This window comes from Didymella exigua, assembly GCF_010094145.1.
Source record: "Didymella exigua CBS 183.55 unplaced genomic scaffold M421scaffold_30, whole genome shotgun sequence".
Classification (NCBI taxonomy): Eukaryota; Fungi; Ascomycota; class Dothideomycetes; order Pleosporales; family Didymellaceae; genus Didymella; species Didymella exigua.
The window spans coordinates 64742-190828 of NW_022984804.1; the positions used below are offsets into that span (position 1 = coordinate 64742).

Genomic DNA, 126087 nt, shown 5'->3' on the forward strand with positions numbered 1-126087 from the left:
AATGCCTTCTTAAAAGCTACTTTAAAGGCTAGTAAGAAGGTCTATTTACTAATATAGTTAATATAATTACCTGCTAAGGCTAAGATCTAATCACTGTACGCGCGCTTAAATAGCAAGAAACAGGCAACGTTAAGCAGCTGCAGGAGGTGCAATAAGTGTAGAGGCATACAGAGGGCAATAATCTTCTTCTCCTTACAGCAATCCTAGAAATCTATTAAGCAATAGCCCTTATGGCCGTTAATAATTAGCAGCCTTTACGCTCCTACAGGCCTCACATACGTATTAAAGTAATTAAGCTAGGCAAGCGCTAGATTGTTGTTTATCTAGCCTGTTAGGCTTACTTAAATAACCTAATTGCGTAGGAGGTCCTTAGTAAACTAGTTAGAGATAAGAACCTTGCTAGCAAAGATAAGGAAGGGTAGGATAACATGCCCTATTGCGCTAACGCCCTTTATTAACATAGTCTACTTACAATTACTAGGCTAAAGCTTCTTTACTTTCCTAGGTTTCTCTATGCCTATTATAATAAGTTATAAAGATATCTTGCCTATTAGGAAGCTAGACTTGTTAAAGTTGTATAACGTACCTCACGGGCTCGTGGATCACCCGGGCTCGTGGATCACTTTTGCCAAGCCCCCACCAAAACCACCCCATTCTGGCGCAAAATAGCCTACTTTGGCCCTGTATAGTACAAAGCAAGATGCAATATTATTTAGAGTCTACTTCTACTACCTTCTAGCAGGTACGCGTATTATGCCTAGTCTCTTTGCACTATGTACACTGTTGTTAAGATAGTTCACCTACTTTAGCGCGCACCTGCCTCTTTAGCTTCTTCCTATTACTACGCACCCTAAAGTCCTTAAGAGCAGCTAAACAAGCCCTATCCTTAACTATTAAGGTCCCCTCTACTTAAACCTGCTTTCTTTTGTGCAATCTACGTCGCGTAGCAGCCTTATTTGCTGCTTGAAGCTCTGCAATCTCCTTTTGCGCTAACACTAGCTTGTGCGCGATAATTACTGCTCCCTTTAAGACCTTCTTAAAAGCCTCTACTATAGACGTTAGTAAGCTATCTACATGCCTCTAAATCCTTGCCTTCACAAGTGTTAATTGCAATCCTAATTTAAGGGTATTGCTTAGGGTTTGCAACTGCTAGGGCTTATTGCTAGGGAGTAGTAGTAATAGAGTACGTAGCCAGACATTAAGCGCTATTATAACCTATTCTAGGTTAAATAGGACTAATCTAGCGCCTTAAAACCCTCCTTAGATATTACTAGGAGTAATTGCTGCATTATAGGCGCGTATAAAGCATAATAAGAACTCAAGCTTTGTGATGTAGGTAATCCAGTTGCGCATGAGATTCTTAGCTTGGCGGCCATACGCTGTCTTTAAAGGCGAGAAACACCCCACATTAAGAGGCTGCAGGAGGTGTGATAAGTGTAGAGGCATGCAGATAGTAATAATCTTGTTCTCCTTGCAGTATTCCTAGAAAGCAAGCAAGTTATAGCTCTCATGGCCGTCAATTGCGAGCAGTTAGTGGCTGCTAACTACTCTCTTCTTTGTATGCTTATTAAAGTGCTTTAACTACTGCAGGCTAAGCTTATTTGTTGTCTAGCTGTTCTTAGATACTGCAATAACCTAATTGTGAGGTAGATCCCCCTTCTTATACTAGGCAGAGAGGTAATGGCGGCCCTTAAAGATAATAAAGGGTAGAATGGCCCACCCTGTTGCGTTGATGCCCTAGATGACTGTTGTCCACTCTCTATTGCCTTGCTGCACTACCTTTAGCTGTCCTCGTCTCTCTAAAGCTGTAACAACTAAACTAGTAGATATCTAGCCTATTATAAAGCTAGCCTTGTTAAAGTTAAATATATCTTTATCTAGGATACTATACTTAGCTTTAATGTTGGCTGCTAGGCCAAACTAGCCTTGTATAATCTTAGAATCCTTGCAGAGGGCTCTCTTGTAGTTGTATTTGCGATTAAACTTTGTTATAAGCTCAGGGCGGCCTTTGACAAACGTACTGGGCCAGTTTGAGCCAACTTGGCCCATATTGCGCTCTGCGCGCAAAGAATTGGCCATATCAGCCACAGCTGCAAGCCTAGGGGGAAATCCTCGGGTGACTAGCTCAAGTACATGCTCAACAACTACGTCCTCCTCAATCTTAGTCAGATTCTTTAATTTGGGCCAGTAATCTGCTTGTGGAGTCTGTCCTGCGCGTTGGCGGCTTAGTGTTGATTGAGCAACGTTGTAGATAGCTGCAGCGCGTCGCTGAGAGAGTGTCGCGTCTTGTTTAAGAGCCTAAAGGGCAGTCTGTATCTGACATTCATTAGAAGGTTCTATCTGGCGTTGTTGTTGAGGCATCACGTAGGAAGGTAGAGTTTGGTGGGGGCTTGGCAAAAGTGATCCACGAGCCCGGGTGATCCACGAGCCCGTGAGGTACGTTATATTATTATCTATAATACTATACTTCGCCTTTATATTCTAAACTAGCGTGAACTAGGGCTTAATAATCGCTAGGTCTTTGCAGAGAGCTCGCTAGTGATTGTATAGACAAGTCTAGCGCGTGCGCAGCTCAGGTGTACGCTTAATAAACCTGTCAACCCAGCATTTACTAACAGGCTCACTGCCTTAGTCGCGCAGTAGTCTATCAGCCATATCTTGTACGTGTAGCTTTAAGGGTGGTACTCTATGTAGGTTCTTGTTAAGTATACGCTGCAGAATTACCTCCTCTTCTAGCTTTGTTAGGCGCTTTAATCTAGGCTCGCAGTCGCGTCTAGAGGGCTTCCTGTCACGTTGTTGCTGTATTGTCCTACAAGAAACGCTGTAGACTGCCTCAGCACGTCGCAGGCTCGTAATCTAGTTGCATTTAATGCTAGAGAGGGCAAGCTGCATGTTAGCTTTAGTATAGGGCTTGTGAGGTTGTGGTTGTTGAGACATTACGCGTTGAGTGTCGCGCATGCGCTTTGCTGGTGTTCGTGGGGCGCTCACTGAGGTGGGGCGCTCACTGATAAAACAGGTTATAATATTATTATATAGCTACCCTTAGTTCTGCTAGCACTAGTATTAAATATTTAAAAATTGCAAACTTTTATGTACAGATAGAGCGAATTTATAGCTTTAAAATTGTAAAGAAAGTAGGGGAAGGACTAGACTACTTTCTTCCTAGTCTAGAAGGACCTAGACAAATCTAGACTAGGTTTGTCTTAATAGGAAGCGTATAGCCTAATAGAGGTAAGGTGGGGTTATGTAATATAATAGACAAGTTATTATATTAGATACTAGGAAGAGATTCCTAGGCTAGGTACAGAGCGAACAGAGGGGGGAGAGCTAGAGGTATTTATGCTTCCTCTCCTCTGTTTGTATTTCTAAGCAGAACGTTCTAGACTCCTCTAAGTGGGTCTACTTTATCTATGCTTAGTATTGCTGCATATGCAAGCAAGATTACGTAGGTGCATGCGTAATCGTATACGTCAGCATCTTACACAGTAGGCTACTCTATCTGTAAGCAGAGGGTCTAGAACATCTCTAGTTACTAAAAATAGAGAACAGCATATCTTAAGAACAAGAGGAGATACAGGCTTCGTAAGCACACCATTCTCATCCTCTCTTTAGGAGATTACAATAGCAATGATTAGGTAAGCATAGCGCTATACCCAAGAAGGAAATACGCTAGAGAAAGATTATAAGAACAAAGTCTTATAACTTTACAAAAATAAGCAAAAAATTATTATTGTAGGCCTACTATAATACAGGTTATAGAGTGTTAAAGGTTTGTTTGTTAAAGGTTTGTGTTTTGAAGTTGCGACAGCACACCATGGCAGCTGCAGCTGCGCCAGCACACAATGTATCAGCTGCAGCTGCAACAGCACACAACAAAGCACCTGCTAACAAGCACACACTGCGGAATAGGCAGGCCTAGGCGTAGAATTCTTAGTTTACCTACTATTCTTAAATAATATTCTTATTTTTTCTAATATTTAGGCTGCTAGAGCCCTAGCAAAGAATCTTAACTTAGTATCTTAGTAAGGAATATTAAGCTTAAAACCTTCTACACTTAATAACTATTCTATTAATAGGCCTATAATGTTATTTAATAGCTTATTTTAAAGAGGAGGTAACGTACCCCACGGGCGAGCTGATCAACGGGCGAGCTGATCACTTTTGCCAAGCCCCCACCAAACTCCCCCCTATTATGGCCCAAAACACCACAAATTGGCGCTGCATAAGGCAAAACAAGCTGTAATATTACTTAGATACCTCTTCTACCTTATTCTTGCACGTTCGCGCGTTATGTCCTGTCTGGTTGCACCGTCCACAGCGTCGTTGAGATGGTTCACCCCCTTCAGCGCGCACCCGCTTCTTTAGCTTTTTCCCATCACTACGCGCCCCAAACTCCTTTAGAGCTGCTAGTCGCTGCCCATCTCTAACTATTAGAGTCCCCTCCTTCTAAACCCGCTTTCTTTTGTGTGATTTTCGTCGCGTGGCGGCCTCATTTGCTGCCCGAAGCTCGCTAATTTCCTGTTAGGCTAAAACTAGCCTGTAGGATAAAATTGCTCCCCCCTTTGCATAGTGCTCAAGCGCGCTTAGAACAGAATTAGGTAAGCTACCCTGCTGCTTCTTATACTTCTCTTGAATTAGAGTTGATTGAGACCTAAATTCTAGGGTATTGCTAGGGGTTTGCGACTGCTAGGGCTCGCTGTTAGTGGGGAGTAGTAGTGATAGAGTCTGCAGCTTCATATCAAGGGTTGAAATAACCTATTCTACATCGGGAAAAGTTTTTCCGTTGTCGAAATCAGGAAATCGTGGCATTGTACTGTGGGCAACAGTAGGACTTATAGGCCTATAACAGTTATTCAATATGCATTCAATGTCTAGCTAATTTCAAGCTAACAGCTCTAACAGTCCTAACAGCTGCAATAGCTACAACAACTCCTAATCCTGCTACAATAGTAGCTCTGCTTAATAAACTATACTTTTATTATATTAATATACTACTAAGTCTCCTCTTTAAAATAAGCTACTAAACAATATTATAGGCCTATTAATAGAACAGTTATTAAGCGTAGAGGGTTTTAAGCTTAATATTCCTTACTAAGACACTAAGTTAAGATTCTTTGCTAGGGCTCTAGCAGCCTATATATTATAAAATACAAGAATATTATTCAAGAATAGTAGGTAAACTAAGAATTCTACGCCTACATCGGGAAAAGTTTTTCTGTTGTTGAAATTGGGAAATCGTGGCATTGTACTGTAGGCAACAGTAGGACTTGTAGGCCTACAACAGCTATTTAATGTGTATTCAATGTCTAGCTAATTTTGAGCCAACAGCTCTAACAGTCCTAACAGCTGCAATAGCCACAACAACTCCTAATCCTGCTACAATAGTAGCTCTGCTTAATAAACTATACTTTTACTATATTAATATACTACTAAGTCTCCTCTTTAAAATAAGCTATTAAATAACATTATAGGCCTAGTAATAGAATAGTTATTAAGTGTAGAAGGTTTTAAGCTTAATATTCCTTGCTAAGACACTAAATTAAGATTCTTTGCTAGGGCTCTAGCAGCCTGAATGTTAGAAAATATAAGAATATTATTCAAGAATAGTAGGTAAACCAAGAATTTTACGCCTGGGCCTGCCTGTTCTGCAAGCTCCTGTTGCGCTGCCGCTGTGTGTGTGTGTGTGTGTGTGTGTGTTGGTCAGCAGGTGCTGTGCTGTATGCTGTTGCAGCTGCTATGTTGTGTGCGGGCGCAGCTGCAGCTGCCATGATGTGCTGTCGCAACTTCAAAACACAAACCTTCAACAAACAAACCTTCAACGCTCTATAACTCGCGTTGTAGTAGGCCTACAACAATAATTTTTCGCTCATTTTAAAGCTACAATTTCGCTCTATCTGTATGTGAAATTTCGCAATTTTTGAATATTTAATGCTAGTGCTAGCACTAAGGGTAGCCATGCAACAACGTTGCAACGTCGTTTCAAGTTTGTTGAATATGGGCACTCAGCGTTTTGGCTGTTGGCAACGTTGGCGCGAAATTGGGGCCGTTGGGCGCAAATTGGGGCTGTTGGGGCTGTTGAACGGCCGTTGCACGACCATGCCACGACTGTCAGCAACGGCTGGTCTAGGCCGGATTTCGAAAAACTTTTCCCGATGTAGGCCTGCCTATTCTGCAGTGTGTGCTTGCTAGCAGGTGCTTTGTGGTGTGCTGTTGCAGCTGCTACGTCGTGTGCTGTTGCAGCTGCAGCTGATACATTGTGTGCTGGCGCAGCTGCAGCTGCTATGGTGTGCTGTCGCAACTTCAAAACACAAACCTTTAACAAACAAACCTTCAACACTCTATAACTTGCGTTGTAGTAGGCCTACAATAATAATGTTTTGCTTATTTTGAAGCTACAATTTCGCTCTATCTGTGCATAGAATTTCGCAATTTTTAAATATTTAATACTAACCTAAACTATCACCGAGTGTCCCACATCACCGAGTGTCCCAAAACTTGCCAAGCCCTCTACCTACTCTCTCTCTCTAACATGCCTTAACTACTAAACGCGTTATTACTTAAACATGAAGGGAGGCTTTAGCTTGCTATTAAAGCCTTGAAATCTAGACAATTTTGAAGCCACTAGGCTGCTGCAGAGGTATTTAACGTTGATCGCTGTACACTCTCTTATTACGTCTAAGGACTTACATTTTGCGCAGAAGCTGCCCCTAACTACTAGAAGCTCACTGCGACTGAATAGCAGACGATCATCCAATACATACTCAACCTTAACTTGCGAGGATTTGCGCCCTGGCTGTGCGAGGTGGCAGATATGGCTGATAAACTGCTGGCTGTACGCGGTGGCAAGCCTATTAGCAAGTGCTAGGCTGATTGCTTTGTAACGCGCTTGCCTGAGCTCAAAATGGCCTTTAATTAAGCAAAGGATAGGCAGAGAATACTCTAGGAGGATCTAGAGATAATTAGCACGTGGTTTAAGCTAGTAGAGGAGACTAAAGCTAAGTATAGCGTCTACAATAACAACATGCACAACTTTAATAAGACTAGCTTCTAGATAGGCGTGATTAGCTTAATAAAGGTTGTCACAGGTGCAGAGAGACGCGCCCAACCTGCGCTTGTTTAGCCAGGCAATTGAGAGTAGGTTACAGTTATCCAGAGCATCTGCGCTGCTGGGTACGCGACCCCGCCCTTTATTATCTACAAGGGACGCGTCCACATCTCTGCCTAGTACAAGGAGGCTTCAATACCGCGTAATTAGAAGCTCTTAGTCTCTAAGAACAGCTGGACAAACAACGTGCTTGGTCTAGAGTAGTTAAAGCACTTTAACGCGCATACAGAGACGCGCTAGGTGGGGGGGTACTAGCTGCTTATTTTAGACAGCTATAAGAGCTACCTTAACTAGCATTTTAAGGACTACTGCCTTAAACACAAGATCCTAACCCTCTGTATGCCCCCCCATTCATCGCACATCCTCCAGCCGCTTGATGTGGTCTGCTTCTTGCCGCTGAAGCGCAGGTACTCCCAGCGCGTTAGAGACTTGGCACGCTGACGCGTCTTCTATATTAACAAAGAAGGCTTCCTCCCTGCCTTTAAGGACGCGTTTTTTAACGTGTTTATAGAGCAGAACTATTAAAAGGCTTTTAAGGCAGTAGGGCTAGTCCTAATTAATGCGCAGGTTGTATTAGATTGCCTTAAAGTGTGGCTGCGTACCCTGCTAGAACCCCTCCTCCTAGAGACGCTATAGCAGTTAAAGACTCTAAGCAATACCTATAAGTTTAGATCTTAATTAAAGCTTGTACGCAATTCCTTTACTTGCTTGCCTGTTACAGCTTAGGCTGGTTTCTCCTAGCTTATAAAAGGTGGTGAGCTGATGCTGCATGAAAATGCGCTTCAACATGCTCAAATCTATGAGCTTGAAGAGCAATTAGCAGAGATGACTAAGCAAAAATCGCGTAAGCGCAAGCGGATTCAGCAGGGTGGTACTATGGAGTATGGGACTGCTGCAGCGCAGGTAGCTGCTAAGGCATCTATAGCGCCTCAGCGATCCAAGAAGGCTTGTGGTGGTAGTAGTTAAGAACTAGCCTAACTAGCTCTTCAGCGCTGTAGGAACTGCAGTAGGACTAGGCATAATGCGCAAACATGTAAAAAGGATATAGAGGTGTCCTTAGAATTAGATGCTAGTACAACATACGCAGGCTCCCTGTTTAATAGCAATAAAATTAAGGAGTTGTAGCATAGGTTGAGGCTGCCAAGAGATTTTGGGACACTTGGTGATGTGGGACAATCGGTGATAGTTTAGGTTAGTACTAGCAGAACTAAGGGTAGCTATATAATAACGTTGCAACATTGTTTTAAGTTTATTAAATATAGGCACTTAGCGTTTTAGCTGTTAGCAATGTTAGCGCGAAATTAGGGCTGTTAGGCGCAAATTGGGGCCGTTGGGGCCGTTAAACAGCTATTGCACGACCATGCTACGACTGTCAGCAACGGCCAGTCTAGGCCAGATTTCGAAAAACTTTTCCTGATGTAGGTTAAAGGGGACTAATCCAGCGCCTTAGAACCCTCCTTAGATGTTGCTAGAAGTAAAGACTATATTGTAGGCTGCTTTAAAGCATGGGAGGAACTTAGTCTTTATAAGGTAGGTAATCTAGTTGCGCATAAGCATTTCAGCTTAGCGCCTATACGCCTTCTTTAAAGGGGCAAAACAACACACATTAAGTGGCTGTAGGAGGTGTGATAAGTAGGGAGGCATGCATATAGTAACAATATTGTTATCCTTGCAGTGTTGCTAGAATTTAAGCAAGTTGTGGCTCTTATAGCTATCAATAACTAGCAGTTAGTGGGTACTAATAGTACGCTCCTTTGTATGCGCATTAAAGTGCTTCAACTACTTAAGACTAAGCTTATTAGTAGTCTAGCTATTACTAGAGACTCTAATAACCTAATCCTAGGGCAGGTCTTCCTCCTTGTACTAGCCAGAGAGGTAGTGGCGTGCCTTAAAGATAATAAAGGGCAGAATAGCCTAACCTTTTACATTAATGCCCTATATAAATGTTGTCCACTCCTGGTTGCCTTGCTAGACTATCTTTAGCCTTCCTCGTCTCTCTGAAGCTGTAACAACTGCTCCTAGGGAGATCTAGCCTATTATAAAGCTAGTCTTATTAAAGTTGTAGGTATTATTATCCTAGATGCTATACTTAGCTTTGATATTGGCTACTAGGCTAAACTAGCCCTGCACAACCCCTGAATCCTTGCAGAGGGCTTACTTGTAGTTGTACTTGCAATTAAACTTTACTTTAAGCTCTAGTTAACGCTTAACGAACGTACTAGGCTAATTTGCGCTAATAGGGCCCAGATTGCGCTCAGCGCGCAGAGAATTGGCCATAGCAGCCACATCTGCCAGCCGGGGGCCAAATCCTCGCGCGTCTAGCTCAAGGACATGTTCAATAATCCCCTGCTCCTTGTTGTTGTCCAGCTTTCGCGAGTTAGCTATAGAATCAGCGCGTGAAGGTTGTCCTGCGCGTCGTTTGCTTAGTGTACTCTGAGGCACCTTATAGATAGCTGCAGCGCGTTGCTGGGTGAGATTCGCGTCTTGTTTGAGAGCTTGAAGCGCAAGCTGTATTTAGGCTTCCCTTAACGCGTTAATATTGGGTTGTTGTTGAGGCATTGGTATGTAGAGGTTACTTTGGTGGGGGCTTGGCAAAAGTGATCAGCTCGCCCGTTGATCAGCTCGCCCGTGGGGTACGTTATATTAATATAATAAAAGTATAGTTTATTAAGCAGAGCTAGGCTGGCGGATGGGTAGGGTATGCTTTTTTACGTTTTGGCTTATAGCTTCTTAACTAGCAGAGATACGCTTACATAATCTATTATTCAATAGAAGCGCCTAGTATTGCGCCTTCTAATAAAAAAAGAATTAGCTGATTCTGCCTAGTATTAGCTAAGTTATTAACACTACCTAGCAAAGTATACCTATTTATGGGTATGCTCGCTAGGTACCCCCCCTTTTTTAACGTTTTCTAGCCTCTAGCTTGTGCAGTTTAATAGTTATAACAAAACCTTCTACTACAAAAATATAGAGGTGGTTTTTCTCTTTCTTTTCAGCCTTAGTTTGCTAGAATCCATGTATTATTGATAAGGTTTTGGGGGGTACCCACGAAGGACGTTGGAGTATACCCATTCCGCCAGCCTAGAGCTGGCTAGTGGTCTGTAGGCCGTGTTTGCTAGGCTGCAGATGTAATAGGCCACCTTAGCCGCCTTTGCGTTGTGTGTGGCTACATGCTACTTAAAGGTAAGTTTATAGTTAAACTAGATCCTAAGCTATTAGAGGGCTAGCTAGTTTCTTAACCTACTTAGCAAGATTAGGTTAAATATAAGCTGCTTGTCTAATACACAGGGTAGTGCATAGTTACTCTTTTATTAAGTAAGGTAGATTATTTCTTATTTTTCTAGGGCAAAGGTGACCTTATTTGCTATTCCCTATGCTCTAATCTGTTGTAGGTCTGCTGCTAGGAGCTCGACGTTCTTATCTAGAGAGTGCGAGGCCTAGTATAGGCATATGTTGTCTGCGTATCCAAACCTTTATTGCGTGTCTATAGATAGTAGCTTAGCTAGGTACAGTGTGTATAGGACAGGAGAGAGGGGTGATCCTTAGGGCGTGCCACAGGCGACTAGGTAGCTAGGGGTAGTGACCTAGCTAAGGCGCACCTAAACTCTTTAGTTAGTAAGGAAAGAGTTAACAAAGAGGATTGTCCTTTGCAGCTATCTGTAACGGGCTAGGCCCGATGGTAGCGCCTCGGCGCTCGCCGGCCTCGGCCAACCTCCGAGAGGAGGTGTCTGCCCAGCCGTACCCCAGTCAGGAGGTCCCAATCTTGACTAATTGTGTAACCTCCGCACGGAGGACATAAAAGTCTGCAGACCTCCGCCTGCAGCCACTCCTCAACAAATCCATTTGATTCATACTTGCAAATAGCCCGCAGAGGCCAGCTCCTTACACTATCCCTGTTAGGCTATCTAGTAAAGCAGGCAGTTCTTGAGGAGAGCGTCAAAGGCGCCTTGCACGTCTAAGGTGACCATAGTAACGTGCTAGCCTTTTGCCCAAGCAGCCTCTGTATTGTGAGTGAACGCTGCAGTAGGATCTACAGCAGAGCGCTTTAGGAGGGCGCCTCCATGTTAGGGGCTAAGGATCTTATAGGTTATAGCAGTCTACGTGATTCTTCTAGCTACTGTTTATTCAAGCCCCTTTCTAATGCAGGAGAGGAGTGCTATAGGCCTCTCTGACTAGGGTGACGTCTAGTCTTTCTTTCCTACCTTAGGTATTATAGCTACTTCTGCCAGCTTCTACTGTGTAGGGAAATAGTTTAGTTTAAGGCACTGCTAGAAGATCTGCCATATAAGTTCCCTAACCTAGGCCTAGCAGGCGCAGAGCAGTCGCACTGTAGAGCAGTCTGTGCCTAGGGAGGTGCTGGTGACCCCTATTGTGTTTCGCTTAGACTCCTCTAGTGAGATGTGTGTGCTCTATGGCAGAGGAGCCGCAGTCTCCTAATCTAGGTGGTAGCTAAGATCATCATCTGCTGTGTACTAATTAAGAACTTCCTGTCTAAGTGCCTTAGCCTTCTCTTAGGGGTTAGATATTGTCCTGTTGTCTATAATAAGCAGAGTGTCCTAGTTCTCTAGTATAAGCTTATGCTAGGCAATAACCTTAAATAGATCCTTATTGTCCTTAGCGTTATTAATAATATGCCTCTAGTATTGCCTTTTAGCCTGTCTAACTATAGTCTTACAGGCTTGTGTTTCTTCTAGCAGAGGTCTGCCTAAGCAGTGCTGTCAAGCGCGTTTGTGGGCTTAGTAGGCATTCTTGCATTCCTTGGTCTACCAAGGCGCAGCGCGTCCCTCCTTGCAGTCGAGCTTGCCTGCTGTTTGTACCGAGTGCTGCACAGTCTCTGTCAGCAGCGAAACACAGTTATCTAGTTATGCCGCATCCTGTGCCGCACGCGGATCTAGGATGCTCTAGACGCCTATTTCTACTAGCCTAGTAAACTTTAGTAGGCTTGCCTCTAGGACTCTATAGTAATACTAGTCTAGGTGCAGAGTACTAAGTGTAGAAGTAGAGACAGAGGTTACTATTGTCTTATAGTCTAACCTGCTGTGCATGTTAGCATCTACAGCAGACTGAGCAAACAGGACATTAGAGAAGGGGAGGTTAATGACATGTCTAGCACAGTGTGTTGGCTGTCCTAGCACGCCAATATAGTCCATGGAGGCGGCGGCGGCCCACCTGACAAGCTCTATGCCGCTGCTAGCTATAGAAACAGTGGGTTCAAAGGACTCATGTCTGACATTGAAGCCCCCTCCTATAACACAGTGTTAGGGGGGTGTAAGGTGCGTAACGTATTGGAGTACGTCTGGGGTAAGTGGCGGTCTATAGCAGTTTAGTATTTAGACTCTGTTTACAACAGCCTACAGCAGGTCTAGGTAATTAAGACTTTCTCTAGTCTAGAGTTTAAGGTGGTGCCCTTTGCAGATATAGGTTATCACCCTAGGGCAGGCTAAGCCTAGTGCGTTAGGAGCATCCTAGGTGCTAATAGGTGTGAGGTGTCTAAAGCTAGGGTAGGTAGAGGTCCTTAAGTTAGCATAAGTAAAGGGCTCTTAGACTTATACAACGTCTATGCCCTTCTAGAAGGATACTTCTAGTATTGTAATGTAGCAGGGTAAGCTTCTGCTAACATTAGCCGAGCATATGCAGAGTTAGTTTCTCTGCTAGCTAGGCTATCAATGCCTGTTGTAGGTAGAGGGTATATGTGGATGTCCTAACATGTAGATAGTAGCTTATTACTTATGCTAGTGTCCTCCCTCTCTAAGGTAGAAGGGTTAGTGTAGATAGTTAATTACAGGAGTAGACTGTTAGTAGACATGTCCCTTATATTTAGGTTTGCACAGCCTACAGCAGCCTGTCTTAGTCTCTTTTCTCTGCTAGTAGTAGGCAAGGATGCTTATAAGGCGCTGCTTATTCTAGTTATAGCTATCCTGCTGTCTTCCTCTAGTGCATTTCTCTAGGGAGGAGGGTAGGGAGCTAGTATCTCCTAGGTGGCCTCTAGGGGGGTATCCTTATGCTGCGGCGACGCCTAATTAAGGGTCTCTTCTACTATCCTGTTAAGGTGCCGGTATATTGCTCTGCCTGCGCGGCAGATAGCGTTTAGTTTAGTATTAGTAGGCTTAATAACGTGTCTATGCACCTGCTAGGGGGCAGCAATGCAGTTAGAGTGACTAGCGAGGTGTGGGCTATAGTGTAAAGTTATAAGACTTTGTTCTTATAATCTTTCTCTAGCGTATTTCCTTCTTGGGTATAGCGCTATGCTTACCTAAGCATTGTTATCCTAATCTCCTAAAAGAGAGGATTAGAATGGTGTGCTTACGAAGCCTGCATCTCCTCTCGTTCTTAAGATATGCCGTTCTCTATTTTTAGTAACTAGAAATGTTCTAGACCCTCTGCTTACAAATAGAGTAGCCTACTCTGTAAGATACTAACGTATATAATTACGCATACACCTACGTAATCTTGCTTGTATATACAGCAATACTAAGTATAGATTACTAAGTAGACCTACCTAGAGGAGTCTAGAACGTTCTGCTTAGAAATACAGACAGAGGAGAAGAAGCATAAATACCTCTAGCTCTCCCCCCTCTGTTCGCTCTGTACCTAGCCTAGGAACCTCTTCCTAGTAACGTACTTGACGGGTGAGTCGCCCATATGGGTGAGTCGCCCACTCTGCCAAGACCCCACCAAAACTCTACTCTATTTTGGCCCGCAACACCCTATTATAGGCCTGCAAATGGTAATTTAATGTGTTACAGTATAGAAGAGCTATCTATAATCTCTTTTAACATGTGCGCGAGTTGTGCCCTGTCTCCTAGCACTGTTTACAGCGTCTTACAGTCTGTTAACCTTTATTAGTGTGCACTATCTTCTTCGCATGTTTACTATTACCACACACTGCAAACTCCTCTAGAGTAGTTAACTATACCCCCTCTTTAACTGTTAGAGTCCCCTCCTGCTGTAAACGCTTTCTTTTATGTAATTTACGTTGTGTTGCAGCCTTGTTGGCATCTTGAAGCTCAGAAACCTGCTTGCGCACTAACACTAGCGAATGCGCCATCATCTCAGTGCCTTTTGAGAGCTTTTCTAGCGCATTTACAATATAGGAAGGCGAGCTATCCGTATGCTTTTAAATCTTCTCTTGAACTAGCTTCGATTAAGACCTAAATTCTAGCGTGTTCTGGGGTGTACAGGACTGCTAGGGCTCATTAGAGACAGGAAGTGGTGATAGGGTGCGCAGTTGAACGTCAAGGCCTATTATAACCTGTTCTAGGTTAAATAGAACTAATCCAGCGCCTCTAAACCCTACCTAGGTATTACTTAGGGTTATTGCTGCATTATACGCACGTTTAAAGCATGGCAGGAACTTAAGTTTTAAGATGTAGGTAATCTAGTTGCATATAAGATCTTTAGCTTAGCGCCTATACGCTTTCTTTAACAGCGCAAAACAACCCACATTAAGTGGCTGTAGGAGGTGTGATGAGTGTAGAGGCATACAGAGTGTAATAATCTTCCTCTCCTTGCAGTATTGTTGGAATTAGAGGGAGTTATAGCTCTCATGGCTATTAATAATTAGCAGTTAGTACCCTCCTACAGCACGCCTCCCTGTATAGGCTTTAAAGTGCTGTAGCTACTAGAATCTAGGCTTGTTTATGGTCTAGCTGTTCTTAGAGACTGCAATAACCTAGTTATAGGGTATTGTATCCTCTTTGTACTAGGCAGAGAGGTGGTTGCGGCCTTGAAAGATAATGAAGGGTGGAATGGCCTATCCTGTACTATTTACGCCCTAGATAGCTGTTGTCCACTCCTAATTGCCCTGCTGGACTGCCTTCGGCTGCCCTTGACACTCTAAGCCTGTAACAACTGCTCCTGTTAATATCTGGCCTATCATAAACCTAGTCTTATTAAAGTTGTACATGTCTTGGTCCTGGATGCCATACTTGGCTTTAGTATTCTCTACAAGGCGGAACTAGCCTTTTATAATCTCTAGATCCTCACAGAGGGCTCGCTTATAGTCCTACTTGCGATTAAACCTCACTTGAAGCTCAGGGCGGCGCTTAACAAACGTGTTAGGCTATTTTATGCTAACATAGCCTAGATTACGCTCTTTGCGCAAAGAATTGGCCATATCAGCCACTGCAGCTAGCCGCAGTGCAAACCCTCTCGCGTCTAGGTCAAGTATATGCTGAACAATCACCTCCTCCTTATTCTTGTCTAGGTTCCTTAATTTAGGCATCTAATCTGCTTGTGCAGGTTGTCCAGCGTGTTGATCGCGTAGTGTTCTGTATAGCGCGTTATAGAGGGCTGCAGCGCGTTGCAGGGAGAGTGTTGCGTCTTTTTTAATAGCCTAAAGTGCAAGCTGTATTCTAGCTTCCTTTAAAGGTCCTAATTCGCGTTGTTGTTGTGGCATTGTGTGAGAGGGTTGAGTTTTGGTGGGGTCTTGGCAGAGTGGGCGACTCACCCATATGGGCGACTCACCCGTCAGGTACGTTATCTAATATAATAACTTGTCTATTATATTACATAACCCTACCTTACCTCTATTACGCTATATACTTCCTATGTAGACAAAGCTAGTCTAGATTTGTCTAGGTCTTTCTAGACTAGGAAGAAAGTAGTCTAGTCCTTCCCCTACTTTCTTTACAGGTTATGAGTCCGGCTCTTTATAGCCTATAGAGAATTTTATATACTCTATAAGACTTAGTTCCAGCTATAATTATAGCTACTGCTTATATAAGCAGCTTACCTAAGCAAAAGGAAGAAGAGAAGCTAGAAGGAAAGAGGCATACCTCTACCTGCATCGGGAAAAGTTTTTCGAAATCTGGCCTAGACTGGCTGTTGCTGACAGTTGTGGCATAGTCGTGCAATAGCTATTTAATAGCCCTAACAGCCCTAATTTGCGCTAAACAGCCCTAATTTCGTGCTAATATTGCTAACAGCTAAAATACTAAGTGCCTTTATTTAATAACGTGTTTCACAAGCGAGCGCCGCACCCAACCGAGCGCCGCACTCTCGCTGCCAGAACGCCGGCGCAACAACAGCGCGTAATGTCTCAACCACAACAAGCTCCTACACTCTATACTAAAGCTGATGTACAGCTTGCTATATCTAATATCTTAAGAAACTAAATTTAAAGTATCTAACGCGCTAAGAAAGTCTACAAAGTGCCTAAACAAACAATCTAACGCCAACGCGACAGAACACGCTCTTGACATGACTGCGAGCTGAATGCAAAGCGCCTTATAAAGCTAGAAGAGGAGGCAGTTGTACTACGTATACTTGAGGAATCTGCGCGTGGCCTACCCTCCTCAAAGGCAGACGTACAAGATATGGCAGATAAACTGCTAAGAGAGCGCGGCGCAAAGCCTGTTAGCAAGAACTAGGTTGACAACTTAGTAAAGCGTACACCAGAGCTCTAGAAGCGGTGGACCCGCCCATACGATCACCAGCGGGCTGCCTGCGAGGACCTAGCAGTTATCCAGCCCTAGTTTACGCTTGTTTAGTCTATAAAGGCAAAGTATAGTATTATAGACAAGGATGTGTACAACTTTAATAAGTCTAGCTTCCTAATAGGCAAGATATTGTTGTAGCTAGTAGTAACAGGCTTAGAGAAGCCTAGGAAGTAGAAGAAGATCTAACCTAGCAATTATAAGTAGGTTACCCTAGTACAAGGTGTTAGGTTAATAGGGAAGGTTATCCTACTATTCCTTATCCTTACAGGCAAGGTTCTTATCTCTAACTAGTTTACTAAGGACCTCCTATAGGACTAGGTTATTAATGTTAGTCCTACTGGCTAGACTAATAATAATCTAGCGCTTGCCTGGCTCCACCACTTCAATACGCATGCGAAGCTAGTTAGGGTCTACCAGCTACTTATTATTAACGGCTATAAGAGCTACTGCTTAGTGGCTTTCCAAGATCTCTGCAGAGAGAAGAAGATAATCACTCTCTGTATGCCCCCGCACTTGTTGCACCTGTTGCAGCCACTTGACGTTGCCTGCTTCTCGCCACTAAAGCGCCTGTATAGCGACAAGGTTTTGGCCTTAGCACGCAGTTGCATCTACTATATTAACAAGGAAACCTTCCTGCCAGCCTTTAAATCAGCGTTTAGTAAGGCTTTCACTAGAGAGAACATTCGCGCAGGCTTTAGAGGTGCTAGGCTAGTCCCACACAACCTAGAGGTGGTGTTATCAAAGCTTAATGTGCGCCTGCGCACACCAACGCCACCAAAACCTAGCGACGTTGCCTAGGAGCTAAAGACACCACGCACTACTTACAAAGTAGAGGAGCAGTCAACTCTAATTTAAAAGCAGATTTAAATCTATTAAGGGTCTCTAGCAAGTTTGTTAGATAAGCAGGTTAAACAGTTAGTAAAGGGCGCTTAGCAGATAGCTTATAATATAGTATTAATGCAGGAGGAAATAGGCTGCCTTTAAGACGCTGTAGAAGCGTCTATAAAGCGCAAGACCTGTAAGCAACAATATATACACACAGAGGAGACCCTTACAGTTAGCAAAGTAGCTAACTTAATTACTAAAAAGGAGGGTAGGGGTTGTAGTAAGGGCAAGATGCCTGTAAAGAGGGTGTGCGTTAGATAACACTGTAGGTGTTGTGGTAAGATTAGACACAATTCCTACACTTGCAAGGTAGAAATAGAGGACGCAGATAATAGTAAAGCTTCTAAATAATACTATCTACATCGGGAAAAGTTTTTCGAAATCCGGCCCAGACTGGCTGTTGCTGACAGTCGTGGCATGGTCGTGCAACGGCCGTTCAACGGCCCTAACGGCCCCAATTTGCGCCCAACAGCCCTAATTTCGCGCCAACGTTGCTAACAGCCAAAACGCTAAGTGCCTATATTTAACAAACTTAAAACAACGTTGCAACGTCGTTGCATAGCTACCCTTAGTTCTGCTAGTACTAGTATTAAATATTCAAAAATTGCGAAATTTTATGCACAGATAGAGCGAAATTGTAGCTTCAAAATGAGCGAAACATTATTATTGTAGGCCTACTACAACGCGAGTTATAGAGCGTTGAAGGTTTGTTTGTTGAAGGTTTATGTTTTGAAGTTGCGACAGCACACCATGGCAGCTGCAGCTGCGCCAGCACACAACACATCAGCTGCAGCTGCAACAGCACACGACGTAGCAGCTGCAACAGCACACAACAAAGCACCTGCTAACAAGCACACACTGCAGAACAGGCAGGCCTAGGCGTAGAATTCTTGGTTTACCTACTATTCTTGAATAATATTCTTGTATTTTCTAACATTTAGGCTGCTAGAGCCCTAGCAAAGAATCTTAACTTAGTGTCTTGGCAAGGAACATTAAGCTTAAAACCTTCTACGCTTAATAACTATTCTATTAATAGGCCTATAATATTGTTTAATAGCTTATTTTAAAGAGGAGACTTAGTAGTATATTAATATAATAAAAGTATAGTTTATTAAGCAGAGCTACTATTGTAGCAGGATTAGGAGTTGTTGTGGCTATTGCAGCTGTTAGGACTGTTAGAGCTGTTGGCTTGAAATTGGCTAAACATTGAATGCACATTAAATAACTGTTGTAGGCCTATAAGTCCTACTGTTGCCCACAGTACAATGCCACAATTTCCTGATTTCGACAACGGAAAAACTTTTCCCGATGTAGGCCTGCAAACAATTATTTATTCGTGTTGTGTTGTGATATAGCGCTGCGCAGGCGTTCTGTTGTTGAAAGTGCGGCGCTCAGTTGGGTGCGGCGCTCGCTTGTGAAACACGTTAAACTTAAAATAATTTTGCAACGTTGTTGTATAGCTACCCTTAGTTCTGCTAGCACTAGTATTAAATATTTAAAATTTGCAAAATTTCATGCATAGATAAAGCGAAATTATAGCTTTAAAATAAGTAAAAAATTATTATTACAGGCCTACTACAATGCAGGTTATAGAGTGTTAAAGGTTTGTTTGTTAAAGGTTTGTGTTTTGAAGTTGCGACAGCACACCATGGCAGCTGCAGCTGCGCCAGCACACAACATGTCAGCTGCAGCTGCAACAGCACACGACGTAGCAGCTCCAACAGCACACAACAAAGCACCTGCTAACAAGCACACACTGCAGAATAGGCAGGCCTAAGCACAGAATTCTTAGTTTACCTACTATTCTTGAATAATATTCTTGTATTTTCTAATATTTAGGCTGCTAGAGCCCTAGCAAAGAATCTTAACTTAGTGTCTTAGTAAGGAATATTAAGCTTAAAACCTTCTATAATTAATAACTATTCTATTAATAGGCCTATAATATTATTTAATAGCTTATTTTAAAGAGGAGACTTAGTAGTATATTAATATAATAAAAGTAACGTAGATTATCACCGAGCCGGCCATATCACTGAACCAGCCACTTTCTCTTAGCACGACCACCTTTTACCCTAACATAACATGCCTTAACAACAACAACTTCAGAATACTACTAGAGAAGGCAGAGTTATCCTTGCTATCTAGGCCTTCTACGCTAGCTAATTTCGCAGTATCTGCAGCGCTGCTAGAGCATTAAACGTACCTTAGTAGCGGGTCTCTAATCACCTTTACAATATCACGTTTTAACTAGACGTACACGCTAATTACTAGAAACTTACTATACTAGAGGAGCAGACAATTGTCTAGTATAACGTGCTTCACAAGCGAGCGGCGCACCCAAGCGAGCGGCGCACTCTCCCCACCAAAACGCTTGCGCAGCGACAACACGTAATGCCTCAACAACACCAAACCCAGAGACTCTATACTGAAGCTGACGTACAGCTTGCTATCTTAGATCTTTAAAAAGAGCAGATTAAGAGTATACGGCTTGCTAAGAAAGTCTATAAGGTCCCTTAAACTACAATACAACAACAACACAACAGAACACACTCTTAACGCAATTGCGAGCTAAAATTAAAACGCCTTACAAAGCTAGAAGAGGAGGCAATTATACAGCGTATACTTAAAGAGAGTTTACGTAGAATACCACCCTTAAAGGTGCACGTACGAGATATGGCTAATAGACTGCTAAGAGAGCGTGGTGGGAAGCCTACAGGCAAGAACTAGGTTAATAACTTCATTAAGCGTACACCAGAGCTGCGAACGCGATGGAGCCGTCTGTATGATTGCTAGTAGGCTGGCGGAATAGGTATACTCCAACGTCCTTCGTGGGTACCCCCCAAAACCTTATCAATAATACATGGATTCTAGCGAACTAGGGCTGAAAAGAAAGAGAAAAACCACCTCTACATTTTTGTAGTAGAAGGTTTTGTTATAACTATTAAACTGCACAAGCTAGAGGCTAGAAAATGTTAAAAAAGGGGGGGTACCTAGCAAGCATACCTATTAATAGGCTGGCAGAATGGGTATACTCTAACGTCCTTTGTAGGTACCCCCCAAAACCTTATTAATAATACATAGATTCTAGCAAACTACGGCTGAAAAGAAAGAGAAAAACCACCTCTATATTTTTATAGTAGAAGGTTTTATTATAACTTTTAAACTGCACAAGCTAGAGGCTAGAAAATGTTAAAAAAGGGGGGGTACCTAGCGAGCATACCTATTAATAGGTATACTTTGCTAGGTAGTGTTAATAACTTAGCTAATACTAGGCAGAATCAGCTAATTCTTTTTTTATTAGAAGGCGCAATACTAGGCGCTTCTATTGAATAATAGATTATGTAAGCGTATCTCTGCTAGTTAAGAAGCTATAAGCCAAAACGTAAAAAAGCATACCCTACCCATCCGCCAGCCTACCCTACAGAACACCCTAGAATTTAGGTCGCAATTAAAGCTTATTAAAGAGAGGATTTAATAACATAGCAATAGCTCTCTAACTTTAATAGTTAATGCTCTTAATTAGCTTACTAAGGGCGCAGAGATAATAGCGCATTCACTAGTTTTAGTGCGCAACCAGGTCGCAGAGCTTCAAGCTGCTAATGAGGCCGCCACACGCTGTAAATTACACAAGAGGAAGCAGATCTAGAGGGAGGGGACTCTTACTGTTAGTAAAGGAGTGCGCTTAACTACCCTAAAGTACTTTAAAGCCTATAATAATAGGAAGAAGGCAAGCAAGAAGAGGCGCGTTAAACTAGGCACTTAGTCTTTACAATGCTGTAGTAGGTGTAGTAAGGCAGGGCATAACGCGCGAACGTGCATAAAAGATGCGCAAGATACTGTAGATTAGTGCTGTATACTGTAAGTTACAGTAACTTGCAGTAACTTGCTGTAATATGCAAGAGAAGTTGAAGTTTGGTGTGGTCTTGGCAAAATCCGGTCACTCGCCCGGGCCGGCCACTCGCCCGTGAGGTACGTTATAGTTTATTTGTAAAGAAAGTAGGGGAAGGACTAGACTACTTTCTTCCTAGTCTAGAAGGACCTAGACAAATCTAGACTAGCTTTGTCTAAATAGGAAGTGTATAGCCTAATAGAGATAAGGTAGGGTTATGTAATATAATAGACAAGTTATTATATTAGATACTAGGTAGAGATTCCTAGGCTAGGTACAGAGCAAACAGAGGGGGGAGAGCTAGAGGTATTTATACTTCCTCTCCTCTGTCTGTATTTCTAAGCAGAACGTTCTAGACTCCTCTAGGTAGGTCTACTTTATCTATGCTTAGTATTGCTGTATATGCAAGCAAGATTACGTAGGTGCATGCGTAATTGTATACGTCAGCATCTTACAGAGTAGGCTACTCTATTTGTAAGTAGAGGGTCTAGAACATCTCTAGTTACTAAAAATAGAGAATAGCATATCTTAAGAGCAAGAGGAGATACAGGCTTTGTAAGCACACTATTCTAATCCTCTCTTTTAGGAGATTAGGATAACAATGCTTAGGTAAGCATAGTGCTATACCTAAGAAGGACATATGCTAGAGAAAGATTATAAGAACAAAGTCTTATAACTTTACATTATTAAGCAGAGCTACTATTATAGCAGGATTAGGAGTTATTGTAGCTATCGCAGCTGTTAAGACTGTTAGAGCTGTTAGCTTAAAATTAGCTAGACATTGAATGCACATTAAATAACTACTATAGGCCTATAAGTCCTACTATTGCCCACAGTATAATGCCACGATTTGCTAATTTCGACTATGGAAAAACTTTTCCTGATATAGTTCCTTTAAGATACTTTAAGCCTTTTTGCGTTAAGACATTATGGGTTGTATGAAGTTTGGTGTGGTCTTGGCAAAATCCAGTCACTCGCCCGGGCCGGCCACTCGCCTGTGAGGTACGTTACAGAATATTTTCGCAAGGGCTTAATTAAGCTATCTCTGCAAGGGCTAGATTGAGCGACATAGTGGCGTTGAGCAAAATGGGTGTGAAGTTTGACTCGTTCTTGTTGATGCGCGCATTTGATGAATCCGCGCATTTGGTGCACGGACACAGTACCTAGCGCATGCAGAAGATCAGGTCCCTAAACTGCGCGCTTGTTAGAATCTTTAAGAAGGGAAAACACCTGCGACATGCTAAACAGTACCCTGTGCTACCTTAATTATGTTGCCGTTTCTCCTAATCTAGATCCGCATTGCTAGGTGCGCTAGACAGTGCATGTTAAACTATTCCTTGTTGTTATTTGTAACGGTTGAGAGGAGAAGCAGATCACGTGTTGTTGGCGGTGGTCTGGTGCTACTTCCTTATGTTGTTGAGCACCTCTTACCTCAGCTGCATCACAAACACGTCATCAAAACAGACCGCGCAGCGAGCCTTGGAGAGCAAAGATACAAGCAGAACAACAACAGAGAACAACACAATACACTCGTTATATACATTTGCCCTTGATACCGCAACATTATTAGTCACATCGTGCATAAGGTTGGGATGCTCCTTGTTGAGCACCTCCTGTATGGCCACCAGCTCAATAGGCAGTGCGCATACTCACCCCACCTTGTAGTCGTCACGGCGCAACAAGTACGCTATCTGCAGTCGTTATTGTCGTCACAAGAGGAAGGGGTGTGTAGAGATGCTAGATAAAGATTGTTGCTGCTGCGAGATAGGGCTGCGGTCTAGCAGCCATTTAGATTTCCTTCTAGCCCTTAGCCTTGCGACCTGCACAGCCTCTAGCTGCGTTACAGATATGGCGGTTGTGGCATCAAAAATTTCTGCTTCGCCCGCATCTGCTTGTAGTACTGCACTGCCACTAACTGGAGCATTGCTCTCCTGAGCACACTGATATCCTGCTAAATGCAACTGCACACCATCCTACACTTCTGTAAGCGGTTGCGAAGCCTACAGTGAGACGTGCACTAAAGCAAGGCAAACTTTAGCAGGCTGGCTGCTAGAGAACAAGAGTATTAAGCAATTCCTAGATGTAGAAGACATACCCCATGCCTCGTAATGCATTTCTAATATTTTATGTAGGGTGCTACTACCCCGCAGCTTCATTACATGTACACTTCACCATGTCACAGGGAAGAGCTGCGTAATAACCACCTTCTAGATTAGTAGGAGAAGATGTGTTCTCAGCAGACACCCAGCCAGCGCCAGAGCTGATGCAGTGTTTCCAGATACCAAGTTGTCTCCTTGCAGACGCGTACCGACGCTCAAACAGGTTTTCAGCTCTGTGGAAACTTTCAATCAGGATGGCTAGCTTTAATGTTGTTGTAAGGTCTAATGCTATGTGTTGCACGCAAGTGTCTGCTCACCACATACCACAGACACGTGGTTCTGCATCCTAGTGAAGATGGCTGCTTGAGATACCAGCTCAAGCTACACCTAGTATGAGACAACCTTCCGCTTGCAATGAACAGCTAGTTGCTGCGCAATCCTGTGTATTGGCGCGTTGTCCTTATTAAAGGGGCTGCTAAAAGACGCCCTTGTCCTACTAGAGGCGACATTGCCGCTCACAGACCCATGCTCACTGCACCTCCCACAGGTAGAGGCGATCATCGCTTTGCAAGACTTGTCTGTGTGGTATGTGCGCGACGTTTTGCACAGTGTTGAGAAGGCAAGTACGACCAAGCAACGATGAGGCAGTACTGTCAATAACAAGTGTTCAGGACCGCTCGCTGCCAGCTCGCGGGTCTCAAGACTTTATCATGATGCGTGAGGGAGCACTTCACGCCATCGATTTGTTTGAGACGCTCAGCGTGACAGTCGAGACGTTGGAAGCCATGCAGCAGCACATTGCGTTGCTTGCGGACAAAAACAGGCAGGCGAGTGGCTGTAAGCCAGAGACGTTGCTCCAAGCGCGTATGCACATGGCCTTCCAAGCTAGGATGCTGTGCAACTTGCTTCTGCGCTCGCAGTCGAATAAAGAGCGGCTGCAGAACGAGATTACTCTGGTAGGGTGAACGTAGCGAGTGTGAGAGCAGACTTGCTGACGCGAGGCCAGGCATACAACATGATCGCTCAGCGCGACAGTCAGGTTATGACAGGGCTAGGGGAAGTAGCGAGGCTTGACAGCAGTGCCATGAAGACGATTGTGGTAGTGACAATGGCGTTCCTCCCGCCGACCTTCTTGTCGGCATGCAATCTCCTACAGTGATACGACATATGGCTAATAGCAAGCAGGCGATCTTCAGCATGAGCTTTTCTGACTACAAACCTGACCAGGGCAGCACAGGATGGTCATTGTCAAGCGAGCTCTGGGTGTACTGGATCTGCGCCGTACCGCTGACGTGCCTGACTCTGGCTGTTTACCAATGGCGGAAGCGGAGAGTGGAACACAGAAGAAGTTACCACTGCCCAATCTGCAGAGATAGCAGCCAATGGCAAGCCCGAAGAGTTGCTTCGAAAGCAGCGCTCTACGTGCGCCTGTCACGTCAATATAGCTCTGTAGTGGTGAGGAACATAACAGTCATAGTCTCGTCTGCCCTGGTTTCCTGTCCAATTAGGTCTTGCGTTGGCATCAGTTGAGTTTATGCTGGAGCCAGTCCATGTTCAAAGTTCCTGCGAAGCTATATGATGAGCAAACATGATTAGGGGTCAATTAGACACCATTGTGCCAGATGCCTAGCTGGAGCAACCTCTTCGACAATCACACCAGCATGCCAGAAATGCCCTCTTATGCTTCAGGTTTAGGGGTTGGGTTATAATTCCGAATGATGACGGATCGCGTATTGTTGGTGGTGAAGTGGCGGCGTAAATTCACCGTTGACACTGCTGACGAACGCGCGGAGCTATCTGCTATGTTCTCGGACCTTGTCGTTTTCAAATCTGAAGGAACAGATCTTGATATGTGCATGCGGGAACCCTAGTAGCTTTTGAAAGCGACTGCGATTGCGAGCGGGAACGACGGGCATGAACGAGTGCGACGCATTTGCGAACAAAGGAGGGAGCCGGTTGAGCGGGTTCAAAGAATGCCTGGTAGTCTTGCTAAAGACGCAGTATCGATGTGATGTGCTCTTGGTACATAATTATTAAGCCATCGCTGCTTCCGATTTCTCCCTGGCTCGTGTGATTGGCGGTCGGTGAATAGCACCCGTGTAAGCGGTGCCCAGGTGATTCGAAGCACAATGCGGCGTTCCACCATAGATTTCACGTGCTGTTCTTTTCCTCTAAATGAACCTTGAGCTTCCTCAAATACATCTCCGTTTTGCAGATCTCGTCGCGGATCTCGCTCTCGGAAGCCAATTTCCCTTTCAGCTGATACACCAGCGCTGCGAACAGCACAACTGCAACTGACACCAGCGGTGACCATTGGCCAACTTGGCTGATCGATTCGTTCGTTGAGCCGTCGTTGCGGATGTACCACTCAATCCACCATATGAAGGCTATAACGAGCAGTGGCGAGATGATGATGCCTGCGAGCAGGGTGAGGATGGCGAGAACGTCGACAATGAGACGTAAAGTGGCAATGAAGTTATGACAATGCGGAGGTCCGCTGGAAGCATGCGCTGGGGGTTCGACTGCATGGCTGCAGGATTGCTGGTGCTTTCCCTTGCTTGGCCAAAGCAACACTGCTCGAATAGAAGTCCAGCTCCGCAACATGTCGCTTCGAAGCTGCTGCCCCACCGTCTTTCTGTTTCGCCATAGACTATGCGGCTCGTGGATCGGAACGCGCATGGCTTCGCTACCAAGTCTCATCACGGAGACAATGTAGAGAAAGAATTGCGCCGCGGAGAACACGACAATGAGGACATAGATCAGGGGTTTGAACTCGTCGTCGGTGCCGTGCTGAGCATTGTGCAGCATTGCGAATTTCGTAGTCGGCGTGGTGACGACGGCCTTTAGAGAAGTGCTTTGACGGATGACCTGGCTCGTGTTGAAGCAAGGGTAAAAGCAGCTGTTTGAGAGCTGCTGCCAGACAGTATCCGGGTTTCCAAAGATGTTCCATATCGTACTGTTCCAGTCGCGCTTCCAATACGTCGGGTCCCAGCCGTCGCTGCCCTGCGAATCTCCGTCAAGATTGCCGGCGAAGCAAAAGCGGAATTGTGGGGCAGTCAGGTTTGTGGATGGCCAGGCAAGCAGCGCTGATATAGTACCCGCCAACATGCAAAGATTCCAAAGCAGAATCATGTACCGGACGATGAGACTCGATCGCATTGTACGCGACCAGATCTGCAGGGGTAGACCAACGAGATACGCAGTCACCACAACCGCAGTGATGGGATCGATGTCCAGCTCCACGGCGTCCGGCTGTACAAGAAGCCCAGGCACTCCAGTGATCAGTGATACGACTGACTCTGTGAGACTCGATGTGTCGGGAACGAAAGGCAGGTTGACGTAGTTGGGTTGTTGCAATCGCGGCGGGCTCGAGACGATGATGAAGGCGTGTATAGCTGCACTGGCAGCGTAGGCCACAGCGCCGGTGAGAAAGATGTTGGAGAGCCATCTGAAGCGCAACGTTGCGAATGTAAGGAGCAGGAGAGCATAGTAGAGATACCTGGGCGTTGGTGCGTAGATATCGCTGATAGGATATGCACACATAATCTTCTCCGCTATCACTGTGAAGTCCACCTGGCTAGGATTGTACCCCAAATCTCTCTCCATTACGGCGGGAAAGGTATCATTGCTCGAATCCAGCTTGCCTTCAACGAACCGTAGTAAATTGGCATATTTGTGTTGCTGTGAGCACAGAGCGTGACTCGCGCCCGACAGAAAAGGTGCGCAATACGAGACGGAGTTGGCTCCGCTGCGGCAAATGCACCCACGCTAGAACACGACCCACAACGCGTTATGGCCTCATGGTGAAAAAGAGCGCGACATGGTTGCGCCCCGGGTCAATCAAACGGTTCGCGTGATCAGACTTTTCATTTTTTATTTTGTCTAGGTGGTATCATTGCACGACTCCCAAGCCATCTAAGCCTTGACAACGACCTTGTGGGGGGCCTCCTTCTCCTCAGGCTCGCCGAAGATGTTTACGGGCCACCTGGGCTTGTTGGCAATGTATGGGATGTTGAAGCGGCGGGGCTCATCCTTGCCGATCTGCTCAATCTTCTTGAAGTCGTCATCGGAGAGCTCAATCTCCTGGAAGTTGTCGCGGATGCGGCTTGCGGTGACCGACTTGGGGATGACAGAGTGGCCGCCAACCTGAGCCCAGGCGAGGATGACCTGGGCAGGGGCAGCACCGATGCGGTCGGCGATCTCCTTGATGGTCTTATGTGTGATGAGCAGGGGCTCGCCAAACATGTTGTTACCGAAGGCAGAGTACTCGGTGACGTGAATACCCTTCTCACCCATCCACTTTATGAATTCGGTCTGGAGGAGACGGGGGTGGCGCTCGATCTGGTTGGCGGCGGGTGTGACGCCAGTCTCATCGATCAGAGCCTGGAGGTGCTCCTGTGTGTGGTTGGAGACACCAACGGCGCGCGCCTTCTTCTTGTCGAGTTTGGTCATGGCCTTCCATGTGTCGACGATGGAGATGGAGTCGAGCATCTTGACGTCACCGTCAGACTGAAGGGGGAAGAGGTTCTGGTGAACATCGCCCTGCTCGTCGAAGGCAACGGGGAAGTGGACGAGGTAGAGATCGAGGTAGTCGAGGCCGAGCTCAGCAAGGCAGTCGTCGAGAGCAGGGGCGACATCGTCGGGCCTATGCTGCGAGTTCCAGAGCTTGGATGTGATGAATAGGTCCTCACGCTTGACGCCCTCGCTGAAAGCCCTCTTGAAGGCTTGTGCAATCTCCTTCTGGTTGCCGTAGACCTTGGCAAGATCAATGTGCTTGTAGCCAGCCTTGAGAGCCTCGTAAACAGCGGCCTCAACCTGACCGGGCTCAGCCTGCCATGTTCCAAAACCCAACTGGCTGTAGCTTGTCAGTGAACAATCTCCAATTGCTGGTTCCTTCAGTACTCACGGGATGGAGGCGCCGGTGTTGAGCTTTACTGTGCGACCGAGAGACATGATGTGTAATTGGGATACGAATTGGTGCGTAGAGAAGAGAGAGCAGCAAGCGGAATGTTTATGGTGATGGAAAATAAAGACGGAGGGGCGCGGGGAATGATGTCGGAGTGGGGTCGGGGACGTCACCGAGTCGACGAGCAGCCCCCCCGGCGCCATCTCCAGCTTCAGCACCCTTTCCGCCTGAACGCATCCCGAGTGGATTTCGCCTCCGAAGACTTGCGGCCTCCTTCAGCTTTCATTGGTTGGTCTCACGGGGCTCTGCGCTACCGTGGTCCCGATGGGAGAGCATGGTCGGCCTACACTGCGAGACATCTATATCTTGTTCCGACTCGTGCAGTCTTCTGACCAGACTATATGCTGCTGACAACATCCAAGCTATCAGCAATGAAAACTTGACCTCAAGTCGCAGTGAAGTGGTTTAGCATACGAAGAGTAGGGCCGCAGCTCGCTGCAAGCGGTTGCGCGCCGAGGATGCGGCTCAAATGACTAGGCCAGAGCGGCACCTAGCCCCGCCTACGTCATGCATCGCACATGGCACATTGCACATCGCACTTTCTCCGAGGCCTTCAGCAGCACGGCAGTGACATACTGCTCCCATGACGCCGCCTGAGATTTGAATTTTCGATTCCTTGCAATGTTGCTTCCGCAGGAGGCGACGTGTTCTTTCCGCAGGAATGCGCAATGACGCCCATACTGGCGGCCTGTCTGCTGGCGGCATATGTCTGCCAAAGCAAGCTCATTGACAGCTGGAGGCAAAGTCGCGAAATCACAAGCACCAACATCATTCTTCCCGCAGAAGCTGGTATAAAAGCTAAAGGGAACTCGAGACAGACAGCCCGAGATGTGAACGGAAGTAGAAGACCGATGTGCAACACAAAGAAATAGCACTTCATCGAACCCATTTGACGGCGGCTCTCGTAGAAGTTGGCGAAGCCTTGGTCAGCACTCAGACGACACCGAAATCTCGATCGCAAGTGTGGTCAGATATCGCCGGCGCGTGCCGAGTCAGCTTTCGATGATGTCGAGCTGCTGTGCTGGCAGGCTGGCACTGGGAAGTGAGAAGTGAGAACCAGGGCATCTTGACCAGTGACTACCCGTAAAAAGACCTCCGAAACACACTGGTCCATGACCCAAGGTTAGATCCCCTTTATGGATGTCAGGAAACATGGACTTGATGTCGTTGGCAGATGCTGCACGGTGCAGACTGTCACGCAGACGATCGTCAGCGAGCACAGCCAGCTAGTAACCATCAGACACGTGCCAAATGGCACAGGAAACGCCCCGGCACTCTCCCAAACTTCATCCATGGAAGACGCGGTGTCACTCGTGATGAACCAGCTTAGCTCGTCAACGATACCTTGACCTTTGGTCAAACGCACCGCAGAAACCCTCGACCCCGGCTACAACCACGCCAGAGCTCGCCGCGCACGGCCGTAAGCTGTTCCAGAGAAGCCTTCTAGCACAGCAGCCAGGCCATGTGCCCACGCAGAATCCGCACGAGGACTCGAGGTGAAGCGCTATACTCATTTCAGCCAGCGACTTGATGCCCCGCGCTCTTCCACGCGACCAGCGAAGTCCGAAGCAGACGTCAGCCTCTCGTACAGTCATGTCCATCGGCAGAGTGGCGCAACACTCTGTGAATAGGGGTGGTGTTCTCGCGGGGTGTCGACCAGCCGTGCGCGGGGCGAGTCGAAGCACGCGCGAGGGAGGTGTACGTGTCCACGCCCTTGACGGGGTCGAAGCCCGCCGGCTTGGCTGTCATGGCGGCGGCGCGAGGGTGCCGATGGTATTCACGACGGGGTGAGCTGGGAAGCGGATACGCGAAAGGGGGTGTTTCGGAGAGGGCATGCACAGGGGCAGAGACAGGCAAAGGTCGGTGTTGAGGCATTGGGGGGGTTCGACACGATCAGCGAGCCCGCGGCTGGCATGTCCAGGCGGCACGAGGCGATGCAACGCCGACGATACGATGCGAGACAAGACAGAGTCGGTGATGAGGTACTTCTCCATTCCACTTAAGAGCGTGCAGCTCGCCGCTCCAACCCCCACGGCTATCCGCCCACTACCGCGCAGTCCAAGCACCGCGCTGCGAAACGCCGTGTAGCGCTCTGCACCCACCATGCATCTACCACCCGTCTTCCCCGCGCAAAACATGTACCAAAAGCCAAGCCCAAAACGCCGTGAACAGCCGCGGCTGCTCGACATGCAAGCCGTCTCTGCGGCCGTGCCTTTTTGTAGTAGAACATGGACCGTCTGGATCCGGGGAATGTGACACGCGCCTCGCGCGAAGCTGCACCGCAGCACTCTTGCCATCAGAACAGAAGGAAACGCTAAACGCCAAGCACGCCAACGAAGCAGACGCACGGGAGACTCACCCGGCGCCCGTGGTGCTGATCTGCTGCTGTTTCTGGTACTGCGGCGAGCGGTAGCTGTGCCGGTGCGGGGACGCGGTGCGATGGCTTTCCGCCGAGGCCTGGGGGTTCTGGCCGTAGGGCGGGTTGGGCGCGCCCATGTCGGCGTGGCGCGAGGGCGAGAGGTTCATCCTGCCGCCGGCGACGGCGTGCTGGCGGACCGACGACTCGCCCGAGAGTGCCGAGGTGGGGTTGCTGTCTGCGTCTGTGATTTGGGGAGCGTTTCGCTCGTCCTTGCGCTTTGCGATGGCGCCCGGGTGCTTGGGCGATGTCGTGAGCGCGTCGCCGGGGTTGTTCCCGCGCTGCTCCCAGCGCCGCATAATCTCCTTGGCGCTCATGTCGGTGGCGTTTTCGTCGCTGAGGAGCTCCATGATCTCGGGAGGTACCTATTTGGTGAGTGCGCGTCACGTCAGCTGTCGGTGTGACGTACCTCGGAAAACTCGTCGTTGTTCTCAATGAGATCAAAGACAACCTTGACGGCGCCCTGGTCGACGCTGCGGACTTCCTTGTCGTTGCTCTCGCGCAGGATGTTGGGCGCCATGACGGTGGCAATGTTCCACGTGTCCATCTTGTTGCCAGACTCCTCGTCGACTGTGTGGAAGGAGGACACCCAGTTGAGGAAGCAGAACAGGACCTCCATCGTGTCGCGGTGGGCCTTGGGCAACAAGCACAGCACCAGGTGGAGCACCTTCTTCCGCTTGTCTTCGTCGTCAATGTCTGGCGTCGTTAGTCGCGGACGGCAGCTGTAGTGGCGCACGTACCATTTGCCGTCATGAACAGCCTGTAGAGCTTCAGCGTCAGCACGGGGTCCGGCATGACACGCAGGAAGCGCTTGAGCAGGTTGGCGAGGATGACGGGATTCTTTGAGCTCAGATCCACCTGCTCGACGCCCTTTTGATCGACTTCGACTTCCAGCTCTCGTAGTGCTTTGAGATTGCCGTTCTTCCGGAAGACGCCCTCAATCGACATGTCCATGTTTCTCATTGCGGTGATGGCGTCCTGGAGCAGCGCTGGGACCTTGAGCGCACCCGGGCCCACGCCCTCGGTGCACTCGCAGCCCTTCTTCTCCACCAGCCACTCCAGGGACTGCTTGAAGGTGGCATTGTCCGACGCCGGCTTCTCGACCGTCTGAGGCTTCTTCGGCTTGCCCTTTGCCTTTCCGAACCCAATCTTGCCCCAGAAGTTGTTCTTCTTGGACTCGATGAGGTCGAGCAGGTCTTCCTGGTTGTACTGGCTGTCATCTAGAAGCAGGCCGAGCTGCAGCACGGCAAGACCCTTCAGCTTGAAGTACTCGAGGGGCGACAGCTCCGAGAAGAAGGTGCGTGACCGGCCGTCGGCAATGTCGTTCAGCTCTTGCGCACCGGACAAGTCGCGACGGTGGCCGTGGCGCACCTTGGCATTCTCCTGGCCGAGAAGGGCTCCGCCACCGGCGCGGAAGGCGTTTGGCCGCTGCTCTCGCTGCTGCTCCATGGCGGCCATGCGGGCAATGTCGTCGAGGGCAAGCGAGTTGACGGCGAGCGTGGCGCTCTCCATGTCCACCTGGTCGCGCTCGTTGACGATTTGCATGCCCCCACGCATCTCCGTGTTGGCCCCGGCTTCGTAGCCTTCGGAGCCGTCGAGGATGCGGGACGCACGTGCTCTTTTCATCGTGTTGGAGAGGTGCTTGTCCAGTCGCGTGGACCGCAGGCGCTTGATGTCTGACATGGACTGCTCGTACGCCGCATTGGAGCTGCCGTGGCCGTTGGAGTGGGCGTCGGAGCCATTGTACGTCTTGGACCTCGCGTCGGCTCGCAGATGCGGGGGTGCGAGCGCAGCGCCGTTGTTGTCCATGCGGTGCCCGGCGGACGAGTCATAGCCTGTCAGGTTGGGGTCATCTACAGGTCATGATTAGTCGGACGAATGTATTCTTGGAAGCGACGCGTGAATTCTGGGGCAACGTGTCAAGATGAGGACGCTGATCGGTCGGGGGGGCGGCGGCGGTGCAGCTTACCGGATGTGTGTGGCAGCGCGCCACTGGTCCGCAGTGTGGCCATGAGGCGGGCGTGGGCGACCTTGAGGAGATGGACGTACTGCCGCAGCTTGGTGACGTGACGGAAGCCACTCTCGGCATCTGGCTGCGCGGCCGCACACGCAGGACAGAAGAGGCGCTTCGACGAGGCGCTCCAGTAGGCTTGCCGGAGATCGAGACGCAGGTCGGCATTGCAGCTGCAGCAGACCATGCAGGTGTAGTTGAACGACATGTTGTTGAGGTGCAGGCACTTGTCCTCGACCTGCAGGTCGCAGATGGGGCAGGCGTCTGCCCATCGTGGGATGAGGACTGCTGCTTCGGCGGCCCGGTCCTTGGACGCCTCTTCTTCGAGCTTTGCATCGAGCGAGTTGACCTGCGACAGAAAGTTTGCAATGCCGCTGGAGCTTCTGGTCTCGCGCTCCAGCTTGAGCGCGCCCTGCAGACAGATGCGGATCAGCAGCTTGAGGTAGTGTGCGAGCCCCGTGACCAGTGACAGCAGCTCCTGCGTCACGCCGAGACGGCGGACGCCCGTGCCCGACGACTGGGTGAGCAGCTGGAAAAAGGCAACGACCTTTTTGCACAGCAGCTTCGCCTCGCGCGAGTAGCTGAGCCCCTTGGGTGTGTTGGTCGCCAGCTGGGCGTCGAGGTCATCGGCGGCCACAAACAGCAGCTCGACGTGGATGATGAACTTGTTGGCGGCCATGACGCCGTCGACGTAGGCGCCGTTGCTCACGTGCAGCAGCATGTCGGAGATGCACGTGGCCGACTTCTCCTCAAACGCCGACAGCGTCTTCCAGATCCAGTTGACCTTTGCTTCAATCTCCTCTTCCTGCTGGCGCACCTTTTCGCGGATGGTGTCGGTGGCCTCGCCTTCTGCGGGCTGCAGGCTCTCGAGGATGGGCTGGCCAGTCGAGTGCAGGCGCACGTTCCAGTACTTGTGGATCATGTAGCATTCGGGGTGCCAGTGCTGGTTCTGCCCATTGCGGAATATCTCGACAAACTGCTTGAGGATCGACGTCTGGCAGCCGTTGCAGCGCTGCGCAAACTTGGTCGAGTAGTGGTAGTGGCAGTAGACGCTGCCCTCGTGCTCGTAGTAGCTGTCCGAGGCGCCAAACACGGTCGGGCACACGGAGCAGGTAAAGTGCTCAATGTGGTACTTGCGCTCGAGGGCCGTAATGTAGGACCCGCGGAGGGCCTGCCCGCAGTCGTGGCAGAGCAGGTCCAGCCGGCGAAAGTAGTCCGTCTCGCAGAGGGGGTACTGGCCCGGGGGCTTGTCGGGGACGGGGAAGAACTTGGAGGCGACAATCTTGCCGCAGTCCTGCGCATGTCAGCAGCGTGCTTGTGGAGAGGGGGGGGAGGGGAGGCGCGCACGTGACAGGTGAAGCACTCCAGGTGGTACGTGCCGCCCAAGGCCCTGACGAACTGGCCGGTCAGGGCCTCGCCGCACTTGCCGCAGATCTTGCCGGTGCGCTTGGGCTTGGGCGGCTGCATCTGCTGGTCGTGCTGGGCGGGGTCGGTCATGGAGCGCACGGGGCCATCGGCGCGGTCCTGGGGGTCGAGGCTATGCGAGCGCGGCGGGTTGTGCGCGGGAGCGTGGGCATAAGCAGAAGCGTGCTGCTGCTGCTGCTGCTGCTGCGGCGGCGGCGGCGGCGGCGGCGGCGGCGGGGCGGCGGCGTCCAGGGGCTCGGTGGGCTGTCGGGCCAGGCCATTGCTGCGCGGGTCGTAGGCGTCCATGCGGGGCGGCGCCGTCGAGTCCATGGGCGGCAGCGGCAGCGCCTGGCTGACGGCGATGGCAGCGAGGGCGTGGGCGCCGGGCCGTGGTGACGACGACGACGACGACTAGCGGTGAGGCGGGCGGCGGGCGCGAACGCGGACGCGGACGCGGACGCGGGGCGTGTGGACGGCGAGCCGTGGCGTGGCGCAGGTGGGTGCTATGTACAATGTCGGCTGGAGCGGGCTGCGAGGCTGTCACCATGCGTTCGCAGTCGGCAGGGCGCGCCGGGGGCGGCAGCCGGCGAAGCGGAGGGGGAGAGCGCGCGGTGCAATTGAAGACGGTTCGCGGCGAGCGGGCACCGCCAGGGCAGCCGGACGACAAGAGGACGGGCACGGCAGCGCGGTCGCGGCGGCGGAGGGACGGGTTGCGTGTGCGGCGCGGGAGGGCGGTGCGAGGGGGTGCAGTGAAGTTGGCCGGTCAGTGAGGTTGGCCGGCGAGGCTGGCGGCGGTCCACAACGTCGGACGTCCATGCACACTTGTCACACGCAATACGTCCACGGCAGCTAGCGATGGCTCCGCTCGCGACACGGGCTTAGTCAGGGCAGTGTTGGTGGGAGCAGTGAATCAGGGCAGTGAATCGGGGCAGTGTTGGTGGGAGCGGCGAATCGGGAGCAGCGAATCGGGGGCAGTGAATCGGGAGCAGTGAATCGGGGGCAGTGAGTCGGGGGCAGAGAATCGGGGGCAGTGAGTCGGGGGCAGAGAATCAGGAGCAGTGAATCAGGAGCAGTGCACGGGAATAGTAGATGCCATGTACCAAGTAGGGGGCGGATGGGCGGATGGGCGGATGAGCGGCCGAGCTGTTGACGGCGCTCGTGTAACAGTGCAGTCGCCTGTCCAAGCAACGCCGCCCCAGCAGCCCTACGTTGTCACTACGGGCGAGGCGGGCTTCGGCGAGCCACTCGGCTCTCCCCGCGTCTGCGCTTCTCTGCGTGTGGTGCCTGCAGCGACCGCGACGCGACAAAGCAGTCGTTGACCGCGCAGCCTCACCCGACGCTGCACACGCTGCACCCCGACGGCTTCTACGCACTGCACCCCGGCGGCTTCCACGCACTGCACCCCGACGGCTTCCACGCCCATCGGCCATCCACACCACCTCGACAAGCCGTCGTCCACCGCCAGTCGCCCACCGCCAGTCGTCCACAGGCAGTCATCCACCCACAAGCAGTCGTCCACCACCAGTCGTCCACCACCAGTCACCCACCACCAGTCACCCACCACCAGTCATCGCCATGGACTACGGCGAGAGCACCAACCCCAACGCCGCGCGGCCGCCGCCCGTCGACTACCCCAAGCCGCCGCGGCTCGTGTCGCGCCCCAAGCCGCCCGTCGCGCAGGACGAGGAAATGGGCAACGAGATCAAGCTGGGCGACTTTGACGACGTGCACGCGCTGTCCGTCTCCGAGGCCCGCGCCGTCGTCACCGCCGTGCACAAGGGCCGCAAGAACAAGGACCCCGAGAGCAACCCGCTGCGCGACCGCATCCACAACGACAACCCGACCATTACCCACTTCCTCGACTACTTTGACAACTTTGCCCGCTACAAGGAGGAGGAGAGCCTGCACGCCATCAACGCCATGTTCGACACCCACCCGGAGCTGACGACGGTCGAAAAGGCCTTGCTGGGTGCGTCGCCCTCTTGCCTTTTTTTCTTTTTTCTTTTTTCTTTTTTCTTTTTTCTTTCATCGTCCTTGTTCCATCTGCCCTCTCCCTTCTTCCCTCTCCCTTCCCCTTCCCTCTCCCTTCTTCCCTCTCCCTCTTCCCTCCCCTCGTCGTCTTGTTTGCTGACTGTGCAGGCACCCTCACCCCCGACTCGGCCGACGAGGCCACCACCCTCATCCCCTCGCTCGCCGAGAAAATGGACACGGACTCGCTGCAGGCCATCCTGGACGAGCTCACCAAGATGCGTGCGTTGCGTGCTCCTGCCGCTCACGTGCCCACACCGCTAACGCCCACCAGAGGACCGTCTGCGATGACCGCGACGAGGCAGCGCCTACCCCGCCACCGAGGACCGATTCCTCGTGCGCCCACTCGCCTGAGCCCTGCACGTCACTCGCTCGCGCCCCACCCCCGACCGCCCCGAGCCACAGCCGTCCAGGAACCCCCGCGCTCGGCCAGGAAGAGCCGCACGCACGCCACACCAGCCGTTGTGCAGAGAGCTATAATTGCATGGCGCCTTTCGACGGCACCCACTGTCAGATTACATTCAATCAAGACCAATACTCTCGCCTCCTTTTGTCTCCGTCTTTTTCGTCTTTTTTCGTCTTTTTCGTCTTTTCCGTCTTTTTCGTCTTTTCCGTCTTTTTCGTCTTTTTCGTCTTTTTCGTCTTTTCCGTCTTCTCCGTCTTTTTCATCTTCTCCTAGCGCTGCCTGTTCCGTCTGTCGTCCCCTAGCGCTGCCTGTTCTGTCTGTCGTCTCCTAGCGCTGCACATGCCGTCTGTCTTCTAGCGCTGCACATGCCGTCTCCGTCCTCTCGTACCGCCGCATATTCTCGTCTCCGTCTCCTCGTGCTGCTGCATCCTTCTGTCTGTCTCATCCTGCCCGGCCCTGCCCTCGCTGCCTCGATCCGTAACAGCTAATCTCGCCCTTTCCCACCCCGAGTGTAGGACCCGCTCGTGTCCGCGATCCTGCTCGGTCCTTCGCCGCGGGAGCCTACGGGAGCCCATTGATCGTCACTCCTCCGACGCGCTCAAGTCTGACCCTGCGGCCTAACCTCGACGCGGAAAATTGCACCCGTCGCATCACAAAAGAAGGGCCGATGTTGTTTCACGAGCGTACCGTGCCCTTGCAGAACAACGCCACCATGCAGTAAAGTCCATCCCCGTCAACCACAATTGGGCAAACAATGCCAGTGAGGAGCCTGTCAGTGGTGGTGAATACTGAGGCTCGCGCGGCTGTGCTAGCGCCTCTGACCGGGCCCCGAGCAACACTCGAAACCCACCACACGCATGACTCGTGCAGGGCCCAACTCCACGCTCAGGAAACTTGGCTTGACCCTCGCATCTATAAGCAATCTGACAGGCCGCTTGGCCGTTGGTGCCAGACTCCGGGGCCCCCGGTTCTGCTGTCATATCCGCTTCCCAACTCTACTCGGTTCCTGTCTCGACCCACTCGGTTCTTGTCTTGACCTCTTTCTTCGTCTTGACCTCTCCCTTTGTCTTGACCTCTCTCTTCCTCTTCACCCCTCCCTTCGTCTTCACCCCTCTCTTCCTCTTCACCACTCTCTTCGTTTTCATGACCTCCCCAATATGAGCCACGCTGTGCGTGATGCTGCGACAGCGATGGCGACCTCCTCGTCACAGGCGGTCCTTGCCTGGGATCCAGCAAGCTCCATACCTACGTTGACGGGTAGCTTACTTTCTCTCGTTGCGACAACCACCGTCATACTGCTCTGGATCTTCGCCCGCGGCAGAAAGAGGCGCGACTTCCGCTATGCATTGATCTTGAATCTCACGGTAGCTGGTAGGGCCGCCAGAATCGTTTGCACCCAACACAGCTGACCTCGGGAAGAGTTCCTTAACAGTCTGAACAACTCCATCTCTGGCAGTGCCGCAGTCGCAAGACGCAGACCGCTGCTGCCAGGCACCGCCTGCGAAGTGAACGGCTGGGCCGGTCAGTTCTCGGTGCAGGTCCGTTGACCACCTCCACAGTCGTCTGTCACGTTGGCGTCTAACCTCTCCAGGCCGTCGACTTCTCCATACTCGCCATCACGCTCATTACGCTGCTCACCATCCAGCTACGCTCCTTTGTCATCTATGCCTCCACCGCCACCAAGGCACTCATATGCCTTTGCATCTGGATCGTGCCGCTGTGCACCAGTACGTCGTCCCCGCCCTCGAGCTATCCCACTAACACGCGCAGGCCTCTTCGCATGGCGGAAGCACTACTACGGGCCCGTTTCCGGCAACTGGTGCTGGATCGAAAAGCAGTACCTGCGACAGCGCTACACCCTCAATCACGGCTGGCGCTTTGCCATTTTTTTCATCTCACTCTGCACATACATCTACGTCTTCGTCTACATGAGCCGCCGCCTGCGCCCCCAGAACCTCTCCAATATCAGCTGCAGCATCCCCAGCGACGTCCCGTACAGAACGCTCGACCACAGACCGCGCGACAGCGCCGTCCTCGCCGGCTGCGGCCTCACCCCCCGCATCAGCGTCGACTCGGCCGCCGACCGCCCCTGGCCAAGCCGACCCAAACACCACCGCCGCGCAAGAAGCAGCTTCAGCTTTGCGCGCGACACGCCCCTCGACACGGCCCACAACACGACCCCCCACACGGCCCCCCACACGGCCCCCGACCAGGATCCGTACAGCACCGTGCACCCCGACACCCCCACCTCCCCGACCTCGACCCACATCCTCGTGCACCTCGAAAAACGCCCCCCCTCCCTCACTGCGATACCCGCGCGCCCGCGCCACGACCACGAGATCAAAGTCGACCGCGAGATCTGGCGCATGCTCCTGCTCAACATGTACCCGGTGACGTACCTGGTGCTGTGGATCCCGGGCATTGCGAACCGCATCGCTGAGGGCATGGGGCATAATGTGCGCGCGCTTACTGTTTTGCAGAGCTCGACGCAGTTTATTGGGCTGGCGAATGCGGGCGTCTATGTGTACAAGGAGCATGCGAGGGATGTGAGGGAGTGGTGGGCCGGGGTGAGGGGGAGGAGCGGAAGGAGGGGAGAGGGAGAAGCGGAAGGAGGGGAGGGGTCGCAGGCGTGAGTGTGTAGTGTAGTCGTTCGTGGGTGGAGGGTGTGCGTTACTGTTGAATTTGCTCTGGCTTGTAAGCGTTGTGAGACGCGGACGGTGAGTCGACGTGATACGATTGATACGATGTGATACGATGTAACTCCCTAATTGGCTCGCTCTTCTCCTGGTCGCAATCGCTGGGCTGCTGTTCATACCACCTCGGCCTGCCTCGCCTGTCTGCCTTGCCTTGTGTCGTTTTAAGCGCAGCCGTGGGGTTTCGTCCCGGCACTACCGGTCACGGACATTTCATACTCTTGGTCACGGACATTTCATACTCTCGGTCACAGACATTTCATACTCTCAGTCACAGACATTTCATACTCTCAGTCACAGACATCTTATACTCTTAGTTACAGACATCTTATACTCTTAGTCACAGATATCTCATACTCTCAGTTACAGACATCTCATACTCTTAGTCACAGACATCTTATACTCTTGGTCACAGACATCTTATACTCTTAGTCACGGACATCTCATACTCTCAGTTACAGACATCTTATACTCTCGGTCACGGACATCTCATACTCTCGGTCACGGCGTGTGGAGATTGGTCTGCCGGGAAACGATCATAGATTCTCCTCCTCCCGCCGTCTCCACAGCGATCCTCCACCCGCCTCAACCCCAGCCCCATGCACCGGTCCAAAGCAAAGGCCATCCCGCATCGCAGGATGCACCGCCCGCCCCTCCCTCTCCTCCCTGTCCCAGTGCGCCCGCACCACCGCGCGGCAGTGCCGCTGGAAGAACACCGGCGCCTTCTCGAACACGGGATGCAGCAGTCCCGCGCCGAACACCCCGCGCGCCAGATTGCGCTGCGCGGCGTCGCACAGCACCTTGTCCTCTTGCATCACGCGCGCGTACATATCCGCAATGCGGTGGAAATCCTCGTCGCTGCTGTGCCGACCGCGGAAGATCTCGTAGTGCGCAATGCACGAGCCTGCTGACGTCGGCAGGAACTTCTGCACCATGAGGAAGTGCGCGCCGACCGTCAGCGAGGCCGCGGGGAACAAGTACGTGCTGTGCACGTTCACGCCGAGGGCGATTTGGTCCGGCGTCGGCGCGCAAAAGTGCTGTATGTGGCTGTCGCGCAGCGCCGAGTCAAAGGTGGCTAGGTCCAGGAAGGCGGGTATGTCGGCGTGCGTTGTCGGGCAGTGGTAGCACTCGTTGAAGTTGTCGGCGGCGACCTTCCAGTTGTACGTCGCGCGCAGCGTGGAGATGTGGTGGAGATTGTAGGCGCTGAAGTCGAGCGAAGCGTAGCGCGCTTGCACGTCCACGTCGTTGAAGCACTCGTCAAACGGGATCGACGGCGGGGACGAGGCGTCCAGGTTGATCCAGATGAAGCCGTTGCGGTCCATGTGGACGTGGATGGGGAACACAGCATCAGGGCTGGTTGGGAAGCTGGCGAGATCGATGTTCCCGCAGGCCTCTGTTGTGTCGTTTTCAATCAGTGTTTTGTGGGATTGCTTCGATGTGTTGTGGAAAGCCGTAATCTCATTGTCCTGGTCGCGGATGATAATCACATCGTATCCTGCAAACTGGTAGCGGACGTAGTCACCGGCATTCGGGAGGCGCAATTCGGTCGTCATGAAGAGCCAGCGGTTGGCGAAGACAGCGCGGCGCTCGAATTCGTACATGTCAGGGGACGTGTACCATGATGCAGGCAGCGCGCGCACGGGTTGTCGCTTCTCTTCGGCCTGCTCTCTGATCTTTGGATCTGCAGTCTTGGTCCTGTCCCAGCTGAAGTATCCAAGGAGCCCAGACATTGTCGCAGTGTTGGTGGTGTTCCAGTGCCTTTGGGCGGCGAGGCTTAGGAACCGGATTGCGCTAAGTCGGCCTGTGGTGAGGCTGCCCGATCTGTGGCAACGAGGTTCAAATGCTGCAGCTACCGACTCCTTATATCATGTACGTGTGCGGCCCGTTGTTCAGATCTATTCACTTCGCTGGTCAGACAATCCGAGCCCCAGATCTTTGAGCAACCGAGCGCGACACGTTAGGCGTCAGCACAGCATCAAGACCAGAGACTGGCTCGGTTTGATAGCAACCCTCTTGCACCAGTCCCCCTCTCGTCACCAGCGCGTTACCTCGCAGCGACTTTCCCAGCGCGGTAGTCGCTAGCGCGCCGCGGCTCGACCAATCGCGTGGTACCCTTGCGGTACGGCAGCCAATCGCATCGACTACATGCAGCATCGCGAAGATAGACAGCATCGAGCATCTTCAGCTTCAGTCCTTGCTTCCTCGTATATTTTCAGCGCAAAATCGCAGGGGTGCGTGGAGTTCAACCCGGCAGACGAGAGAGAGGGCAAGTCTTGTCCAAGGATGAGCGCATGGCGGACATTCGCAGAGGCGGGTGTAGCAGAAGCTAGCGTGGCGAGCGTGAGGAGCAGTGCGTGGGCTTTCCTACTTGACAGCATCATAGCTGTGCTGAGAAGGTGAGTGAACACAGGGACTTCTAGAAAACGTTGGTAGTGAAGCCGCACTGAACAAGGGAATCATGTTGCCTTGAGTACGAGTGAAGGGGAGCATGTCGAACGCGTGAGCCGATGCGAGCACATGTTGCAGGGTCGCTTAGTCATCGACAAACCCCACTCTCGCCCTTGCTCATCGTCACCAGACTGATGACGAACGCGTTGTAGCGAAGCAAATCCAAACTCTTCGACAGCGGTCAGGATTTGGTCTAGCATGGCATCCCGGAAGAGCGATTATCCCCGTCATTGGATGGGGCTCGCCACGAATCTCGGTGACAAATTCTTCGATAACATCACAAAGGAAGCGGACACTCAATTGCGCCTGCTATAGTATCCTGCAAACGAGAAGAAGATCGTAGAGCAGAAACCTGAACCTCATTTGGGATGTGCATACTCAACTTCCAGGACTCTGTCGGCGGCCTGGAGATTGATTCACTACACAGAAATGGCTTGAAGCTTGCGCTACTCTATTGGAATCCTCTTCATCAATATCGCCAATCTCCTGCAGCAATCGACAATCGATCGACGCCCAAGTACGATGCATGAAATCGTAAGTCTGAACTTGTCTGCTAATCTACAGCCTTCGAGCTCAATGATGCCGTCTAGCTACTCGGGCTCTGAAGCCACGATCGATACCACGGTCAAGAAAAAGTACAAGTCCAAGAGATATCAGTCCGTCTGTACGGGGGAGTGCCGAACTTACAATACGAGAAAGAGGCCACACAAGCTCTTGCCAGCAGCTGCTGCTTGAATGCAAAGGACAAAGGATCTGCAGTCAAGACGCAATTTCAGGTGCCCCCACACTCTGCATCGACCGTGTAAATTTAGATGTTCCATCTCATCCAACCTCTTTCATCATCCGGCGCAGCAGGATCGACGTTTCAAGTCAAGCCATCAGCCACGCGGAGCACACCCACATCCCTTGGTGACCAACTTTAAACTACAACACTTTGTTTGCGCACGAGCTTCCGCATCATGACAGCCTTGCGCCACCTTGTTCTCTCCGATGGACTGCAAACATAACGTCAATGATTACTGCTTGATGCTCGCTGCTCGCTGCTTGCTCTAGCAGGCTTGCGCTTCAAGGCCTTTCGCTGGTGAAGTCAATTTTACCATCTTCCCATCTTGAGCTGATTCAAAGAGTCCTGAATATCACCGATCGTCATGAGCTCACAAAGTCTGCAGCGCGATGATAGTTGTCCTAATGGCGGTGTCTTCTACAGCTGCAGTCAAGGCTTCGTTGGATGCTGCTTGGTCGAAGCATGCAATCCTGGGGTGGGGTGTCCTCCAGATAAGGACAGAACGCCTAGTGAATGTACGTAGTAGCTGAGCTCTTCCCGTTGACGAGGCTGAGTATCTAATATCAATCCAGCGTCTAGCTCAAGTGCATCGACAACAATCTCTGTCCTGACAAGTTCTGCAACGCCTTCATCAACTTCGGCAAGTTTCTCAACAAACGCAGCTTCTTTCTCAATACCAACGTCTCGGTCTTCAGCTTCTGATCTTGCCACCTCAATATCTGGTGTCATAGCAACGGAATCGCCAAAACCTTCACACCTAGACGATAACTCAGTACCAACAGCTGCCCTCGTGGGTGCTGTTCTCGGAGGCGTAATCCTTATCGCGATGATAGCTGGGTTGGTCCTCTACCTGCGGCACCGGAAGCGCACGAAAGTCTACAAAGCGGCAGTCTATCCATCGCCGCACGTCGGATGTGACATGTCACCGCAGCTTCCCGGCAAGTATATCCGAGAACTTGAGTCACATAGTTACTCTTGTATTGACAGGTGATAGATTGCCAGGAGCCGCAACCTTCAAGGTTTGCGGGACTAATAGGGACAAAGCAGAAGTTCGCGCACCAGCTCGATAGCAGGGAGGTCATCCCTACAGCTGAGATGGGCGAGGCGACACCGAGGCATATCCTTTTCGCTGAGCTGCCTGCAAGCAACACCAGCGCACGCAATGTATGAATGTCCACGAATCGGCTGATTCAGATGCTTTTCAAGTTGAATCGGACGGCCCCAAATTGTGCGCATGACGGCGGACGATAATCGCTCATCTTGATACCCCACAACGAAGACAGGCTCTTTTCTGAGATCATAGAATATACACAGTGATTGCAGCATGATACCACAAGCGCGTAAAAGGCGAGAGTGCTCAATACGCACGTGACCAGCTGGCGGTCGCTGCCCGACTCGCCTTTCTCGCAGCTGCCCAAGCGTTTCGACACTGCTTGGCACAAAACATCTGAAACTTAGCGACTCTCTCCCTCTCCGCCACTACGACGTGTATGCGCGTTCGCCTTGACTGTTGACCGTCGCCTGACCTGTTGACGATGCCCCGCTGACGTCATCTTCGATTTGAAGCCAGGACCAGGACCAGGCAGCGAGGTAGCGCGACGCGTCGATTCTCAAATTTGCGGTGGATCATCGGCTTTGCAACTTCTCAACCGCTCAAGACCTTCGTACAAGTATCAACACCATGTCGGAACCAGACGTGAACACTGCAGGTGCAGCGCAGACGCAACCCAAGAGTTTACCCCGCTACTTTCGCAATGATGCTTCGTTGGGACGACGGGACCCTCACAAGCAGCTGCTAGCGTCACTAGAACGCCTGATTACCGATTATCCACCACACAAGATCTCACCCGGCGGCGGACTCTACTACGGACCTATCTCTGTGGCCTACCTCTTCTACGCTCTGCACCTTGAGTATCCGGATCTGAAGCTGGACGATTACCCATTGAACACGTGGTCGGCAGCATACATTGAGCAAGCACAAGCAAACATCAAAGAGTTCCCGGTGCCATCACCGAGCAAATGTGGCGTCTCAAACGACATCATGTCCTTATTGGCTCTGTACGCCGTGACTGCGAAAGATAAAGACACCGCGCAGGAGCTCTGCGATCACGCGGCCGTACTGATTGAGCCAGAAGCTGCGAACGAGTGGTTGTACGGACGTGCTGGCTATCTCTACCTACTACGATTGGTGCGCGGGGCGTTCAAAGACAGCAAGGAGATCACTGAGCTTATTGAGGATACCGCCGATGAGATCATTGCCAACATCATGGAAAGCCCGCGGCCGTGGAAGTGGCATGGCAAGGCGTACATCGGTGCTGTGCACGGGGCAATCGGTATCATCACGCAAATCGTCCTCACTGACAATTCATGGGCGCCTAAGCTCCAGGCCGAGCTGACAGTCCTACTCAGCTACCAATATGAGAGCGGCAACTTTCCTTCCTCTCTTCCGCCGGGCAAAGACCGTCTCGTGCAGGTCTGCCATGGTGCTCCCGGGGTCGTTTCGTCACTGCTCTCCATTCGCCCATACTTCCCTGACATTGTAGACCGTATCGATAGGGTCATTTCGAAAGCAAGAGACTGTATATGGGAACGGGGTCTCTTGACCAAAGAGCCTTGTCTGTGTCACGGCATCACCGGCAACGCTTTGGCATTGGAGGACGAGCAATTTGAGCACTTCTTGACCTACACTACCGGCCACGAGATCAAGTCCATGGCGAAAGATCACATGTTAGAAAAGTCGGATGATCCCTCGGCGCTATGGTGCGGTGAGGCAGGACGTGCTTGGGCTTGGGCTGTGGCGGACAAGGGTCTGCCAAAGAGACTCCTCGGCTACAACGATATTTGAAAGCACGCACGGAAGGTGATGGGCAGGTTTGAGCTCAGGCGACGATGTTACGAATGGCATGAATCACGAAATGGTGAGGCTATAAGGCGATAGCTTATCGGAAAGGTTGCACTCTGTGCTACAGACGCACAGCGCTACATTTACGGCCGACTGCATAGTTAACCGAAAATCTCATGATCCCAGCGTTATGAAGTACCAATAGAGGACTTCTCTCAACAGATCAGACCTTGTTAATCTTCTCCAACTTTGTCCTGTGCTTCAAGCTTGGCGCACTTCTCTTCTCAGGTCCTCAAGGCCATAGCAAGTTGTTAATCGATTGCGTTGTTCACTTCGCGCCGGTTTGCGCTCTGACACGTTCCAACAACTGTTAAAGCGCCATTGTTCTGTCGCACAACTTGAGGATCCTCACGCGTTGTGCAACGTAATCTATCAACCAATAGATCCATGTACATACTATTTGCATGAGTGTGGGCAAATTATCATATATTGAACGCATCCTACTGATCGGCTGCGTGTGCTGTGATGAGCCAAAGCCTGAATACACCAGTAATCTGACATCTGGCAATCGCACGCATATTCCAGTACTGATGGTGGCGTTGCACAACGGCTGCACGCTCACTACATCCGAGACGTGCGTCGTACCACACAAAGATGGAGACACAAGGCTACTTTGTGGGAAGGCTCTGCTGTTTCCACGACAGCACTTGCTGCTCGAACGGGCGAATTCATCTCGGTACTCCTTCGACACTTGACGACAAAAGCACGTATCCGTCAAATGAACAGGTAAGTCAACGCCGTCGTCACTCAGGATCGCGATGATCATTGTTTCGCCACGTGCTTAGGTGTACAGGCTTTAGGACTTAGTCTACTTCGTCGGCCTTCACCTCGAATTTCATCGCCACTGTTCTGACTACACTCGCTTGCAAACTCCATCTTTCGCTCATTCTTCGCCTTACATATTCCAAGACCCGACGATTACAAGTAAGTTGCTTTCCTAGAGCATAGCATATGCGGCTACGGACCCCTCCCCGTGGTAACGTTCGCTACCATTGCAACAACACCAATGAGCGTACCCTTACTCCATCTCTACATCATCAAGACCACCGATCACGCTTGGAAGACAGTACAGGCCTGCACATGTAGTCCGGGCAACGAGATGTGCCAATACAAGATGCGCAATTTGAGCGATCATGGGCTTTTCTCCTACCCCAGCTTCATTTCCCGTTCGTCCCTGCTACCCATCTTTCACTGCGTTCAGTCAGTATCTCCATCATTAAGGATCTTTTGCATCGTGGAGAAGGGTCTGACACATCATTTACAGATCCGTATCCACGCTCTTGCGGCTCTCGTCCTCCCAGCATGCTCGCATCGTGGACTTCTTGGCTAGTTGTAGCCTCCACACTCGTTTCTGTCACGACTTGCATTTCTACAGTCCCTTTGAATAAGAGACAGTCTACTGAGGGCATCGTCACTGGTATTGACTCCAGAGATCAGAATGGTAGGAGTCGTTCATTCAATAGCTACTGTTCGCTGACACTTGTGCCAGGCAACCCTTTCCTCCGTCTCGAAGTGCGCGACATGCAGGCCAACTTTCCTGATCAGTGGAATTTGTATCTCATAGCGCTCGATCAACTGCACACCACAGATGAGGACAGCCCTTCTTCATACTATGGTCTTGCAAGTGAGTCTTCTAACCAGTCTCTTGTAATCACAATCTAACGTATGCTGTGAAGAAATACACGGTAGGCCTTACAAGACAGTACTCGATGCACCAGGTATACCGCACAAGATTGGCAGCACGGGCTATTGTCCTCATAGTATGGCGCTATTCCTTGGATGGCACCGTCCGTATCTCGCTCTGTTCGAGGTATGTAGCATCGCGAATGTCGAGACTTCTCATGTACGCTAACAATGAGACAGCAAAAGCTGTATGCACGCATTCAAATCCTTGCCACACATGCACCTGAAGATCAGAGGGAGCGTTACCAGTGGGCAGCGTACTCCTTCCGAATCCCATACTGGGACTGGTCTCTGGGAGATGGCAGTGGCGACGTGCCCCGATTCTTCGTCACGGAAACGACCGTAGTGTTCACTCCTGAAGGACGAAACATCGAGATCTGGAACCCACTCTATGCGTACACTTTCAAATCAATACCGGACGGCTTTGAAGACAAGGTAAGGAGGAAATTGAGCAAAGTAACACAGGAATTGACGCTTGGCCACAGTTTCGACAAATGAATCGAACAGTCCGCTGGCCAGCATCAGAAAGCCCGTGGGAAAATTCTCGCCAAAACGAGTTCATTGCGAGCTTCGCTAATCTGAGGCGCCAAATTCAAGACCAAGTAGCAGTCGCATTTCGAAGAACCAACTTTAATGGGTTCTGGGAAGCCATTGAGCAGGTTCATGGGTGGGTACATGGAGTAGTTGGCGGCGGCTACTCCGCAGCTAATGGGGGCAGAGGTCACATGTGGCCTCTCGAATACTCGTCTTATGAGCCGCTGTTCTGGCTTCATCACGCGTGAGCCTTCTCTTTTACCACTGTCTCGATCCGACACTCACTCACTTCTCAGGAATGTCGACCGCCTCTTTGCACTCTGGCAGGCGCAGAACCCCGGCGTTCATCTCCAGCGCACGAACGTCGGTAGCGCTGGCAATGTTTTCGTGGAGGACAACGACGTAGTGGATGGCGATACGCCGCTCCTTCCGTTCCGTCGCAACCCTGGAAGCTTCTGGACAACGAATGAAGCTATGGACTGGCGGCTGTTCGGTTACGACTACACAGAGACCCGAGCAAGCGGCAGTGCATCGGCAGGAGCCACAGTCGCACAGATGTACAGTGGCAGTACCCGAGGAAGATTGACAGCAACACATACTGGCAGCGTTACGCACCACTCTGTGTTCGATGCTGACGAGGTAGAGTACACAGACTGGATGATAAACACGTCAGCTGCGCCACTCAATCTGCCTTCCACCTTCCTTGTGCAGTTCTCTCTTGTCGGCGACTTTTCGTCAGATGCCTCGTCAAACGTTGGCATGTGGTCTGTCATGTTGCCGACGGGCCACGACAAGGCCAAGCGTCTGATCCATGAGGTTGAGTTGCTGTCGGAACGCGCGATCGTTGATGACATGACGCTGCACGGTACGGTCAGTCTGACGTCTAGTCTGCTGGATCAGATCGAAGCTGGCAACCTGCGGAGCCTTGAAGACAAGGATGTTGTGCCGTTTTTGAAGGAGAAGTTGTCGTGGAAGATATACGGAGTGAGTTTTTCACCCAGCCCCAGTTTGACCTTGATGCTCTTTACTGACTTTGTGTAGGGCGATGGCACACAGCTTCCTGACTCGAGCTTGGATTCGATCAGGATCGACATCGCGAGCGAGACTGCACACATTCCGAGTGATCCCAACGCGCCAATCGCGTACAGCAACGCGACCACTGCACACTCGGAAGTAACAGCCGGCAAGATGGGCGGGGCCAATTAATCCTGGAGTCTTCTTTACCTCAGCTTCCAGCCATCACTTTTTCTCTGTGTATTCCTAGATCCTAATCTCCGAGTCTGTACTAATGTAATGGAGTTTATTTGTACACGGAGAAGCGGCGTATTGAGCTCGACTTTCGGGGTAACATTGTACAATCCCCGCAGCGACCAGGAATTCGATTGGTTGCGCCTCTTGCGCCACGCCAATCTTGGATGGCCTGCAGACCGTCTAGATCCTTTTTTCTGGCCTGCAGACCACATTCGTCATCATCAAGACCTGCAGACCACCTCAATTATCTTCTAATTGATCTCCAGATGTTGTCCACCGAACTTCTTATCCACAGGCAATTGTAACGCATGCGGAAATATCTGTTATCTGCGGCCGCTCCACCCAATTGGCTTCCGGACATTCATTGTGCGGCGTATCCACACCTGTACTTAAGCTCCCTTCACCCCGATATATCCCCAGACAAGCTTACCAAGCTATTGCACTCACACCCTCACGGACTTCCGGAAGCCCTCCCATGACTTTATTCCTCAGACATTTCATCAACCCGACCACCATCCGCACCATGGCCACAGCAGCCTCCAAAAAGGACTGGAACGCAGCCCTCTACCTCAAGTTCGGCAACGAACGTACCCGCCCTGTCTACGACACCGTCAACCAGATAACCCAATACATCACTACTCCTAACCCGCGCATCTACGATCTCGGCTGCGGCCCCGGAAACTCAACGAAAGTCCTCCTCGATACCTTCCCCGGCGCGAAGATCTCGGGTATGGATTCCAGCCCGGACATGATTTCCAAGGCCCACGCCGCGCTGCCGGATGTGCAATTTGAGTTGGGTGATCTGGCATCGTTCAAGCCGCAGGACGGGGAGGAGGTGGATTTACTGTTCAGTAACGCGGTGTTTCACTGGCTGAGAAGTCCGACGCGGATCGACACGTTGACTCGACTGTTCAAGGCGCTGAAGAAGGGGGGTGTGCTTGCCATCCAGGTTCCCGACAACTACGAGGAGCTAAGTCACTCGCTTATGCGGGATGTGGCGAAGCAAGAGGACAAGCCGTGGGCGAAGTACTTTGAGGATGCGCAGATTGGGCGCCTTGCTGACAAGAGCAGGCCGGATCTGGATCCTATCGAGCCGCCGCATGAGTTTTATAATGCCCTTGCGCCGCATGCGGACAAGGTGGAAATTTGGCGGACGAAGTATGGACATGTGCTGGAAGATGCGCATGCTATTGCCGAGTGGGTCAAAGGCACGGGGCTGCAGCCGTACCTGCAGCGGATGGATGATGAGAATATAAAGCAGGAGTATTTGAAAGCGTACGAGGAAAAGTTGAAAGAAGCATATCCGCAGTTGGTGGACGGAAAGGTGCTGTTGGGATACCCAAGGTTGTTCGTCCTTGCTGTTAGGAAGTAAGATGGTTGATTCCACGTCGTTCGATTCGACGATGTGGTGGTATTGATCGGCACCTTACCTCGGTCACTCAGTTGCTTTTGGAAAACTCTTTTCTATGCCTATTGAGGATCCTTACTCAGCATAGTGAATTCGACATCCTCTACGCCTTCAGGTATTTTAACAATATGATGTCGCCATTTGTAAAAATTCTTTAGGGATACCGCATATATACTGTGTTGAGGACCATCTCCTCCGCTGTCGCCGGGCCTGAAATGAAAGCAACGCATAAGCGCCGACTCAAAGCCAGGTGGAATCAGAGGGTCTTGCCGGACGTAAATATTCCGAATTGCGGCCTTGCTGGTATCCGGGACCCAAAATCCGTATGTGCTCGCGAGCACTCTGGAAAACTTTGTTTGAGCTTCAGCCGACTCGACATGACCCAGATCAAGAGGGTCCTGTTTAACATCGCGGTCAGCAGCTTTCGGATTCAGGTATTGCAGTGTGACCACAATCGGCGAACCATGGTTCTTAGCACTAACCTGTGCCACATGGAAATGATGTTGAAGCCCATTAGCCGCATAGATGAAGGGCTGAAGCGGGACAAAGAGGTGAAGTCCGCGATTGGCTTCTACCGTGAACGACTGTTCCCCTTTAATCACTGCCGAACAGGTCTTGAACTCCTTCGGAGATCGAGCAAACATGCCTCGCAGGGTGGAGACCCCTGCATCTTCTGCAAGCCATGCGAATATAGAGTCGTCAGGTGTGTTCCTGATGATCTCCTCTTGCAGGCGCTGAAAAGACTTGTTGCCTTCACCGTAGAGCATCTGCATATGCACATCAAAGAGACCCATGAGAGAATATCGCGTATGTTGGATCGAAACGATGTCTCTTGCATGCATCATTCCTGATCTTGCGGTATATAGGTCCTCAGAAGGCATGCAGGTGCGTTGGTTTGTGATTGGAGAAACACCGTCCCCAAAGCAGATACTGCCGGACGACAAATAGACGATAGCTTGGTCCTCTAGATTTGTCCAAATTGCAGTCAAATTGGGGCATGCGACTACGATGACGCAAGTGGGTGGGGAAAAGGTTGGCATGGAGTAGTGACAAGATGTAACTGCTTGAGCAGTGTCGATCGGAGACTGTGATCAACAGTGTATTGCTATCTGTTGTCGTTTTGTGTGATGTTTTGTTGTTCAAGCTCTCAGCTCTCAGGCAAGTGCACTTGCCCACCGGGCAGTGCCTGTTACAGTAGAGTATCATGTGATCTGAGTCACGTGGTTACACAAGACAAGTGTTGTGGGTGTTGTTGACACTCAACGAGCCAATCAGATTCTATGATGCTTCTCTTGGGAACGACGAGCCGCACTTTACACCAAGATAAACAAGAGAAAACGAGATTATGTTTTTGGAAGTCCAGTGTTCAGCTCGGCTTCCTGTAAGTCCCAGCCAATTGAGCAAAGACTGATGTCTTGCAACTTTGAGTTGGAAATTCAATCGCGGGCTTCTTACAAGACAGCCCTCATACTTTCCTCACTCGCTCCCTTTGGACTTGAGAGCTTTGCTTCGGCCTCATACTCCGTTGTCCGCCTCAGGACATCATCTTCACAAACATACATCAACAGCCAACTCCCTACACCGCCCCATCGCCATGCCAGCGGATCCATTTCGATTGTCAAACCCGCAGCCTCGTACTCATCCCTTTCGACCTTGCCTTTGCCGTTGAACTTGGCAAACTCGGTCAGCAATCGATCTCGCTCCTGCTGCTCTTCGCCATCGTGCACATGGTACAGATACTGCTGCCTATTGCCTCGCGAAACTACGCGCTCAGTCCGCTCACGACGGCAGCGCTCGTAGATGTCGAGTGCCTTCTTCTTCTCCGCCGTGCTCTTATTTTTGATTTTGCCAAGGCAGAGACCAAGTACATGACCATCCTCGAGCGACATCCCGGCGCCAGATGCAAGATATGGTAGTGTAGCGTGCGCAGCATCACCCAAGATTGTGAACGCAGCAGAAGGATGGGACCATGTCGGGTCCAGGCCAGGTCGAATCATGAGGCGCCACTTGAAGACGTCTTTGCAGAGAGCCAGCAGCTTGGGGATTCGAGGATCCCAGTCGTTATACAAAGCGCGCATTTCTTCGACGTTGCCAGTAAGCGTATTGGCGCCAGCTGGCATGTCGTCGGGCACCAAGAGAACCATGTTGAAAAGCTTGCCACCACGGAGCACGTAGTTGACTGTAGTGTGTTAGTCTGGCGGTGGATAGATACATGAAGTCCGACTTTACCGGCATGCGCATCAGGTCCAATCCAATAATTGACCTGGGGATCTTCGACAAAACCCCTCAAATCAGGATCTTTCATCATCTGCTCTGTGTCTAACAGCAATCGATACGCCAGATCGCCCGTAAGCAGTGGTGGATCCTCATGACCAAGTAGAATCTCTCTGCACTTCGAGTTGATGCCATCCGCACCCACCACCACATCCGCCAGGTATCTTTTCCCGTCTGCACACACAGCAACGGCTCTTGTCGAATCGCCGCTTGCCTTGTACTGAACGTCCATCACTCTTGAATTCGTTGTCAAAACCGCACCCAACTCAAGCGCCCTCTCCAGCAGTGCCATATGCAGATTGGCACGATGGAAGTCCCAGAACGGCGTTCCACACTGGGCCTCATACTCATAGAAGTCCATGTCCGAGATCTTCTGACCTTTCCACCCGATCATGTTGCACAATCGCGGCGTAGTGGCAAGTTTAGAGAGGGTATCTTCTAGGCCCCAAGAGATGAGTACGCGTGTGGAGTTGGGAAGGCATTGGATTCCAGCGCCGATTTCTCCGATTTCTGACGCGACTTCGAGGATTTGTACACTGTGGCCTTCGAGCAGGATGGAGATGGCTGCTCCTAAACCGCCCAGTCCGGCACCGACAATGATAACCTTCGCAGACCATCAGCGATAGTCTCTGGATAATTCCATGCCCTGAACTTACATCGAGTTTGCTCGCCGGATCCCTTTGCTTTTGCTTAATGACCTGCGGTTTCGAAGGAGCCATGATGTCACCGATCAGCAAAGCACAGGAGTCAGAAGTATGTCGGGCAGAGAGCGGTCAAAGAATCAAGATCCGTTAAAGACCCGAGGTATCCCGACGCTATACATATGATGTTACGATCAGTGTAGCACTCCCACTCCGACCCTACCTGCCGCCACCTATCGATGGCGATGACGCATGACATCGCGCTGACAATTCCCCTCTTGTCGGCAGGAGGTGCGCGCAAGCTTATCGAGCTAAGAGCGGGCCGAATACTGGTTGTGATTGCAAAGTGGTGGTTCGCGGTACAGCTACGGTGGGCTGGGTGTGCTGGAGGTGTAAGAGTGGGGGAGGGGGAGGGCGGATTGCAGAGCTCACTGATGTTGTCGTTCCGAGCGTTCCGAACCATCCCGATGGGTGAACTCGAGTCCCAGCACGACCAGACGCGAGAGCGAGGTCAAGCTTGAAGGAGTGGACTCTGTGTGTTGCCTAACGAAGTCAAATTGTTATCGCTCAAGTTCGAGCTCAATTGAGGTGCCATAGCGACTACGGCTAAAGGCTACGGCCTTTCACCATTGCCACGAATCAAGCCGCAGACCCAGGTGCGAACATGGAGATGGTACTTGGACGGATGTTGTGATGATACAGACTTGCTGAAATGACTACTTGAAATTTGTCGGTCCATTGTATTCAACCAAGGAGTACGCCTCGCCTGCTTTCTGCTTCCTTAAAATTTCACCAGGCGGCGCTGGCACCTTCGCATCCTTCGGCAGCACATTGTTCTTCTTGAAATCATCGCACATCTGCTCCATCGTCACCCACTCTACACCCTCATGCTTATTGATATGCTCAATAATTCGCTCATGCATGAGCACAACATGGGGCCGCCCGCTGACATCAGGGTGGATCGTCATCGGAAACACGAACTCATCATACTCGCGATAGAAGAAGTCGAAGTGGTCCATCCAGATTTGCTCGACGTCCCGAGGATTTACCCAGCCGTGTGAGTTCGCGCTGTTCTTTATGAACATCATTGGCGGTAGATCGTCGATGTACCATGACCCAGGGATCTCTACAAGGCCTGTCTCCTTGCCTCTTGTAAGTGGCTTCATCCAGTCAACCGCGTTTTTTGAGTAGTCAATCTTTGTCCACTCATCACCAGTCCGTAGCCAATAACATTTATGGTCTTCGTGAGACATGCTGTGGTCGTACTCGATGCCATAGGAGAGGAGCAAGTCAGTGCCTTCCAGGGACGTCTCCCACCACGGCGCTACCGAGCCTCGAGGGGGCTTGCCGCAAAACTCTGTCAGCTGCTTGTAAGTCTTGTCAAGAACATCCCGCTGTTGCTCGAATGTCATATCGGCTGGGTTCTCGTGCGAGTAGCCGTGAAGGCCAATTTCGTGGCCTGCGTCGCGGACTGCAGCACAGTCTTCGGGGAACGTGTCAAGGGAGTGGCCTAGCTCATCAGTAAAATGAACTTCAGGAACGAAGCCCAGGGAAAGGTGAGGTCGAATTACCCGGGATGAACCATGTTGCCTGGATCGGATTGTTAGGACACAGGCTACAGCATCCCTCTAGGCCCAGTAGTTCTTACCTTGATGCCATACTTGTCGAAGAGCTTCAACAAACGTTGTGTACCGACAGTACCTGCCCATAGACCTGCATGTTATCAGACTTCATTGCTATTTTAGAATAGTGGTAGTCTGACCTCTGCTGATATCACTTGTTGAGTCCTCTCCTCCGTAGGATCCAAGCCAACCTGCAACCTTTACAGTTGTCAGCACTTCCAGTTGAAGTTTGTACGTCCACACTTACGGCATCAATATCAACCCCATAGCTTACGAGAATCTTCTTTTTGCCCATTGTGAAAGCGACGTCCAGAGAACCTGAAGCACTGGTATGGGAACGAATAAACAAAGGCGTGTGTCAGTGTAAATAAATACAAGTCAAGTTGAAGTGATGTTTGGCAAAGTAAACAGCTACCCCGCTTATGTTGGGTTTTGACGCAGGGCTCAGGTAGTGGAGCATCTGTAAGGTGGGGGCGGACCTGTAATCATCCAACCCAGGCTGACGGATAGTTATCATTCGCGTTACTCGCGTGTCGGATGTTGCGTGTCTTACATAACTCTCGTTCCGACGCGTTTTTAGAAGACGCCGATGGCGCTTACCTTACTATCTGATATCGTAGCATTTCCTGTCGGCAGTCTTTCAAAAGTATAGTACCAGCGCGACTTCAAGGGCAGTCGGGTGCACTTGTGCGGGAAACAGGGTCAAGTCGAATGTGTGGTATGCAAAGCAAATAGACTAGTACGATAGCCGTCGGTCTTCGATAGACCATTGGAATCCAAAGCAGCAATGACGCATGCCTTGTGGGGCTATCCGCACTTCTCTATGTTATAAACGCGTTGTTTGATCTAAAAGTAGGCTAACGACCTCTCAGTATGCTATCAATCATCTTCGCAGCACCCAGAGCTCTCTCTTCGTGGAGCCGGCGCGCAACGATTTGCACACCAATGGGCATGCCATCCATTGTGTCCACATCAAACAAATCCCAGTTCCATTCATCCAACGCGTTCCTGGGCTGGTATGTGTTCATCACGCTTGCTGCCTCTCCATCTAGCTCTCTAGAAACTTGCCCGGCAGGTATGACCACCGAAGAATAGTCCACAAAATTGAAGACCTTGGTGTAGCCTACCCAACGGCATCGGCAGTGTGGAACTGCGGAGTGAGGTGACACGGGGGCAAGAAGAATATCGATCTCTTCACCTGTTTTCGTAGATGTTGTTGATTTCCAGAGATCCAAGTACCGCTTCTGTGCGGCAATCTTCTGTTTGTTCAGCTGCCAGTATGCGTAAACAGAGATGGGCTTGCCCTTATTGACCAGTGCCTCAACGTGCGGGATGTAAGGCTCTCCACCAGCTTCAACGTCTCGCTTGATGTCCTCGCCTCCATCAGCCGTATAGAATTGATCCATGATCTCAATACATTCCTGATGGAGACTGCCAGGGTTCCAAGCTATAATGTCATGGCCGGCTTGCTGGAGCTTTGCCACGACCTCGTCCAGTACGCGCGCTACTGGCGGATGTGGACGTACTACACCATCGTCTCTCATGACTGCGATACGCAGTGGCCTAGAGTGTGCTTCATTGAAAAGACTCGACCGCCAGGGAATCGGAGAGCATTTTGGGTCATAGTCCCACGGACTCGCGTCGATGATAGCCTTGGTCACAGCCACCAGCGAATCGATAGATCGACTCATCGGCCCAATCACTGATGGCACATGCTCCTGACCCTCCGTTGACACTGAGACACCTTGGTACGGTAGACGCGTGCTCTAGTTACAAAATCAGTGGACTGAGACAAGAGTATGCAAGCAGTCCGCCTTGTAGGCTAGCTTACGCTCGGCTTCAACCCGTACAATCCGTTCATATGGGACGGAATGCGAATGCTGCCACCAATGTCTGTTCCCCATCCGATTACGGTGCCTTGGAAGGCTAAGAGCGTGCCCTCTCCGCCTGTCGAACCTCCAGGGGTGAATTCGGGATTTTTCGGATGCACCGTGAGTCCCCATAGCGGGTTGTCAGTTTCACACCACTACGAAATTAAACTTGTAAGCGTTGCGACTATAAGCGAACCCGCAACAGAGACCTCGTGCCGGTGACGTACCATGATTGACTGGGGAAGATTCGACTTCGCGACAATAATGGCTCCCATTTGCTTCAGAAGTGACACCAAAACACAGTCTTGCTTGGCTGGCTTGAAAGAGCGACCGACATAGCCCAGGGTGCTGTCGAATCCTTTAACGTCGAATTGATCCTTCAATGTCATACATATGCCATGCAGGGGTCCCACGAGTCTGCCATGTTTTTCGAAATACGCATCAAGCCCAGTGGCTTGCTTCGTCGCTTCGTCGAACAGAATTTCGGTAAGGCTGCCAACGTCAGCCAAATTTCCCGGACGATTGTAAGGCTAGGCTAAACGTGCCAGTTCGTCTGAGCCTATTAGCAATGTGGCCCGAAACTCAGGTTGCGGCTAGGAACAGTACATACACGCCTGTGAGCATCAATCGCCCTGTAACAATGTGGCGTGAGCATGGTACGATATTTTGGTTTCGCGCGCAGAGCCTACCGATGCACGTAGGCAGCACATAGCGTTGACGCGCTCACGGTACCACAAGTAATGGCTTGCAGAGTATCTTCGACGCTATCAATGGCTGTGACGCTTCCTAAAATGCTTTGGGTATTTCCAGAAGCGTCGAGTTGCAGTGTCTAGCGCCGCCGTCAGTCGTCTACTTGTGCCACTTCCAGGGCCGACAGCTACCTCGGAGCGCCTTTCATGTGAGTCAAGGAACTTTTGGATGGCGTTCTCGCGTGCGAGCCGTTTTTCGTTGACGGTCTGCTGCCACTGTGGCACCTCAGAGGTGGTCATGGCGAAGTGAGTAGAGAAAGAAGACTCTGCAACAGACGTGAAGCTGGCTCACCACTCATCACTCAGAGTGTCGAGCCACACTAGATAAGAGCGCAATAATGAGTGGTTGGCCCATGCTGGCGGCGCGTGTGTATACCGTAATGACGATCCAGTTTTGGCGGAGGTGCCAGCTCGGAAGTGGGGTTCTGGGCTTCCCGAGGCGCACCTTCCGCCGGTCGCCCAGAACAACTTTGCAATGCACTGTTTTCGTCAAATGGCAATCTCTTATACGGGTCGCCTCATTGAATGGAGCCTGCGATCTTAGACCATGCGATGACAGCCCTACATCAGTTGAAAATGGGCAGACCTCTAGCAGATGCTCGAACGTTTGCTCCTCCTCAATCCCCCAGGCACCGTACCCCCATTTTCGAATCTAGCGGACCGACACCGGGAACGGCCAGCCTTATAGCATGTCTCCCTCAATATGGAACCTCATGAAGCGCTTAGGATCAGATCAGACACCGCCTGCTTCGCAACGAACATCGCCTACTGGTCACTCGAAGCTCCAGAAAATGGCACCCGGACGGGCTGTCAACTCAATTGATTCCCACTCCTCGGGTAGCAGCATTGAAGTTGCGTCACAGACCTCACATATCAAGGATGATGACTACTCAAACTTCATGAGCGATGTGCTAGTTGTTGGTGCTGGACCTTCCGGCCTTATGCTTGCGTACGTCAAGTGGCGAAATTGTATAAAGATAAAGCTAAACGAGGAAGTGACAATCTTGTGCGATTTGGTATCAAGACGAGGATCATAGACGATCGACCCGACCGCACCTCGACCGGACGCGCCGATGGTATTCAGCCCAAGACAATCGAAACACTGCGACAAATGCGCGTTGCAGAGCCCCTTCTGCGGAAGGGCGTGAAGATCTTCGATATCTCGTTCTGGAAATCCTCGAACGACGAACCGTTGCATCGAACAGGTCGCGAGGTCCACTACCCACCTGTGGTAGACCTACTTGATCCTTATATCTTGTTGGTCCACCAAGGTATGGTTGAAGCTGTCTTTGAGGACGACCTCCGCGAACGAGGCACTACGGTGCTGCGCGATACAGCCTTCGAGACCCTCGAGTACACACCACAAATGATTCGGCCGTTGACTGTCAGCTGCAGACAGGACGTCACCCAAACAAAAAGGTTATTCGCAACTCGATATGTTGTCGGCTGTGATGGTGCACATTCCAAGGTGCGCAAGTGCATCCCGGGCTCGACGCCTGTCGGTGCTTCTTCAGACGCCGTTTGGGGTGTACTGGACGGCGTGCTAGACACAGACTTCCCAGATATCTGGAGCAAGGTTGTCATTCAATCAGGGTCTTTAGGCTCGGTCCTGATGATTCCTCGTGAACGTGGCCTAACGCGTCTGTATATCGAGCTTCGCCCAGGATCAGAGGAGGCGGTATCAGCAGGCGAGCAGACGCCTCAGGAGTTTGTACAGAGTCGCGCAAGAGCCATTCTGCAACCATACAGGCTTGAATGGAGAAGCGTCGAATGGTTTGGACGATACAAGATAGGACAAAGGGTAGCCTCCAAGTTCACTGACGCTGAGCGCAGAGTCTTCATTGCCGGAGATGCCAGCCACACCCACTCACCAAAGGCTGCTCAAGGTATGAACACATCAATGCACGACTCATGGAATCTTGCATGGAAGATGAACTTCGCCGTTCGTGGACTTGCCAAACCCAGCTTGTTGGAAAGCTACGAGCAGGAGCGCAAAAAGATTGCCCAAGATCTCATCGACTTCGACTATGAACACGCCAATGCCTTCCATGACGGCGATCCGGCTGCACTTGCAGACAATTTCGCCAAGAACGTTGCCTTTATATCCGGATACGGTGTCAGCTACATACCAAATATCGTGAACGTCTTCGCCAAGGAGTGCACGCGAGGTCACCTCACACCAGGATTTCTGCTACCCCCCGCCAAGGTCACACGGTTCATTGACTCAAACCCTGTTGACATTCAGACCGATATCCCTGCACTTGGTCAATTCCGCGTCTACTTCTTCTGTCACAACGTTCACAAGGCGATGCCGTTCCTCGAGACGATCTGTCACCAACATTCTGGCATGAGCTCGTATGTCGGTCGTATCACCGCCGCAGGTAATGCATCGTACACTATGCAGCCACCGCTCGCCGCGCCACACGATCAGTTCGTCATCCCTGAGCGATACACACCCGTCAGCGGCATCTTCACATATGCCCTCGTCACCGACCAGAACAGAGACGAGGTGGAAATCAAGGACTTGCCACCTATTTTGCGTGAGTCGTCGTGGTCCTTCTACCTTGACGATGTGCCCCACAAAGACACCCGCAAGCAGACCGTGATGGACAAGTGGCTGGACGGACTCGATGGGGATGAGGTCGTTATTCTGAATGTACGCCCTGATGGCTACGTCGGCACTATACGCAGGTTCGCGAATGGCAGCAGAGAGAATGGCATGGTCGCCACCAAATGGATGGACGACTACTACGAGGGCTTCATGAGAGACCAGTAGAGGCCTTCGTCTGATGAGCATGTTTCTTGAAGCATAGTTACGGTGTTGGCTGGGGCTTGGGGCGATACACGGTATACGTAGTTGTATAGGGCGTGCTGCCGTGTACGATTGCATTTCATTATAATAATCCGCGACTCTCACGCGGCTCTTACGTGACTCTCACAACTCACTGCATGTAATTTTGTGAGATCACGTTCCATAGCGTGCTGAAGACATTGATCGTCACAAAACACGCGAGCAGAGTTTAGCAGACACTGGGCTATGCTATCCCTAGTCAATCCGCTTGCCACCAAACCGCAAACAGTCTCAAATGCCCCCACTCTTATCTCCCCCTCGATTCAACAATCTTTATCGGAACCTGCATGAATCCCATGATCTGATTATGCTGATTGTGACTGCACTTGTGTGCTTACACTTTCGATAGGACGGGTTGCAAAAATGGAGGTTGGAATTGCGGATAGGGTTGGGCAATATTGTACAAAAACGAATGTAGCAGAAGCCTACTGATACTCAATACAATTCAATCCCCACGCCTGGTTGTCAATTTGGCGTATATTCTGACGGATATACCTCACATTGCTCCAATATACTCCCAAAATTGAGTGTTTCTGCTCACTAGGGCCAACATGGCAGACCAACCTCCAAACGTCCTCATCGATGAAGAGAAACGCAACATATCCACTACCAGCTTTGAGAAGGACCATGACACAGGGACCGCCATCGAAATCATCGACAAGTCTGCCGAGCGTGCATATGGTAAGCTAATACTCCCCTTATAACAGCGCGATCTAATGGTACTTCGTGCAGTTCGTAAACTCGACTTCTACCTCCTGCCTTTCTTATCCGTAATGTACTTCTTCAATTCCGTCGACCGCAGCAACCTCGGCAATGCGAAGACAGATGGTATGGACAAGGATCTGGGGTTCACAGGAGAGCAGTATAGTTTGTTAATCTTGCTATTCTACATACCCAACGGACTGTGTGATTTGCCTCTGAACATCTTGACAAAGAAGTTGAGTGGGAGAGTCATGTTACCTAGCTGTAAGTACTACCATCGTAACAGGCCACAGCAGGCTAATATAGCACAGTGATGGTGGGCTGGGGCGCGATGGCGCTATTCCAGTGTGCTGCGAAAAGCTTTGCCGGCCTGCTGGTCATCCGCCTGTTACTGGGTGCTTTCGAAGGTATGATTTTGATACTTGCCGCAAGAAACGAAACTGACGAAATCAAAGCTGGGTTCTTTGCAGGTGTCGTATTCTATCTGACACTCTTCTACACTCGCGGAGAGCTCGGCTTCCGCATTGCGCTTTTCTTCGGCAGCGCACTGCTTGCTGGAGCATTCAGTGGGTTGATCTCGTTCGGTGTGTTTCAAATCAATCACGCCACCATCCCGGGGTGGAAATGGCTTTTCGTCATCGAAGGTAATCGCGTTATCCATCGCAGAAGAACACTGCTGATTACCCCCAGGCGCAATGACCATCATCATCGCATTCGTTGCTTATGCCTGGCTGCCAGCCACGCCCCAGTCTGCTTGGTTTCTGAACGATGCCGAGCGGGCAGTCGCTGAGCGCCGCACACTGCGTGACCTGTCGTCTTCTGCAAGCCACGACTTTAACATGAGGGAGTGCTTCAAAGAGTGGAGCAACTGGAAGATGGTGCCCTGGTGCATCATAGCTTTCACGTACCCAGTGGCTTTCAGCACAACGTCCAACTTCCTACCACAGATCGTTCAGAGATTGGGCTACAATGTGGTCAAGACTAATCTCTGGACTGTTGCGCCGAACGCTGTTGGCTTCGTGGTCTTGCTCTGCGTCACGTACAGCAGCGACTATTTCCGTGAGCGGACCTTCCACATCGTCTTCTCGCTTTGCATATCGTTGGTCGGTCTCGTAATCCTTGCATCGATTGACGTCCTTGCGCACAAAGGTGTGGCATACTTCGCTTGCTTCATGCTGGCTGCCGGCGCGTACATTCCCAGCTGTTTGTTCCACTCATGGCATAACAACAATAATCTCAACGAGAACGCGCGGGCAGCCACGACCGGGCTTCTGGTAGGACTCGGCAACCTCGGAGGTATTGTGTCGGCCGCGACGTTCAGGCAGGAATATGCACCAAAGTACATTCCAACGCTGGCTGCAACTGCGGCTTGCAATGTCACCTGCATCGTGTTCACACTGTGGCTCGGCTGGTGGATGAAGATGGATAATCGCAGGAGGAACAAGCAGCAGGGTGTGAAGATCAGAGCAGATGAAGTTAAAACAAGTGAGCTAGGAGATGGGGAGGAAAGCGAGATGTGGAGATACTTCACTTGAAGAGTGTCTGTGGTCATTATTCATCACAAATAGGAAGTGGTTGCTTCAGCTGCACCCCGCGCAGTCATCGAATGCAAGTTGGATCATGGGTTCGCCATGCAGAGATAGGTTGTATGGCGCATCTGCGTGAGCGGGCGACTGTTTCCGGATCGATCGCCGCTTTGGCCGCGCTAGCCAGAATTGAACATTAGCCTCACGTTTGGACCTCCCGTGTCTGTGCCACTCCAGCTGTCTCTCAGTTCCGCGGGTGAAATCACCCAATTACCATCCCCTATCAATTTCTGCCTGCTGCTTCAACGGGCTCTCTTTATGCGTTTCCACTTAGCTAGAAGTGTCGCTTCCGGCCGCAAAACTCACCTGATTGCACGTCAAGATCCGGAGGCAACGGAGCCACACAGAAAAAGCACGGGTGTGTCTCCTCGGGACCGCAGAAATAATATCCCAAGATTGTCTCTTTCAATACGAAATCACATACAAAATAAGCTGATATTCGATCGAGTTGGACTTCCCCGGGTCTGTTGTCTTTCGAACAGTCCCGGCCGGAGATTTTGAAGTCTCTGAACTATCTTATTGAAGATGAGCTCATGCAACCTCCGTAAAAGGGGGAAATCAGCACCTGTACTAGACGCGCCGAAAGAGCCTGCTAGCTAACGCAGATTGGATTCAGCGCCAAAGATCTGAGGTATCATCCCGGACTCATTCTGATCATCATGAGACTGATACGGAGGCAAAGCCCAATCTGATGAAGAGATGGCGGGATCACCATGTGTCTAGGCTTGAACTTTATAACCGATCACGGGATGCTTCACTCGGTGCCAAAACAAGGACAAGGCAGCTTCAAGCGGTGATCGAAGAGACAACGAGAAGTATCCAGCAGCTCCGATCTAGACTTTCTGGAGGCGTAGATGAGCTTCGTCCGAGTGCGCCCGTCACCGTGGCCATGAAAGAGGCTTCACAGGAGCCGGAAGCCACCATACAGCTCAAGCCAGCGTCATTGTCCGACAGTCTGCTCTATCATTTGTCGCGCGAATTACTAGACAGCCTTAATGAGGCTACGTTCATCTTCAGCCAATGGGAAGCCCCAACAACGATGCAGAGGCATCATTGGACCACCCCAGTGTTTGTCTCGACGTTCCAACTCTACCCTCATTTGTATCGTCAGTTCGCATGGCACCACAGAGTTTTCGGCAGGCTCCGCGAATTTCGCAATCAGTACGTGCACGCTTCTGGGGACATGACGGCAGGCCACGTCTCGTTAGCACTGGACAACGTCAGCGCTGTCGCCAAAGTCTTTCTGTCAACTGAATTCGCAACCAAAGCCAAGCAGTATCAGATCCTCTTGACGGAGTTTGCCACTGACCAGAAAGAACATACGAAACGAGCGTATGAACGTGTCCAAAACTTCAAGGCGAAGTCGAAAGGGGGGCTGGGGAAGACCAGGACTGAGTCAAAGAGTGTATAGCCTGCTCTTGAAAGAGCAATGATGATATCGACGGTAAACGAGGCTGCGATTACCAACGAAGCATGGACGTATACTGAGGAACGTCTTCTCGAGCTCAACGCACGCAGAATCAACCCCTTCGTGGGGGAAGCCCAGATACCCCGTATTATGAAGAATATGGGCCCAGGTGCAACTGCCGTGCTATCCAAGATCCAAGAGGACCAGGTTGAAGGCCTCGCGGACGCCTCGAATGATCTATAGATTGAAATGGTTCTTAATTCGCTTGAGCAGAAGTTGTCAGAGCTTTAGGTCCTAAGCACAGAAAAACACCCCGCGGAAGTCACTAATACAAAGATAAGCTTCAGGACTTGCTCTAAAGGACTTACGTATGAGCTGATGGAGCTGCTGGAACTCTAACCTTCAACTTGTAGGGCAAGCTCCGGAAGAAAAGCTCGCCAGCAAAAGGAACAGTTACGTCAGCTAGCTGAAATGATGCGAAGGGGTCTCTCAGCCGAGTCATGCGTGTAAACTTACCTTGTATCAATAGAAACTTCATGTTATGGCATCAGTCACGATAGTTGTACTGCGTTACAATTAAGATTACCTGTGATACAGCGCTGCACTAGCCTGGGGTCACTACTCATGTTTCAAATCTACGCAAACATGCCGCCTCCGCTCCCACCCACCAGCCTCCATTGCACCAAGCCTCTCAATACCATCATACCATCATGTACGACAGCCCATCTCACCTTACTCAAACACCTACTTACGCACGCCGCAAGTCCATTCGTTCCCCTCTTCCCCACCGCCCCTGATATACCGGCCTTATACCGAGCCTGCAACAACATCTCCGGCTCCGCCTTCGCAATAATCTCCAACAACCCCTTCATCTCAGCGGCCGGATCCCATATAATCTCATCCTCTTCCTCAAGCCCAAGCAACGGCGGCACCTCACCGCTCGCAGGCTGAGGACGCGCATACCACACGCCCCACACAACCAGGGTGCCGAGATATACGGCCCAGGGGTGGTGCCAGAGACGGCCAGCGCCGACATCGAGTTCGCCGTCAAGTACGTCGACGCCTTGATGTACTAGTGCGGCTGCGTGCCACACGGCCTTACCGGCTTCTTTGATGTTTTCGGCTACCCATTTCTTGACAATGCGCTGGCTGCGCGCGTAGTCTGCGCGGGCGACAGGGCGCCCGAGGATGTGCCGGGCGCCGGCGTAGATTTGAAGGTCGAGGAAGGGTGTGTGGAGGAGGATGTGGGCGGAGTGATAGAGTGAGAGGGTTGCAGAGCGCATAACTTGAAATTCTTTGGCGAAGAAGTGATCTTGTGAGGGAAGACGCGCGGTGTATGTGTTGCAAAAGGCTGTGTAGTCAGCGTGCCAGGCAGCATATGAGGTTGCTAGACGAGATTGCCAGTTGCCAAGTGGATTTGCGGATATAGGATCGCCGAGTGAGGTTTGATCGCGCCGTTGCATGTCCCATGCTACAGACATCAGGCCATGTAGTAGCAGCGAGCGGGAAAGATTATTGAGGTTCTTTGGTACTGCCGTTGCGTTCGGATGCAAATACATCTTCAGGCAAGACAAAAAAAGGGGCGGTGTCGGCTGCTTTTTTCGTAACTGGTGCCATATTTCCGCAGAATCGGCCTCCCACAGTGACTGGTCGCATGGCAGGTTCGATCGAAGTTCGAAGGCTGACATGCAAAGCGACTGGCAGAAGAGTACTGCATGCTGTGTATCCCACATGAAACAAAGGAATGCAAGTCTATTGCTGTTAGCATGCGGAATTCAAGTTCGAGTCAGCAACGTACCTCTTTTTCTGCTCAGCATCGACCCAAGTCCGCCAGTCATCCTCGAGATCATCAGTGGCGTCCTCAAGGGTGGGTGGCCGAATAGTCTGGCAATCACTCCGACGAATCAAATTAATGAGCAGCCCGTGGAAGAGATGAGACATGTCGTGCTGCTTTTGCCCAGCTCTGCTCTTGCCAAAGCATTCGACAAGCAAGATCGTTTGCAGCACCCACAAGTCAGGTTTGGCTGAGAATCCCGCGTTGGCGAAGATTTGCGGTCTCATGACATCATGTATGCACACCTGGTGTATGTCAGCAGCTGCGTATCGCACTGTTGAAGCGTACAGGACGTACTGCAAGCTGATGGGCATCTTTCTCTCCGTAGGTAGCGCCTAGTAGTAACACAGTCATTAACAGCAGAGTGTCGACATGAGATGGCTCGAATGTTGACATGTGCATCAATGGGTATGTGGTGTTGAAGCGTGTCCAGAATAAGTCGCAGTAAGTTTGAAGACAGCCCAGGGACAGGAGGGGATGGTCTCGCATGACAATGCTGCCATCTGGTGCTGTTGGCTGAGTTATGTCGATGAGATCCAATAGCTGTTGTCTTGCAAGCTCGTCTATGATCGGTAGGCTCTGCGAGGGCTGAAGCATCGACATTGGTCGCTCAATATCAGACAACGGAGAACACGACTGTGACTGTGAGGCGTTCGGTGTGCTCTGCTGAACAACTGGGGCTGTTGCCTGGCGGGCCTGCGTTAAGTTCTCCCGTTCTGGGACTTGCAGTTCGCTGAGTGGAGGCGTGATAATAGGTGCTGTGGGAGATTGATGAACCACCGAATCCGTTCGCTGCGATGGAAGTGATCCAAATTGGCCATCTGTAGATAGCGGCTTGTCGAAACTCATATGATCAAACTGGAGTTCGAAGGCATGACTCGGCTGGGGAACTGTGTTGCTCGGGAAGGAGAAGTTGGGGAACGGGTCATGTACGGCAGGTTGTTGTTGCACCTGTGTGGCCTGGGCCAAGTCCACATCAAATAGCCAGTTGTAGTTGTTCATCGTAGTAAAAGGGTTGTTGAATGAGCTTGCCGTATCTGGATTAAAGATGTCGTCGAAGGGTGCATCGTCAAACGTAGCCGTAGCGAATGGGTCAGGTCCAGGTTGTGGCAGATCAGTGGACCAGAATCTTTGATCAATCGGCGAGTATGTCTGTGTCGATAATGTGTTGGGGTCAAGGGTAGTAGGTGGGTAGGCTGAAGCTATCCCGGAATCGTGATCGTCAAGAGAGGTATTTAGCGACGCGCTGTGTGAGATGGGCGGTGATATCGGTGCACCCTCTTCGTGAGACGCAAACAAGGCAAAATCAGCGAGAGTTTGTAGTGGGTCCTCGTCGTGTGGCTGTGGGGGCGGCTGTGGCTTCTGGGCGTCGATCGCAATGGCGGGCTTCTTGGTCACGATCTTGCCTTCCTCGTCTTTCCACATGCGCTTACCTTATTGAATTTAGTATGACTGAATGGCAGTTCAAGGCATGCTGCACTTACGAGTATTCAGGATACCGCAACCTTCAGCACCAGCTTCCTCATCCTTCTGTTTGTGGCGGGCCATATGCCTCTCTGACCATTATGTCAGTTACAGTGTTCGAGAATACTGCAATAAGCGAGGACTCAGCACAGAGGCAAGGTAACGTGGTGCATGAGGCAGCACATGCTGTTCGATAACGTACAGTGGGGGCAGATTGCAGCGAACCAGCGTTTGAGAACCGAGACCTGAGAATTGCTGTAGGAGGAGGGAGAGCACGGTCCTCTCAAAGAAAAGCCCAACACAAGCAAAAGACGATGCAAGAACGATGGACTGCGAAAGTCGAATGTGCGAGTAGTAGGCTCCACTCTTGCATGGCATGAGACAACACCACGTGCGTGGCGTGTAGAAGCCAACTTCTACAAGCTTCCTCGTTGCCGGGTTTAATGGAAGTTGTCTTACCTAGCAGATCTCTCCTCTTGAAGTGAGCTCGACATCTGTCGCAAGTGTGCTCTCCGCTCGAATGATTCAACAGATGCCGTTGGAGGTGTTCGGCTCTGGTGAAGCTTCTCCCACATCCCGCAGTCTCGCAGGCAAACTTTCTTCCTTCTGCTTTGTCTGTGACATCCTTTCTCTTGCGACCTCGTGGCATAGTGCTGGTCTGATCTGATGCAATTGAAGCCATAGCCGATTCTCTGTGTGATGTTCAAAATCGTAATTTTCGATGCGCAATTGAAGGTTGGGGGCAAGTGGAGTTGTATAATGGGGGTTCACAGGATCCAGGGCCAGACACCGTTACTCCACAAAGCTCCGACTCGGAGCGATATGCTCCTCAGAGCTTATCAGGGTAAGCATATCCGCTATCACAGCCGAAGTCATGGTTAAGCACGAGGCTACGGCGTCGCACTAAAAGGCGGGGTGGACATGGCTAATGTTTCTTGGGGCTTACAGCTTCAAGAGTGGGGGTGACGAGTAGGATGATTGGCACGCCTCGAATCCATGTAAGGTAGAGACCCCTGTGGAGATGGCACGCACAGGGTCTGGCGGCTGAAGGCTGAAGGCGCTGTGATGTCCGAGGCGAGGGCTGACAAACGCCGACAAGTATGTTGACACACTTGCGGCTCAGACTTAGTCACTGGTCCCGGCAGCATAGCATCAATGATAGCCCGGCGCGCGCGTATATAGACGATAAGGATGGGTCAAGAGAGATAATAGGGAAGAATAGCTGTGTTGGGATCGGGAGACAGATTGCCGACGATGGGGCGCTACCGGTATCCGAGAGCGGAACTTTGTCGGCGAAATACGCTATGCCTATCTCCCTCCATCGCTACGGTGGAGTCTGCCACCAGGCCATGATTGCAGGCGATCAATAATCTGAGATAGTTGCTGTTGTGCTTGACCAATTGCCACATCTTCTGTATGTATGAATGTCATTCAAGGTTGATGGAAGCCGAGACAAGCGCGAGGTGCGCCTCCTTCTCTGCCCATACGGCGCTAGCTGGCTTGCGAAGTTACATTAGAGTGATCACAACGACACTCTGCACAGCATGTGGCATTGCAGAGTCATGCTGTATACTATTCGGTCTTGCAAAAATGAGTCTATGTCAATGCGCGCCAGCACCGGTACCTTCAACGCCTGCTATGCATCGTCTGCTTCCAAGCCTAGACTCAGTCAAGCAGCGACCTCCTGCCCATGGAAAGGGTAATCTGTGTATCCTTTTGCGTCACCACCGTAGAAGGTACTGCGGTCGTAAGAGTTCAGCTCCAAGCCCTCCGCCAGCCTCCTCGGCAGATCTGGGTTTGCGATGAACCAACGACCAAAGATGATGAGGTCCGCATCGCCAGACTCGAGCTTGGGCACTGCGTTGTCGCGATCAAAGCCACCAGCGGCGATGAAACTGACGCCGCCCTTCTTCAAGATATTGCGGAAGTTGACGAGGGTGTTACCCTTGACCTTGACGGTGGCTTCGGCCTCGACGCCCTTGCCACCGCTGGAGGTGTATGCAGAAAGAGCATCCATCTTGGCTTGCTCGTCTAGCACTTCATCGAAGCGGGGCTCGACCCTGTATATTGTCAATTTGTCATCTGCAGATGGCCGTTGTACACAGTGGCTTACATGTGGACGTAGACAGGCCGCACATCTTGAGGCAGTGTGGCGATCTTGTCACACAGATACTCCCAGTGTTTGTTAGGGTTGCTATCCTTGGTCGACTGGAAGTAGTTGTATGGGCTGAGACGGATACCAACGCGGTCTGCACCAATAGCTTTTGAACACTCCTTAATGACCTCGAGTGGCAGTCTTATCCTGTTCTCTATCGATCCGCCATACTGATCGGTCCTGTTGTTGACGTTGTCATGCATGAATTGGTCGAGGAGATAGCCGTTTGCGCCGTGGATCTCAATGCCATCGAAGCCCGCTTCACGTGCCTTCTTTGCTGCAGAGCCGAAGTCCTTGACGATCTGCTGGATCTCCTCAACTGTTAGAGCACGTGGCGGATGCTCTGCACAGACTGTACCATCTGCCCAGCTACCCTCCATAGGGATATCACTCGAGCTGACGGGCTGCTGTCCGCCACGGAAAGATGGTGGCGAAGCACGACCAGTGTGCCATATCTGGCAGTAGATGTATCCGCCCTTTGCGTGTACGGCATCTGTGACCTTTTTCCATCCTGCGATCTGAGAATCTGTGAAAACTCCAGGGGCGCCTGGGTAGCCGCCGGCCTAGGTACTGTTAATCTTGACCTTTCGAGAAGAGTCGCATAACGCTTACAAACTTCGCAATGTCGGTCGCCTCAGTCAGCTGCAAGCCGCCCTTGCTCGCACGCTGGCTGAAGTACTCGACGTTCAAGTCATTGGGTACTGTGACACCTTCGCTCTCTTTGGTGGATCGCATACGCGTCAGAGGCGCCTGTACGATCCTGTGCTCAAGCTGAATGGGCCCCAGTTTGAACGGTGTAAACAGTGCAGTGTCCTGCAGCTGCTTGAAGCCTGTGGGCGAGTCTGCTTTCGGCATATTTGCGGCAGTTTGTTTAAAGTGCCTGGAGAGAATGTGGAGTGGTGAACTGGGCCTGAGAGTCGAGAACTGTAGGAACTTCAATGACTGCATTTTTCGCGCCTACATCTATCTCTTGTACCTCCACTAGCACCGCCGTCGTGATCGTCCATCGTCGCAAATCCCATGTTTGGATGTTTGTGAGTGGTGTTGCAGAAATGGGGGAGGCGCAGGCGCGAACTAGACGCGTCGCGACAAGCACAAACGGCCCGCCGTTGCACCTCTCGCCAGCGAAAGTGGGGTGCGCGAGTCGGCAGCTGGCCTCTCGGAATGCACTGCCAGACCATCCAATCATCGATGACATTACGTGAGGACAGAGTGAGTGCCGCTGATACTGAGGGGCCGCGATGCCGTCTGATTGCCGCTGAGATGGTATATCATCTGGGCAGTGCGTTGCGTGCAGTTCGTAAGGCGATACCCATCCTTGAACTTCGTCATGGCCCTACCCGTCCCGCCGAGGAGCGCCGCCGCAGAGCCGCCTAGGGGCCTCAGCGCTACCGAAGCTTTAACGCCGCTCATCGAATCCACATACACTTCGCCAGACATCACTTGCTATATCAACGGGAGAAGAAGGATCATCAGCAACCCAAACCCTCACTGGACATTGTTGGACTACATCCGCGCGCAGCCGGATCTCAAGGGTACTAAGCTTGGGTGTGGTGAAGGAGGATGCGGAGCCTGTACAGTAGTGCTCCAGGTTGCAGACCGTCGAAATAAGAAAAGGAGAATACAGCATCTTGCTGTGAACGCCTGTCTCTACCCACTCGTTGGCATCGATGGTAAGCATGTCATTACTGTGGAAGGCATCGGCAATGTCGATCGACCACACCCCCTGCAAGAGCGGATCGCAAAGCTCCATGGCAGCCAGTGCGGATTCTGCACACCCGGCATTGTCATGAGCTTGTATGCCGTGGTCAGGAACTCGTACGACCCTGAGACGAAGAAGTTTCATCTTAGTGCGCATGAGATCGAGATGGAAGGTCACTTGGACGGTAATCTCTGCAGATGTACTGGGTATAAGCCCATCTTGAATGCAGCGAAGACATTTGTCACGGAAGACCTGAAAGGCCAGCTTGCGGAAGACGACGAACCAACAACAGCAGACGCTGAGAACTTCGCGAAGGAGGTCATCGACTTCACCAAGACGAGCGGTGCTGGACAAACACAAGCCTCATGTGGGCGACCTGGTGGCTGTTGCCGCGACCGACCCTCAGTGTCAGACAGCAGTTCCTGTGACAGCAAGTCTGCCTCATCTTCGCCACCAACAGAGCCATCATCAACATCGGACGACGAACACATTCCTGCCATCCTCGACGCCAAGAAGAAACCTAGTGAGGACCCGATCATCAGTGGAGCAGACTACGCAAAACCAATGAAGAGTAAGGAGCATAGCGCAGACTCCGAGACCAAGGCTTCCACGACGCTTGCTGCCCCTGCAGCACCCTCCGAACGGGGCGTACCCAGGATCGAATTCAAGGAGTATGCACCAGACACGGAGCTCATTTTCCCACCTGCGCTGTGGAATCACGAACCTCTGCCATTGTGTTACGGAAATGACAAGAAGATCTGGTTCAGGCCAACGAAACTGGAGCATTTGATAGAGCTGAAAGACGCGTATCCCTCTGCGAAGCTTGTCGGTGGTGCGAGTGAGGTGCAAGTCGAAGTCCGTTTCAAGAACTCTGACTTCGCTGTCTCTGTTTATGTCTCGGACATCGCGGACCTGAGACACACCAAGCTACCATCAGATCCGGAATTGGAGAACGCAAGGGAGCTCGTTGTGGCTGCCAACACACCGTTGACTGAACTCGAGACCATCTGCAAAAATGTCTATGCTAAGCTGGGCAAGCGAGCCATGGTACTTGAGGCACTGCGGAAACAGCTTCGATACTTCGCAGGTCGTCAGATCCGCAATGTGGCGTCCCTTGCTGGGAATATCGCAACTGCCTCGCCAATTTCTGATGCCAATCCTGTACTGATCGCTGCTGGATCCACTCTAGAAGTTGTCAGCAAGAAGGATGGCGGCGTCGATCTTCCAATGTCCAAATTCTTCCTTGCATACCGGACTACAACCTTACCACCCGATGCAGCTATTGCGAGCATACGCATTCCGATCCCCTCAAAAGACACCCGTGAGGTACTCAAGGCCTACAAGCAAGCCAAGCGAAAAGACGACGATATCGCTATCGTGACAGCTGCATTCCGCGTTCGCCTTGATTCACGAAACTACGTCGAAGATGCTTCCATCGTGTACGGCGGCATGGCTCCGACCACAAAAGAATCACCAGAGACACAGGCTGCCATAGTTGGTAAGCCATGGTTCCACTCTGAAACACTGGATGCAGCTCTCAGCGGACTTTTAGAAGACTACAACCTCCCGTATGGTGTACCTGGCGGTATGGCGGATTACCGCAAGACACTCACGCTCTCCCTCTTTTTCCGCTTCTGGCACGAGTCGGCAGCTGAATTTGGTCTCGGCAAGGTGGACGAGCACGTCGTGGACGAGATCCATCGATCCCTCTCCAGCGGTGCCAGGGACGACTACAATCCTTACGAGCAGCGTGTCGTGGGCAAGCAGGTCGCTCATCTTTCAGCACTGAAGCAATGTACCGGTGAAGCTGAGTACATCGATGACATGCCTCGTCTGGACCGGGAACTATTCGGTGGGCTGGTGCTATCATCCAAAGCTCACGCCAATATCATCAGTGTCGACTGGGAGCCGGCACTAGCCATGCCAGGAGTGGTAGGCTATATCGACAAAACCAGCATTCCCTCCGACGTCAACGTGTGGGGCTCCATCAAGAAAGACGAGCTGTTTTTTGCCGACGGCAAAGTCCTCAGTCACGGGCAGGTCATTGGTATGGTATACGCAGACTCAGCGCTGGAAGCTCAGGCTGCCGCACGCGCAGTCAAGGTCGGGTATGAAGTGCTTAAGCCGATCCTGACCATCGACGAGGCCATTGCCTCAAACAGCTTCTTCCAGCATGGCAAGTATCTACGAAAAGGTCTGGCCATCGAAGGTAGAATGGACGAAGCCTTCGCTCAATGCGACAGGATCTTCGAAGGTACTACCAGAATGGGTGGGCAGGAGCACTTCTACCTCGAAACTAACGCAGCGCTCTCCATTCCGTCCGGCGAAGACGGCGCAGTCGAAGTCTGGTCCTCAACTCAGAACACCATGGAGACACAAGAATTTGTTAGCTCCGTACTAGGCGTTCCTAGTAATCGCATAAACTGCCGCGTGAAGCGCATGGGCGGTGGTTTCGGCGGCAAAGAATCCCGCAGCGTGCCCTTCGCCGTGTACACTGCGATCGCAGCGCGCAAGGAAAAGCGTCCAGTCCGCATCATGCTTAATCGTGACGAAGACATGCTGCTCAGCGGTCAACGGCACCCATTCCAAGCGCGCTGGAAAGTCGGCGTGTCGAGCGCCGGTAAGCTTCTCGCGCTTGAAGCAGACGTGTACAACAACGGCGGCTTCTCGCAGGACATGAGCGGCGCGGTCATGGACAGGTGTCTTACGCACTTCGATAACTCGTACGAATGTCCCAACGTGTTCCTCCGCGCACATGTCTGCAGAACGAACATCCACAGCAACACCGCGTATCGCGGCTTCGGCGCGCCGCAGGGCATGTACTTCGCCGAAACCGTCATGTATAACGTCGCCGAAGGCTTGGGCATGGATATCGACTTGCTGCGACAGAAGAATCTGTACTCTATCGGACAGCACACGCCCTTTTTTCAGAAGATCGACGAGGACTGGCACGTCCCAATGCTGTTGCATCAGCTGTCGAAATCTTCTAATTACGAAACCAGGAAGTCATCGATATCTGCTTTCAACTTCACCAGCCGCTGGAAGAAGCGCGGCATCGCTCTGATTCCGTGTAAATTCGGCCTTTCCTTTGCCACGGCACTGCATCTCAATCAGGCCAGCGCATACATCAAGATTTACGCCGACGGCTCTGTTTTGCTACACCACGGGGGCACAGAGATGGGCCAGGGACTTTACACGAAGATGTGCCAGATCGCCGCGCAGGAACTAGATGTGCCATTGGACGCCATTTACACACAAGACTCGTCGACGTACCAAATCGCCAACGCGTCGCCTACCGCAGCCTCATCTGGATCAGACCTGAACGGCATGGCGGTCAAGAACGCTTGCGACCAGCTGAACGCCCGCCTTGCGCCTTATCGAGAGAAACTGGGTCCTAATGCGCAGCTCAAGGAGATCGCGCACGCAGCGTACATAGATCGCGTGAACCTGGCGGCAAACGGGTTCTGGAAGATGCCGAAAGTCGGATACAGCTGGGGCGACACGAACTGGCAGACCGTCAAGCCGATGTACTACTACTGGACGCAGGGCGCGGCGGTGAGCGAGGTGGAGCTCGACCTGCTCACTGGCGATCACACGGTCCTGAGGAGTGACATCATGATGGTACGTCCCCCCACCCTTCCTCCCGTCTTGCTGGGGCGAGTGCGGATGCTAATTGTGACAGGATGTGGGCAACTCCATCAATCCAGCCATAGACTACGGGCAAATCGAAGGCGCCTTCGTCCAAGGCCAGGGCCTGTTCACACTCGAAGAATCGCTCTGGCACACCGCGTCGGGCCAGCTCTTCACCCGCGGCCCGGGCACCTACAAGATCCCCGGCTTCAGCGACATTCCACAAGTCTTCAACGCCTCTATGCTGCGCCACGACAACGATGGCAACCCGCTGTCCTGGAACCATCTCCGGAGTGTGCAGAGCAGTAAGGGAATCGGTGAGCCGCCGTTGTTCCTGGGGAGTACGGTGTTCTTTGCGTTGAGGGAGGCGGTCAAGGCTGCAAGGGAGATGAACGGGGCGACGGTTGCGCCGGGGCAGTGGGCTTTTGATTCTCCGGCGACTTGTGAGAGGCTGCGGCTGGCGGTTGGCGATGATCTGGTGGAGAAGGCGAGGGCGGTGAAGAAGGAGGGCGAGACACCGTTTCTTACAGCTGTTGCTTGAGTAGGTACATTTTGGCGATTAATGATATACACAGTACATAGAAACTGAACGACACGATGAAACGGCGAGACGGTCGTTAGCAAGTGAGGTTACAGTTCAACCTGCCGGATCGGGAAAGTCAGGGAAAAGTGTGATGGGTCCTGTGCTGACAGGCGCAGACCGTTACATGGGCTGAAAAACGTGCCGAGCCCGATTTTTAGATCCTTTAAAGCCAAGTCCTGGATCTACAATACGGTCCCAACTAAATAAGAAGTCAGAGTGATCACAATACGTGCGCCCCCAGATATCGATCAATTCACATAAGCAGCAGAAGATGTAGATGCATCGTACTTGACTCATGGCGATGGTTGAGGAAGGTGCTACATGACGTAATCAACAAGCAGCGGAAGGCTTTCCACACATGCTCTAGTAGCAACTCACGAAATCAACCTCGATAGTTCCAGGGACGCGTTTCACGCGCCCATAAGACAGACTGCCCTCATGGGCTGCTGCGACAGACTGCTCCACTACTATGACAGCTGCACAGAGCCCTGAGCTCTTCGAGAGCTCTCACAATGGCACACATGGCGTCAAGCGTGCGTTCCCCACCACTGCTGGTACACTTCCCCAGACACTAATCTAGAGCCCAGCGCGCCGGAACTCCACTTTATTAAATCCCCGGTCCTACGTTGCCGAAGAGCTCTCGAAGCAGGCACCTGTCTTCACAGGCGGCACAAAGTTTGAACCACGCCCGGATGCGAAGAACATACTTGTCACTGGTGGGGCAGGGTTCATGTATGTGAGCAGCAGGGTCGACGTCTGAAGGCCACTGGCTAGGCGGCAGGTTTCACGATTGGGAGCAGTACTGATGCCGGGCAGAGCATGCTGGTTCGTGCGCCATCTTGTGCTCACCTATCCTCACTACAACGTTGTCTCCCTGGACAAGCTCGACTACTGTGCGACACTGAACAACACGCGCATGCTTGACGGGCGACCGAACTTTGCCTTTGAACATGGCGACATCACATCCCCGAGCGACGTCAAGCGAGTGCTCCGCAAGCACAAGATCGACACCATTTTCCATTTCGCGGCGCAGTCGCACGTCGACCTGAGCTTCGGCAACTCGTACCAGTTCACAAACACGAACGTATACGGCACACATGTCCTGCTCGAAAGAGCGAGGCAACACAGCATCAATCGGTTCATACATATCTCCACGGATGAGGTGTACGGAGATGTGCCAGTGGGCGCAGCAGATCTGAGCGAGGCAAGCATACTTGCGCCCACGAATCCCTACTCGGCGAGCAAAGCGGCAGCGGAGATGATGGTCAGCGCATACAGAAGTAGCTTCAAGTTGCCGCTGATCACGGTGCGCGCCAACAACGTATACGGACCCCACCAGTTCCCAGAGAGTATGTCACTCGTACCCAGACGACATGCTGAGCTGACGAATGCACAGAAATTATACCCAAGTTCATCATGCTTCTACAGCGAAAGCAGAAGCTCCTTGTGCACGGCGACGGCTCACCAACACGGCGATACCTATACGCAGGGGACATTGTCGATGCACTGGACACGATCCTCCATAAGGGGGTGATTGGCCAGGTCTACAACATTGCCTCCAAGGATGAAGTGTCGAACACGGATATTTGTCACAGGCTTCTGGACATGTTCGGGATACCACGTCAGAGCGCGGATGAGTTGGAGGAATGGGTGGAGCACACGCCTGACAGGCCTTTCAACGACCAGCGGTATGCGACGGATGGATCCAAGCTGGCTGCATTGGGGTGGGAACCAAAGATGGATTTCAACCAAGGGCTCAGGATCACAGTAGACTGGTACCGGCGGTTTGGCGAGGTGTGGTGGGGCGACATCAGCAGGGTGCTGACGTCGTTTCCAGTGGTGACGGGCAACGAGATCTGGACCATGGAGGAGCATGACGAACTGCCGTCCTCTGACGAGGAACTGGCCTCAGCAACAGATGGCGGTGCGACTTGGACAAAGACGGCTTGGAACCGACTTCAGGCGTCTGGAGGAACGGTGTAGGCGATTTGATGGCAGAGTTGACGGCGCAGATTTCAGACTTGCATAGACGGCCGCATCGGCATTGAGATACCCATAGAAGCGCAATCGAGAGATGATTGGACGACGGGCTGCCTGGACTGTGGGTGTGTCTTGCGTGAATGCGTTCAACAGCCAGCCATAGCCAATATGCAGGGTCCAGCCAGGAACACCAGCGACGCACACTTCCTCTCCACCAGCGCCGCGGAGCATCTATGGAATTCCAGGTCCTAGTATCGTTAGAAGTGGTGGATGTCATGGTTGGGAGATGCATGCCGAGATGTGTCTGGCAGCCCCGGATTGTCTTGTCTGGTGCTGTGCTGTGCTGTGCACAATGCATTGCCCAGCGGCCACCCCATGCGCCGCAGCTCAGCCTTCACCGCGGCGTCAGCGTCCGCTTGGGCGCCCTTTCGAAACATGGAACGCGACACTCGGCACCCCTCAAACATCGTGCCACTCTCCTGCAACTCTCAAATACCATCATTGGTCCTCGATCTTCACTCCAAGACACACACCGCCGCCCTCGACATCCGACTGCCACCACCCTCACGCTTGGTGTTGCTGCCCAAGTGATCGACAGCTAACCCCACACCACCCGTTGTTCAGCCGCAGCCGCAGCAGCAGCCGCTCAATCTTCGGACGTCGACGCTCAACACTCGATACTCGACACTCTCCACCACGACATCGAGATTATGGGCGTTTTCGGCAAGAAAAAGGACACCGGCGATGACGCCGGCAGCCGCAAGGCCCTCTTTGGCAGCCGCAAGGAGAAGGCCGCACCCGCAGCAAGCAACCCATGTACGTCGCAGCCCAGCTGCCCAGCAGCCTAGCAGCATGGCCGACAAGGCTGACGCACCGCAGACGCCGCCGCGCCGGGCAAGGACCCCTACGCACAGCCGCCGCCGCCGCAGTACTCGGGCCCCGACGACGGCTTCCGCGCGGACAAGACGCCCGCGGTGACGGGCCCCGGCCAGCAGTTCGGCGGCGGCCGTGGAGCCGGCGCGGGCTACGGCGCCCAGGGAGGCAGCTACGGCGCCCAGAGCGGCTACGGGAACGACCGCTATGGAGGCTCGCCTGCACCGCAACAGAGCGCACGCGGACCGGGCGGCTACGGGGGCCTCGGCCGCACCGACTCGAACGACACGGACGTCAACCGGAGCGACCTCTTCGGTAACGCTGCCCAGCGCCAGCAGGAGCAGCCCCAGCAGCCTCAGCAGGGCGGTGGCTACGGGCAGCCTGGGGGCTATGGACAGGCGACTCCTGGTGGCTACGGCGCCAGCTCGGGCGGCTACGGCGCGTATGGCGACCGCGAGCTGACGGCCGAGGAGCAGGAGGAGGAGGACATCAGCGCGACCAAGCAGGAGATCAAGTTCATGAAGCAGCAGGACGTCAGCAGCACACGCAACGCGCTCCGTCTGGCCCAGCAGGCCGAGGAGACGGGCCGTGACACGCTTGCCAGGCTCGGCGCGCAGGGCGAGCGCATTCACAAGTGCGTGCTACACACTCACCATACCAAAGCCGCGACTGACAGACAGCAGCACCGAGCGCAACCTCGACCTTGCATCCACGCAGAACCGCATCGCCGAAGAGAAGGCGCGCGAGCTGAAGAGTGCGTATCCAATGCCTGTCCTGATCCAGTACACTGACACCCGCAGCTCTCAACAAGTCCATGTTCGCCATGCACGTCTCCAACCCCTTCACCGCCTCCTCGCGCCGCGAAGCCCGCGACCAGAAGATCATGGACAACCACCACCGCGACCGCGAAGCCCGCGACGCCACGCGCCGCGCCGCCTGGGAGTCGTCGGCGCGCCAGGACGACCAGTCCCGCTCCGCCGCGGGCTTGTCCGGACCCGCGGGCAAGTCGTCGCTCGCCGAGCGCGCAAAGTACCAGTTCGAGGCCGACAGCGACGATGACGAGATGGAGAACGAAATCGATTCCAACCTCGATGCGCTGCATGGCGCTGCCAAGCGGCTTAATCAGCTTGGCAGGGCGATGGGGCAGGAGGTTGATACGCAGAATACGCACATTGACCGCATCATTGGAAAGACGGATAAGGTCGACGATCAGATTGCTATGAACAGGGCAAGGCTGGATCGGATCAAGTGAGCGGGGGGAGTGTGCGTGGGACTTGTGGAGCACGGCACATGTGGGCGTTGAGGCGTTTTGCTACGGCCTATGTAGAGTATGGAACAGTTTCTCCAGGGCGCGTGCGTGCTCGTGCGCGTTCAGTGGGTTGGGCGCTTGCTGCGTTCGCGCTCTACCGCTATGCCATCTTTTTCGCTAATTGCCACACACACAATCCCCGCTTCGCCATGGGAGAGCAAGACCGTCTACCCGTCCTCCCCGCTCCCTTACGGAGAAACGGGACCGTCTGCTGTATATCTACTGTTCACGTCAGCGTTGTCCCGTGGCCAGTGCGGACATGAGACTTGATCTGCACGAACACAAACCATGGCGTGTTGCCGGACCTGTTCAACTGCGGCTGAGCTATACGTGTAACAAGCTCGTCTCAAGGACTTCAGCCAGTCCTGGGCATCCTTGCAGAAGGGAGTGCCATGACGACCGAGCAAAAGGCGGTAAAACACCCGAGTATGTATGTAGGCGGGAGGCATGGGACGAGCAGTTAGGAGCAGTGGCGCAAAACGACACCGACGAAGGTGGGCTCACTCGGCGCATTGTTCTTCTAGTGGGCGGTCGAATTGTCCTGCTTCAATCTTCTACTGCCTGCTGAATCAGTTCTGAGTATTATTACTTGTGTCTGATGCCGCTCCACCCGATATTGTGACTGTAAGATCGCTCTGTAATAGCTTGTGACTTATGCTGATCTCGATGCAGGGTCTGTTGTAGACATTCGCAGGGATTATGCGACTACTTTGTTGGGGAGGGGTGTGGTTGTTGCGCTGCTGAGGAACGAAGGGACGAAGCTAATTGTTTCAATCAGGCCCTATGCTAGGGAAGCAGGTAATTTGATTAATTAATAGCGTTAGCGTTGTTAACACAATATGGTTTCTCCTAAGAGTAAGAGAGGTGTGTAAGGGAAGGAGGTGCGTAGAAGAAGAAGGCGTGTAGAAGGAGGCGTGTAGAAGGAGGAGGCGTGTAGAGGGAGGAGGCGTGCTGAAGAACGAGGCGTGCAGAACAATGAGGTGTGCAGAAGAAAGGGGCACGTAGAGGTACCTAGAGGTAGAAGGTGCGTAGTAGAAAGAAGCAGCTACGTAAACCCTAAAAAACAGCTACATACAAACCAGTAATAATGAAGGTAATAGAGCGCAGTAAGAGAGAAGAAGAAGAGATTGCAACAACTATACTAACGCAGCTTCTCTAGAGTATCTTAGCTGCGCACGTCTTTTGGTCCGTTCACGTCCACAAGGCTCGTCATGTATGAACAGTGTCGAAATGAAAATCTTGCTATCAGCACATGCGCACACTTGTCAGAGACGGGCAACAAGCAGCAACAGGGCGAAGGAGCTACTTACTCTCCTTGCTACTGAGATTTTCAGCGAAGTGAACCCCCCTCACAGCCAACATATTGCCACATATTCTGCGTTAGTGCCCTACTATAAATAAAGCCCTCTCCCCACCCTTCCACTGTTCGTCACCGTACGACCACCTTCCAAACACAACCAAGCCTCGCACAACAGTCCACCAAACTCGAGTCGGCCAGCATGGACCCAAGCACAGAGCTCGCGTAAGTGCCTGCTCACGCGCAGGTGAGATCGAGCTAGTCTAATATTGCAGTGCACCTCGTGCAGAAGAGAAAACTTGGTACTATCAGCAGAGTATTGACCGGATGCAGATGCGGCAGAAGCTGTGAGTAGCTGATCAAGGTGAAGCCTAATGTTCACCGACATCCAGCAACAGGTTCGCCTACAACCGGAAGCACTCGCCCCTTCTCTGCCTCCCTGCAGAGCTGTGCAACAAAATCCACGCCTACGCAATTGGCGGCCACGACCTTAGGTTTACCGTATATCCCCACACTTCGTCCCTCATGTGGAGGTGCAGTTGCTATGTAGGCGGGAAAGACATGCACCAATCCCTTTGCGCTCTTCACCTAGTCAGCCGCCAGCTTCATCAGGAGACATTCTTGCTCTTCTTTTGTCTGAACCACTTCTCCGTTTTCTCAGACGAGCTCAAAAAGTTCCTGGGTTGTATTGGACCCCTCAGGGCCAACGCGATCGGCACTCTTACTGTCAGCCACGTGCCTGGGATATTCATTGGTCCCGAGTTGCTTCGCCCGGAAAGCCTAGAGTATGTGGCTTTCATTAATGTGTGGGACAGCAAGTCCGAGCAGCACATTAAAAGGCTCCGCAAGTACTTAAAGGATTTTGGGGTCCGAGATGTGCGAATTGAAAATCGCACTTAATTCAAGTCCCATGGAGGGGGATACACTGTGTGAAGGGGGACGCGCTGGACGATGAATAGAGCCACGAACTTGGCGACTCGGACGATTAGACGGTCGTTTATACTCTTCACATTATGATGGGCTGACAGTGCAAAGTTACTCAAGGCTGCCCAAGAAAACTTTCCACCAAGACGAGCAACTCCTTGACGGAAGACGGTGCAACAGTGTTCGAGCGTAGAGTAAAGTTTGAGGGGGGTGTACATATTGCCGAAATGTAAAAGAGGCATGCACGCAAGAATCTTTGAGGGCAATTTCCAGTAGCTTCTCTTCACCAAGGATCGTGGTTCACATAGAGCTATTGCAAGAAGCTTGTGATCACTCGTTCCAATGTGACATCAGAAGTGACAGTTGTAATGACCGGGGCAGGGAGCTGCTTCACTACTCGTGATACTGAACAATTAGATGTCTTCAGAACGTATCACTACTTAGATGTCGCACACAAGAAATGGGGATAAATATTCCCCTGCAATTCCACTTTTTGATTACAAAGATCATCTCCTGTCGAGTTGCATTCCTCATAATGTGACCTTTCTTTTCATCAACTTTACTGCCATAAGACGATCTTGTATTCTACACTCTTCGCCGCAATGCATTGACTATGGTATGTATTCTGACTGGCTGAACGTTTCTTCTCAACGCGTTTGTCAATTCACTGGCCTCAAGCACGGTTGATCTTCCCCCTCAGCCCATCGATCAGAGCATCGGAAGGACTCATGGATGCGCACCACTGTCCTCGGCCTTCTGTAGGTAAGTGGTTCCTTAATTCATGATTTGTGTCACTGCGGCTGAAGTAGAAGAAGTTGTCACTCGTGAACAAACCAAGATCGTCCTCTAATAGCGGGGCAGGTGACTTTTACCTGAAAGCCGCCGAGAACATACCTGTAGATGCTCTTTCGAAGCTTCGGTGGCAGGCAAGGCAGAGGTGGACTGGCAGCGTCGCGCTCCTTTCTAGAGCTAGACTTGAGAGGAGTGTATATCGCACCGGGACCGCTAGCTGAGCGCCGCGATGAAGGACGGCCGAAAGTTACTGTGTAAGCACTCAGCGACGCGTCACATCTTCAGATCTGGGTTAATCTCAACACCTCGGATCTGGTCGCTAGAGTGTGTCTATCAAAACACAAGACCCGAAGCGTGATGTGCTACTGAAGCTGAAAGCATGCGCACTTCATAGGCCGATCACTTGAGAAGGCCACATGATAAGTCGGATTTGGAACACTAGAACCTATGGTTTGGCACGAGTCCTCTCTAACTCAGAAGGTTACCCAATATCGGAAAGTTCTGAGCACCACATACATCTGCGTCGTGACCAGTATCTGCTCAATAATTCTCATGCAAGATCCCCAATATCCCAGCCTTTTTCCTCATCGCTGAGACCCCGAGATTCTTTCGACAAAAAGAACTATTGCCTGGGACCGATTTCCTCCACCCATTGATTGCGATCCCTCCCCTTCATCTCCTCAAGGTTGATGTCGACAGCGAATTTGCGCCCTATTCGAGGGTCTTGTAGAGTCTTGTGTGTTATTGAGAATAGTTTCACAGCGGGAGAACTGTATAGCAAAAGGACGTTTTCAATGTGGGCATTGTGAATAAACTCAACACAGTTCAATTTCCCCTGAACCTTCAAATTACCCGAGACAGCGAGCAATTCTTTCTGATCAATTTCATCTCTGCTATAACCCGAGTCCGCCCGACTATACCCACGGTTGGATTTGATTCCTTTGTGTAGCTCAAGACTCACAGAACGAATGTTGTTGGCTCGGGGGATTCCGATGCTTCCGACAAACGGCGCGAGTGCGTACACTGGCATTCGGAAGGTAGCCAGGCTGAACACGAGCGAGGCGGTCTCGTGATGGATCTGACGACAGACTCGGGGCAGGAAGAGAGCCTTTCGAGTCGACTTACGTTCAATGCACCAGTCAGGATCTGTGTTGGTAGGCTTAATTCGAATTACGATATCGCTTAAAGCGTACGCGTAGATCATCGTGCGGATCTCGGCGGGAAGTTTGAACAAGAATAGAGAGTTCTTCTCGTTGAACGTGGCGCTGCAGAAACGTTAATTGTCGCTCGTGTTATTGCAGTGTGTACAATCGCTTACAGCTTGTCGGCAATATTTTCGTTTTGAAGTCGCTGCCGCTGGAGGAGAGCCCACATCTCGGAGTCGTGCTGGCGCCTGAGTGCTCTCTGCTGGCTGCGGAGCTCTCGTCGGAGCACAGTCAGTCACCATACATGGTGCGAGAATCTCAACAACTTACTGCAGCTTCTGTGCAGCGTCTATCTCTTGAACAACGTCCATTCCTTGGCTAAACGCGGTTCGCGGGTAGGATTAGAAGGCAAGTGTGGTGAAGATTTTGTGTGACACAGTCTTAATGTTTGTAGACAATCACAGAGAGGGGTCCAGACCCGCAAGTGTTAGCAAGATAGGCAGCCGCGTAAACGCTATCCGCGATACGCGACGCCCACAGACATGGTAAGCCCGGCTGAAAGTGGGGACCGATTAACCGGATCCTTGAACGTCATATCAAGAAGACGCTAATATGAAATGACTACTTAGATAGGAGCTCGACAAATGCATTCATACCGCATATTCAGGTTTTCATGTCATTGAAATACTACTCTCTTCCACATCCGCCGTTGCCGTCTTAATCAGCAACACATGAACAGAAATATACAGGCTCCCTACAAGGATAGCTTCCGATTCTAGTTCTATGTGTGAAGTGAATTTCTTCATTGTTGCTTGCTCCGGTAGCCTTAATTGTGGTAGCCCCTATTTTCCCACCTGAAGACAGCGCAGCGGTTGTTGGAGAGCTTGCGCGGAGCAACCTTGTCATCGGACAACACACCGACCTCAAATGTCTCAGACCGATCCAGGTTCCGTGAAACAATCTCTGAGGCAACTTTGAAGGTGAAGTATTAGAATCGTCGCGCCGCGTTAAGCAGAGCCTAAGAGCGTCCGGTGCCTCAGTATGAAAATTCCTGTGTTCTGAAAGTTAGTCAACCCCATCTCGAAGGGTCCTTGTACTCTGATAAAGCATTTGGACACTACAGCATCTGTATGCCCGCCTCTCGTTTATCCTTGGCGACCTCGAATGCCACGAATTTTTGTCTATCCCATGGATCCCAGACTTCTTTGTAGATTACTACAGGTATCTCACGATGATGCCGAATCTTGACTGAAAGCTCTCCACGCAGTCTTACAGTATCGTAAATCAACTCTTCGACACATGGCTGACGCCCATTCATTGCCCATCTCCAGAAGCGTATGCCCAGTGTCTCGAGTTGCGACTCTGGATGCTCCACAAAGGTAGTCCAGAGGTGACATATGGTACAATGAGCATGCTTGTCGATGGATGCGTACAGTGAGCGGTCCAGGAGGGGTGCACGGATGGACAGGTGAACGCCTCGTAGGCTTGGTAGCGGAGGAACAAACGAGAAGTGTTTGGCTTCCTATCATATATTAGACGCAGTTTCACTCCAAAAGGATTAAGAAGGCGACTCACCCCCCACTGGTAGTCCTCGCAGTCGGGACAGCGGTGGCAGCTTCGAATGCTGGGGAATGCCATGTCGAGAAGCTGCAAGTCGGTGAACTTCCAGAGAAACGTCCTGATGTTGCCGGCGAAAGATGGACCCTCAACATTCTCTTGTATTGCTTGCAGACTGAGGCGAACAAGCGTGGGCCCATGTCTGACCGCTAGCAGTCTAGCGAAATCTGCGCGCAGATCCAAGTTATTACAGCGGAATACGAAACTCTTGAGTGATACAAGTCCAGCCACGAAGATCGACAAAGACTCAAGACGGCGATGTCTTGGATCGTCCTTAATCGACGTGTAGGAGACGTCGAGATGTGTCAAACGGGGTAAGTGTCCGTTGAAAACCTGAAAGAAATTGCCGGGATTGGGAGACCCAATAATCAGGCGCTGGACCTTATCGCAGTCCATGGCGGCATGCAGCATTTTGCAGTGGTCGGTGTCGAAAGCATAGCTCTTGCTGCGCAAAGCGAGTGACACAAGTGATGGTAGTTTATCACCAGGCTCGAAGGGCAACTGTAGACGATCCAGTGCTCTACCTTCCCTTTTACCAAAGTTGGCGTTATAATGGGTGTCAATGCCCAAATGGCAAAGGCTGACAAGACGGAGTAGCGCTTGCTTGAAAACTCCAAAAAAGGAGATGCTATATTCGTTGGAAAGATCTAGACACGGGACCGAGATGTCCAGTCGATGAAGTTGTGTCGTGGAAAGAAGCCTCATATCGATTGTCCTGATGTTGGCGTAAAGCTGTGCCCGAGGGAATCGTTGCCGCAGCACGTCCAAGGTCTTGCCCGGTATCGGTGTGTCGCTATCCCAACTGAAAGAGTCTAGCCGTTGCACATGCTCGAGGCATTTCGCGATCAAGATGTTGTTGAGGCAGTAGCTCTCTGCATCCCCCTTGAAGTTAACCACAAGGAGATCCCGCACGTAGTGACATAACTTGTCAGTGGGGTCTGTCAGTCGTTCGGCCAGTCGGTAGGTGAATTGATCGTGGACTACATCGTCAACTAACGATATACTCCTGTGCGCTACGGCCTCGGCAAATTCTTTCAAGCGTGAAGAAGTAAGCCGTAACCTACGGAGAGCAGAAGCTCGCTCTAGGTACAACTTCTTGCTGTCAGTGGCCAATCAGGGCTGTTGCAGAGGTGCTTACGTAGTCGAGGATCAGGTACAGTACATCGTCATTCAAGTCCTCGAAGCCAGTCATGGCTGGCTGTAAGCAGCATTTTAGCGGCGAATTCTGATCGTTATATATGCGCGGAGGACGAGGCACAAGGCTGCTGCGAGTGATGAGGAAGGTGTTACTGATGACGACTAGTCTGCATCCGCTCTTAGCGCCCGCTCGGCATGTGCCGCATTCGAAGCTGGGCATCATCGCGAGCTCCGTCACGACCACCGACAGCAACCCCACACACAATGCACTCGCTTCGCAGGATAGCAGTGACTGCTGCCCGGACGGGCCGTACCACTCTCTCGCGCCAGTCCCGCCGCTATGCTCACGATGAGCACGCCCACGGCCACGCTGCCCCCGCGAACGAATCTCTCGGACGTACGCCTACCCACCCATTGCTCTCCCACAATGCGCTCCGGAGCGCTGCGCGACACCGAAAATGTACATGAGTGCAATTGCTAACTCAATTGACCAGGTGGTTTCTTCTGGGCCACGATTTGGATTCCCGCAGGAATGGGCCTCTACCTCGTTTCCAAGAACTCCGACAGCGACCGACCCTTCCTCACCCGCATGATGGACAAGTACGCTGAGGCAGAGGAGAAGCGCCAGAAGAGAAACGATATCCACGTACGCATGGTCGAGCAGGCAGGCGAGGACCGCGTGCTGTTCATGAACGCCAGGCCCCAGGAATACGTTGATATGAGGTTCCCTGAGTACGTACCGACCTGACTGGCGCAACGGAATCCCAGCGAACGGTCAATCTGTGGCAACAGAGTCAACATGTGCTGTTCTGGAGCGATTGAAGACAATGGCGCGGCTGACTTCGTACAGGATCATGAACGCTGGCTCTCCCTACAACGTGCCCGCTGGCAGCCAAGTCCCCATGACCTCCGTCATCGAGAAGTACCAGAAGCTTGCATACGAGGATAACGAGCGCAAGCTCGAAGCACTTGCCAATGATGAGATCAAGAGCGAGCAACCCTTCAACAAGAACCATCTGAGGAAGTCGCCTTACACTGTGTAAGAGCTGCAATTGGACTAAAAGGCATGGCTTGTGTATATACTAAGGAATGTTATCCGTTTCATTTGTTCTTGAACGAGTATACACACCCTCTTCTCCTTCAGCTTGCTCGCCTCATCACCCGAGCATCATGAGCTACAGCCCCATCGTCCCTATGCCCCATGGACGTTAGCCGCTCCTTCGCGGTGTTTGATCTCCCCAGCTCAGCATTCATCAGACCCATGCTCTTCTTTTCACTTTCCTTTCTAGTACAACGGTCAATACCTGGTTCTAGATACACAACCTGGGGTCAGTGTTGGTGAACTGGGATGGTGGCATGCAGACGATGTATTCCCCCGGCACGCTGTTTTGGGCTAGGAGGGGGGTGCGATTAATTAGCTTCCATGTTGGATCAACAGCTGCAAGGCACTGCCTTGCAGCTGCTTGGAATACAGGGGTTGATATAAGGTTGGGTTTAGGCAACGACAATCACACGCTTGCGTGTGGTGCCCATAACGAGCGAATCGGAGAGCGTCTTAAGTTATGGGTTCTTGACTGGTTGATAAGGTACGCCGGGTAGTAGTGTGTTTCTTGGGGCGTTGTCTTGAACTGACACTGCGTTGTCGATCGTTGGCTCCAGGCAGCTTTATAGTTACGCAACACCATAATTTTGACATATCAAGCTTCACCGATGTCTGAATGACACGGTCATAATTCGCGGACGGAAGCAGATCTTCACCTGTGCTTCGTAATAGTTTTTGGTCGTGGTGCTTGTGGACTCAAAAGGGCGGTGCTGACCGCAGTAGTGGGTCGCCCTTCCCCGAGCCGCCACAAGCACAAAGTTCACAGCAAGCCAGACCGACTTCGTAGTCAGCAATCCGCAAATTCCATCAGCGACTACTGGATACTCACAAGAAGCTCCGTGGGCTGCAAGTGGGTTATGACTGTCGCGATCTTTGAGTGCTGGTGATAGGGTTTAGAGTAGTCATCCGCCTGCAGCCACGGGGTTGATGTCATCACAGGTGCAAATCCCAACATTCGAGAACACTACCAGACGCCTCCCAGTCACGACCATGAACACGGTCATCTGTGAACCCTCGTTCTCTACTGTCTCCCACCTAAGCGCGCATGAACTTCCAGTCCTCGTTTTACCTGCCTCCAGCGACGAACCCTGAAGCCGTTCGCAGTGCCTCGATGCTCGAAACTGATCGCCGTTTCAAGGCTTGCGTAGGCGCCGAGGCTCCTTGATGTCTGGAGCGAAGGCGTTCTCACCGCAAAGCAGTGGGCGATCCCTGGATGGGATTTTGCCAGAATGCAATGAACTCTAAAGATTGCTAGTTGCACACCTCAATGCTCGAAAGAAATCTCGTTGCTGGGGTGCCGCCCCACCGTGCAGGACGAAAACGGCTACTCGACGCTGATTGGCTGCCGTCCGTCCACCGTCGAGCATCAACTCAACTGGAGATGAGCATTGCGTGAAGGTGAATAGGAACAGCTGGGCAGCGACCAGGAACTTCTCTCTCATGCAGACTTGCCCACCGAAATACCACTAACCACTAACTACAGGTCAGTTCAGCACCAGCAGAAGCATCAGCAGAAGCAGTCACAGCAACTCACAAGAGCAACAGCAAGAACAGCATCGGCTACACAAAGATGCTAACAAGCAGCAGATACGGCTCGCGCCAACGCGTTGGTGGCAAGCAAGGTACGTCGTGGTAATAGTGTTTAATGAGTATTGCTTTTCGTTGGATAGGGATGTTACCCGAGGAGCAGCTGTCTCAGCAACGCATTGCTTTGTACCCTTCGTTGAGTTTCATTGACTGGCAAGTATTTTCCATTGCATTTCTCCTTCATTCACGATGTCTGTCAAGATGTGGATTCTCACCAATCTTCAGATGTCCGCGCCAGACGATCGCCCGTCAAAATGGCGACCATTTCCGCTTCCCGCTGTCAAGAGGCAGGGACGACCAACGCCGGGACTAGGCCAGATCGGTAAGTAGCGCCCAAACACACGGCTTCGCATCACCCGTCACCTCAAGCGCGGCATAAACAGCTCTTATACACCACGCTTGCTTATTTCTGCGCGTTCCATTCTTCGCAGCACTCATCCGATGCTGACATCTGAGTGCAACAATCAGCACCTGTACTTCCCGAGCTTAACTTTCGCATTGTCGCCAAATACAGCCGCGGGAGTGACATGAACGGGGACTTCGGTACCAGAGACGACGCCCACCGCAACAAAGCACCCGTCGCACCCATGTCCGTCACTTCGCATCGAAACTTCTCTGGCCCGCTCGCAGTCGAAAATCCTAACATGGCCGCCGCACCCGTCTCGCCAGTCTCGCCGGGCTCCCAGTGGGCCCGTCCCAATCCGCACAGCAACCCGCAAAGCACACCGAACAACTCCAAGACCTCTCAGTACATCGATAAGATCACCTCTGAGAACGATCGCCTACGAAGAGAGCTGCGGGCAGAGAAGGCGGCGCGCGAAGATGAGACCACACGCATCGCAGCCGCCAAAACAAAGGCCGAAGATTCGCGAGCCGAGCTACAGCACCTGCAGGTGCTCGCAGAGACAAACGTACGAGCGATCGAACGCAAGGATAGGAAGCTGGAGGAGATGAAGGCCTTGCTCGACGCCGAGGTACACAGGAGGAAGGTGGCAGAGGGGAGGGCAGAAGAGGCTCTCAAGATGCTGGGTGACACACGATCAGAGACTCAGCGCCAGCTGGCCACCGCGTACGAGATGAAGACTCTGGCAGACACCCAGCTCGAGACGGCGCGAGACGGCTTCAAGCGCATGACCGAGGGCTATGAGAAGAAGATCAGACACATAAGCGAGAGCATGAATGAGCTACGAAAGCAGCGCCTCCAAGACGCCGACAGGATCAAGCGGCAAGCAGTCGTTAGCGACCAACTACACCACGAGATGTCACGAACCGTACGCTCTGAAGGCGCTGTCATAAACTTGATGGAGGAGTACAAGAAGGAACATAGAAAAGATATGGACCATCTTGTCCAGGAAGCACAGAAACTCAAGATGGCACTCCCAACGAAGGAGCGTGAAGCAGATCGACTGGTGCAGCAACTAGAAGAGACAAGAGACAAGATGAAGTGGGTCATGACACAGCAGCAGCGCCAACAAAACCCGCGTCCACTGGAGCAGCGCCCACAACAGCAGCGTCAAACCCAACAGCGACAACAAGGGTACAAATAGGCTACGTCCCCGGACTCGTTGCTGCGCCGACCATCAGGAGAGAATACGAACGAGGCTGTCGACACGAAAGAAGGTTTATGGGCCAGAATCTTGTCCACCAGACGAAGGCAGTAGGAGGAATCACAATTGCTACGACCGTCATGACACATTTTGCATAAGAACCGGGTCTGGAAAATATTCATCTGGCGTTTGAAGCATTGGGTGCGATGCAAGGCGCTCTGGGCATCAACTTATGACTGGAGTTGCATAGGACGTTGCTTTTTGTTTACTTCAAGTACATGGGTTTTGGGTTTAGAGATACCCGTGAAGATCGAGTTGCTCACATTATACTCCATGATTTACGTGCATTGTGCTCGCGCTTGTTTCTTCTCTTTGCGATAGTGCTTACATGACGGTTTGGGACAGACCTGTTTACGTCGCTGCACTTTCTTCGCGACGCTCCTTCGGGGTCGTGACCAAGGGAAAACATCGCCGGCGACCTCACCACATCTCCCCTCACACCGTTCTTGCTCAGGCCACTTATCCGTTGGCTTATCTGGCTACCTCCCCTACATCTCTGTTATCAATCATGCACCTCTCGTCAAGACCACCCGCTGGCTCAGGACGAATTTCCAAGCTGGAGCTTCTCCCACCCGCATGGCCCTGGTATCCTCCGCAAGCGACAGCCTCCGCTCTCAGGCTCAACATCTTGCTTGCTCCAGCCGCACTTTTGAAGCCCTCAAATCAGCCATCCTCTAGCTTCCAGATGCGCCATTCGAATTGGTCATGAGACAACACGCGATTGAGTATTCGGGATCAGGAACCGCGCACAATACTACGGCCACCAAATTACTACGGCCACCAAAGACACTCGAATGATTCGCAAACAGGATCCGCGAGGCAAACACTAAGAGCGTGAACTGAATCGTTTCTCTATCAACCAGTATCGTACAAGATCGAATGTTGTCGTAAGCACGCGCTGCCACTGATGTGTCCACATCTAACTCCGAGCCAGTAAATGCAAACAATGCTCCGCCCGGGCTGAAATGCAGCAGATCCTTCAAACCATTACCAATATTCGCCGATGGATCCGAAGCCAACTAAGACCCAAGTGTGAAGAAAGCTTTTGAGCGTCCGCATACTGATGAGCAAGTCAGCGTGGGACGGGTACAGCATCACGACGAGAACATACGGGACAAGAATTGCCTGTCTAGTTGACAGGTGTGCCGCACTGTGGGCAGCATTTGCCGGGAATGACCCATACGGTGTCTCCGCGCTCCAGGCAGGCAGGGCAGCGACGACCAGGTACCTGTCATTGTCAATTCTGTGGACGTGGATCAATCCTAGATCCCTAACAACAACATACCGGCATAGTGGTTATACCCTCGATCTCGTAAATGCAGGGAATAGCGAACCTTTCGATGGAAGAGCGCAGGCACATGGCAGTCCTGATTGTCGGTAGAGAGTCAGACAGAGACTGGAGTCGAGAAGCGAGTGTCTGTCAAGAGAGTGACTGATTGATGGTGTGGAGTGGATTGATTTTGATGGTGAAGTCTTGACACGAAGGGAAAACGGTATTTATATCTACCGCAGCCGCCATTACAGGAGCACTACAACGGGCCACCTCGAATTTGGACCACACCCTGCATCACGCACGCTTGTGGCGCCTGGCCCTGAGGCACAAGACTAGGTCGAGAAGGATCTTCCTTACGTACCTCCACCATGCAGAGGAAACGGATCTTTGTGTATCACCCTTCCGCGGACCGGGAAGGCGTGCATCTTCCAGTCCCACCAACTACCCAGGCTCGCGGCAAGCCACTGGTCAACAACGCCATGTCAGGATAGGCGGGAACGTCGAATTGCTTTTCACCCTCTCAAAACACTCCGGCAACCGACCGATAGCTTCATGTCAGATTGACAGGGATGCGTTCGCGATTCCTGGTCCACAGAGCTGCAGCCGGCGCACTTTGACACCTTCGCTGCGACCATTGACAACCTTTGCCGGCTAAATCTACTACCAAACTCAGCTTCTGCGTCTGGAGAAGCAACATCAGTGGATTCATCTCGAGTCTCGACGTATGATCAGGGACAAACATTACAGTGTATGTGTCTCACTATAGGACCATCGCCGTTGCTGTCACACGGTTGCAGATCGTTCCAAGCCGCATCTGGATTAACGTGCGGGAGACTCAGCTGCGCAAGGCTCCAATCTGAACCAAAGCGATCTATCACTTCTTCGAATTTGACGCTAATGCAGCCGCCAAAATACGCGACGATTCCTCCCTGCAAATACCCTCCGCGTACACACAGGCCCCGCAATCACCGATGCGACCATCAACGGCACTTCAACTCAAGTCTCACAGCAACAAACCTATTCACCCGAGTTGTCCTCATTGATTGATCAGCACTCGCTCACTTGCGAGGTTTAGTGCAAGTGTAGGCTTGTACCACACGTCGCTCCATCTGTTGTGACGATTTGCAGATGTGTACAATGGTACCTCGATCTACTGCCCAAATTGGGCTCCACAACAAGTACTCGTCATTTTTCCGTTTCCGACTGCTGGCAGATGTCATTGCGCCCCCCACTACAGCGTAGACAAACGGCTTGTGCTGAACGTTTCCATTTGAACCGACGTCAATTCCCTGACCTTGCTAGCTTCACTACCTAGCGTGACGGGAGCTGAGGCCGGCTCCGCGTGCAGGCGACCCGCCTTCCCCGAGACATCCTTCGATCGAATCTACATACATGCGGCAGTTGATGCTGTGTATGGCAATTTGTAACTCAAAGACACACTAGCAGACAGGACTAGGTTTGCAAATCGCATCCTGTTCAGACAGCAAGCTTCTATTTTGATCACTCGTGTTGAGTGCATACCGGCCAGCCCCCGGTCACTAACAGCAATAACCTCTCAGTGGATATCAATGCCTCTTCTGAAGAGACTTGCCCATCGGCGCCACCAACAGTTCCTGTCGCTGCCGTAGCAGCTCTCACATCCTGTTTTCTCTTCTGAACTTCCTTCAGCTGGCATCAGACCGCGAGTCCACTGTACGACTGCATGCACCTAAACACCGGGCCTTTGCATCTACCAGAGATTCTACGGTACCACCATCAGGAAATTTGCCAACGGTCCGATTGTTGACCTGCTTCACAATTCCCTGGATCCATACATGCAGACCGCTCTTCTCATGTTCTGGATGGTAGGCGCTAACTGTCGTCCTACAGGTTGAGTACGCTGCGAAATCGTTCCGAACGATATTGGTGTATTTCTGCATACCGGGCAGATGGACTGACACAACAAGCAAGCAGAAAATGGGTGGATACGATGGGAAGCTAGCTGCACCACAAGCCTCGCCCCGCGAATAACGTGGCGCACGGTTAGCTAGACTCGGCAAGGCAAGGGCCGTCCCGTTTCCAGACCTTACTTTGCAACCGCCTTCATTCCACCCATTGAGGTGCGTTGCGAGAGCCAGTAAAGTAACCATGGCGGTATTTCCTCTTTCGCTCCATCGCCAAACAGTCCGCGATGGCCATCTGTGACTTCATCGGACCGACCTTTGAGTTCGCGCAACGTTACATATTTAGAGCAACTGTCGGTGTGCACTGTAACAGCGTCAACGGCAGTACAATTTATCACCGATCACGGTCCGTTGACTCTTCCCAGGATTGAATGAGATGGGAATGGAGGCATATACGCAGCTCGCCGTCAGACCCAAACTTTCTGGAAGAGGTCAACCGAACCCGATGCTCAGCACAAAGATCTCGGGCGGCCCGCGTGACCACAGATCAAGCTTCAAGTCTTTCTTCATCTGGAAAGGACATGTGATACCATGCAACAACTGACGACTCAAGACATCCACAGCGAGGCTGTGTCGCACAACGCGTTCCCGATGCCAGACTACAGTGCTGGGCCGGTCTTGTTGACTCGAAAGGCGTCTCATGATATCATTTCGATTCACATGGTGGCTAGCACCTATTGAGACACCCGCACGTGAGGCACCATAGATGCACCCAGTTCAAAGACCATCCCAGGCTAAGCTCAGGCTCGAGAGAGCTTTGCGCTAGCAGGACCTCTTTCCACCCACAAGGCAGATTATGTTGTCACTTCGCTGTAAGTCTTCTGGCGTTCTGACAATCCACTTGCACCAGTACTTAGAAGCAAGCAGATTCTGAGCCGGGTAGGCGCTTTTGCAGGCAAACGGTCTGAAGGTTCCGCAGCTGAGATTACGATGCCAAACGCGTTAGTATACAGCGGACCTGCATTGTACTACAGACTTTCCGTACACTCGGCCTGACAGAGCGCATTACTAATACCTGAGACGATACCGAGTCATTTCTCACATCACTGGAGTGCAGCAGAGCCCGGACGGCTACCCAGAGACGCGCCCTCCACACGTTGACCTCCTGTACCTCATGAAGCTCCAGCTCGAGCTCCCTCGAAGTGACGAGGCGTCGTCACAGTTGAGTCAGGCATGGTCCAGCAGCCTACCGTCTTGGCCAGCAAGGCTGTGCAACACTTGTCTGGCATCGGTGAGAGACCGCTCATTGCCACCCCTGCCCTGTGCGGTGAGGATGCGGCGCCCATAGCAAACCGCTCAGCTCAGCCGGAGCACTTCCTCGCCCGTGACACCAACGCACACGCCTTACCGCAGACCCCTCTGCCCCGACATCAACGCGCCCCATTCGCTGGCCACACTTCCCCGCCCCATCATCCCGTGTCACGCCTGCCCACGCGTGCGGAAAGTCTTGCTGCGCCCGTCTAGATGCACCTCGGCTCGCTTCGTTTGGGACATCCGCGCACGCGACCGTGGCGCACGGCGTATTCCGCTTTCAGGCAGTAAGGTGTGCGTGCCGAGCGCGCCGCCGTCGGAAGTCGGGGGCGATGTATTGGAGGTGGGGATGCGGAGGTGCGGTCGTGTGACAACTGACGAGGTGACTCATTCCTGGGATCGGTTAGAGGTGATGGGCTGGGCTAGGTGGGTTTGGGGTGAGGATCATCAGGTAGGTATCGGATGACAGCTCGGCTGGGGAATGAACGATGCATCGAAGCACAGCAGCATGTCACTCTGCCGTGACTTCACCGCGCCACCGCATCTTCCCACTGTTTCAATGTAGCTCTCAGCGCGTGACTTCGCTGGACTACCGCCGTCTTCTCACTCGCCCTGCCGTCAACTCATCCCGCAAGAAAGTAGATGCCCGCCAGATATCCACTGATTGCCCAGTATATCAACAGTTATAGCCATGCGCTGCCGTCGAAGCGACATCTCCACGGGGTGATAACAGACCCACGATCCGCAGAAACGAAGAGGACGCTGATCCGCATCACAACAGCGTATGCACACAGCAGTCGCGCTCGCTCACGTCCAGGCACAGCTGGCGCCCGTCCCCTCACTCGCTCGATGGCAACAGCCGCGCGACATCTACGCGCCCGCCATCCCGTCCATCCCGTCCATCCATCTTCCACCGCCCATTGTGCGTGTCTACCGAGTATCTCGTCATGTGTAGGCGGGACGAGCGTGGACCGCGCATGACTGCATGGGAAAGACACGGCTCGTTGCGATTAAATGGACGTGTGTGAGGATGATGGGCTGCGAGAATGCGACGCTGGGGATATCGGCGTTTTTCGCCATAGTGTGCGAGGCTGTGCATCATCATGGAGGGGCAATGGGGCATGTAGAGACTAGGATCGAGGGTGGCATTCAACTATTGATACGCTACAGCCTCGGTCTACGAGACGTCGTTAAGGAGAGAACCGGAGTGGTGCACACACACTACTCCTCGCTGAGATGGTAGCGGTGGCGGTGGTGCGAATGGTGCGGGTGCCGGTGATACGAGTGCTCGCGACGGCCCTGGTGCGGATGATGCGGTGCACAGAGCCGCCTAGCTCCAGCGGAATGGTGGTGAGGATCTGAACTCGCGATGTGCACGTCGCGCTGCTAGCGGTCCGAGTGCGAATCGTGTCTGAACCCGAGTCCCCTCGCCATCTTGCGGCCCTGGGGGAAGAACTGGATCGCATCAGCACGTCGGCCGGCCACTGCGAGCATATTCAAGCCCGGAGGAGAGACAGTGCAGTGTGCATGGTGTGGCGGCGTGCTGAGATTTCTAGGTAGGAGGTCACGCCTGACTAACCGTCTTCGCGATACGGACCAGCAAAACGCCCTTGGAGATAACACCGTTGCTATCGTAGAGATGCAGAACGCGCAGCCCAGACCGCAGGCGATCGAGGCGGAAGCACGCCCACGCCGCCAGATCATCCGACAGCCGCTCGTCGTCCATGACCTTGAATCTGCAATGTGTTAGCGAGCCCAGCCTGCAGGATAGGAAATCCGGTAGCGAATGTACGAAGAACGAAGAAAGAACGCAGGCGACGAAGCGACGAACAAATCAGAGCTGCAGGACTGCATGTCCGGCGCAAGGCACATGTCAACAGGCGCGAGTGTGACATGCAGCCCCCAGCCATGTGGATATGTGTCAGATCTGGAAAAAGCAAAGTCTCCGAATTTCCCCACCATTGCGCATCGCTTCTCGACTTTCAAGAAACGAGAAAGTGACGAGAGCTGACATGCCCGAAACGGAAATAACGGCGACATGGTCACCCCTGCACGTCTCTGCCGTCCGTGATCGTATGCGACACCACGGTCTCGAAGCAGACAAATCTCTTCCTGGCGCGCGCGTGAAACCTCGGGGTACTTATCCTTGTGCACACTGCCCGATCAGGTAGGCGAGATGTGTGGCGCTGTGTTAGGATGCTCGACAGCCGTCGGACGGTCGGCTGTTGGGGCAAGGATGCTAGACTCCGGGTGGAAAGGCCGACAAATAAGAGAAAGAGAGGCAGAACAGCTATCAAAAACTGGGCTTACCTGACAAAGGTCAACTCCTCTGTGACGCCATACACGCCGTTGAAGCTGACGACCTCCCGCGCAAAGTCAGGATCCGTAGTCCTGTACGTCCGCGTCTTCTTTTTGTACTCGGCCTTGCTGCCTCTTCCGTTTCCGGGGATCGGTTCGCCCTCGCGCTCTTCGTACTTTTCGACGTGCAGCTCGACCTTGATGTACGGCTTGAAGTCCTCGGGGTCCTCTTCCTCAGGCGGCAGCGGAATGTTCTGGCCGGCGAGAAACTCGATGCTGAGGTCGAGTTTGTGGTGTGCGATGGCGTGCTTCTGCGTAGCGGCGTTGCTGACGCTGCGGTACCCTTCTGGTTTGAGCACCCAACCGCCTGTGCCAGCAAACATGGCCTCGTTCTGCATCATGCCGCCGTCCCAGCGCTGCCAGTTGAGAGCTACAATCTGCACACCAGCGCGCCAGAAGACGGAGGGATTGAGGTTGCCCGAGTTGATACGCAGCCCCTTTGGGTATGCGCGCATGAAATAATGCTTGTTATGTTGGAACAGGGCCTCAGTTTCCGTTTCGTGCACCTCCATGAGTGTCTTCTCGGACAGCGAGAAGACGTGGGTCGGTATGCTGGCTTCGGGTGCGGAAAGACTCTTGTAGGAGTAGCCTCCGCAATACACACCGAGTCTGGCTAGCGAATCGATGACCTTCGCCTTCGGTGGCTTCTTCTGTCCGTCAGGCAGCTCATCGTCTGATGCCGACGAAGCGACCGAGTTTGCACTGTCGGTCTTCTGGAGCTCTGCTGCAGGTGCCTGCAGTGTCGTGGGGTTCGATGTCGGGATCAGAGCGGGCTTGGAGTGGCCGCGCTTTACTTTGACGAGGATCTTGCGCTCGAGCTCCTTCAAGGTAGGCAGGGCGGTGGTCTCCAGAGGCTGGGCGGGGTCGAGGGGAATGTCAACAAGCATGTTTCTCCAATACTCGGTCATGAGCTCGACCATGATCTCTTGCTGTTCCGGGCCGGCGTGGACTTCGAGACTGACAATGAGAGGCAGGCTCGAGGCCGCGAAGGCGTAGTCGCGGATAGTAGCGCACACTTCGCGGAACGGCATCTCGCTCGTCAGCGTGTAGCCGTGGTAAACCTTGGGCTCCGCTCGGTAGGTAACATCCCCCCGCCAAGGCGTCACTCGCTCCTCTCCACTGTGTGCGGGTGCAGCGTCCTCCTTCTTCGGCTCGCCGTCTTTGCCGACCGACTTCCCCCTCAGACGCATAGCCAGTCTCTCGCGGATGCCCAGCTTCGACTTCTCCCTGGGCACCTTTGCCTGGCCCACGCGCTCAGCCTCGTCCTCGGAGCTCGAGCTCGAGGGCGGGTCGCCGTCCCAGACATCGATCTCGACGCAGCGGCAGCCCCTAAGCAGTACGTTCTTGTAGGCATCGGTGCTCGACTCGCTCGACAGCTGGTTGCCGGTCAGATATGTGTTGTGGCTGGACGAGATAAAGTAGTTGGACAGCGGGTACGATTCGTCGAGAGCAGGGGGCGGGCCCATGACGTTTGCGGAGCCCGAGAGGAAGTAGTCGGCGAAGTGCGAGAACGAGCCGTCCCCGAGCAGCAGGGCATCCTCGCCCGAGCACTGCTGTTCCTGGGTCAGCCATTGGATCTGGCCCTCGGGCGTGGCCAGGTTGTGGCGCGTCGATATCTCGTCGTAGATGGCGCGCAGGTACTTCACGGCGAGCGGCGAGAGGAAGTCGACCTCGCGAGCTTTGGTGGCTGCGGTGGCGGTGCCTCCACCAGCCTGGAGCTGTGGCTGACTAGTCTCGGGGGTCCCCAGCTTGGGGTCCGTTGAAGCTGTCTTGGCCTCCATTGCGCAGGCAGTCCTCGAGTTGAGGTGGCAGTAGTGAGAAATATGTCTAGGTGTAGGATGTGGAGTAGCGGTGCAGTCTGTAGTGGCAGGTTCGAGATAGATGGGGTCCGGGGTGACAGCTCAGCTCTGCTTATGCACGTCAGCGCTTCTCCTCAGTCGACAGCTTCTGAGGGGCTGCAGAGTGGCAGCGGGGACGAGAAACGTCTTACATATCCAGCAAACTCGCCAGCAGCTCACACAGAGGTTGCGAGGTCTGAGTCCAAGCGGAGCAGCGTGAGAGAGCGAAATGTCAAGTGCGTGCGGGCCGCCGCGTGCACGTTGAAGTGGGCGCAGGCGGTCTGCAGCCCTGACGAAACCGCGAGGTCAAACCACAGCCAGAACTTGGCAGCCGCATACCCGCGTGATCGACCAATTGAAACACAGCAGCCGTCTAGAATAACTACCTGGTTGCACCTTTGACCATGTTTGCTGCTGCGCGTGCCTGCTTGTCTCTGTTGACTGCGTGTTGACAGCGCAGACGTCACAGCCTTCAGGGTCCAGGGGCTAGAGCAACCCCACTTCACGCCACATGAGGCGTTGCATACATAGATCAAATCACCATTCGATGAGCACCAGAAGTACATCGTCGGTGATTTCACGTCGTGACGATTCACACCTGTACTCTTGTCGAGACGGGTAACACCAGTCACCAAACCCGCAGATCAGCTCCACGCCATGCCCAAATCGCGTAGCGAAGCTGAGGCCGAAGTGCGCTCGTGGGGCTACAACCACGTCTTCACATGGACCGACTCACCGTACGTATCGCTGTCCCATAAAGCCATTACTCCCAAAGACACACTCCCAAGGACACACTCCCAAAGACACACTTCCAAAGACACATTTCCAAAGACACACTCCCAAAGACACACTCCCAAAGACACACTCCCAAAGACACAAAGCCCAGGAGAGACATCCTTGCAATAAGCAGACCAAGCCCGCACGCCTACAGTCATTTCAAAACAAGTCCAACCACGCTAGCACACAGGGCACACTCCACTACCCACTGCACGCAAATGCGGATAGCTGACACGCCCAGCAACGCACACTACCCACCGCACAAACACAGCGGAAAGACAACGCACCTCCTCCTCTCCGGCACGCTGACAATGCAATACCCACACGACCCCGCCGCGAAAAAGGAGACGCTGCGCCCAGGACAGCGCTGGGACGTCGACGCCGGAAAGGTGCATCAAGTCTGGATCGGGCCCGAAGGCTGCACCTATGTGATCGGCGAATGACCGCGTCCTATTCGAACGTACAGTAATTAATATCCTAGAATAAAAACCCGTTTGCGCCCAGGTACTTGATGACATCGAGTGCCAACCGGTCCCGTTTTTCAAGCTCCTGCTCCACCAGTTTCTCGCGCAGCGTCATCGTCTTCTTCTCCCTCCTCTTCTCCGACTCGCGCCCTTGCACCACCCCGCCTTGTTCCGCGGGGGGGTGCGCCCACCGACATCCCCGGCCGAACCTGCATTTCCCGCTGCGACTCCAGTTCTTGCACACCTGGCTCGGTGGCGTGGACACGGGCGCTGGAGCCGGTATGGCCATGGGCAGGGGAAGTGCTTTGGAGGATGTGGGTTCTGGCGGTGCGTCCGAGTCGCTTTCCTCTTCGTCCGAGTCCTCTGAAGAGTCGTCCGACGAGTCGGATAGGACCGACGAGTCGGATAGGAGCGAGCTCGAGACGTCCGAGGCGGTTTCGCTGTCGTAGCCGGCGCCGAGGAGGTTCGTGGGCGGGCGGTGCTTGGCCATCATGCTTTCGTGCAGTTTCTTACGTAGAGCTGCGAGTTCCTCTTGCTTCTTGGTGTCGACTTTCTTCGGTTGTCGCTTGGGGTTTGGTGGTTTCGCGGGTCGCGTCTCTGCTGCGGCTTTCCTGGGTTTGCCCTTCACGCGGTGGAGGAACTCGAGTTCGTGCTCGCGCCTCGCAGCAGCCTCCTGCATCTTCTCGGCTATACGTTGCTGGGTCGGGTAGTTTCTCCGCCGGTCCTTGATGTATGCCTGCACGTCTGCGACGGTCTGCAGCGAGATCATCTCCCCGTTGTGTTCGAATGCAACGCCCTCGACCTTGGTCTTATCTGCGAATGCCGCCTCCTCGTCGACTTCTTCTTCTCCGCTGCTGCTGTTGTCCAGAACATTCTGCTCGCTGAGGCCGAGGTTGACGCGCTTCTTTGGATCTCTTCTGCTGTCTGGTTTCGACGCCAGGGCAGCTGGTGTTGGCAGCGAGAAGCCGAAGCTCGGCACCGGTGGCGGCACCGCCGCCTTTGCTCGTGGAGGCTTTGGCCCCGACTGTGCTTTCTTGGGCGGTATAGGCGGCGCATTCATATTGTGCTCAGGGCGCTTTCGCTTCTGGCCTGCCTGTTGTCCGGGCGCGTAGCGCGGTGCGTGGCTCTGTGTGGATGGAGGAGACTGTTGGTACTGCGGTGCGCCATTCGTCGTCGAAGACATGTGCTGCGTAAATGCGGCCATAGACTGCATGCCGTCCGGTGTAGATATGAATGACATGGCCTGCGCGAAAGCTTGAGGATTCATATGCGGCTGTGGCTGTCCTCCCTGTTGCGGCTGAGGTGTGGTAGAAGAACCAAGCTGCAAAGGCTGATATTGCTGCTGACTGCTCCCCCCATGCTGATTTCCATAGCCACCTCTCGAGCCCCCTCGTGCTCCATGAGCATTTCCTCGTCCTTGACCAACGCTGTTACCCCCGCGACCAGAGCTGCCCCTCCCCCTGCCACGATCGCCTCCTCTTTCTCTATCGCCGCCTCTTCCACGTCCTGCTCCGACTCGTTGGCTCGCGTAGCTCGGCTGATTGTCGTTCGAGGGGGCTTTCGGCGGTGGCGGAGGTGGTGGTGGGAATTTGAACGACGTCATTTTGGATTGTGGTGGGTGCAGCGGCGCACTTCCGTAGGCTGTATATTCACATGCTATGTGCTAGGCAGTAGCAGGAAGTACTTCCTAAGTAAAAAGACCTTGGGCAGTGGACTGAAGTAGAAGACGCGCCGGAGGTCCGCACCTGCATCTTTTCCTTATCGATAACGCTAGCGCGTTCTGCTGGTAGGAAAGAACCGTCATTCGCCGGTTCTCACATTTCACAGTCACCACCGAAATGCTGCGGTGACCAAACGCCAGATTCTTCTCTCGTCAAAGAACGTAGCATGAAGCCTCGGCTCTCGCCACCATGTTCATTCTTGTAAGTGTTGCTGGGTGGCGCGGGTCATTTTACTCGAACTTTCTCACGCAGAAGTCACATGCGCCAATGCGCCTGAGGGCATATTGTATATACTTTCCAAACGTCTTGCACGAAATTGCTTCAAGCTCTGTCTCAATATTGCTATTGTTCGAATCTGGGCCGACCCACGTTATCCATCCACCGTCGACGCCTGCTAATGTCCCATAGAGCACGATACAAGACCTGATCCAGATCAAGCCCCACGACTTCGGCAAGCCCTCAGCCCAAGCCATTAAAGACGCCATCAACACCAAGTATAGCAACAAAGTCGTGCCCGGGGTCGGCCTCTGCATCGCGCTCTGGGACCTGCTGTCCGCGACAGAAGGCCTGATCGGGCATGGCACAGGCCTCGTCAACATCAACGCGGAATTTCGACTTGCTGTCTTCCGCCCCTTCCGTGGTGAAATCATCTATGGGCGCATCAAGAGCAGCAATCCTGAAGGCATTGTGATTGATCTCGATTTTACGAGTGAAATCTTCGTGCCGTACCAGAATCTCTTTGAGAACAGCAGGTTTGAGAAGAGTGAGAACGTGTGGGTCTGGAACTCGGATGGCACAGAGCTGTTTTTGGATAAGGGCGAGCCGGTGCTGTTCAGGGTTGAGCAGGAGGAGTGGATCGACCAGAGGCCTACGATCGAGCAGCGGAATGAACAGGGTGAAGTCGTTGATGAGCGGGGAACAGCATGGAGAGTCATTGTAAGTATGACCAACTGTGATCGCAGGGCTTTGCTAATTTTTTGCAGGGCTCGATGAACCAGGCCGGTCTGGGACCGACGCTCTGGTGGGACGAACAAGAAGGCGAAGAGGAAGGCGAGGAAGGCGATGCCATGGAAGAGTAATCGCCATCTGACATACATAGACGGCGTTATTGCAACTCCAATTCTCGACATCAAACCACACACGCCCATCCAACATAAGAAACTCTAAACGCTTCAATTTGCCCCCAATATGAATCAAGACCCACCCGTTCCCAGTTTGATCCTTACCCAGCATCCACAGCACCCAAAATCTCACCGCCCTGCCCATCGTTCCCGCTTCCCCTTCTCGTCATACCTCCAAATCTGTACCAAGCATCACGCCATAGAGACTCGGCGCTCTCATGGGTGGCCGGGAGACTGGGCGAGGTGTTGTGGGAAGGGTAGGAAGGCGAGGATTGTGGACAGCGGGAAGAGGACGGGCAAGGCCGGACTGCTTTGGGGGGCTTGAAGGAATTGGTTGTCGAACAGCTTTCCTAGCGCGTTAGTCTTGGGAGGGAGTCTCTGTTAGACAGTCGAAGTAATGTGGGCATTGGCGTGGGCAAGGCATAAATCGTCTGTAATGAATCGGAAGCACTGAGGAAATGATCGTATGTAGGCTTCTTCATCTTGATCCGTCCCATCTCATCCCCAAAATCGCTCGTTGTCCGCCGCTTGTCGTTGAGGGTTGTTGTGGTGTTGCGGCTCGTGGGACGTCTCTCGTGCTGCATATTGTGAACATGCTGCTGCACGGTGTCCCAGGCGCAGATATTTCAAGAATGTAGTTACGCCGACTCTGTTCGCTGACCAAACGCAGCATCTTCAGTAGCTGCACAGCTTCGAGATGTACTGTCAAGCAAGATGAAAGCGTGTGTACGGTGCACAGTCGTCAACAATCAATGAAGTATCTATGGCCTAGCGACCCAAGATCTAATGAGTTGATTACCTGTTCGAGCCTAGCAGTCACCTGCATAGGTTTCATTCCTACCTTGTTAGATAAGCGTGTGAATGTCATTGTGAGGCCGAAATTGACTTGATTGTTGATAGGTCTGGTACAGTGCTATGCAGGATGTCAGGGGCGCGAGTATTGCCTCTTTATATCACGTCAACGGTTCAGGACCAGAGTCGGAAGATGTGTTACTTTTGACAGACGTCATACATTTCTCTTATAAGTCTCGAAACTGAGCGGAGCAAAGCGTTTTCAACGAGGTAACACGTGAGGCTGAGGCTGAGTGCGGGTCCACGGAGCCAGCCCAATCGGGCAATAGCGCCGCACTTACCGAGGCTCGCTCTCTCCGCGATGCAACCCCACAAACGCGACACCGGTCGAGTAACGCAATCTGCTCATACGGCCGAAACTCTGAACGAGCCTTCATAAGTCGCTGTTGCCCATCGCATGACCGTCTCATTGACTTTTTCCCTCCTTCGTGCAAAACCCAGCCCGACTCCAGCTTGGCATACGAGCCAGTTCCAGAGCAGTAGTACTCCATCAAAACCACATCCTCTCCATCTTAGTTAGATCAACATGCCTTCCTACACATCCGTTCACCTCAAGGAGAGGCCGACAGACGCCATCATTGCAGGCAAGACCTTCGAATCGAAGCAGCAGAGCCTCCCCTCCGCCTCGTCTCTCAAAGATGGCGAAGTCCTCTTCCAGACGCTCTACCTGAGTTTAGATCCCGCCATGCGCGGCTGGTTAAACCCCACACGATCTTACATTCCGCCCGTTAAGATCGGCGCGGTCATGCGCGGCAGCGGTATCGGTCTAATCGTCGCTTCCAAGAGCAAGAAGTTCCCTGTCGGCACATATGCAAGTGGTATGTGCGGGTGGTCGGAGTACGCGGTGCTGCCAGAGAAGGAGGTTGAGCTTCTGGATCTGCCGCATGGTGCAGTGCCGACTGATGCGCTGGGCTGCCTGGGTATGACTGGTTTGACAGCGTACTTTGGTATCACCGAGGTTGGCCAGGTCAAGGCTGGTGACTTCGTCGTTGTTTCTGGTGCTGCTGGCGCGACTGGTAGCGTTGTTGGGCAGATCGCGAAGCTGAAGGGCGCGACGGTGCTTGGTCTTGCTGGTGAGGACAGCAAGGTCGCGTGGCTCAAGGAAGAGCTTGGCTTTGATGAGGCGCTGAACTACAAGGATCCTCAGTTCAAGGACAAGTTCAGGGCGGCGACCAAGGGCCTCATCGATGTTTACTTCGACAACGTCGGTGGAGAGATTCTCGATATGGCCCTCGCCAGGGCGAAGCCGTTCGCTCGTTTTGTCATGTGTGGTGCTATCAGCGAGTACAACAATAAGAAGGCTCAAGGTCCTTCGGTACGTAATCCAAGCTTGCACGCAGTAGAGGTACTGACAGAGGCAGAATTACCTCATGATCATCTCAATGCGCATCCGTATGCAAGGCTTTATTGTGTTCGACTACGCTGACAAGTACGCTGCGGCGAGGAAAGAGCTCGCACAGTGGCTGTTAGAAGGCAAGCTGAAGAGGAAAGAGACGATCATCAAGGGCGGCATTACAAATGCGGAAAGCGCGCTTGTCGGGCTATTCGAGGGCAAGAACTCAGGCAAAACGCTAGTGGAAGTTGCAAAGCCAGAGGACGCAAAGTCGAAGCTCTGAGGCTGATAAAGCAGCAACATGTACGAGTATCGTGTGTAGCTAGCTTGCACAGCTCTCGAAGACAGTATGAAATGCGATCCAGAATCAATACACCATATACGCAATCAGCAAGGAAGTGCTCGGCCTCATATTTGACATGTGTGTATGCTGTCATGCGGTGCCGACCTAACACAATATGTCGTGCAACTAGTGACAACGACAATGCTGCAACCATGCACCTTGTCATGGCGGACAGTGTCTTCATGCTGCCGTAAGGCGGGTTTCATGTACAGCGCATGCACATAATGAGGTATGCGCGTACGGCAGGCAGCATATAGTTTCTCTACAACCAATTGACCCAGCTAAAGCCCAAATTTGCCTTCTTCCTGCAGGCAATTTGATGACAACGGGACAATGTAGCCACGTCGACACCAGCGTAACGCAGGGGTGGGCTGGGTATGGCGTTGATACATCGACTCGGCCACACTCCCATACAGTGTCCCGATGCATGAATGCCTGGCTCAGCCGACTTTATTGCTTTCCGGCGACGTGTTGACATGAGGTTGGCAGAGCGGACACCAAGGTGCATTTGTGGGGAGTAATATGATGATAGCTGCATCACAACGGCCCGGGTATTAACCCCAACCATTGTATAACAGTATAAGACTGCTAATGTGCGACGTCGCGGGACCAGAGTATGTTTAGTTTTTGCCTCGCGAGTCATATCTGACACTTATCGTCCTTCCTCGATGGCTTGTTGGTTTGCACATTGGTTGCCTGAACCCCCATCTTTGGCGTCGCGGCGGCCTGCTTTTAGGATCATAGGCTCTCCGTCGTTTGCCTGCTTCAAAAGTCTCGCATGTAGGCTCCACGCCAGGCCACAGTGGTCTGCGAGGTCCTCACAAAGAATGGTCTGACGCGGTACGTTCAGGCGCAATGATTGATGACAGACGAAAACCGTGTTGGCGTGCAGGAGCGCCAGCCTATCCTCACTAATGATTCTCGGTTCGCCCGCCATTCTCAGCGTCCCGAGGTCTTGCCGCATACGCCGCGCCATTTCAACCGTCAGGCACATGGTGATTCTCAAGAGTGGGGTGGGATTTCGGAGTGCGCTAGGACCCGTCTCCACAAAACAACGCTACTGCATGCCTTCCCACAGCTGCGGGACGCTTCAACGGCGATCTATAATATTCCTAGATGTGGCGATAGGTAGCCGCTGCTTTAGTGAATTGGGCGCCTCAAATTGTCTTTCGATCGAGGCCTGAGTGAAAGCAGAATCGACCCCAGGCGACTTTGCAGGCGCATGACCTCGTGCATCCGCCATTTGCGTCCAGATACTTGCCCAGATTGCACAACCTGACTGGAAACGCGGCTGGCAAAGTGTTATGTGATGCTATTCTGCATCTCTTGGAAATAGGTGAATGCAGCCCTCCCATGGCCACAGCCGCCAAAACCCCGGTCCTCGGTTCGGTGGAAGTGACACGTCTACACTGTTCCTCGACGCCCCGTCGGTCACAGCAGCTTGTCGGATGTGATTCGACCTCTGTTATGCACACACGTATACCGCAGGCCCTGGAGAAGCATTTGCAGGCAGTCGACAGAGCTAAAAAGCTTGAGATGACCGCGATCCGAAGCAGTTGCCCTTCGAGGCCCCGTACGATCATTGGTACGTCTGAATCACGTTGCGGATAGGCTCCATGAGTGAGGCAACAGGTTCTATTGGCGACGGAAAGCTGATACCCTACGCTTTTGATCAGGCACCTCGGTCGGTCCCTTTCGCGCGGCCCATAAGTGTGAGCGGTGCCTCGATGCTCGAGTCCACGTTCCGACCTGTTTAATAGCTCGAGATGTGCACGCCATTCGACCAAACAGACTCGGTATGCGACGGATACCGCGATACAAATCCAGAGCGGGGACTGCTTTATACTTGCGGAGATCAGCCTGGATCTGAGTCGGGCTACAGCAATGACGCCGTAGCTAGGCCAAATGAGACTGTAAGCTGAGCAAGAGGGCATGGTCTGAGGTTGGATACACAGTCAGTAAACTGACACAAGTCTAGTTCAGCTTCGGCCAGTCTCAACTACACTGGCATCTGGATTGCGAATACGACAACGTGCCCAGTTCGTGCGCTATGTCTGTCCAGCACGAGTTTCGGCAAGGACTTGTGGCGCGAAGCTGGACCGCTGAGAAACCTGTTCCTTATGCATACATACCATGTCCATCTTTCAGTCTCTCTGCACCTGTTCATCGCCTACCACAGAGAGATGACTATCCTGCACAAGCCGGAGTCGCTTATCGGGCTTCAGGTCCACACCGCCTCGCGGAGGCCCTATCTCCAGCGATGGCGTACACCAACGCCATGACCACTGGTGGATTTGCAGCTGATAGTCACAGCTCCGTTCACACTGCTGCACGGGCATCACCCTCCAGTCTCTTGCCCTCTGCTAATTTTTCTGGTACAACGAATGATTATCTCGAAAGCCCTTACCCGTCCAACATCCCCCCGTACCAAGCAGAATCATACTCTTTTCCTATTCATGAACAATCTAATCAGTACGGCGGCCATGACAAAAATTTGCATTACTCTCGACGTCCTGGCTTGCAGCACTTAGACGGTAGATCCACCAACACTTCTGCCGCAATGGAACGAGGTGACTCTCAGTATAGTGCTACCTCGACGTTCTCAAGACGCTCCAGAAGGTCACTATCATCGGGTACGCCAAGGTATGTATTTCTTTCATGCATATCGATTGCCATTCTAACATCTGTCAGTCAGACAATAGCCTGTGAGACGTGCAACACATCGTTCAGTGGACGTTTCCGTAGACGCAACCTTACACGTCATACGCGGACCACCCATGGTGACGATACTGCACCTCTGCATGCATGTATGGTACTTGGTTGCGGCCGTACTTACAAAAGAAGTGACGCACTTAGGGCCCATGAAGGCAAAAAGCATCTTGATCTGCTTGGTCCGAGACCATCCCGATTGAGAAGACCAGGCCAAGTAGGATGAAGAAGTCATCTTCGAGGCTGGCAGTGTAGGTCCTACACTTCACTACTCTCGGTCGCTGGTCGACACAGCTTCTACCAAAACTGTCACAGCTCGACTTGACTCCAAGGGAGAGTCAGCGCCGTGGTGACAACTCGTCTGATGGTTGCGAGGCGCTGGAAATCTCGTGTGCCTACCTCTGTGTCGTTGAGTTAAGCTCAAGCCAATGATCCGCCTCACCTTCGAGAGCCAGTCGGGCGCGTCGAAAAAGCGGAGATGAAACATGGTGTCAAATCGTGAGGCGACACAGTTTTTCCTGCAGTGCAAAGTGCTCGGCGAACATCACAAGCTCACTGGCTTTCTCGCTCATTGAGCACATCAAACTGATGGCTAAATCCACTTCAGCACAGCTCAACTGCGATGCGGTCGTAATTCTGAGTGCACGGTTATATACCCAGACGGAGCAAGCGCTTGCAAATCGTCCTACTACAATCGGGCACAATCACAGCACTTACTGAGCCCAACTCACACAGCGCCCGTAAAATAGCCGGACGATATCACTAGCCTGCTGTCCTTGTGAAATGGGATTTGCATCTGATATTTGTGCGTCAAGATGCATCTCTTGATAGCCGCACACTGACGTGTCTGGACCTGCTCGATTTACTGGGTTGTTGAATCTGTATTCAAGCCTCTACTTCCTATCTGCTTTTTGTATTAACTCCGAAGACCGATCTTCGTAGCATTTATTTCTCTGTCACGTAAAAGCTCGTCTTCCTTTCGAGTAAGATGAGTGTCCTGCATTTTGTTTCTGCTCAGATCTAGTGCGATTTCAGTTCATCTTTCCTTTTTGAAAGTCTTCAATCCGAAGATATCTGGTGTTCTTTCAAAAGCAAGCAACATTTGAGCGCTTCTCCACGCAGTGTTCGGTCCGAATTCGAAGCGATCTGCTCACTCTTACATAGATGCAAGCGTCAACATCATTCTTCACCTCTCAAGCACGGACAGAGTGAAAATTTAACACGAGATGCCAGCGAGGCCGACAGAAGCCCGCCGCAAGAACAACTTGAGATGATGGCCGGGTCCTTTACATCCTCTAATATGCTCCGCTGCCCCTGTCGAAGTCACGTACTCACCATGCCCTGTAATCTCAATCATCTGTACAGTTCTCTATCATCTGTACAGTTCTCTATTATCCATATAGTTCTCCAATCCACGCGTGACTTATATGCTATGCAATCAGCTGTGCATAATATGCTTTTTAGCGCCCTACTTGCATCGACGGTACAGCTTGCGCCGTGATACATACACATGCACGACGACGAGTGTCTGTAGCTACTCTTTCCGCCCCTTTGGTGCTTCGTTTTTCTGCCAACTCTCGTTGCAACATGCAAGGCTGTATGCCAAGAATCACGATCCTCGCTCTTCCACCAGCCTCGCGCCGGGGTAGAATGTGAAGGGAAGAGTCGTCGCGGCTTTGCTGTTTTCAATACGGATTTGATTCACAATGTGAAAGAACTCTGTCGAGCGCGATTCGCACCGTGTGCTGTCTCCCGCTGTTGTGCTGTGCCAGCGCACAGGTGTCGATGATTGGCGTTGTTCGAGTCCTCCTTGTCCCGCCTCCACACTTGACCAGATTTGGCTGTTCAAGCGAGGCGCTGAACTCTAGGACAGGGGCTGAGCGGCTCGGGTTCTTGGAAACTACGCTGCGCCTCCTTGTCATTTCCGTCATCTTTTGCAACTGCACCCTTTTGCAATCCGGCGTGTTTACCCTTGTATCCCGACCTGTCTTTTTGTAAATTTCAAGAGGCATGTACGAGCCCAGTATTGTTCCTCCTTTGTCCACCACCACGCAGCCTTCGCGCATCTTCCTTTATACGTTGTTTTGTAGCATTGCTTTCGACACTCGAGCTCCATCTGCAAAACCGTCAGCATGGTTGTCGAGTCGCAGCTGTCCCTGCAATGACCGATGGCCACGTCGTCGAAAATAATTGCAGGGATCTGTGCGTTGTCATCGAGCTTGGATACTGAACCTTTACATCGCAACAGTATCAAGTTCTCGGGAGCCATAACCTTGTCATCCGACCCTTATTGGTCCTAAACGTAGCGGGTATGCCCCCCTCGGGAAACATGCTGCCTACCTAGAGTCTGCTTGCCTGCCACGACAGCTCTGCAATTGCCACGAGGCTTAGATATGTCGTGGTCCTCGAGGATATTGGACGATACTTCAACAGCTTTGCGACCGGTTGTGAGTTGTTGTATGCAACTCAACCGATGTGATCAATTATGTCGGCTCTTCCTTCTTCTTTCTTGGTTCCGATATCTGGAGAGTGGGATATCATGTTTCCATGCGTTGTGGATGTTGAGGATGATGGCGGCCTTGAATTATCTCGCACTTTGCCGAACGTGATGACACGCTACTCGGTGAGGGCTGTTTGCTGATGCCAACCGCAAGGCTGGAAAGACGGATGCTAACCGGTCATCCAGTTTTTAAATACGTCTCACGATTCTCCGGAATTGAATGCACAATCATACCAGGCTTACCAGGGATATTCTTCAAATAGTCAGGTCCCTTTGCAGTCGAATGGGTCATGTGCCCCGAAATCATCGATGGGCCAAGACACGTCCTCGGCGGGGACATCTCCTCATAACAGGTTGGTGGTGAATATGTCTTGACCATCAAATTTCGCTAAGCTGTGTCAGTGCAGAGGCCTCAGTGTTGATATGCAATATCTGCTCGGAGCGTTTCATCGGCGACTACCGCAAGAGAAATCTTAGTCGACACAGACTTAGCTTGCATGGGAACAGTGAGCCTGTCGTGTGCGAGGTTCTCGGGTGTCAACGCTCATACAAACGTAGCGATGCGCTGAAGGTGCACCTGAGGAAGGCACATCCAAACACCGTCTCGCCGCCAGTTCCTCGAAAGAATGCGGCTGGAGACTCTCGTGGGAAGAAGCGGCAGTGTGCGTCCGTCTAGTGCACTCCTCTTTGACAAAATATTCTGAGCATCACAAACAGTGGTAGTAGATATTGTTTCTTTGTAGCGATCGTTTGGGAGTGGGCGTAGTGGGGGCATTGATCGTGTAAATCCTGTGTAGTAGCTCAACAGTCAGCTTCTCCTCGCGAGCTCACTTATGTATAACCTACCTGGGAGACGCAAAATCCCGCCTCATGTGAATAAAATATGTGGCAGGCACTCATGATCTATGTGGTGTGTTGAGTCCTTCGCAGAGTCTATATCGCCAACAAAAGTGAGGCTGCAGACGAAGAGTACGAACAGCGGTCCACCAATAAAAACGAGCCACGACAACCGAGAAGGCCTAAATTCCGACTATGAGCAACCATTGAGCAACCATATCCCCTCAACAAGTGGTTTTGGACTTCTCATACCTCCTGCATTCAGACCCAACTTACTACCGATGTTGGTGCCCAAGTGGTCAGTCACCGCGATGCTTCACACAGAACCTAACTCCAACAAGTACCCAGACTACTAAAGCACACACTTCCTCCGAGGGTCAGTATCATGCTCCTGAATCGATTTTCAATTCCCGTACGTTCCTATACATATTTGCATGCACAAGCATGCATTTCCACAATAGTGAACATGTTGCGGTATATACCTAATAAGTCACGGAGTGACAGATGTCTTTTGCTCCGATGGTGAACAGCAACTTGACAGCCGTGCGAAAGTGCTACCAACTGAAGCATCAATACCACATGAAAGGACGTTTCAACTGAGTATGAACTTCCAATCATAAGCTCGAGATGATACACCATACGCCGTTGAAAGAACGTTAAATATAGGTTGGACACGTCGCTAATATGCGCAATTGGTCAAAAGGATACCCACACAGATCAAGCCGATTACTACGGTCAAGATTTCTCTGACTTGTTACGATACTGCGGCCAAGCACCTGGAAGATTTTCAATTGGAAGCTTTCTCTGGCTTCAGGCGTATGATGGTGGCACGGGAGACAGAGGCTGCATCCATCAGTCTTTTAGACGCAGAGGTGGATATCGTGACCACGATTTGAAGTGGATACAAACGTGCTGGGTGACGATGGTCCCGGAAACGCGACCTCGGGGTGAATTGCGTAGGATGTAGGTGACGCGCTCGCACCACTACGAAACGGACATATGCTCATGAATCGCACAGTAAGCAAGAAATTGTTGTCCTCCCACAAACTGAGAATTGCTCTGTCTCGAAGGCCCCTTTACACAATGGTGTAGGTAGTGCTTTCCTCAAAAGCCGTCGCGGCTTTTAGAACCGAGTGACGCTGACTCTGAATATGCGTCTCATCGAGTCTGCTATCGTTTTATTCTTCGCACCAAAGATGAATTAACCAAATCAGGGTTCCATTCTCACGAGTAGTCGCGTCAACTCCGTCAACTCACATGTGTACTACTCGCATAAAAAGACCTCGACCCATAACATGGCCAAAAAGCAACCACTTGTCGAAAAAGCTCGATGCGAAGCCACATATCGCCCACGCAAAGGCTCCGTAAGTTCGCCTTCTTCCCTTCCAGGCATGTACATACAGGCATCTCCCAGCTTTTAGCGCAACGCTACTAGTCCACCACGCCTGCGCCTACCGCCTGAGCTGCGATATTCAATCCACATATACACCCTCGACATTCGGACATTGGCTATCGCCTCCCCCGAGATACCCGAATCCTAGCCGACACGCTGCCGTGGTATCGGAATTCTGCTTGCCTGTCGATAGGTGTAATCGAAGGCCCGCATGATCCCTTTGGCATCCCCATCTTCGTCCTCAACAAAACTCAACTCTCAGACGCCAAACAACTGTCCATGCAAGTGCGATCAACTAGCATTCCTCGTCAGAACCGAGCTACAGCAATCTGACCTGCTCAACCGTATTTCCAGCTTCTACCACACCAGAACCTGGTTCAGTCTGCCACCGCCTCGCCATCAAGAAAGCAAGCCGTACACTCATCCCAAGCCTCGCTCCGCCAGAGCTCCAGCTCCACAAGCCCAGCGCACCGCCGACGGCGAACCTCTAGCCGCAGACCACTTACGAGCGCAGCGCATCCAAGCCACCACAGCTTCATCTCTGCCCAAGCTGCGAAACAGAATCTACACTTTCACGCTCGGTGGTGAGATGAACCCTGGTAGCGCAACTTTAGGCCAGTTCAAACCCCCCATTCAGTCCTCCAGAGATGCAGCGAGTCTTCGCACAGTCTCAGTGGCGACCAGCTGCTTCTTCACTATGCGAGCGGCCTCGAACACGCTGCTGCATGGGCTCTAGAATGACTCCGGGCGGATCGGTCATAGGACCACGACGGTGTTGTCCATTTGAATGGTGTTGGTGGGAGTGTACGGACAACCTCCCCCCTGCGAATTTTTAGGGTGGTGACTTACCTGACCATGCAACGGACAGCGGGACGAGCGCTGAGAGTGTAGCTCAGGAGGGTATGAGAACGACCCGAGAGGATGGAAACGGCAGGTGGAGACGCGGGACTGACAACACACCAATATCGCTTGTGTGAGTGTAGTCGGGGAATAAGAGAAGGCTAGGTGTTCAGAGCGGAAGTGAGGGTGATTGAGTCGAGTTTGAGCAGAATTAAGTCGGGTTTGAGCAGATGCCTCGTCGGCAGGGCCGGGGAGTCCACGGTGCATGCCCAGGCGGACATGGTGATGCGGCATACAGCAAGAAATTCTAGAGTTTTACTATCTCTTGACAGTGTCGTCTGTCTTCAAGGGCCACGAGAATCCGCAGCTTTTATACATCGATGCGTCTGGGTCCTCGATGCGTCTGGGTCCTCGATGCGTCTGGGTCCGCGATATCGATGAGATAGAGGCCGGGTACGATCTACTGAAGGACTGTTGCCCTGGCGTAAGCACATCGACATCGTTTTTCTACAGAGAACAGAAGGAATCAGGACGACAAATCAGTGGATATTGTCCACAAGAGGATTCTGGGAGCTTCTGGCATATCTTCTCTTTGGGAGATGAAATAGTGGAGCAAGAAGGACGTATCAGTTTATCCGCGCGGCATAGGTGACGGTGGGTATGACCAGAAGACCGCACCTAGGTCTGCAATACCAGATCTTCTGCAACACAGTGCCTCGCCCTGAAGACCCAGCGTGTGAAATCTGTATGCCCTTCCCTCAATGACTCGTAAGTCTGTATCTGAGACGTTCGTTGCGCGACAGCCTACGGACAACTGAGCCAGCGAGTAGAAAACTGCGTATCTGAAGCAGCATTGAAGGTAACAAAATCGATGGTACAACCGTCAAGCTCGCACTCGGTCCTCAGAGCCAGCGAATATGACGGGCGAGCGAGAGGAGCGGTGCTGCCAACAGACAGTCACGGCATAAACGGAGTTGTGTCCGTCTCTGACAGCTGCGGTGACCAGAGACATATCATTCTATTCTTGCAGGCGAGAGTACGCGATCTACGCCATCGGACTTTCTTCTGGGCGTTATTCGATGCGTAACATCTCCGACTGGGGGTCATCGAATCGACGTGAGCACAGGCTTTGACGAGGCTGCGGATCTCGGCATGCGAGATGCTGCAGATATGGAAGGTGTCGCCAGACTACTGCGCGTGCGTCCATGTTCGGCATTCGATAATGACATTGACATTGACGATTCTGACCGCCAGAGCTCCGATGCGTTATATTTGCTATCCCGACCAGAAGCTTGTAAGAAACCGGTGAGTTAATGCTCCTGGGCAAGGCTGTAAGCTCGGTGCGCGCGAGCGAAGTCGACTTACAGACACTGGCGTGTCGAAGGAAAGCTCACCGCTTGTTCCACCTTCGCATGATTGGCGCAGATATGCTGGATTAGCAACTATCGGGTGAGACGTAACGAATGAGATCGATAAATCGGTGTGTATATGCTCAGGCATGAGTGACACGGCGCAAGCTGAAGTTTGTTGTCGACACACGCTTCCAAGGGTGGTGCATGTAGAGGGATGCTCGTGCAAAGGCACAATGACGCAATACTGGTGACACAAATGCTGCTTTGAACATGGGTTTGGTTCAGGGTTGATTATTCAATGACCAGAAATTGGAGTATGTCCAGGACAGATCTTCGTAGTGACGTACCGAGACCTGAAGGACTTGTTGTACGCTCTGTCGCATCTCGGCCAGGTAAACCGGGCGCGAGCAAGGGTCCTGTTGAAACTCCCTGGGACATCACTCATCTAGTGAAGGATGGCTCGAGAAAGCATCCTTCTAGGAGCGCTACTGCATGTCAAAGCGGAGCTGCAATCACTTTGCTAGGAATGCAGAAGAGGCGTGTGGATGACCCACATTCTGCACAGCATCGGACAGATCTTCGACAAGCGATACGTTGGTATCCAGGGCCGCCCTTCGCCTTATGGTGCGATAAAGGTGGTGGGTCACCTTCGATGGCATCCTGATGGTTTCGCCGCATAGTGACTGCGCCGCACTAAGCGCTGGGAGTACATAACCGCCGCGCAAGGGGCTGCAGCCACCTCAAACCGGCTTCGCAGAACTAGCATAATTGAGTTGTGAGTCGTCCAGATTGCCGACAGCGTTCTGAACGGGCCGAAAGAACGCTCGGTAAAGCAGGTGGGGCTGTAGCCGGAGCCATGAACGACCTGTAGCTCCCAGCACCTGTCGATTGTACGGTACCACCTGGCGCAAAATGCGGCTCTCGCACAACGTAAAGTTGAAGGGAGCTATACATCTGAGCAAAGAACGTCCGGTGAGTAAGTTTTTGGACGCTCGATGATTCGCTGGGCTCTGGATGCTCTTTGGATGCCGATTCGGATGATGCCCCTAAGCGGAGGTGAGAGTGATCTGGGTTGGTTCGAATGTAGTATGGGGTACCAGATTGCTCCAACAGGTCTCGTTACAGGATCTGAAGGCGCAGGATCCTATCTCTGCACAGACCCGGCACCACTCCGCGGGCTCACGACTCACAATAGATATTATTGACGAGCCATGAGGTTCGTCCCATTATCCACTTGTATCACCGATCTGAACTGCATAGTCAGATAGCCCAGTTGAAGCATCTCTGACACGCCACCAGATCAACATAGGATTAGAAGCCAAGCAAGGTGTGAAGAATTACTGATTGGAGGAATCGTGTTGCAGTTTTCTCGTGAACTGAGTTGTTTGGCCCTCGGCAGCGAAGCGTTCCTTCGAAAAACGGCCTCGTCCCCAACCCGTGGCGGCGTCCCGATCCCGCATGACGAGGCTTTAGACGGGGGTCGCATGAAATTGCGGCAGGTCTATGTATATGTTGTGCGACGGTCTCCGCGTGCACCGAGGGCTCATGGCGTATTGGTTGGCGGGATACTTTGCGTCTACGCTGGCTCTCTTGTCCAAACTTCGAATGCGATGACAGTTGCAGAGAGTATACTCGGGCCTCACTATGCGCTTGAATCTGTGAGGGGGCACAGCAGAATGCAGGTTTGGTCATCTGCAAAAATTCATGAGCGAAGGTTTCTAGGCGATCCTGGAGCTGTGCCCCAAAGCATCTGCCTTCCACACAGATATATGATCGACCGCCGAAGTCTTCCCAAGGTTCTTTGACTGCATTCGAACTGGTACTCAGCCAGAACGACCGCATTTGCCATTTGACTCCGCAAAGGTACGAATTGACGTAGTCGTCTTCATGTGCAGCCAATCTGATGTGTTTCAGCACCTTGTTCATTACAGTTAATAGCCGGGGCTGTGGCAACGTTGGCAAGGGCTCATCCCTACTCAAAAGTGTTGCGGCAATAACAGGCAGCGATTCCGAACCGCGATACCGCTCTATCTTTATCGTCAGCCCTGCGACCTGAATGCAGCATTAGCATTATGACTTATCCAAGCTCTGGAGGTGCTTACCATAACTCCTGGTCGCAACAAAGCCAGGCTGGGCTGAGCAGCGGTATCTACCCGCACAGCTCGACCGGGTACTCGACCCGAAGCCACAAATTCCCACAGCCTGGGGCTGATGCCCCGTACTCTTCGTCAACGCATCAGCATGTCCGCAACGCGAGCTCGCAGTATCTGTACAGCACTGATGGTGCATATGCGGCATCGTATCCGCAAGCCGCGTCGACTTCGAATGGTGCTTACCATGCGGCGAGTCCATTGAACAGCTACCCATTGGAGCATCAGGCGGATCCATACGACCACTCTACTGCGCAGTTCAACCAGCAGTATGTGTCGTCCAGTGCAATCATGCGTGGAATTGGTGACTGACGAGACGCAGACCTCCTGCGTGGACGTACCCTCAACACAGTCTAGCTGTGACTGGACCACAGGGTATGCTACAACCGAGTTATGTGGCATATCCGATCGAGTATGCAAGCCCTCAGCTTCCACTCGCGCCAAGGATGTAAGTTGTGTGGTCTGTAGTAAAGCAATGTGCTGATGTTATTGGTCAGGCACGCGAGCTCTGGCGCTGGATACGCCTCTTCCGGAAGCTGGTCGGCTAATAGTTCCTCGATACCAGGCCCGTCAACCGGACATCAAGTCGCTCCTGGACGACAGACGGGAAGCAGCGCCGAGTACGAGGTTCCTTGTCCGTACGACTGTGGGACAGTGCTGACCGGCGTGCATGCTGTCGGCAACATGACTCGACATCTCAAGTCGCAGAACTGCATTGGTTCAGGAAAAGATAAGACGAAATACGTTTGCCCTATACCGGGCTGCGACAAGCGGTACATTCGATCTGATGGGCTCAAGGTTCATCTCCGGAAGAGACACAACATTTCGCACCCACCAGACAGGAACGGTGGTTCTGAGTACGAGGGAAGTGGGTACAGTTGATGTGAGCGGTGGGTTATGGTTCAATCTCTACTCTGTGTTTGGCGTTCTGTTCGCTGGTGTTGGTGGTTGATAATGGCGGAGGGTCTTCTTCGACTGGAGCGCTGCTCAGCTTGCAGTGTTGTTAGTGTGCACGGCATACCGACTTTCGATCAATGGTATTGCTCGACCGAAGGTCAGTTGGGAAGACTGCTCTTGATGTTTCGTTGGTCTCGTTCGGTGGGTGGCGCTCTGAGTTGCATTGTAGACGCATGAGTCATGGTGTCAGGAAACGGGCCTTTTGAAGCGTGCTCGCGTCGCATTGAGTCGGTCGGTATGTGAAGTGATGGTGACAGATTGGGGACGAGGTTGGTGTTGAGAGACGGAATGAGACCGAACAGAAGACGCTAGTTTGATAGATAAACACCGCGTACCGTTCTCTCGGGGTAAGCACGATCTCAATCCCTTTCAAGATACAGGTATCATCTTACGATTATGCCTTGAGTTCGGTATCTCGTCGGCCTTTCGCGTGACGCGTCCGTGAACTCGAAGCCTGCGATCCATTCTTGACGTGTTCGAGTATTTCAACTTGTAAGATTACTATAAATCTCTCTTCGCTCGATGACGCACGCAATTTCAATCTCAAAAACTACTGCACGTGTCTTTGAGCTGTGATGTGAATCGCAATGACTTTCAATTACGCCTGGTCGCGTTTTCGACCTCACAGCAGTGATTTTGAGCCTCGTAGATTACATTCGAACTGCTGCGACTGCAGCCAGCAGAAGCGAAGGCTCCAGGCGTTCATGGACGTTCACAGCCATCTGCTAGACAGCTGGTGAATCTGCCAGCTATCCCATACGATGCGTCGTGTTGGCCCTCGTCTCTTGTCCGTCGTGTTGGTCCTTAGTTCCTCTCTCTGCCTCAGGCCCTCACCAACCCATAGAACAGCGTCCACGTCAGCACAAACCCACTCAGCCCGCCAAACACATCCCCCAGCCACATGTCTCCGAGCGGCTTGTAGTAATATTTCCCGGGCTGCCCCTCAGCCTTCAGCACAAAAAGCAGCGCGCTCACGACGAAGCTGGCGACCAGGTAGAAGATGAAGCCCGGGTACGATTCGAGGCCGAGGGTGCCGGCAGCTACGCCGAAGAGCGAGGCTGTGAGGTTGCGGATGTTGGATGTGACCTGCGTGTGTTGGTTGGGGGTGATGGGTGGAGGGGGAGGGGTGTACCTGGGTGTTGTGCTGCACGCTTGTGGCGACGATGGGGTTGATTTGGAGCTCGCGCTCGTCTGCGGTTGCCATTGTTGGTACGTGCGAGTGGCTAAGTGATGTGATGTGTGTGGGTTCGTAGAGGTGCGCCGGTGGCCTGGGTATCGATGGAACGGCGCGGCGCAAGGCGGTCAATCTTTTGGTCTGCTGGAGATGTCTTGTCTCGATGTCGGCGGTGGTATGCGAATGCCTCGAAGCTACAGTCACAGGCTGGCTTGTGATAGGCTGTTGGTTGATGACGCTGGTGATGCCGTTTCGCGAGCTTCACGGCCGGCTCTGGTGTTCTGCGCTAACCCCACAGTCCGTGCGCAAGGGGTCGTACCCTCCATCGTTCACATGCATTAATTATTTTTGCATCAGCCCTGTGGCTCTGGGTAGGCTCGAGATTTGTCGCAATTGAAAGCCATGGAGGCCTTCAGCTCGACTAGATACCGTCCCGTCGAAATCATCACACGCGTGCAAGCCACTGACACGTGATGCCTCATCTTGGGGTCCTCGATATCCCAGCAGCATAGAATAGCGCGGAGCTACCGCAGCGAGCTGAAGCGTGATATCGACGTCTGTGTGCACCATGGCGACCCAGATGAGGCTGATGGCTCTACTGGCTCGCAAGGCTGCGACTTTGTCGTCACTAGCTCATGTGACAATGCGAGCTTTGGAGTCATCTGGCCGAGACGCTGTTTCAGAACTGCACACGGTATGAGTTGAAAGCCGTGGAGCCAGCGACGGGGAATGGCACCAACGCCCACCCCTCAGACGTCGAAGCCGTGCCAGACAGAAGTCGAAGCCGTGCCAGACAGACGTCGAAGCCGTGCCAGACAGACGTCGAAGCCGTACCAGACAGACAGACAAACAAACGGCGCACCTGGGATCGCCTGCAGGTCATCGATCAAGACAGGGATATTAGCCTAACGGTGCCGGGTGCCCCAAACCAGCGAACTCCCGCAGGCCGCGCCCATCTTGTGGGCCTAGGTCCGCATCTTCATCTCCGCTCATCTCCTGTTGCGGGTGGCCGAGCTTCGAACCACGGTGGCTCCCCCTACCAGGTATACCTGCCATCCACCGAACATCCGAAACACGCAAACACGCAAACAAACAAGCAAACAAGCAAACAAACAAACGTCTCTCCAAGACGACTTTCGCCATTCGCATCCGCCATTCGCCGTTCGCCGTTCGCCCTGCGCCCCACCGCCCTGGCCTCTCCCCGCATTTCTGACCCTCGACGCGAACCCACGAGTTGCGTCTCGCGCCGGCATTCCGCACCAAGCCACACCACGCGCAACATGCGGTAGGGGCGGACACGATGGAGAGCGTGATACATGAAGACTCGCCGCTGGCCGAGTTCCTGGAGGGTACGCGCTACCCCCGACGCCCACGATGCGGCAACTCATACTGATCGCGCGTCTAGGCGAGGGCAAAGGAGGGCTCTCTGCGCCGCCATCGCCCGCCGTATCCACCTACTCGGACGCCCGCGGGTTTGCGCCACGCGGGCCCTCCACGCTGCAGTCGAGGATAAGAGACCGGCTGCCGCAGCCGCTGCGCATCCGGGCGAACCGCCACGGCTCCGTTGCGCGCATTCACCTGGCATGTTCGGTACACACGGCACCCGGAGACGGCCGCGCATAGTCACTGACGAGATGCCAGAAAGCAGTCAACTCGCGCCTGGGACGCGCCGACAACGAGCGGTTCCTCGAGCACTTCCGCTACCTCATCGTCGCCTCGCAGCTGCTGGGCGAGCAGTCGAGCATCCGGACCGCGACCTTCCCCAGCCACGCGAACGGCCGCGGGCCCGGTCCAGAGTTCAAGGTCACCACCATCAGCCCGGCCGGCGCCGTCCTCACTGCGGCGACGGCCTTTACGCTCGTCTGGCTCATCCACTGGGCCCGGCGCAAGTCCGGCTTTAGCAAAACGCGCTTCGTCGTCGTCCTCGTCGTCTTCGTCGTCGTCGCGACCGTGGCGTACGGCTATGTGCGCCGCCAGTGGCTGCAGACGCTGAGGCAGCAGGCGGTTGAGAATGCGTCGGCGCTCGTCACCAACCTGCAGGCGTTTGAGGCATCGACGTCGTCGGCCCTCGCGCTGATCCAAGAGGTCGAGCTCGTCTCAAGAGGCTACAGATTGTGTGTGCCCTGCCTCTCACCGCCATATTTGGGCTAACACGTCCAGATCCATGCCGATGCCGCCCATCTCCCGGATCGAAGAGAAAGGCCAAGTCCGTCGCTGCCAACGTCTGCGCCGGAGTCTGTGGGCCGCCTATGCCACGATGATCCCGATCTTGTCAGAGCAGTGCCAGACACTGCGCCGGCAAGTCCAGGAGGAGGACATTGAAAAGTACCTCGACGTCTACGAAGTCAGCAACCCGGACCTGCAAGAAGCGGCCCTCGGATACAGCGAGTCGGAATTCGAGGACCTTGAGGGCGTCAAGGCGCTGCGCACCTGGCAGTACCGACTGTCGACCCTGCGCCGCGTGTATTTGTGCTCCTTGCTAGCGCTCCAGGCTGACGGCGGAAAAGCCGACTTCTCGAGATGGGCGACTGTAGTAGACTCGATGGTCACGGTAGCCGCGCCAACCGGGGAGAGGAGCGAGAAGTTCAACCAGGTGCTAGCCGAGGAGGAGCAGTTTACAATCCCATCGCCGAACAAGCTGGCGCCCACACCAGGCCGCGAGAACCTGCGTAACTCGGTCCGCAAGCTGTCTGGCCTGTCACAGGGCATCCGCGGCCTGCAGGCGAAGATGCAGGTCCTGCGCGAAGAGACCAACAAGAGCCTGGAAGACACAGAAGACGTCACAGAGCTTGGTGGCCACCTGATGGTGCAGTACGACTCGATTGGCGCCGACCTGCGGAGCCTCATGCAGGCATGGGAAGCCGGCAGAAACGCCCTCGCGCTCAACATCGAGCGCCACTCGCGCCGCATCTCCCAAGCCTCGAGCAGCGGCGGCCTGCGCTCCCCCGTGCCCAGCCTCGGCGGCCTAACCGCCGTCGACGAAGGCAGTCCGTCCGACGCCCTGCGCGCTCTGAACGGCGAAACGCTGAGTCCGCACCCGAGCGCGCCCCCAAGCGACCACGGCAGCGCCTCGGACGACGAGGTCTTTGAAGCCATTGCGCTCCCCAAGACAAGACGCGCTGCGTCGCGCGAGGAGCGCATGCAGAAGATGCAGGCCGATCGCGCGCGCCAGGCGTTGCTGCGCGAGCAGCGCGAGGCTAGCAATAATATGCTGCGCGAGCTTGAGAGTGTTATCAGTCTCCGGCCCCATAGGCATACGCTCCCGGCCGGACGGGTTACGAGCCTTTGATGTCTTTTCTTGAGGAAGTAGCTAACCGGTCGTGTACAGTTGTTGCTTTCGTTCGTCTCGCTGGCGTTGGGTTTGAGGCATCTGGTCATCTACTATATACCACAGCATATTGTTGATATGGCGTTTGGGCGTAATGGTTAGCGCGCAGTATTTATTGTTAGTCTAGTCTCGTGGGTCCAGCCCAAGCTCTCGGCTCACAGATCATGAGGAAGCTGCTCGAGCGTATGCTTGAATATATAGTAGTAATACTATAATATATAACCCAACGCATGTGTAGGACACATGAACAATCCTCTTGCTGTTGGAGGTTTAGCCAGCGGTAGTAAGCGCCTACCGTAGGCTTGCCTAGCTCGCGCTGCGCTTAGTCTACTTCTGTAACTGCGTGAGCATTGTCGGTCAGAGACTGTGATCAACGATTGTATTGCTATCCGTTGTCGTGTTGTGTGATGTCGTGTTACACAAGCTCTCAGCTCTCAGGTAAGTGCACATGCCCACCGGGCAGTGCCTGCTACAATAGGTTATCATGTGATCTGAGCCACGTGGTTACAACTTCCTACAGCTACAGCACACAAGGCTGACGTAGACCCTGCCTGCCGGCTTCACAAGGCTGACTGCCAAAGAGCAGGACGATGGCCGGGTTCGCTTGGAGTAAAAACCCGTCCAAACACGTCGAATTACTCCTGCTAGTGATCGGTAATATGGTATTTATCCACGGCCTTCGAGGTAACCCCCGAGAGACTTGGGAAGCAGCGATGAATGCGAACCATGGCAACAGCAGCAGCAGTACCAGCGACACGACCGAAAAGTCCAAGGGCTTCATATCCTTCCTCAAGCGACGAAAAGTCAATGCTTCAATACCATCTTGCAAAGTCTTTTGGCCAGACGAGTACCTCGCGAAGGATGTTCCCGGAGCCCGAGTGTGGCCGTATGGGTACGATGCAGACGTTATCGAATGCTTCTTCCAGACGAACAACAAGAACGCCGTATCTGCTAATCCGCTCCTACAGACTATCCGCCGATCAGAGAAGGTCTGTGAGCGAACAAAGCTCATCGTCTTCCTTGGGATGCCGCACCGAGGAAGCGCGTCTGCGGACTGGGGCTAGATCGCCTCGAACCTTGCCCGCGTCGCCCTGCAAGATTCGAACAAGAAGATCCTCGACACGCTAGAAGTGAACCGCGAAGTTCTGAACGACATTCATGATAAGTTCAAGAAATTTGTATACGGAAGATGTAGCTGCGTGAGCAGTGAAGAACACTGGAAAAGAGAGTGCTCTTGGCAAGATTTATTGTAACTGTCATAGGGCCGTGTACTCAGGAGCCTGCTAAGGGGTTTCGGTTGCTTATCTACGTACAATATGAGATGGGACACAGTATAAGGCGTGGTGTAGAGAACAGAAATAGAAACGGAGTCGGCATAGAAGTAACAAAGGGAGTGGCTGGTGCACTCGCGCGAGGCTGCAACTATTCAAAAAGCATCAGGTCTGACATGCCAAGAACGAATTGGCCTATCGTGTCAGTGTCCAACATATGTAATTACCGATTACCAGGAGATTAGATGAACAGTCACTTTAGCGTTCTTTGTCTTCAGAGTTGTTGTGTGCCAACTACCATAACAGGGAACTCCAACTCTTGCAACACATTCACACCAAAGCAACAATCTTCACAGACGCTAGCCGCAGGACAGGCGCAATCTAGGTGTAGGATAGACATTGACCACTTTGACGAAGGAAATCGGCAATTCATCCGTAAGCGCTAGATCTGGTACCTGGCTTACAGCCTTGTCCAATCAAGTCAACTTCGACCTCACCCGCGCGCCTACCCAACAAGGTAGGAAACAGACCAAACAGCTAATTAACCAAGACAACCCGAGGCGGCTGCGCCACAACTGATGGATCGTTATCAACCGTGTTGGTTTGCTTACAAGCCAGATAGCCCCCTTCTGCATCCCACCGACCTCCACCAAGAATGAGCGCCTCAACCATAGCAAAAATCACTTCACGATGGGAAGGTTTTGTCCGAAATCTAGTCAACGCAAAGGACTCCATCATACGCTGCTACGAGGCCTTAAAAGGGTCCGTGCTATGGATACTACACCTACCAAACGCCGCGGCTACGGTCGTCTCCCGCTGGATAAGCAGCACCGGTCGAGCGGTCAGCGATGTGGGCCAGATGATCAAGGCTGCCATACAAGCAATACTCAGAGTACTAGTCATTGGAGTCATAACGGTCCTGTCGCTCATGCTCCTTTGCGTTACTGTCCTGGTGTTGGTGAAGGTCTATCGAACGTACCAACGCAAGAGACACCTTCGGAGACAACATAAGCTGAATGCACAACGTCGGAAGGAGGACGTTGAGCGAAGAGCGCGGGAACGGCAGAAGCAAGCCCGTGAAGCCCAACGACGTGCCGCCAACGATCACCATGTTTACCGGCAGTAGCTTTGCCAGTGCGAAGTTCTACTCAGCTGTCGCGAAACCATGACCAGGTTTCCAGATCCACCATTCTGGCCGTGCTCCTCCGGGTGCCGGCCCGATGGCGTTCTGAAAGCTTGTCCGCATACGATCAAGCGACTCTTTCAAGCTTCAGGGGCTGATTTGCAGGGACTGCTCGAGAGGGAGAGACGGAAGTGGCATCCGGATAAGTTCGAAAGATGCCCAGAGTCCTCTCGCGAACATTTGAAAGCAAAGGCCGAAGAGATGTTTAAGATCATCCATGAGTTACTGCCAACCAGATGATTAGATGATGCCTAACTCTTCATTCACGACGCTAGGTACAAAGTTTGTACGGAGAGAGCTCTTCATATCCACCGAAAATTGTGCA

At 52.4% G+C, this 126087-nt stretch overlaps 47 protein-coding genes across 47 annotated transcripts; 28 read left to right on the forward strand and 19 right to left on the reverse strand.

Annotated features, from left to right (window-relative positions):
• Positions 1-22207: 22207 nt before the first annotated feature.
• M421DRAFT_258348 (uncharacterized protein) lies at positions 22208-22574 on the reverse strand. The gene has a single exon (XM_033588659.1). The coding sequence runs from the start codon at positions 22460-22462 to the stop codon at positions 22247-22249; it is 216 nt and encodes a 71-aa protein (XP_033445535.1). The 5' UTR covers positions 22463-22574; the 3' UTR covers positions 22208-22246.
• Positions 22575-23848: 1274 nt separating this feature from the next.
• Positions 23849-24948, forward strand: M421DRAFT_70240 (uncharacterized protein; the record flags this gene model as incomplete). Its single annotated transcript, XM_033596687.1, has 4 exons — positions 23849-24041; positions 24067-24374; positions 24425-24552; positions 24597-24948. Coding segments are annotated over 4 exons (981 nt in total), but the record flags the coding sequence as incomplete, so codon positions are not given.
• Positions 24949-25422: 474 nt separating this feature from the next.
• On the reverse strand, positions 25423-27178 carry M421DRAFT_258354 (uncharacterized protein). The gene has a single exon (XM_033588660.1). The coding sequence runs from the start codon at positions 27022-27024 to the stop codon at positions 25570-25572; it is 1455 nt and encodes a 484-aa protein (XP_033445537.1). The 5' UTR covers positions 27025-27178; the 3' UTR covers positions 25423-25569.
• A 155-nt stretch (positions 27179-27333) lies between these two features.
• Positions 27334-28371, reverse strand: M421DRAFT_70287 (aldehyde reductase 1; the record flags this gene model as incomplete). The annotated part of the gene is made up of 2 exons (XM_033596694.1): positions 27334-28273; positions 28325-28371. The coding sequence occupies 2 exons, from the start codon at positions 28369-28371 to the stop codon at positions 27334-27336; spliced, it is 987 nt and encodes a 328-aa protein (XP_033445538.1).
• Positions 28372-30739: 2368 nt separating this feature from the next.
• M421DRAFT_7984 (RhoGAP-domain-containing protein) lies at positions 30740-34545 on the reverse strand (the record flags this gene model as incomplete). The annotated part of the gene is made up of 5 exons (XM_033597504.1): positions 30740-31165; positions 31210-31496; positions 31541-32653; positions 32770-34105; positions 34159-34545. The coding sequence occupies 5 exons, from the start codon at positions 34543-34545 to the stop codon at positions 30740-30742; spliced, it is 3549 nt and encodes a 1182-aa protein (XP_033445539.1).
• A 105-nt stretch (positions 34546-34650) lies between these two features.
• On the reverse strand, positions 34651-35170 carry M421DRAFT_258374 (uncharacterized protein). The gene has a single exon (XM_033588661.1). The coding sequence runs from the start codon at positions 35029-35031 to the stop codon at positions 34756-34758; it is 276 nt and encodes a 91-aa protein (XP_033445540.1). The 5' UTR covers positions 35032-35170; the 3' UTR covers positions 34651-34755.
• A 620-nt stretch (positions 35171-35790) lies between these two features.
• On the forward strand, positions 35791-36534 carry M421DRAFT_7985 (uncharacterized protein; the record flags this gene model as incomplete). Its single annotated transcript, XM_033597505.1, has 3 exons — positions 35791-36184; positions 36355-36465; positions 36518-36534. 3 exons carry the CDS (start codon positions 35791-35793, stop codon positions 36532-36534), a joined length of 522 nt encoding a protein of 173 aa, XP_033445541.1.
• A 1305-nt stretch (positions 36535-37839) lies between these two features.
• M421DRAFT_70201 (uncharacterized protein) lies at positions 37840-39282 on the forward strand (the record flags this gene model as incomplete). Its single annotated transcript, XM_033596684.1, has 5 exons — positions 37840-38020; positions 38069-38187; positions 38241-38376; positions 38420-38642; positions 38778-39282. The coding sequence occupies 5 exons, from the start codon at positions 37840-37842 to the stop codon at positions 39280-39282; spliced, it is 1164 nt and encodes a 387-aa protein (XP_033445542.1).
• Positions 39283-39878: 596 nt separating this feature from the next.
• Positions 39879-41072, reverse strand: M421DRAFT_70228 (uncharacterized protein; the record flags this gene model as incomplete). Its single annotated transcript, XM_033596686.1, has 1 exon — positions 39879-41072. The coding sequence occupies one exon, from the start codon at positions 41070-41072 to the stop codon at positions 39879-39881; it is 1194 nt and encodes a 397-aa protein (XP_033445543.1).
• A 1017-nt stretch (positions 41073-42089) lies between these two features.
• On the forward strand, positions 42090-42687 carry M421DRAFT_423842 (uncharacterized protein). The gene is made up of 2 exons (XM_033593579.1): positions 42090-42324; positions 42381-42687. Exon 1 carries the CDS (start codon positions 42159-42161, stop codon positions 42318-42320), a length of 162 nt encoding a protein of 53 aa, XP_033445544.1. The 5' UTR covers positions 42090-42158; the 3' UTR covers positions 42321-42324; positions 42381-42687.
• A 159-nt stretch (positions 42688-42846) lies between these two features.
• On the forward strand, positions 42847-43910 carry M421DRAFT_258582 (uncharacterized protein). Its single transcript, XM_033588663.1, has 2 exons — positions 42847-43089; positions 43147-43910. Exons 1-2 carry the CDS (start codon positions 42939-42941, stop codon positions 43563-43565), a joined length of 570 nt encoding a protein of 189 aa, XP_033445545.1. The 5' UTR covers positions 42847-42938; the 3' UTR covers positions 43566-43910.
• Positions 43911-44078: 168 nt separating this feature from the next.
• On the forward strand, positions 44079-45650 carry M421DRAFT_258624 (uncharacterized protein). The gene has a single exon (XM_033588664.1). The coding sequence runs from the start codon at positions 44256-44258 to the stop codon at positions 45417-45419; it is 1164 nt and encodes a 387-aa protein (XP_033445546.1). The 5' UTR covers positions 44079-44255; the 3' UTR covers positions 45420-45650.
• A 1128-nt stretch (positions 45651-46778) lies between these two features.
• On the forward strand, positions 46779-48899 carry M421DRAFT_7989 (tyrosinase; the record flags this gene model as incomplete). Its single annotated transcript, XM_033597506.1, has 8 exons — positions 46779-46917; positions 46966-47100; positions 47153-47286; positions 47340-47594; positions 47645-47826; positions 47878-47937; positions 47990-48677; positions 48735-48899. 8 exons carry the CDS (start codon positions 46779-46781, stop codon positions 48897-48899), a joined length of 1758 nt encoding a protein of 585 aa, XP_033445547.1.
• Positions 48900-49467: 568 nt separating this feature from the next.
• Positions 49468-50316, forward strand: M421DRAFT_70174 (trans-aconitate 2-methyltransferase; the record flags this gene model as incomplete). The annotated part of the gene is made up of 1 exon (XM_033596682.1): positions 49468-50316. One exon carries the CDS (start codon positions 49468-49470, stop codon positions 50314-50316), a length of 849 nt encoding a protein of 282 aa, XP_033445548.1.
• Positions 50317-51596: 1280 nt separating this feature from the next.
• Positions 51597-53657, reverse strand: M421DRAFT_423845 (FAD binding domain-containing protein). The gene is made up of 3 exons (XM_033593580.1): positions 53283-53657; positions 52582-53230; positions 51597-52531 (listed from the first exon to the last, which is right to left on the reverse strand). The coding sequence occupies exons 1-3, from the start codon at positions 53343-53345 to the stop codon at positions 51804-51806; spliced, it is 1440 nt and encodes a 479-aa protein (XP_033445549.1). The 5' UTR covers positions 53346-53657; the 3' UTR covers positions 51597-51803.
• Positions 53658-53923: 266 nt separating this feature from the next.
• M421DRAFT_258656 (polysaccharide deacetylase family protein) lies at positions 53924-55465 on the reverse strand. The gene is made up of 5 exons (XM_033588665.1): positions 55137-55465; positions 55030-55087; positions 54916-54980; positions 54839-54857; positions 53924-54777 (listed from the first exon to the last, which is right to left on the reverse strand). Exons 1-5 carry the CDS (start codon positions 55182-55184, stop codon positions 53984-53986), a joined length of 984 nt encoding a protein of 327 aa, XP_033445550.1. The 5' UTR covers positions 55185-55465; the 3' UTR covers positions 53924-53983.
• Positions 55466-55613: 148 nt separating this feature from the next.
• On the reverse strand, positions 55614-57393 carry M421DRAFT_423848 (amidase signature enzyme). Its single transcript, XM_033593581.1, has 5 exons — positions 57375-57393; positions 57306-57319; positions 56988-57252; positions 56721-56915; positions 55614-56655 (listed from the first exon to the last, which is right to left on the reverse strand). Exons 3-5 carry the CDS (start codon positions 57147-57149, stop codon positions 55747-55749), a joined length of 1266 nt encoding a protein of 421 aa, XP_033445551.1. The 5' UTR covers positions 57150-57252; positions 57306-57319; positions 57375-57393; the 3' UTR covers positions 55614-55746.
• An 805-nt stretch (positions 57394-58198) lies between these two features.
• Positions 58199-60285, forward strand: M421DRAFT_103205 (uncharacterized protein; the record flags this gene model as incomplete). Its single annotated transcript, XM_033586884.1, has 2 exons — positions 58199-58458; positions 58506-60285. 2 exons carry the CDS (start codon positions 58199-58201, stop codon positions 60283-60285), a joined length of 2040 nt encoding a protein of 679 aa, XP_033445552.1.
• Positions 60286-60598: 313 nt separating this feature from the next.
• Positions 60599-62866, forward strand: M421DRAFT_258664 (MFS general substrate transporter). Its single transcript, XM_033588666.1, has 5 exons — positions 60599-61041; positions 61093-61326; positions 61374-61469; positions 61518-61706; positions 61753-62866. Exons 1-5 carry the CDS (start codon positions 60912-60914, stop codon positions 62595-62597), a joined length of 1494 nt encoding a protein of 497 aa, XP_033445553.1. The 5' UTR covers positions 60599-60911; the 3' UTR covers positions 62598-62866.
• Positions 62867-64375: 1509 nt separating this feature from the next.
• On the reverse strand, positions 64376-67537 carry M421DRAFT_258762 (uncharacterized protein). The gene is made up of 4 exons (XM_033588667.1): positions 67375-67537; positions 66188-67323; positions 65855-66135; positions 64376-65808 (listed from the first exon to the last, which is right to left on the reverse strand). The coding sequence occupies exons 1-4, from the start codon at positions 67436-67438 to the stop codon at positions 64692-64694; spliced, it is 2598 nt and encodes an 865-aa protein (XP_033445554.1). The 5' UTR covers positions 67439-67537; the 3' UTR covers positions 64376-64691.
• A 1220-nt stretch (positions 67538-68757) lies between these two features.
• M421DRAFT_423855 (12-oxophytodienoate reductase 1) lies at positions 68758-70544 on the reverse strand. Its single transcript, XM_033593582.1, has 3 exons — positions 70122-70544; positions 69468-70072; positions 68758-69414 (listed from the first exon to the last, which is right to left on the reverse strand). The coding sequence occupies exons 1-3, from the start codon at positions 70362-70364 to the stop codon at positions 69024-69026; spliced, it is 1239 nt and encodes a 412-aa protein (XP_033445555.1). The 5' UTR covers positions 70365-70544; the 3' UTR covers positions 68758-69023.
• Positions 70545-70839: 295 nt separating this feature from the next.
• On the forward strand, positions 70840-75382 carry M421DRAFT_70255 (uncharacterized protein; the record flags this gene model as incomplete). The annotated part of the gene is made up of 2 exons (XM_033596689.1): positions 70840-74832; positions 74894-75382. 2 exons carry the CDS (start codon positions 70840-70842, stop codon positions 75380-75382), a joined length of 4482 nt encoding a protein of 1493 aa, XP_033445556.1.
• A 566-nt stretch (positions 75383-75948) lies between these two features.
• Positions 75949-77761, forward strand: M421DRAFT_258896 (NAD(P)-binding protein). Its single transcript, XM_033588668.1, has 3 exons — positions 75949-75957; positions 76012-76773; positions 76821-77761. The coding sequence occupies exons 2-3, from the start codon at positions 76230-76232 to the stop codon at positions 77405-77407; spliced, it is 1131 nt and encodes a 376-aa protein (XP_033445557.1). The 5' UTR covers positions 75949-75957; positions 76012-76229; the 3' UTR covers positions 77408-77761.
• A 353-nt stretch (positions 77762-78114) lies between these two features.
• On the forward strand, positions 78115-79529 carry M421DRAFT_70242 (uncharacterized protein; the record flags this gene model as incomplete). Its single annotated transcript, XM_033596688.1, has 4 exons — positions 78115-78220; positions 78284-78911; positions 78961-79031; positions 79078-79529. 4 exons carry the CDS (start codon positions 78115-78117, stop codon positions 79527-79529), a joined length of 1257 nt encoding a protein of 418 aa, XP_033445558.1.
• A 3599-nt stretch (positions 79530-83128) lies between these two features.
• On the reverse strand, positions 83129-84195 carry M421DRAFT_258957 (uncharacterized protein). The gene is made up of 3 exons (XM_033588669.1): positions 84075-84195; positions 83918-84018; positions 83129-83864 (listed from the first exon to the last, which is right to left on the reverse strand). The coding sequence occupies exons 2-3, from the start codon at positions 83971-83973 to the stop codon at positions 83222-83224; spliced, it is 699 nt and encodes a 232-aa protein (XP_033445559.1). The 5' UTR covers positions 83974-84018; positions 84075-84195; the 3' UTR covers positions 83129-83221.
• Positions 84196-84382: 187 nt separating this feature from the next.
• Positions 84383-86621, reverse strand: M421DRAFT_423859 (uncharacterized protein). The gene is made up of 3 exons (XM_033593583.1): positions 86500-86621; positions 85320-86453; positions 84383-85266 (listed from the first exon to the last, which is right to left on the reverse strand). The coding sequence occupies exons 1-3, from the start codon at positions 86551-86553 to the stop codon at positions 84862-84864; spliced, it is 1593 nt and encodes a 530-aa protein (XP_033445560.1). The 5' UTR covers positions 86554-86621; the 3' UTR covers positions 84383-84861.
• On the forward strand, positions 86572-87435 carry M421DRAFT_423860 (uncharacterized protein). The gene is made up of 2 exons (XM_033593584.1): positions 86572-86895; positions 86993-87435. Exons 1-2 carry the CDS (start codon positions 86763-86765, stop codon positions 87244-87246), a joined length of 387 nt encoding a protein of 128 aa, XP_033445561.1. The 5' UTR covers positions 86572-86762; the 3' UTR covers positions 87247-87435.
• Positions 87349-87971, forward strand: M421DRAFT_423862 (uncharacterized protein). Its single transcript, XM_033593585.1, has one exon. It carries the CDS (start codon positions 87353-87355, stop codon positions 87539-87541), a length of 189 nt encoding a protein of 62 aa, XP_033445562.1. The 5' UTR covers positions 87349-87352; the 3' UTR covers positions 87542-87971.
• M421DRAFT_423863 (uncharacterized protein) lies at positions 87612-88111 on the forward strand. Its single transcript, XM_033593586.1, has one exon. It carries the CDS (start codon positions 87864-87866, stop codon positions 88095-88097), a length of 234 nt encoding a protein of 77 aa, XP_033445563.1. The 5' UTR covers positions 87612-87863; the 3' UTR covers positions 88098-88111.
• Positions 88112-89561: 1450 nt separating this feature from the next.
• Positions 89562-91077, forward strand: M421DRAFT_423864 (uncharacterized protein). Its single transcript, XM_033593587.1, has one exon. The coding sequence runs from the start codon at positions 89715-89717 to the stop codon at positions 90732-90734; it is 1020 nt and encodes a 339-aa protein (XP_033445564.1). The 5' UTR covers positions 89562-89714; the 3' UTR covers positions 90735-91077.
• Positions 91078-91650: 573 nt separating this feature from the next.
• On the reverse strand, positions 91651-92219 carry M421DRAFT_423865 (uncharacterized protein). The gene is made up of 3 exons (XM_033593588.1): positions 92080-92219; positions 91906-92022; positions 91651-91854 (listed from the first exon to the last, which is right to left on the reverse strand). The coding sequence occupies exons 1-2, from the start codon at positions 92152-92154 to the stop codon at positions 91924-91926; spliced, it is 174 nt and encodes a 57-aa protein (XP_033445565.1). The 5' UTR covers positions 92155-92219; the 3' UTR covers positions 91651-91854; positions 91906-91923.
• A 1079-nt stretch (positions 92220-93298) lies between these two features.
• On the reverse strand, positions 93299-94196 carry M421DRAFT_94774 (uncharacterized protein; the record flags this gene model as incomplete). The annotated part of the gene is made up of 3 exons (XM_033598234.1): positions 93299-93451; positions 93589-93729; positions 93801-94196. 3 exons carry the CDS (start codon positions 94194-94196, stop codon positions 93299-93301), a joined length of 690 nt encoding a protein of 229 aa, XP_033445566.1.
• Positions 94197-97500: 3304 nt separating this feature from the next.
• On the reverse strand, positions 97501-99534 carry M421DRAFT_259104 (PLC-like phosphodiesterase). The gene has a single exon (XM_033588671.1). The coding sequence runs from the start codon at positions 99398-99400 to the stop codon at positions 97568-97570; it is 1833 nt and encodes a 610-aa protein (XP_033445567.1). The 5' UTR covers positions 99401-99534; the 3' UTR covers positions 97501-97567.
• Positions 99535-100114: 580 nt separating this feature from the next.
• M421DRAFT_103214 (uncharacterized protein) lies at positions 100115-100677 on the forward strand (the record flags this gene model as incomplete). The annotated part of the gene is made up of 2 exons (XM_033586885.1): positions 100115-100194; positions 100476-100677. The coding sequence occupies 2 exons, from the start codon at positions 100115-100117 to the stop codon at positions 100675-100677; spliced, it is 282 nt and encodes a 93-aa protein (XP_033445568.1).
• Positions 100678-100711: 34 nt separating this feature from the next.
• M421DRAFT_8005 (uncharacterized protein) lies at positions 100712-101965 on the reverse strand (the record flags this gene model as incomplete). The annotated part of the gene is made up of 1 exon (XM_033597507.1): positions 100712-101965. One exon carries the CDS (start codon positions 101963-101965, stop codon positions 100712-100714), a length of 1254 nt encoding a protein of 417 aa, XP_033445569.1.
• A 643-nt stretch (positions 101966-102608) lies between these two features.
• On the forward strand, positions 102609-103498 carry M421DRAFT_8006 (DNA-directed rna polymerase III 25 kd polypeptide; the record flags this gene model as incomplete). The annotated part of the gene is made up of 3 exons (XM_033597508.1): positions 102609-102620; positions 102828-103355; positions 103403-103498. 3 exons carry the CDS (start codon positions 102609-102611, stop codon positions 103496-103498), a joined length of 636 nt encoding a protein of 211 aa, XP_033445570.1.
• A 1222-nt stretch (positions 103499-104720) lies between these two features.
• M421DRAFT_423872 (NADP-dependent leukotriene B4 12-hydroxydehydrogenase) lies at positions 104721-106113 on the forward strand. Its single transcript, XM_033593589.1, has 2 exons — positions 104721-105707; positions 105754-106113. The coding sequence occupies exons 1-2, from the start codon at positions 104919-104921 to the stop codon at positions 106006-106008; spliced, it is 1044 nt and encodes a 347-aa protein (XP_033445571.1). The 5' UTR covers positions 104721-104918; the 3' UTR covers positions 106009-106113.
• Positions 106114-107834: 1721 nt separating this feature from the next.
• On the forward strand, positions 107835-109003 carry M421DRAFT_94780 (uncharacterized protein; the record flags this gene model as incomplete). Its single annotated transcript, XM_033598235.1, has 3 exons — positions 107835-107981; positions 108047-108711; positions 108760-109003. 3 exons carry the CDS (start codon positions 107835-107837, stop codon positions 109001-109003), a joined length of 1056 nt encoding a protein of 351 aa, XP_033445572.1.
• A 2277-nt stretch (positions 109004-111280) lies between these two features.
• M421DRAFT_423878 (uncharacterized protein) lies at positions 111281-112074 on the forward strand. The gene is made up of 2 exons (XM_033593590.1): positions 111281-111630; positions 111680-112074. The coding sequence occupies exons 1-2, from the start codon at positions 111587-111589 to the stop codon at positions 111951-111953; spliced, it is 318 nt and encodes a 105-aa protein (XP_033445573.1). The 5' UTR covers positions 111281-111586; the 3' UTR covers positions 111954-112074.
• Positions 112075-112345: 271 nt separating this feature from the next.
• Positions 112346-113627, forward strand: M421DRAFT_259287 (uncharacterized protein). Its single transcript, XM_033588674.1, has 5 exons — positions 112346-112412; positions 112463-112526; positions 112818-113077; positions 113133-113202; positions 113329-113627. The coding sequence occupies exons 2-5, from the start codon at positions 112500-112502 to the stop codon at positions 113533-113535; spliced, it is 564 nt and encodes a 187-aa protein (XP_033445574.1). The 5' UTR covers positions 112346-112412; positions 112463-112499; the 3' UTR covers positions 113536-113627.
• On the forward strand, positions 113620-114467 carry M421DRAFT_259339 (uncharacterized protein). The gene has a single exon (XM_033588675.1). The coding sequence runs from the start codon at positions 113719-113721 to the stop codon at positions 114241-114243; it is 525 nt and encodes a 174-aa protein (XP_033445575.1). The 5' UTR covers positions 113620-113718; the 3' UTR covers positions 114244-114467.
• A 2476-nt stretch (positions 114468-116943) lies between these two features.
• M421DRAFT_423881 (uncharacterized protein) lies at positions 116944-117483 on the reverse strand. Its single transcript, XM_033593591.1, has one exon. The coding sequence runs from the start codon at positions 117389-117391 to the stop codon at positions 117011-117013; it is 381 nt and encodes a 126-aa protein (XP_033445576.1). The 5' UTR covers positions 117392-117483; the 3' UTR covers positions 116944-117010.
• Positions 117484-118230: 747 nt separating this feature from the next.
• On the forward strand, positions 118231-119069 carry M421DRAFT_423884 (uncharacterized protein). Its single transcript, XM_033593592.1, has 2 exons — positions 118231-118297; positions 118347-119069. Coding segments are annotated over exons 1-2 (387 nt in total). The 5' UTR covers positions 118231-118295; the 3' UTR covers positions 118732-119069.
• Positions 119070-119179: 110 nt separating this feature from the next.
• M421DRAFT_259276 (uncharacterized protein) lies at positions 119180-120232 on the reverse strand. Its single transcript, XM_033588673.1, has 2 exons — positions 119939-120232; positions 119180-119892 (listed from the first exon to the last, which is right to left on the reverse strand). Exons 1-2 carry the CDS (start codon positions 120008-120010, stop codon positions 119629-119631), a joined length of 336 nt encoding a protein of 111 aa, XP_033445578.1. The 5' UTR covers positions 120011-120232; the 3' UTR covers positions 119180-119628.
• Positions 120233-121280: 1048 nt separating this feature from the next.
• On the forward strand, positions 121281-123269 carry M421DRAFT_70263 (uncharacterized protein; the record flags this gene model as incomplete). Its single annotated transcript, XM_033596690.1, has 4 exons — positions 121281-121329; positions 121386-121570; positions 121622-122094; positions 122141-123269. 4 exons carry the CDS (start codon positions 121281-121283, stop codon positions 123267-123269), a joined length of 1836 nt encoding a protein of 611 aa, XP_033445579.1.
• Positions 123270-123884: 615 nt separating this feature from the next.
• On the forward strand, positions 123885-124698 carry M421DRAFT_423886 (uncharacterized protein). The gene has a single exon (XM_033593593.1). It carries the CDS (start codon positions 123899-123901, stop codon positions 124370-124372), a length of 474 nt encoding a protein of 157 aa, XP_033445580.1. The 5' UTR covers positions 123885-123898; the 3' UTR covers positions 124373-124698.
• Positions 124699-125234: 536 nt separating this feature from the next.
• On the forward strand, positions 125235-125705 carry M421DRAFT_94786 (uncharacterized protein; the record flags this gene model as incomplete). Its single annotated transcript, XM_033598236.1, has 1 exon — positions 125235-125705. One exon carries the CDS (start codon positions 125235-125237, stop codon positions 125703-125705), a length of 471 nt encoding a protein of 156 aa, XP_033445581.1.
• Positions 125706-126087: the final 382 nt, after the last annotated feature.

Bases quoted from the DNA above. Each gene is read 5' to 3' on its own strand.
- M421DRAFT_258664 (XM_033588666.1), top strand. From the start codon at position 60,912: ATGGCAGACCAACCTCCAAACGTCCTCATCGATGAAGAGAAACGCAAC. The intron at 61,042-61,092 runs GTAAGCTAATAC...TACTTCGTGCAG, and splicing joins GTCTGCCGAGCGTGCATATG to TTCGTAAACTCGACTTCTAC. The intron at 61,470-61,517 runs GTATGATTTTGA...ACGAAATCAAAG, and splicing joins GTTACTGGGTGCTTTCGAAG to CTGGGTTCTTTGCAGGTGTC.
- M421DRAFT_423886 (XM_033593593.1), top strand. From the start codon at position 123,899: ATGGCCGGGTTCGCTTGGAGTAAAAACCCGTCCAAACACGTCGAATTA.
- M421DRAFT_423878 (XM_033593590.1), top strand. From the start codon at position 111,587: ATGGGCCAAGACACGTCCTCGGCGGGGACATCTCCTCATAACAG. The intron at 111,631-111,679 runs GTTGGTGGTGAA...AAGCTGTGTCAG, and splicing joins GGGACATCTCCTCATAACAG to TGCAGAGGCCTCAGTGTTGA.
- M421DRAFT_258896 (XM_033588668.1), top strand. From the start codon at position 76,230: ATGCCGGGCAGAGCATGCTGGTTCGTGCGCCATCTTGTGCTCACCTAT. The intron at 76,774-76,820 runs GTATGTCACTCG...ACGAATGCACAG, and splicing joins ACCCCACCAGTTCCCAGAGA to AAATTATACCCAAGTTCATC.
- M421DRAFT_423848 (XM_033593581.1), bottom strand. From the start codon at position 57,149: ATGACATTGAAGGATCAATTCGACGTTAAAGGATTCGACAGCACCCTG. The intron at 56,916-56,987 runs GTACGTCACCGG...TTAATTTCGTAG, and splicing joins ATCTTCCCCAGTCAATCATG to TGGTGTGAAACTGACAACCC. The intron at 56,656-56,720 runs GTAAGCTAGCCT...TTTTGTAACTAG, and splicing joins TGTACGGGTTGAAGCCGAGC to AGCACGCGTCTACCGTACCA.
- M421DRAFT_258582 (XM_033588663.1), top strand. From the start codon at position 42,939: ATGAGCTCACAAAGTCTGCAGCGCGATGATAGTTGTCCTAATGGCGGT. The intron at 43,090-43,146 runs GTACGTAGTAGC...ATATCAATCCAG, and splicing joins GGACAGAACGCCTAGTGAAT to CGTCTAGCTCAAGTGCATCG.
- M421DRAFT_259276 (XM_033588673.1), bottom strand. From the start codon at position 120,010: ATGGCAACCGCAGACGAGCGCGAGCTCCAAATCAACCCCATCGTCGCC. The intron at 119,893-119,938 runs GTACACCCCTCC...CAACACACGCAG, and splicing joins GCGTGCAGCACAACACCCAG to GTCACATCCAACATCCGCAA.
- M421DRAFT_258348 (XM_033588659.1), bottom strand. From the start codon at position 22,462: ATGCGCGGATTCATCAAATGCGCGCATCAACAAGAACGAGTCAAACTT.
- M421DRAFT_258656 (XM_033588665.1), bottom strand. From the start codon at position 55,184: ATGGGCAAAAAGAAGATTCTCGTAAGCTATGGGGTTGATATTGATGCC. The intron at 55,088-55,136 runs GTAAGTGTGGAC...ACAACTGTAAAG, and splicing joins ATGGGGTTGATATTGATGCC to GTTGCAGGTTGGCTTGGATC. The intron at 54,981-55,029 runs GTCAGACTACCA...GATAACATGCAG, and splicing joins AACAAGTGATATCAGCAGAG to GTCTATGGGCAGGTACTGTC.
- M421DRAFT_423842 (XM_033593579.1), top strand. From the start codon at position 42,159: ATGTGCATACTCAACTTCCAGGACTCTGTCGGCGGCCTGGAGATTGAT.
- M421DRAFT_423855 (XM_033593582.1), bottom strand. From the start codon at position 70,364: ATGCCGAAAGCAGACTCGCCCACAGGCTTCAAGCAGCTGCAGGACACT. The intron at 70,073-70,121 runs GTAAGCGTTATG...AACAGTACCTAG, and splicing joins CGACCGACATTGCGAAGTTT to GCCGGCGGCTACCCAGGCGC. The intron at 69,415-69,467 runs GTAAGCCACTGT...GACAATATACAG, and splicing joins CGGCCTGTCTACGTCCACAT to GGTCGAGCCCCGCTTCGATG.
- M421DRAFT_423872 (XM_033593589.1), top strand. From the start codon at position 104,919: ATGCCTTCCTACACATCCGTTCACCTCAAGGAGAGGCCGACAGACGCC. The intron at 105,708-105,753 runs GTACGTAATCCA...TGACAGAGGCAG, and splicing joins AGAAGGCTCAAGGTCCTTCG to AATTACCTCATGATCATCTC.
- M421DRAFT_259287 (XM_033588674.1), top strand. From the start codon at position 112,500: ATGCTCCTGAATCGATTTTCAATTCCC. The intron at 113,078-113,132 runs GTAGGTGACGCG...TGAATCGCACAG, and splicing joins CGGGGTGAATTGCGTAGGAT to TAAGCAAGAAATTGTTGTCC. The intron at 113,203-113,328 runs GTAGGTAGTGCT...TAACCAAATCAG, and splicing joins AGGCCCCTTTACACAATGGT to GGTTCCATTCTCACGAGTAG.
- M421DRAFT_423864 (XM_033593587.1), top strand. From the start codon at position 89,715: ATGAACGGGGACTTCGGTACCAGAGACGACGCCCACCGCAACAAAGCA.
- M421DRAFT_423859 (XM_033593583.1), bottom strand. From the start codon at position 86,553: ATGACTGGCTTCGAGGACTTGAATGACGATGTACTGTACCTGATCCTC. The intron at 86,454-86,499 runs GTAAGCACCTCT...GACAGCAAGAAG, and splicing joins TGTACCTGATCCTCGACTAC to TTGTACCTAGAGCGAGCTTC. The intron at 85,267-85,319 runs GTGAGTCGCCTT...AATATATGATAG, and splicing joins GCGAGGACTACCAGTGGGGG to GAAGCCAAACACTTCTCGTT.
- M421DRAFT_259104 (XM_033588671.1), bottom strand. From the start codon at position 99,400: ATGGAGGCCAAGACAGCTTCAACGGACCCCAAGCTGGGGACCCCCGAG.
- M421DRAFT_258374 (XM_033588661.1), bottom strand. From the start codon at position 35,031: ATGGACGTCCGACGTTGTGGACCGCCGCCAGCCTCGCCGGCCAACCTC.
- M421DRAFT_423865 (XM_033593588.1), bottom strand. From the start codon at position 92,154: ATGTGCCTGCGCTCTTCCATCGAAAGGTTCGCTATTCCCTGCATTTAC. The intron at 92,023-92,079 runs GTATGTTGTTGT...TGACAATGACAG, and splicing joins AGGGTATAACCACTATGCCG to GTACCTGGTCGTCGCTGCCC.
- M421DRAFT_423845 (XM_033593580.1), bottom strand. From the start codon at position 53,345: ATGGCTCCTTCGAAACCGCAGGTCATTAAGCAAAAGCAAAGGGATCCG. The intron at 53,231-53,282 runs GTAAGTTCAGGG...TGGTCTGCGAAG, and splicing joins ATCCGGCGAGCAAACTCGAT to GTTATCATTGTCGGTGCCGG. The intron at 52,532-52,581 runs GTAAAGTCGGAC...AACACACTACAG, and splicing joins TGGACCTGATGCGCATGCCG to TCAACTACGTGCTCCGTGGT.
- M421DRAFT_258957 (XM_033588669.1), bottom strand. From the start codon at position 83,973: ATGTGGGCTCTCCTCCAGCGGCAGCGACTTCAAAACGAAAATATTGCC. The intron at 83,865-83,917 runs GTAAGCGATTGT...ACGTTTCTGCAG, and splicing joins GAAAATATTGCCGACAAGCT to CGCCACGTTCAACGAGAAGA.
- M421DRAFT_258354 (XM_033588660.1), bottom strand. From the start codon at position 27,024: ATGGAGAGAGATTTGGGGTACAATCCTAGCCAGGTGGACTTCACAGTG.
- M421DRAFT_259339 (XM_033588675.1), top strand. From the start codon at position 113,719: ATGATCCCTTTGGCATCCCCATCTTCGTCCTCAACAAAACTCAACTCT.
- M421DRAFT_258624 (XM_033588664.1), top strand. From the start codon at position 44,256: ATGTCGGAACCAGACGTGAACACTGCAGGTGCAGCGCAGACGCAACCC.
- M421DRAFT_258762 (XM_033588667.1), bottom strand. From the start codon at position 67,438: ATGGCCCGCCACAAACAGAAGGATGAGGAAGCTGGTGCTGAAGGTTGC. The intron at 66,136-66,187 runs GTACGTCCTGTA...GACATACACCAG, and splicing joins AAGATGCCCATCAGCTTGCA to GTGTGCATACATGATGTCAT. The intron at 65,809-65,854 runs GTACGTTGCTGA...TAACAGCAATAG, and splicing joins GATGCTGAGCAGAAAAAGAG to ACTTGCATTCCTTTGTTTCA.
- M421DRAFT_423860 (XM_033593584.1), top strand. From the start codon at position 86,763: ATGCACTCGCTTCGCAGGATAGCAGTGACTGCTGCCCGGACGGGCCGT. The intron at 86,896-86,992 runs GTACGCCTACCC...TCAATTGACCAG, and splicing joins CGCGAACGAATCTCTCGGAC to GTGGTTTCTTCTGGGCCACG.
- M421DRAFT_423863 (XM_033593586.1), top strand. From the start codon at position 87,864: ATGTATTCCCCCGGCACGCTGTTTTGGGCTAGGAGGGGGGTGCGATTA.
- M421DRAFT_423862 (XM_033593585.1), top strand. From the start codon at position 87,353: ATGAACGCTGGCTCTCCCTACAACGTGCCCGCTGGCAGCCAAGTCCCC.
- M421DRAFT_423881 (XM_033593591.1), bottom strand. From the start codon at position 117,391: ATGACCAAACCTGCATTCTGCTGTGCCCCCTCACAGATTCAAGCGCAT.